General features: G+C 43.2%; 2 protein-coding genes and 1 long non-coding RNA gene across 3 annotated transcripts in view; 1 reads left to right on the forward strand and 2 right to left on the reverse strand.

Annotated features, from left to right (window-relative positions):
- The first annotated feature begins 63,642 nt into the window (after positions 1-63,642).
- On the forward strand, positions 63,643-103,202 carry LOC121577931 (sodium- and chloride-dependent taurine transporter). The gene is made up of 14 exons (XM_041891915.1): positions 63,643-63,846; positions 75,821-76,050; positions 78,432-78,566; positions 80,732-80,966; positions 87,173-87,305; positions 88,288-88,422; positions 88,868-88,971; positions 89,138-89,262; positions 92,774-92,886; positions 95,476-95,613; positions 98,381-98,483; positions 98,938-99,038; positions 100,887-101,057; positions 101,722-103,202. Exons 2-14 carry the CDS (start codon positions 75,822-75,824, stop codon positions 101,878-101,880), a joined length of 1,881 nt encoding a protein of 626 aa, XP_041747849.1. The 5' UTR covers positions 63,643-63,846; position 75,821; the 3' UTR covers positions 101,881-103,202.
- A 10-nt stretch (positions 103,203-103,212) lies between these two features.
- Positions 103,213-106,347, reverse strand: LOC121577932. The gene is made up of 2 exons (XR_006661600.1): positions 104,198-106,347; positions 103,213-104,160 (listed from the first exon to the last, which is right to left on the reverse strand). It is a non-coding gene; the product is annotated as an uncharacterized LOC121577932 (long non-coding RNA).
- A 21,908-nt stretch (positions 106,348-128,255) lies between these two features.
- Positions 128,256-144,179, reverse strand: part of LOC121578813 (glutamate receptor-interacting protein 2-like) — a 189,980-nt gene continuing 174,056 nt past the window's right edge. Inside the window, exons 21-24 of the mRNA XM_045224103.1 lie at positions 139,816-139,933; positions 137,181-137,528; positions 134,973-135,119; positions 128,256-131,849 (exon numbers count right to left, since the gene is read on the reverse strand). Coding sequence (XP_045080038.1) covers positions 131,619-131,849; positions 134,973-135,119; positions 137,181-137,528; positions 139,816-139,933 — 844 coding nt within the window. The 3' untranslated portion in view covers positions 128,256-131,618. The remainder of the gene's footprint in view (positions 131,850-134,972; positions 135,120-137,180; positions 137,529-139,815; positions 139,934-144,179) is intronic.

Below are 144,179 nucleotides of genomic sequence, written 5' to 3' on the forward strand. Positions count from 1 at the left end.
ACTTATTTTGTGTTGATTGTGTAACATATAAGTTACGTTTGGCCTTTGTGTGTTATTGTCATTTTGTCCTGTTTGATGTTCGGCTATTCTAGTTCGCCTTTTACGCACAGCGCGTGTTACTCCTCCAGTGTTGTGGAGACCTTTGTTTTGTGCGTGTTTACTTGAAGTAAAGTAGTCATCTTGATCCTCTGTGTCCTGTGCCTGACTTCACCACCACATACACATCACCCCAGTCTGACAATAACACGTTCATAAATGGCAAAACAGACAGTCCAAAAATGTGTCATAAGGAATAGGGTTTTGAAGTGTCTGTTCTATATCTATAGTGCATTCGGAAAGTATTCAGACCCCTTGACTTTTTCCACATTTTGTTAGGTTACAGCCTTATTCTAAAATTGGTTAAATAGTTTTTTTTCCCTCATCAATCTACACACAATACCCAATACTGACAAAGCAAAAACAGGTTTTTAGAAATGTTCGCAAAACCGTAAATATCACATTTACATAAGTATTCAGACCCTTTACTCAGTACTTTGTTAAAGCACCATAGGCAGCAATTACAGCCTAGAGTCTTCTTGAGTATGATGCTACAAGCTTGTCACACCTGTATTTGGGGAGTTTCTCCCATTCTTCTCTGCAGATCCTCTCAAGCTCTGCCAGGTTGGATGGGGAGTGTCTCTGCACAGCTATTTTTAGGTCTCTCCAGAGATGTTTGATCTGGTTCAAGTCCGGGCTCTGGCTGGGCCACTCAAGGACATTCAGAGACTTGTCCCGAAGCAACTCCTGTGGTGTCTTGGCTGTGTGCTTAGGGTCTTTGTCCTGTTGGAAGGTGAACCTTCGCCCCAGTCTGAGGTCCTGAGCGCTCTGGAGCAGGTTTTTATCAAGGATCTCTTTGTACTTTGCTCAGTTAATCTATCCCTCGATCCTGACTAGTCATCCAGTCCCTGCCGCTGAAAAACATCCCCACAGCATGATGCTGCCCCCACCATGCTTCACCGTAGGGATGGTGCCAGGTTTCCTCCAGACGTGATGCTTGGCATTCAGGCCAAAGAGTTCAATCTTGCTTTCATCAGACCAGAGAATCTTGTTTCTCATGGTCTGAGAGTCCTTTAGGTGCCTTTTGGCAAACTCCAAGTGGGCTGTCATGTGCCTTTTACTGAGGAGTGGCTTCCGTCTGGCCACTCTACCATAAAGGCCTGATTGGTGGAGTGCTGCAGAAATGGTTGTCCTTCTGGAAGGTTCTCCCATCTCCACAGAGGAACTCTGGAGCTCTGTCAGAGTGAACATCGGGTTCTTGGTCACCTCCCTGACCAAGGCACTTCTCCCCCGATTGCTCAGTTTGGCCGGGTGGCCAGCTCTAGGATGAGTCTTGGTGTTCCAAGCTTCTTCCATTTAAGAATGATGGAGGCCACTGTGTTCTTGGGGACCTTCAATGCTGCAGAAATGTTTTGTTACCCTTCCCCAGATCTGTGCCTCGACACAATCCTGTCTCGGAGCTCTACGGACAATTCCTTCGACCTCATGGCTTGGTTTTTGCTCTGACATGCACTGTCAACTGTGGGACCTTATATAGACAGGTGTGTGCCTTTCCAAATCATGCCCAATCAATTGAATTTACCACAGGTGGACTCCAATCAAGTTATAGTAACATCTTAAGGATGATCAACGGAAACAGGATGCACCTGAGCTCAATTTCTAGTCTCATAGCAAAGGGTCTGAATACTTAAGTAAATAAGGTTTTTGTTGTTGTTATATATTTAATACATTAAAACTTGTTCTCGCTTTGTTATTATGGGGTATTGTGTGTAGATTGATGAGGAAATTGTTTTATTTATTCCATTTTAGAATAAGGCTGTAAAGTAACAAAATGTGGAAAAAGGGAAGGGGTCTGAATACTTTCCGAATGCACTTGTTGGCACAAAACGACCTCAATACTTCCATTCATTTTTTAATCTGGTACCGGGTTACCTTCAGACGAGTCCTGTGAAACTTGTGTTCGTGAGAGTCACCCCGTTCCATATCAAATCAAATCAAATGTTATTTGTCACATGCGCCGAATACAACAGGTGTAGACCTTATAGTGAAACGCTTACTTACAAGCCCTTAACCAACAATGCAGTTTTAAGAAAAATAAGTGTTAAGTAAAAAAAATAAGAAAAATATAATATTTAAAATTAATTAAAGAGCAGCAGTAAAATAACAGTAGCGAGGCTATATACAGGGGGTACCGGTACAGAGTCAATGTGAAATAACAGTAGGGAGGCTATATACAGGGGGTACCGATACAGAGTCAATGTGAAATAACAGTAGGGAGGCTATATACAGGGAGTACCGGTACAGAGTCAATGTGTAATAACAGTAGGGAGGCTATATACAGGAAGTACCGGTACAGAGTCAATGTGAAATAACAGTAGGGAGGCTATATACAGGAAGTACCGGTACAGAGTCAATGTGTAATAACAGTAGGGAGGCTATATACAGGGGGTACCGGTACAGAGTCAATGTGCGGGGGCACAGGTTAGTCGAGCTAATTTAGCTAATATGTACATGTGGGTAGAGGTAAAGTGACTATGAATGTACATGCAAAAACACAGATATTAAAACAAACAATTCTAAAAGTCAACCAGCAATAGAGCATGGTGGGAAATATGATAATGAGGGGCGTGGTTTTGAGTGATTTACTCTACACAGAGCAAAAATGACACAATCACACTCAACTCTGGTCATTAACACAACAGTGATGTTATTTTACACCACTGAGGTTTAAGTTAATTTAACTCCTGAATCAACCCTAGAAATGTTACACTGAAAAATCAACACTAGGTAAAATTGGCCAATTTGCTGTGTACCATACACTGCTGGTTCACTCACACTCCATTCTATTCTCCTACTCTCTGCTCAATAAAATCACACAAAATACTACTTTAAAGGACAGAAATCATGGCAAAGATATCAACTATGTAAGTACTTTATATGTAAACTGGTTAAGGGAATCATTGCGCAAATCACATGCACACATATTCCAACATAGTAGGTACAGGCTAGGTGAAAAATCTGTCGATGTGCCCTTGAGCAAAGCACTTAACCCTAATTGCTCATGTAAGTCGCTCTGGATAAGAGCGTCTGCTAAATGACGTAAATGTAAATGTAAATGTTAAAACTGTAACGATCCCGGCAGTCTGAGTCGGGTCCTGTCTGGTGACCAGTGTTTTGGGTTCGTAGTCTCCTGTTTCCCGAGGGTTCGGGAACGCTCCGGGGAGCTCTCTGGTTTTCCGCACCTGCATCCCGTCAGCAATCTGCACACCTGGCCCTCATCATCACCCTTTTTAGGCTCTGGCCAAACATCCAGTTCCTGCCGGATCGTTAGCCATGAACAGTAGGTGTTCTGTGTATCAGTTTAGAGTTTCTTGCGTGAGTTTTGTTGTTTTGTACTTTGTTGAGTTTTTGTGTCCTTACCTCCGTTTTTGTTCCACCTGCAGTCACACGTCCGGAACCTTCACCCCACCTCTGCCTGATGGTCGGCGGCTGCCGAGCCATCACTGGACCTTGTGCTGCACCCCCAACTACTCATCCACGCCGCCCGCTCTGTCCCTGGATTATTCTGCACCTTTGGTTGTATCTAAATAAACCCTCACCTTCGTTCAACTCTCCTTGTCCTGGTCTGCTTCTGGGTTCTGGCTGAGGGAACTGTGACAGAACGATCCGGCCAAATATGAACCCAGCGGACCTGGACTCTGTTCGCCATGCCATTACCCAGCAGGAGAAGACGTTGGGCCATCATAGCATGGTACTACAGGAGATCGCGTTGTCAGTTCGGAACCTTTCTACCGGCCTGACGGAGGTCCAGAACCAACGCCAGTGTCCGGTGGAGGACCCACTACCGGTTTCACCCATCTCGCCTGCCGCTTCTGAAGTTGTGGCCCTCCGTGAGCCCAAGGTTCCGACGCCGGATAAATATGAGGGGGAGCTGGGAAGATGCCGTTCCTTCCTTATGCAGTGTGGATTAGTGTTCGACCTACAGCCCTACTCTTATGCCACTGACAAGGCTAGGATAGCCTTTTTGATTGAGTTGCTGCGTGGTCGAGCGCTGGAGTGGGCTTCAGCCGTTTGGGAACGACAGGATCCCTGCATGGCTTCATACCAGGGGTTCACGGCCGAGATGAGAAGCTCTTCGACCATTCCGTCCGAGGGAGGGACGCAGCTAGGCGTCTGTTTTCTCTTCACCAAGGAACTGCGTAGCGTGGCCGACTTCGTGATCGAGTTCAAGACGTTGGCTGTGGAGAGTGGATGGAACGAGGAGTCTTTGCAAGCGGCCTTTTACCAGGGCCTGTCGGAGCAGCTCAAGGATGAGTTGATCTCCTATCCGGAGCCTAGTGACCTGGACAGCTTGGTAGCCTTGTCTATTCGGGTGGATAATCGAGTCCGAGAGCGAAGGAGGGAGAAGCAATGGGTTCCGTCCAATCGATCAGCTTCTCAGTTCCCAGTCGGGTCGGGTGGTGGACCAGAACACGTCGATCATTCTCCACCACTAAGGATTAGTGGAGAGGACCTCTCTCCCGATTCTGAACCCATGCAAGTGGGCGGCACGGGTTAACCAAGGAGGAGCGTCAACATAGACGTAAGACCAACTGCTGCCTCTACTGTGGTCGCTCGGGACATTACATCTCCACTTGTTCCCGGCGGTCGTCAAACTGCCCGGCTCGCTAAAGTTGGGAGGACTTTTAGCGAAGCCAGTTTCAACCTCTCAGTACCTCTGTCAGACCCGCTTCCCGGCTACCCTTGTTAACAGGAATCAGAGCTTAGCGCTTAACGCTTTATCGATTCAGGTGCCGATGGAAGCTTTCTTGATGCCGAGTTGGTGGAACAGCTGGGGCTTTCAAGGAGCAATTGCCGGAAGCCATTAGGCGACCACTCTGAACGGCAGTAGTCTGGCACGTATCACGATGAGGACTGAACCGGTTAAGATGCGGTTGTCGGGGAATCATTCTGAGATGATTTCATTTTTCATTCTGCCGTCTTCCCATGTTCCTCTGGTCCTTGGATACCCCTGGCTGAAGGAACACAATCCCACGTTCGATTGGGTGACGGGCAAGGTAACGAGTTGGAGCCTTGATTGTCATGCTAACTGTCTCAAGACTGCCTGCCCCCATTCGGTTCCCAGTCAGGTGATTGAGGCTAAACCCCCAGATTTGTCCCTGGTTCCCGAGACATATCACGATTTGGGGGAAGTTTTCAGTAAGCAGAAGGCTCTGTCACTTCCTCCCCACCGACCATATGATTGTGCCATCAACCTGGTTCCTGGAGCTGTCTACCCCAAGGGGAAGGTTATACAGTATCTCCCGACCTGAACGTGAGGCGTTGGAGACCTACATCAAGGAGTCCCTAGCTGCTGGTCTCGTTCGTCCCTCGTCATCACCCCTGGGGGCAGGATTCTTCTTTGTGGGAAAGAAGGATGGCTCTCTTCGACCGTGTATTGATTATCGGGGGTTGAATGACATCACGGTCAAGAACAAGTATCCCCTGCCCTTGATGAGTTCTGCCTTCGACTCCTTACAGGGTGCTACGGTGTTCACCAAGCTAGACCTACGCAATGCGTATCACCTGGTCCGGATCAGAGAGGGGGGACGAGTGGTTGACGGGTTTCAATACACCGATGGGTCACTTGAGTATCAGGTGATGCCGTTTGGACTGACCAATGCTCCAGCGGTATTCCAGAGTATGGTGAAGCAACGTCCTGAGAGATATGATCGGTCTCTTCGTGTTTGTTTACCTGGATGACATTCTGATCTTCTCGAAGGAACCTTCCGACCACGTCCAGCATGTCCGGCAGGTTCTGCAGCGATTGTTGGAGAATCGCCTGTTCGTGAAGGCCGAGAAGTGCGAGTTTCACGCCCACACTACATCCTTTCTCGGGTACATCATCTCCAGGGGTGAGATTAGGATGGATCAGGAGAAGGTTAGAGCGGTTCTGGAATGGGCCCAGCCCGGTACGAGATTGCAACTCCAGAGATTTTTGGGGTTTGCGAATTTCTACCGCAGATTCATCCGGGATTACAGCCGTGTGGCCGCTCCATTAACTGCCTTGACTTCCAGTATCAGGACCTTCAAGTGGAATCCGGAGGCGGATCGAGCGTTTCTGGATTTGAAGAGGCGATTCACCAACGCACCGATTCTCTCTCAACCGGACACGGCCCGTCAGTTCGTCGTTGAAGTGGCGCGTCTGATGTGGGAGTTGGCGCCATCCTGTCGCAGCGATGCTCCACGGACAGTAAACTCCATCCCTGCGCCTACTACTCTCGTCGCCTTTCGCCTGCAGAGAGGAATTACGATGTGGGTAACCGGGAGCTTCTCGCGGTGAAACTTGCCTTGGAGGAGTGGCGCCACTGGTTGGAGGGGGCGGAGCAACCGTTTATTGTCTGGACTGACCACAAGAATCTTGCTTACGTGCAATCGGCTAAACGTCTCAACTCCCGTCCAGGCCAGGTGGGCGTTGTTTTTTGGACGATTCAAGTTTGCCCTGACGTTCCGACCTGGATCTAAGAACGGCAAGGCGGACGCCTTGTCCCGGATGTTCTCCAAGACGGAGGAGAGTGGGTCCAAGACCCGAGACTATTCTCCCCGGAACTGCGTCGTGGGAGCAGTGATGTGGAAGATTGAGGAGGAGGTGCTGGCGGCCCTTCGGACTCAGCCCGGTCCCGGTGCAGTCCACCCGGTCGGTTGTTTGTGCCTGAGTCGGTTCGTCCTGCTGTCCTCAAATGGTCCCACGCCAGCAAGATGGCTTGTCACCCCTGGCGTGGCTCGGACAATGGCGTTTCTTCGCAGACGTTTTTGGTGGCCTGCCATGGCCGAGGATACTCGGGGGTTTTGTTGCTGCCTGTCCAGTGTGTGCGCAGAATAAGAGTACCAATCGGCCCAGCTCTGGACTACTTCACCCCCTTCCTATTCCCCGGCGTCCATGGTCGCATCTGGCCCTGGACTTCGTCACGGGGTTGCCCGCTTCTGAGGGAACACGGTCGTTCTGACTATCGTGGACAGATTCAGCAAGTTCGCCCACTTTGTGCCTATTGCCAAGCTTCCCTCTGCCTCGGAGACGTCCGAGATCCTGGTTAGGGAGGTTTTCAGGGTCCACGGTTTGCCCAGTGATATCGTTTCCGACCGTGGCCCTCAGTTTACCTCTGCTGTCTGGAAGTCCTTCTGTTTGGCCATTGGAGCTACAGTCAGTCTCACATCTGGTTTTCACCCCAATCCAATGGTCAGGCGGAGAGAGCCAACCAGAAGATGGAATCCACGCTACGCTGTCTGGTCTCTTCCAACCCCACCTCCTGGGCCTCTCAGTTGCCTTGGGTTGAGTATGCCCACAATACTCTCCCTACATCTGCCACTGGGATGTCTCCCCTTCCAGTGCCTGTATGGCTACCAACCTCCCCTGTTCCCTTCTCAGGAGAGGGAGCTATCAGTGCCTTCTGTTCAGGCTCATATTCGTCGTTGCCACCGGACCTGGCATCGGGCCAGAAAGGCACTCCTTAGAGGTTCGGATCGGTATCAGCTCCAGGCGAATCGTCGCCGGATCCCCGCTCCCACCTATACCATCGGAGATAGGGGTTTGGTTGGCCACACGGGATCTTCCGTTACGGACTGAGTCTAGGAAGTTGTTACCGGGTTCATTGGTCCGTTTGTGGTGGAGAAGGTGATCAATCCGGTGGCAGTTCGACTCAAACTACGAGGACGCTCAGAGTCCATCCCACCTTTCATGTCTCCTGCCTCAAGCCTGTCTTCCTCAGTCCTCTGTTGCCTCCTCCGCCTCCTCCTCCTCCTCCTCGGATGATCGGAGGTGGTCCTGCCTACACGGTGCGTCGCATCATGGATTCCAGACGGCGGGGGCCGGGGTTTCCAGTATCTCGTGGACTGGGAGGGGTATGGTCCTGAAGAGAGGAGTTGGATTCCGCGGCGACAGGTCCTAGATGCTGACCTCATCAGGGATTTCTACCGCCTCCATCCTGGCGCTCCGGGAGGTCCGCCCGGTGGCGTTCGTCGGAGGGGGGGTACTGTAACGATCCCGGCAGTCTGAGTCGGGTCCTGTCTGGTGACCAGTGTTTTGGGTTCGTAGTCTCCTGTTTCCCGAGGGTTCGGGAACGCTCCGGGAGCTCTCTGGTTTTCCGCACCTGCATCCCGTCAGCAATCTGCACACCTGGCCCTCATCATCACCCTTTTTAGGCTCTGGCCAAACATCCAGTTCCTGCCGGATCGTTAGCCATGAACAGTAGGTGTTCTGTGTATCAGTTTAGAGTTTCTTGCGTGAGTTTTGTTGTTTTGTACTTTGTTGAGTTTTTGTGTCCTTACCTCCGTTTTTGTTCCACCTGCAGTCACACGTCCGGAACCTTCACCCCACCTCTGCCTGATGGTCGGCGGCTGCCGAGCCATCACTGGACCTTGTGCTGCACCCCCAACTACTCATCCACGCCGCCCGCTCTGTCCCTGGATTATTCTGCACCTTTGGTTGTATCTAAATAAACCCTCACCTTCGTTCAACTCTCCTTGTCCTGGTCTGCTTCTGGGTTCTGGCTGAGGGAACTGTGACAAAAACATTCTCACACCTGTCTTTTTAAACTTCTCAGATAACTCAAACTCCTGATGTTAAAGTTTAAACACTGATATTAATACTAATGCTCAGGCAATATTTAAAAGAAAGAAAAAAAAATCCATAAAAAAGCTTATTCAGATTCAGTTGGGTTTCATGTAGAACCCTTCTAGCCTTCCAAAGAATCCTTCTTTCCTTCCATAGAATAATCAAAGAACCCTTTCTTCCAAAAACGGTTCTTAGGATGAAAAGGGTTCTAGGTAGAACTATTTGCCTTACAAATAACCGTTGTCTTCCAAAAAGGGTTCTTCAGATGAAAGCGGTTCTTAGTAGAACCCTATCCCTCCACTAAGAACCCTTTTGGAAGCCTTTTTACTGTGTTTATTCACGTACATTAAGGGTGCACAGAGGATATGTTTATTATGCACACATAGGGACAATATTTATAGTATACACAAAACCACAAGACTGGTTTTCAGCTTGGATGCATGATTTATAAGTGTCACTTTAGTGTTAGTTTCCTTACATTTTGCATCATTCCATTACATCGTTAGTTTACATTTCTTACCTCTGTCATGTTCTTGTGGTTGTTCCTGAGGATTGCTAGTAACAGTGGATCATATTAGGCTAACGTATTCCAAGTTGTGCAATAATTTGGGACATGTAGCCTATTTGAAACATTATGGAACGCAGACCATACCTAGCAGTTTAAACCTGGAGCCTGGCACAAGGTTCACGATGGCCGGACCGTTGTCATCACAGTCCCATGATTAGTGAGGATTATTAGGGTAGATTTCTAGGACTACTATTCAACCACAATTGTACACTTTTTCACCATCCAATATGTCATGCATTGAACAATTGAACATGGCAACTTTCATGGCATGAATGAAACCACTGTATTTTTGATTCACCAATATATTTTGTGCGTAAAGGCTCTCCAAACCTGTGTTTTTATTATTCAGAAAGACTTTCTTAACCTTAAATAATATACAAGATCAGGGTATTTTGAAATCAAACAATTGGTGCTGACAAGGAGATGAATATGCATGTATTTACATGGCTTTCTTTCATTGATCCCTAATATTCTGAACCGTTCTCGCCATATACAGTATTCAGAGTCTGTCGAGAAAATTTTAATTAAAATCTACACCAGATTAAAAGGGATGGCTTTAGATAAATGTGCTGTAAACCCTATTGAATGAAAACTCCACGAGAAAATCTGTTGGCCAGCAAGTGGGAGTGTTTTCAGTGGTTGAATTAAATATATTCAGCACGCGCAAGAGAACCACGCCTACAAAGCCCATTACGGACCTGCATAAGGAAAGGCATGTATATATTTCCTAAGCCTGAATCGGCCCTGCTTGAATGAATGCCCCCTTCTCACCAGCAGCATCTGAAAGTTCTATGTGGCTGGACTAGGGGTACTTAAATCTCACCCTACGAGGTCCGCAGCCTGCAGATTTTCTGTTCTGCCTGATAATTAATTACACCCACCAGGTGTCCCAGTGCCTGATTAGAGGGGAACAATGGAGAGAAAAAAACGCAGTGGAACTGTCTTGGAGGTCTAGAGTTGAGTTTGAGGGGGCTAGACGATGTCCCGAGGCACTGATCTGATGCCAGTTTGAAGCTTTAGGGTTAGGGTTCGTAATATGTATAGTATATATAATATAATATAATTATAATAATAACAATAATATAATGTAATGATAATATAATATAATAATATAATAATTATAATATATATAGTAATATGGCTGACCTAGAACATAGATGCCATGCTTCAGGATTTTCTGTGTATTCAAATGAACTTCAGTAAAAATGAACAGTGTGCTATTACACTTTCACACATGAATCACTCCTCTAAAGAGTGAAACAGAGCCAGACTGATGAATGAATGGATCACACAGTGCTGCGAGGAGGGCGAGGAGAGAGTGCTTCTCAAATCACCTCCACGCACGGCTACACATACTGTAAACAACACATTGATCTACCATTGAACCGCTTGCAAAGTCATCCTCAGAGCAAATTGCACAACTGGCTCTAATACAATAAACAGATACCGTCTGCAGTGTCATCAATTGCACCCAGATAATTTTTCCCAGGGGGAACTTCGGTGGGTCAGTGGACACCTAGTAAACAAATGTCATTTAAGTCAGTATAGGGACATATTCAGAGCTTCAGATTAAATTCAGACATTTCAATCTCCTTGTATAGACCTGCATGTTCTTTGAGTAAACTAAACGTTGTGCTTCTGAGCAGTAGCGATACGATTTCAGACCCAACAATCTTGAAGTGTTCCTGAGATGAGAAAGAAACAGGATCACAACACACAACTGAATACTTACTTTGTGGCAATGTTTACCTTTATAATGAGAATTCTCACAAAGAATAACCAAGGACAAAATGGAGATGTCATGTTGATAGCGAGAGACACATAGTTTCAGAATGACAACAACTGTCGTCATGAGACCAAACCCGGAAGTTCTCACAAAGAACCAACTTACTCTATTCTGTTCTGTTCTATTGTATTTCACTATGAAGTATGTAGGGCTTCATGGTAATATGAGGCCACACAGTTGAAAGATCCGGAAGTAGAAACATCCCCCTGGATGAAGAGGGACCTGATCCTAGATCAGCACTTCTACTCTGAGACAATTTGTGAAAACAGGCCCTGATCTGCATCTGACACAGTCCTGATGAGATCACTGGTGTAGATGATGCAGCAGCAGCTATCCACAGCCACATACACTGGGTGGACAAAACATTAGGAACACCTTCCTAATATTGAGTTGCAACCCCCCCCTTTTTGCCCACAGAACAGCCTCAATTCGTCGGGGCATGGACTCTACAAGGTGTCGAAAGCGTTCCACAGGGATGCTGGCCCATGTTGACTCCAATGCTTCCCACAGTTGTGTCAAGTTGGCTGGATGTCCTTTGGGTGGTGGACCATTCTGGATACACACGGGAAACTGTTGAGTATGGAAAACCCAGCAGCGTTGCAGTTCTTCACACAAACCGGTGCGCCTGGCACCTACTACCATACCCCATTCAATGGCACTTAAATCTTTTGTCTTGCCCATTCAAACTTTGACTCTAACCCTGACTCTAACCCTGACCCTGACTCTAACCCTGACCCTAACCCTGACCCTGACCCTGACTCTAACCCTGACCCTAACCCTGACCCTGACCCTGACCCTGACCCTGACAGTAACCCTGACCCTGACCCTGACCCTGACCCTAACCCTGACCCTGACTCTAACCCTGACAGTAACCCTGACTCTAACCCTGACTCTAACCTTGACCCTGACCCTGACCCTGACCCTGACCCTGACCCTAACCCTAACCCTAACCCTGACTCACTGTGTGAGTTTTGTTTCTGGTCAGGTCATAGGTAAACATTCCCGACACTGCGTATAGGCTATGCCTCAAGGTCATTTTAGCACCTAACCCACTGGGCAAAAACTGGTTGCATCAACGTTGTTTACACGTCATTTCAACAAAAAATGTAGTCTGATGACGTTGAATCAAACATATTGGATTTGCAAAAAGTCATCAATGTAAGGGAATTTCGTATTTTTTTCACCCACTTTTAACCTATTGCTTGATTTCACGTTGAATTCACGTTAGTTGACATCTCAACCAAATGTAAATCAAAGCTAGACGTTGAAATGACGTCTGTGCCCAGTGGGAACACAGACATGAGTGAGTTGAGATACACTTTGTAAAGAGTGCATTTAATTGTGGCCAGTATAATCATTGTGTAATGTGAGAGGTTCTGTTTTGTTCTACAAAGGGAATGGGGTACCATTTTGGATGCATACAGTGTTGTGTAATCAGCCGGCATAGTGTTAACATAGCATTCTCATCCTCATTTCAAGTTGATTTGACTTTTTACTTGGCTCTGCCTACAGTAGCTGAAGTATTTTTAAGTTGATTTGACTTTTTACTTGGCTCTGCCTACAGTAGCTGAAGTATGTTCAAGTTGATTTGACTTTTTACTTGGCTCTGCCTACAGTAGCTGAAGTATTTTCAAGTTGATTTGACTTTTGATTTTCAGCTACTTTATGCCATCAAAGAGTGTATCATTCATTTCTATGATTCATGGTCATATGACCCTGATAAAAAAATGTCTTTAAAAAGAGAAGTTGTGTCTGTCTGTGTGGTGCTGAGTTTTGAGTTTCAACATTAATAACGACCTTTTCTCATCCAATTTCCTTTGGTCAACACATTTATACATGCCAATCTCAGACTGAGGATAGTATCGATAAAGTTGTTTTAAACACAGTGTCCTTTAAAATGAGATTCCTATCTGAGTGGGACTCACCTGGTTAAATAAAGGACAAATCAATGAATATGACCTCATTACTAATCCATTACTACTCTCCCATGCACTTACAGATTATGAGACACCCAAGAGCCAACTGTCACTATAGGTCATTGAGGTAATGCTGGGTGCAAATAAATTCACCCAAACATTCTCCATTTCTCAGTTTACACACACACCTCTCCTCCTCTCCTCTCCTCCCTTCTCTCCCTCCCTCCCTCTCTCCTCTCCTCTCCTCTCCTCTCCTCTCCTCTCCTCTCCTCTCCTCTCCTCTCCTCTCCTCTCCTCCCTCCTCTCCTCTCCTCTCCCTCTCCTCTCCTCTCCTCTCCTCTCCTCTCCTCTCCTCTCCTCTCCTCTCCTCTCCTCTCCTCTCCTCTCCTCTCCTCTCCTCTCCCTTGACCAGCTACCATTAGATGGTTATTAACTACAAGAAGAATGGCTGACATACTTGCATGTCAGATTTTTCGCTGTGAGATGCATGTGCCTCGTGTGTGCAAGATCAGATCAGATAACATCAATTCCATAACATAATTACAAACTGAAAACATTCTGAACTCAAAATGACACTCAAACATTGTCACGTAAACATTGTCAGAGATAAGCCGACATCAATGTCTGGACTTCAGCCCACAATGTTCATAACCTCGAGTAAACATCCCAGAACAGATCTCTCTGCGATGTTCATACAACATGGTGTGCATTCCAAATGACACCATATTCCCAATATAGTGCACTACTTTTGACCTGGGCCCATAGGGCTGTGGTCAAAAGTAGTGCACTATGTAGGAAATAGGGTGCCATTTGGGACGAAGCCAAGAACTCCTCAACTCACTGCGTTATTTGACATCTGCCCTACTGACCTCTGTCCTCCTGTTATTAAAGGAAAAGTTTGCTTTTTGACAACCAAATCTATATTTTTGTAAATGGCATGCTATAGAAGGGTCCAGACCCTTTCTTTTTTGCAATTTCACTTGTTTTTGATAAACTTACCCCAACCAGCAATTCACAGCAATTCCGTTTCTAAAAGGACATATTTGGCTGTTTTTGGAGCCTTCATTCATGTTTTTTTCGGAGCACAATGAGGATGAGGAAATGAATGAGGAAATGAATCGCTGCTTGGGTTTGTTTTTGGAGCCTTTGTTCATGTTTATTTTGGAGCAAGTAAGGAAATTGAATGCTGGGCTAGCCTGTACTGTTAAATTGCACTTCAGTAATATCACTACCATCATGTTCCTGAAGTAAAGGCATTACTAGTCGCTGAAAGTTGTCTGTCTATCTGGCACGGCGACATAACTCTCCATCTGTCCAGAGATCTACAGACAGCCAGAGAGCTGTGAGATGTTGGGAGGGAAGTGTTGTATTGGATCCCCAACCCGTGGAAAGTTGAAACATGCATGCCAGTAGTCAGGGATGCTGTGTGTATGTGTGTGTATGTGTGTGTGTGTTTGTGTGTGTGCACGCGCCATGTGACACAGAGACATCAGCTGCTGAGGTTGGTGTGGAAGAGTATGAAGAGGAGGAGGAAGAAGAGGAGGAGAGGGAGGGAGGAGGAGGAAGAGGAGAAGAGGGTGGAGGAGGAGGAGGAGGAGGAGGAGGAGGAGGAGGAGTAGGAGAAGGTGGATAGAAAACATTAAGAATACCTGCTCTTTCCATGACATAGACTGACCAGGTGAATCCAGGTGAAAGCTATGATCCCTTATTGATGTCACCTGTTAAATCCACTTCAATCAGTGTAGATGAAGGGGAGGAGACAGGTTAAAGAAGGATTTTTAAGTCTTGAGACAATTGAGACATGGATTGAGTATGTGTGCCATTCAGACGGTGAATGGGCAAGACAAAATATGTAAGTGCCTTTGAACAGGGTATGGTAGTAGGTGCCAGGCGCACCGGTTTGTGTCAAGAACTGCAATGCTGCTGTGTTTTTCACGCTTAACAGTTTCCCGTGTGTATCAAGAATGGTCCACCATCCAAAGGACATCCAGCCAACTTGACACAACTGTGGGAAGCATTGGAGTCAACATGGGCCAGCATCCCTGTGGAACGCTTTTGACACCTTGTAGAGTCCATGCCCCGACGAATTGAGGCGGTACATTATTTTCTTTAGGAATGTAGTGAAGTAAAAGTAAAAGTTGGCAAAAATATAAATAGTAAAGTAAAGTACAGATATCCCAAAAAAATACTTAAGTAGTACTTTAAAGTATTTATACTTAAGTACTTTACCCCACTGATATTAGGATGGTGTTCCTAATGTTTTGTCCACTCAGTGTATACGTATATAGCAGCTAGACATTGGGTGATTCTCAATTGCATCCTCCTCTCTCTCTCCTCGTCTCTTTCTCAAAACCCATTGGAGGAGAAGGTCAGAGAGGTGGGACCTCTGGCTTTCTCATCCAATGGATTTTGAGAAGGAGACGAGGAGAGAGGACATGAGGAGTATACAATTGAGATCTTCCCATTGGCTCTGTTCCAACATCCATACTAGTGTAGCAGTACCAGTCATAATGAAGCTGTGCAATGGATATGTATTCTTAATAGTCTGCTAGTACTATGCTAAAAAATACGGTTGCTTTGCTTTGCAGTGCTATACAGCACCATTTCTTCTAGTGTATGGACATTGAGGACATAACCATTGGCTGCATGTCAATACTCTACAGCAGGGTTCTTCAATTCCGGTCCTGGAGGGCCGAAACACTTCTGTTTTTTTATTTCTACCTGGTAGTTAATTGCACTCACCTGGTGTCCCAGGTCTGAATTAGCCCCTGATTAGAAGGAGAGGATGAAAAACAGAGGTGTTTCGGCCCTCCAGGACCGGAATTGAAGAACCCTGCTCTACAGTCTTCCTCTCCTTGTCTCCTCTGCCTCATTTGTACCAATGTACAACCAAGTATGCAGCCAAATTAGTAAAACTATTGAGATGCAGCCAAATTAGTAAAACTATTGAGATGCAGCCAAGTATGCAGCCAAGTTAGTAAAACTATTGAGATGCAGCCAAATTAGTAAAACTATTGAGATACAGCCAAATTAGTAAAACTATTGAGATGCAGCCAAATTAGTCAAACTATTGAGATACAGCCAAATTAGTCAAACTATTGAGATGCAGCCAAATTAGTCAAACTATTGAGATACAGCCAAATTAGTAAAACTATTGAGATGCAGCCAAATTAGTCAAGCCATTGAGATGCAGCCAAATTAGTCAAACTATTGAGATGCAGCCAAGTTATTCAAACTATTGAGATGCAGCCAAATTAGTCAAACTAGTGAGATGCAGCCAAATTAGTCAAACTAGTGAGATGCAGCCAAGTTAGTCAAACTATTGAGATGCAGCCAAGTTAGTCAAACTATTGAGATGCAGCCAAGTATGCAGCCAAGTTAGTAAAACTATTGAGATGCAGCCAAGTATGCAGCCAAGTTAGTAAAACTATTGAGATGCAGCCAAGTTAGTCAAACTATTGAGATGCAGCCAAGTTAGTAAAACTATTGAGATGCAGCCAAGTTAGTCAAACTATTGAGATGCAGCCAAGTTAGTAAAACTATTGAGATGCAGCCAAGTTAGTCAAACTATTGAGATGCAGCCAAGTTAGTAAAACTATTGAGATGCAGCTAAGTTAGTGACCGCTGTCTCAGCTGTCCAGTTCTGTGACGTCAACGTCCTGGCAGAGATATCCTATGGTCAACTTTGACTTCCGGAGTGACAAGCTGCCTTCTGGCAGGGCCACACTTGGAGTATTGTATCATATGCAATATAACATACTATGTGATATACTGTACAATCCCAATGTAAGTCATATACTCCAGGAACACTTCAGTAGCACCCTCCCTGTCCATGCCAGTGACTGTAGTCAGAGTGGTCAGAGCTGCAGTGGCTTGCGTCCAAGTCCCCTCACAGCTCTGGAACTGGAAAGTCTGAGTTCTGGAACTGGAATGTTGGTGGATCAGAGTGTCGGGTCTTGAAACACGGCCATGGCATGTGCTGACATTCTGTGCTGTATATATCACTGCCAGCATGTACACAGTACGTCAGAGATGTCACCTTCAATGACACTGTGTCATCCACTGCTGTGCTGTGGTCTGCTGTTGATCTCTATGCCCTGGAAAACCTGTGCTCTTCAAGGCAAGCGCAAGCCCAGCACACACCGGGTCTATTCTCTACAGTATATAGTGCACTATTTTTTTACCAGGGCCAAAAGTAGTGCACTATGTAAGGAATAGGGTGCAGTCTTTCTCGCAAAGTCTCATTATTCTAACAAAACATTTGAACAACAATAAAATACATACATGCACATAATGTTCCTTCTTCTTCAACTTTTTACTAAAATATATAGCAACGGCTGCAACAGTCTCTCAAGTTGAACGCACCCTCATCTTGTTTCGACTGTATTTCATGGGTAATATTTCATAAACACAGACATTCAAAACACATTCAACTCTGTGTGTTTGAATACAATCATTGTTTCAGGGTATACAACAATTATTCAAAACAGAGAAATCAGACTTCAAAACACCATATAAGAACACTTGTTTTATACTTTAAAACATACACTTTGACCCCATAGGGCTCTGGTCAAAGGTAGTGCACTATATAAAGTAAATAGGGTGCCATTTGGGACGTAGTCATGAGCTCATCTCAGTTCTTCGCATACACACCGTTTGACATCTGTGCATCATGAATGGGGAGAGAGAAGAGTTATACTGTTAGATTAGGGTTGCATCCCAAACAGCACCCTATTTCCTACATAATGCACTGCCTGTCAAAAGTAGTGCACTATATAGGGAATAGGGTGCCTGCCATGTGGGACACAGACAAGGCTTTCTAGTCGTTAGGCCTTGTTAAAGGAATCTGTGCCGGGACAGGATGACATCATGCAGAATCCATTTGTGGGATGCTGGGAGGATGATGCATCAGTGGTGGTGTGTTAGCTGGAGGCAGGGAAGAGCATGTGTGTGTGTGTGTGTGTGTGTGTGTGTGTGTGTGTGTGTGTGTGTGTGTGTGTGTGTGTGTGTGTGTGTGTGTGTGTGTGTGTGTGTGTGTGTGTGTGTGTGTGTGTGTGTGTGTGTGTGTGTGTGTGTGTGTGTGTGTGTGTGTGTGTGTGTGTGTGTGTGTGTGTGTGTGTGTGTGTGTGTGTGTGTGTGTGTGTGTGTGTGTGTGTGTGTGAATGTGTGTGTTTGTGTGTGTGTGTGTGCGCGTGTGTGTGCGTGCGTGTTTGAAAGACACAAAATGTGCAGTACTCTATGAAAGACGCAGCGGAGGCAATCGCTGGTACAAGTCTAAAACTGACAAGCCCACAACATCTACACTGATGAATAAAGCAATCAGAGTGTACTCCCGTCACGAGACATACAGCTATCTTGGACATAGGTTTAATGTTTCTGGCGAATGGGGGGAACAAGTTTAGGAGCTTGGCCATGAGTATTCAACCAGGCTTGACATGACTTACATTTCCCCTCTGCCTGTGGTTAGGAAGCTAGAGGCTGTGAGAGAGGAGAGCCCTAGCAAAGATTCAACATCTGTTTGCCAATGTGCACATCCCTAAGAATGTTCTGAGGGAAATGAATAACGAAACAGTTCAATTGGTGAGAAAGTGGCTATGCTTAAACACACACACACCACACATGACGTTATCTTCCTGAGGTAAAGACAGAGGGGTTTAGGTGTCACGAATGTCGAGTGGATTTATACTGCTCCTACGGAGGAGGAAGGTCCCACTGACCATGGACACTGAGGGCAACTTCCTGGGCTTCAGGAGGAAGGCCAATGGAAAACTGTATACTCGTGGTGCGGGCTTTGCCGTCTGGTCTGATTGGACGGACCTCAACGACCTGTAACCGGACTAAAGTGGAGCTCAGATGGACACAGACTGGAGAGGAGCTCAGATGGACACGGACTGACACAGACTGAGACTGTGACTGTCTCTGATAGTTTTTTGTATTTTTTATATATATATATATATATATATTTTTTTTGTTAGGGGGTACTGTAGATCAGCTTTAATATTGCAGATAGATTGTAAAATCCATCAATGTAATTGTCTGCATCACTTCCAATCCCCCATATGTTTTTCTTTCTCGCAAATATACAGTTGAAGTCGGAGGTTTACATACACCTTAGCCAAATACATTTAAACTCAGTTTTTCACAATTCCTGAAATGTAATCCTAGTAAAAATTCCCTGTCTTAGGTCAGTTAGGATCACCACTTTATTTTAAGAATGTGAAATGTCAGAATAATAGTAGAGAGAATGATTTATTTAAGCTTTTATTTATTTTAACACTCAATTAGTATTTGGTAGCATTACCCTTAAATTGATTAACTTGGGTTACAGTTTCTTCCAACTGCTTACACACAATATCTTTTCATGTCACACGATTTTTGAAACCTCTCACTCAAAGTGCAAAACTACACACCAAATCTCCAAAACCATAAGCTATTTCTCAGCCTTTGACTCAGTTGTCAATTGCATAAAACATTTTTTCAAAACACTACACACAATTCTCTACCTAAAACACAAAAATCTAACAGGAAGTGACTTGCTTTCCTTTTCCAAACACAACCCTATCAAAATGCTACACTTATTCACCAGGTCACACACACACTCCTCTCATGTGCAAACACTAATTGCTTAACTGATCACTAACCAATCACTGCTTTACTGTAGTATAGGCCTATAAATAGGTCAAAGGTCAGATTACCTGTTTTGAACAATGGATGCCAACAATGGACAGAGAGTAAGAGGAGTAGGAGGGAGAGGCAGGGGACAACAACGAGGACAAATTCAAAGACGAAGAGTTTGAAGAGGAGGAAGAGGAAGGGGAAGAGGAAGAAGAGGACTAGGGCAAAGAAGAGAAGGAAGGAGAGCCATCTCTGATGAGATTAGGGCAACACTTGTTGATCATGTGATCAACCACGGTTTGACCATGAGAGAGGCTGGACTGAGAGTCCAGCCCAACTTGAGTCGATTTACCAGTGGCATCCATAATTCGAACCTTCAGAAATGAGAACAGGTATGCAACTATCTAATGACTATTTAGCATTACAGTAATGTACTGTAAAATACTTATGACTGTATAGTATTGCATAAACATTTGTAACTCTAAGCCATCCATTTACTGCACTGCATTAAATGAATGAGGTTGGTTATCATGCTGTACTACATTTTTTTGTACATTGTTTACAGTTCCTATGCTGAACACATACAGTGTTTGAATTCTGTACAGAGTGGAAAGGCAAAGACATCGTGGAGGACGAGGACGCTTGTTTACAGATGTACAAGAGACTGCAATTATAAATATGGTTTTGGCCAACAATGCAATTAGGATTCGAGAGATAAGAGAGCATATCTTGAATAATGACACCATATTTAACAACATCAATGCTATAAGCCTGTCGACCATACAACGCATCCTCCAACGGCACCAAGTGACGATGAAACAACTTTACAAGGTGCCATTTGAGAGAAACTCTGACAGAGTCAAGAATCTGCGACATTACTTTGTAGAGATATGTATGCAACACTACTTCCAGTACTTCAGACATACCATATTTACTCATCTGTATATCATTTTGTCTGTTACAGAGAGTATTGGAGATGGATGCCCATGTAATTCGCCATTAATTTATTTAGGTGGATGAGGTTGGCTTCAACCTCACCAAAACCAGGCGGCGCGGAAGAAATGTAATAGGACAGAGGGCAATTACCAATGTCCCTGGACAGCGTGGGGGTAATATAACTACGTGTGCTGCCATCACTCAAAACGGGGTCCTCCATCACAATGCCACACTGGGTCCGTACAACACCGGCTGGATGCAATTTACACAATGCTTGTGCCTGATCCAGATCAGGAGCCTCCTAGATTTGTGGTTATATGGGACAATGTTAGTTTTCACCGGGCTGTTCTGGTCCAAAACTGGTTTGCCACCCATCCACAATTTGTAGCTTTGTACCTACCCCCATATTCACCTTTTCTAAATCCCATAGAGGAATTATTCTCAGCCTGGCGCTGGAAAGTGTATGATTGCCAACCCTATGCCCGCATGCCGCTTCTCCAGGCAATGGAGGACGCATGTGGGGACATAGAGGTTGCCTCTGTCCAAGGTTGGATATGCCATGCTAGGAGATACTTCCCTCGATGTTTGGCAAGAGAAAACGTATCTTGTGGTGTGGACGAAGTATTGTGACCAGACCCAGCCCGAAGAAGAGATGAAGCGTAGCTTAGCACTGGTGACTGCCCCCCCCTGCCTACCAAAAATACGATCTTTGTCCCCATGTGCAGTTGCAAACCGTAGTCTGGCTTTTTTATGGCGGTTTTGGAGCAGTGGCTTCTTCGTTGCTGAGCGGCCTTTCAGGTTATGTCGATATAGGACTCGTTTTACTGTGGATATAGATACTTTTGTACCTGTTTCCTCCAGCATCTTCACAAGGTCCTTTGCTGTTGTTCTGGGATTGATTTGCACTTTTCGCATCAAAATACATTCATCTCTAGGAGACAGAATGCGTCTCCTTCCTGAGCAGTATGATGGCTGCGTGGTCCCATGTTGTTTATACTTGCGTACTATTGTTTGTACAGATGAACGTGGTACCTTCAGGCCTATGGAAATTGCTCACAAGGATGAACCAGACTTGTGGAGGTCTACAATGTTTTTTCTGAGGTCTTGGCTGATTTCTTTGGATTTTCCCATGATTTCAAGCAAAGAGGCACTGAGTTTGAAGGTATGCCTTGAAATACATCCACAGGTACACCTCCAATTGACACAAATGATGTCAATTAGCCTATCAGAAGCTTCTAAAGCCATGACATCATTTTCTGGAATTTTCCAAGCTGTTTAAAGGCACAGTCAACTTATTGTATGTAAACTTCTGACCAACTGGAATTGTGATACAGTGAATTATAAGTGAAATAATCTGTCTGTAAACAATTGTTGGAAAAATTACTTGTGTCATGCACAAAGTAGATGTCCTAACCGACTTGCCAAAACTATAGTTTGTTAACAAGAAATGTGTGGAGTGGTTGAAAAAACGAGTTTTATTGACTCCAACCTAAGTGTATGTAAACTTCCGACTTCAACTGTATTTACCTTCCCATGGTAGCAAGATCTTATCTATTTTTGCTAACTTTCTATTAAAATGTGTTGGAGTGAGATCATTTATTTCATTTGGGATATGTATTATGAGGTTAAAAAAATGTATCTAGATCCTCTATGAGGCTGTGGAGGGATTCAAGTTGTGGATTTTAAAGAAAACATGAATCATCAGCGTACAATGACACCTTTGTTTTTAAGCCCTGGATTTCTAATCCCTTGATATTATTGTTGGATCAGATTTTAATAGCTAACATCTAGATGTCCACATTAAAATGATATGCCGATAGTGGACAACCTTGTTTCAATCCTCTTGACAGTTTAAAACTTTCTGAGAAATAGCCATTATTATTTTACACCTAGGGTTACTGTACATGATTTTAACCAATTTTATAAGTGATTCTCCAAAATCGAAATGCTCCAGGCATTTATATATAAATCCCAGTAATTCTTTATCAAATGCCTTTTCGAAGTCTGCTGTGAATAGCAGGCCTGGTTTCCCAGATTTTTCATAGTGTTCTATTGTATCCAGTACTTGCCTTATATTATCTCCAATGTCTCTTCCATGTAAAAAACCTGTCTGATTAGAATGAATAATGTCCGACAATACCTTTTTAATTCTATGCACTATACATTTTGCTAGAATTTTTGCATCACAACACTGAAGTGTATGGGGCCTCCAATTTTTTTAATGGACTGGATCTTTATATTTTCCACTTGTATCCTGTTTCAGTAATAATGAAATCAGACCTTCTTCTTGAGTGTCTGATAATCTACCATTTACATAGGAGTGGTTAAAACATGCTAATAACGGTCCTCTGAGTATATCAAAAAAGGTTTGGTATACCTCGACTGGTATGCCATCCAACCCTGGAGTTTTCCCGGACTTAAAGTCTTTAATTGCATCCAGAAGTTCCTCCTCTGTAATTTCACCTTCACATGAGGCTTTCTGTATGGCTGTTCATTTTACATTATCAATAGAAAAAAAATCTCTACAATTAGCTTCATTTAGAGGAGATGGAGGCGACTGAAACAAAAACATATGCTTAAAGTACTTTGTTTCCTCCTTCAAAATGTAATTTGGTGAATCATGGGTGACTCCGTCATTTGTAACCAGTTTCAGTAAGCAGGTAGCATTCCTATGTGGAAGATTAAAAAATAATTTGGTGCATTTTTCCCCATATTCCATCCAGTTTGCTTTATTTTTATAAAATATTACACTTGATCTTTCTTGAATAAGTTTCTCCATATCTTTTTGTTTTTCCTCAAATTTATTCTGAGCCTCATGTTACAGTTTTTATTGCTATCTATCTGTTCTGTTAGACCTTCTATTTCCTTTGTTAGTATGGACTCTTTTGACCTAAATTGCTTTTGTTTTTGAGATGAGTACTGAATTGCATGGCCTCTAAAAGCACATTTAAAGGTGTCCCATACAATAAGGGGATTTGCTGTACCTATGTTATGTCGGAAAAAATCAGTTATAAATTCATCTGTCCTAGTTAAAAACAAGTTATCATCCAATAGGCTTTGATTAAATTTCCAATATCCTCGCCCACGTGGAAATTCAGTAAGAGTAATATACAGTGGGGAGAACAAGTATTTGATACACTGCAGATTTTCCTTCTTACAAAGCATGTAGAGATCTGTAATTTTTATCATAGGTACACTTCAACTGTGAGAGACGGAATCTCAAACAAAAATCCAGAAAATCACATTGTATGATTTTTAAGTAATTAATTAGCATTTTATTGCATGACATGAGTATTTGATCACCTACCAACCAGTAAGAATTCCGGCTCTCATAGACCTGTTAGTTTTTCTTTAAGAAGCACTCCTGTTCTCCACTCATTACCTGTATTAACTGCACCTGTTTGAACTCGTTACCTGTATAAAAGACACCTGTCCACACACTCAAACAGACTCCAACCTCTCCACAATGGCCAAGACCAGAGAGCTGTGTAAGGACATCAGGGATAAAATTGTAGACCTGCACAAGGCTGGGATGGGCTACAGGTCAATAGGCAAGCAGCTTGGTGAGAAGGCAACAACTGTTGGTGCAATTATTAGAAAATGGAAGAAGTTCAAGATGACGGTCAATCAACCTCGCTCTGGGGCTCCATGCAAGATCTCACCTCGTGGGGCATCAATGATCATGAGGAAGGTGAGGGATCAGCCCAGAACTACACGGCAGGACCTGGTCAATGACCTGAAGAGAGCTGGGACCACAGTCTCAAAGAAAACCATTAGTAACACACTACGCCGTCATGGATTAAAATCCTGCAGCGCACGCAGAAGGTCCCCCCTGCTCAAGCCAGCGCATATCCAGGCCCGTCTGAAGTTTGCCAATGACCATCTGGATGATCCAGAGGAGGAATGGGAGAAGGTCATGTGGTCTGTTGAGACAAAAATAGAGCTTTTTGGTCTAAACTCCACTCGCCGTGTTTGGAGGAAGAAGGATGAGTACAACCCCAAGAACACCATCCCAACCGTGAAGCATGGAGGTGGAAACATCATTCTTTGGGATGCTTTTCTGCAAATGGGACAGGAAAACTGCACCGTATTGAGGGGAGGATGGATGGGGCCATGTATCGTGAAATCTTGGCCAACAACCTCCTTCCCTCAGTAAGAGCATTGAAGATGGGTTGTGGCTGGGTCTTCCAGCATGACAACGACCCGAAACACACAGCCAGGGCAACTAAGGAGTTGCTCCGTAAGAAGCATCTCAAGGTCATGGAGTGGCCTAGCCAGTCTCCAGACCTGAACCCAATAGAAAATCTTTGGAGGGAGCTGAAAGTCTGTATTGCCCAGCGACAGCCCCGAAACCTGAAGGATCTAGAGAAGGTCTGTATGGAGGAGAGGGCCAAAATCCCTGCTGCAGTGTGTGCAAACCTGGTCAAGACCTAAAGGAAACGTATGATCTCTGTAATTGCAAACAAAGGTTTCTGTATCAAATATTAAGTTCTGCTTTTCTGATGTATCAAATACTCATGTCATACAATAAAATGCCAAATGAATTACTTAAAAATCATACAATGTGATTTTCTGGATTTTTGTTTTAGATTCCGTCTCTCACAGTTGAAGTGTACATATGATAAAAAATTACAGACCTCTACATGCTTTGTAAGTAGGAAAACCTGCAAAATCGGCAGTGTATCAAATACTTGTTCTCCCCACTGAAAAATGAAAAATAATCAAAAAGGATATTTATCCATTAATACTCCATCCAGACCCACTTGTCCCTCTTCATCCAGATCAGGAACAGTCAACAACGGCATCTGAGTGTTGTCTCCAGGCATCACAACTCCAACCCATCTTAATATCATAGCTTTCGCAAAGGTCAGTAACAAAGTACAAAAGCAAAACATCACACACAACGCTATCAGAGCTGCAACTAAAATCTGAACCATCACTGCCCCTACTGGGCCTAACTGATCTTGCAACCAAGACTTCGCTGACCATCCAGCTCCTTCAGATCTACCAAACGCATCCCTTATATTCTTCAACGCATCTATAACACTCGTGATATTATCGGAACTATCTGGGATCAAAGTATAACAATCATCCCCCGTTAGATTCATAGCCAAACATAAGCCACCTTGTTTTGCTAAAATATAGTCAAGAGCCATGTCATGTTTCAACAGCGTCAGTCTGTGACTTCTTTGAGTATTTGACAGAAGGTTAAACCCTCTTATTGTTTCATTCGCAAACCCCTGCAAAGTATAGGTAATATTATCAATATGATCTGCCAAAAATGTTACACCATACCATGGAAAAAGTCCCCCCTTCTCTCTTAGCCTTATCCTCCAATGATAGGCGTCAAGACTATGAAATGTCGCCATGTCCCTTTTCACCCTACTTCCAAACCTAGATTCAGATGTATCTGTGTCCGGTGCTACCCCTCTTATAATGGTAGAAACCTCATATGGAAGCTTCAACGTTGACATGTAACAACATCCTGTCCATCCATAGGGTAAGAATATATATGCTTCATCACCACAAACCCTCCAAATATCTCTAAAATTCCCAATAGTCACATTGTCAGGCAAAAGCTAATCTTTTAACCCTCAAAGTCCTGCTCTTCTTACTAACTGGAACATAACAAGTAACATTATATTTCTCATTACTACCCTTAAGGTCATGCATACCCAAAGTTATCATATAATCCTCACAATCTGATATTCCCATAAACATACCCCTTACATCATATGTTTTATTAGAACAAAAACAACTTTTAGCCCTCACTGGTTTCACCTCCAATGCATCAGGGTTCGCTGTTACCTGATTTTCCTTCCCATCTAACAAATTCCCATAGGGTAATTCATTTAACCAAGAACACTTAAACCTAGGCTTAAACAAATGTTTTGACAACGTCATTATTTTATCTGTTACTGATTGTTGCTGATACAACAGTCATGACAAAGCATAAGATTGACACATACTCGATAGAGGTTGAGCGACCGTCTAAAATGGAACCCCACGTGTCTGGTGCTGGAATTCTCAACAGACATGGACCCTCAAGATTCCTCACTGATCTTACAGAATGAGCTAGCTGCTGGAACCAAAGATTCCTACCTGCCCATCCATCTTTAATTTTCACAACAGAAGAATCAAACCACATGCATTTAGTTTCTCTCTTCCCTAACGAGCGGTACTGATCAGATACCTCTCCTTGTCTGTCATTAAAATCAAAGACCTCATCCTGTACCTCCATGATAGTATCCTTCACTATTTCAGATGAATCTATATTGTTCTCTACCACTATCTGCTCTCCTATTTTAACCCTATCCTTACTACCATTGACAGCACTCTCTATCCGTATCATAAACCCCTGAGTCCCTCTTGCTACCCCCTTTAATTTCAGAAAAGTTGTTGTCGGTGTCGGTGTCATACTTCCTACATTTGCTATTGCCATCGTACCATTAATCCCTTCCAAAGTTACCATTAAAGTAGTTGATTTAGTTGATGTATTAACACCCTTAACTACTTCTAGTGGGAAAGCTACCGATATCCTATGTGTGTTATTTACTGTTGGAGTGACTACTGTAATATATTCTTCCTGAACTCCTTTGGTGACTGTGGAAACTTCAACAGATTTCAAATCTTCCATTATAAGCGTCACTTTACAAATTACATAGCCTTTTAACCAATAATTCTTAACCGGAACAAATTTTAATGCTTGCACTAGATAAGTACACATATATTCTCCCTGATCTTTCTCTGTAACATTACTCAAAACAAATGAACAATCACTCATAACCCTCTTCCACTTCATATCGTTGTACAAACTATACTTCCTTTGACTAGGTGCAACAGCTTCTACTTCTGGTCCTGATAACAATACTTCTTCTCCATAATTATCTCTCCATGTGGGAGGAACGTCCCCTCTCCACTCCATCTCTCACATCTATAATGAAGATGAGCTGGATCACTCATCCTAACCCTAATAACAGTCTTTTCCTCTAAAATTGGTGCTGGAGCTATTGGTTCCCTTATAATCAAATGCGATATATTTATGGCTTTAATAACTATCAATGTTGAAAGAGTTAAATTGCTTCTCACTGTTGTTTTAATAGACTGATGTGTTAATGTCCTTATTGTTACTTCATCTAGTTTCCCCAAAGCTTTGAACTCTTTGCTTGTACTTCCATCTATCACCACTAGTGTCAAATGACGTAAATGTAACTTACATTCACTCTCTCTTCCTACTCTAAACCCTCTAAATACACCTACAATTACCTTGATCTTCCTGCTGGGAACTGTAAGTATAGATACTCAATCACCCTCAATCTTCTCTTATCATTCAGCAACGCATACTTTCTCAATGCATCTGCTCCTAACAGATCTAAACTCCTACCATATCTATCTTCCCACTAAACTCTAAAATGTCCTTCACCACTGTTCTCTCTCTCTTACTACTAACTTTTAAACTTAGCTTACTGTCTTAGAGTTCCTTCAACCCTAGTTCTCCTAACTTTTTTTAATCTAATCTTTTCTCCTAACTTTTAAGAACCTTTTCCACTGATTTATTCACAAAATCCCTTTACCACCAATTTTTAGAATATGTGATTGGGAAGTCCCCACCTGCTTCTGACTTCTTTACACACAGACTTGGCAAACGACTAAACATCTTTTAGCCTAGCCTGAAATCTCTTGGTGTAGGAATGTAACCCAGAATAACAGTCACCCCTTTTAACTTTATTTTCAGACAGATTGTCTAATAGGCAGTCTAATAGATTATCATCCTTCCTATGATATTATCTTTTTAAGCAAATATGATTCCCAAAAACCCTACTTTTTTAAAACTTCTACCAGACAGCCGTCTAGTGTACGTCTTATTGTAAAGTTCAATATACACAATGCATCTCTTTCCAACAATGCAATAGGTATATGTTCTAATATTAGTATGTCTATTTTAATTTCTCTTTGATTTTTATAGCAGAGCTCAATTGGTTCCTTAAGAGTAATTAACTGTTTTACTACCTCAAATCCCTATCCTAATTAGTTAATTTTACATAGTGAGATGTTTAACCTCTTTAGGCTGAACACAGATAAAAGCTTTTCCACTATTCACCTCTCCTAGTCCTTTGTTTTTACTTCAATTGTTAGATATTTTCCCTTCCTAATTGGTGCTACCAGCTGACACCCCCCTTCGTATCTTCTAGGCACCTCTAGAATCCTTGCTCTGGACCCCTGTAGGGGTTCACCGGTCCTCCAGATGATCTTGACTGGCCCCTGTATCTTCCTCTGAAATTCCCTCTGATGTTTCCTCCTGACTTATTGCACTCACAGGTAAAGTGACCAATCTGTCCACAATTATAACACTCTTCTGAAAGTTGCTGGAAGTGTGGCTGAAATCTTCCTCCTCTTCTAAGCCTTCTCGTCCTCTTCCTCTCCAATTCTGTGTCTGTCCGGAAACTGGCTGTGGATATGAAACACCTGGTACCGCCCTTGGTGGCTGGTACAATTGAGGTTGTCCTTGTTCAGTTGAAGCTGTAGCAGTGATTGTTGATTTGGTTCACTCTGATTCTTCATAACCAAAGCTTCTCTTCTCCACCAGTTGTATGATTGAGTTTTCTGAGAGTTTCTTGGTCCTGTTCCTTCTTGTTGTTGACCTATCAGTATTCTTCAAAAGCTTATATTCTAAGTTCTGTCCTCGAAATATCATCTTCCATCATCTTCTTACTATTGGCCTTTCCTTGACCTCAATGTATTCTTCTCCTCCAATTATTGGGATTCTTTTCTCAGCAGTTTCTCTTCTCTTCTGTATCTTCATCCTCATCTTTCCGAACCTCATTCTTCTCTTAGTTTCCAGACATCTCGGTTTTTCCTTACTTCTGGAGTTTTGGATTCATCTTTCTGGTCGTTTCTGCTTGTCCTCTATCTATTATTCGTTCATCTTCATCTCTGATGCAATAATCACCCTCCTGGATGATCACTGGAAGCTGAGGATAAACATCCCTAAGCTCTACTTCCTTCTCATAAGGTGGGTGTCTTTGCTGAATCCGTATGTGAGAAAGGTGTACTAACTTCTGCCATTAGTTTTTCTGTCGCCTTCTCTTCCTTTAGCATTTTCTCTATACCTTTGTTTATCTTATCGCTGGAATCTTTTATCAGTTTTTGTTTGAGAATGAAGGGCAACTTTTGTTTCATTTGCCGGATAACCTTGCAATACTTTAGTTAAAGGATTACTATTTTGTACTATATCAACAGGTGTAATCACCTTCATAGCCTTGCTGTCTTTTCTCCCCATTGTAACAACCCTTTTATATTCCTTTATTGTGAATTATTTTATTTTAGACTATATAGCCTATGGCTTCCCCCCTTTAATTATTAATATAAACCTAAACAACAAAAATAAATAAATCAACCCAAATATGAATATTAAAAAAGTCAATTAAAAATTTTATTCAATTTATTTATTTATTTTTAATAAAAAAATCAATTAAAAATTATGAATAATTAAAACCAATTTTTTATTTCTATATCCTATCTTACCAATTTATCAATTAGTGGCTATCTTACCAATCCTAAAAACAAAGCCCTCTAACCTTACAACACTACAATTCCCATAAACCCCCTTGCTCTATAAGCACCTAATTATCTTAATTTTACAGAATAATGTCAGTACTCGATTTCCAACACAACTGCAATCAAACCCAAGTGATGCCAGAGACTCTAAAATGCAAATTTTATTCAAATGATCAGTCTGTTGCCAAGCCTCTGTGAAATTGTCATAACATCAAATATCCTGTAGGGGAAGATTTTGTAAACAGAACCAGCCTCAAAACCTTTTGACTCGATCCTCCCCTTGTCACGTGATGTCACGTCAGCACCTCTCTTTCTCCCTCTCTCTCCTCTCGTCTCGTCCTATCGTTCCTCTCATATGACAAAAGAGCATAGAAACAGAAAAATAATTTAGCAGTCATGCAATCACTGAGTTATCCACATTCAATATTCCCCCACTCATATTCGCTCTAAGACTTAACTCACGACTAAATAGCTCAATAACATTTTTATTTATTTTAATCTGTCATTTAATTTAATTTATTATAATCCGTCAACATATATCTAATTTATAAATTCACTACATCTCAACAAATAGTTTCATTTTCAAACAACAGCCGCTTTTTCCTGTGTCTGTTTCTCTGTCTCCACCTGCAGTGTAACAGAAGTATGACCCATTTACCCACAACCCCCGTGTTGTAGTTTTAGCATACAACGTGTTGTAGTCTAGTGCCGTAAAACAAACGTCTCATAATCTCGTGCCGTAAACTCCCGTGTGTCGTAACCTAGTGTAGTAAAATCAAACGTGTTGTAGTTTAGTAAAATCCCACGCATGCGCATTACATTTAAAAATACTTTTTCACCGTGGAAGGGAGATTCTTAGCTCTCTCCCCAACCCAAACAGACAGTTTAACAGTCCTGCTGTACCTCCGTTTTCCCCTCATAGTCAACAACATTTAACAGCGCTCACAAAACATAGACCCGAAATTCTACACACAAACATAATTTAAGAGGCTTTATTCCATCGCAGTGGACCTCTAAGGTGACATGTTAGCATGCAGCATATTAGCATTTAGCCTTAGCATTTAGCATTAGCCTGTATGCACCATGTAGCATAAAAACAATGTACCCGACATTGCGCCTTCAATTACTTTTCTTTGTTCCTACTAACTTTAGGCTGCCGTGAGTTCTGGATATTTTATGAGAGGTTACTCCAGACAAATGCTTCGTCAACCACCAGCTGAGATGTAACATCAATAGAATGTATATTCCAAAACCTCGTGTCCCCAGAACACACCTAATCACACCGACTGCGTTTTTAGGATTTATCGCCCACCCTATGGTCGCCTCGTTTGTTCCGAGGGCTTATCAAATCCTGCAATGTCCTAACTTGTATACATATCCTGGCCCCCGATTGTTCCTGACTTCCTATTCAAGCAACACATCTCTATAGCCAATTTATAGGCTCTCCCCCCTTTTGCACTGTTTACCAGTGCAAAAATAAATGTATAATGATTTGCCAGACCCCTAGTTCTCAGCAATAACGCAACATAACGCACATTTGTTCTAACGGTACATTTCTCCAGTGTACACTCAAATAGCATCCAAACTAACAAACTTCCAAAGCTGTGAGAAAAAAAAACTCACCCTTGTCTGGCCATGACTTCAGAACGAGTTAGCTTGGCGGCTGAATGAATGGAACAAAGAAGTAAATGCAGTCCTTCCCTTTTCGTGACGCCATTTGTAGTATCGAGTAAATGTTGCTAGTCATTGCTGATAAACAAAGGAGTCCGCATATACTGAACCTTGATTATACGTTTATTCATATCACAAGCTTTCAGCATAAGTTTTACAGGTGTCATGCCCACCCGGAGAGCGACGCCTCAGATTGCAATGGTCGCTCTGCTTTCTTCTTCGTCTAGCCCATACTTATAAACAATGTAAAAATATGGGTTGCTCCCTCTGCTGTCCAATCACCTGTCTCCCCTGGGGCGTCACCCTACAAATGGCTACTTTTGAACTAAGATAAACATTCTTTCAGTTGCACTTAAAAACCATTAACAAAGACATAATCCTAATACACTACAAAAGCATCCCCAAAGAAGGATGTTTCCACCACCATGCTTCACAGTTGGGATGGTGTTCTTGGGGTTGTACTCATCCTTCTTCTTCCTCCAAACACGGCGAGTGGAGTTTAGACCAAAAAGCTCAATTTTTGTCTCATCAGACCACATGACCTTCTCCCATTCCTCCTCTGGATCATCCAGAAGGTCATTGGCAAACTTCAGACGGGCCTGGACATGCGCTGGCTTGAGCAGGGGGACCTTGCGTGCGCTGCAGGATTTTAATCCATGACGGCGTAGTGTGTTACTAATGGTTTTCTTTGAGACTGTGGTCCCAGCTCTCTTCAGGTCATTGACCAGGTCCTGCCGTGTAGTTCTTGGCTGATCCCTCACCTTCCTCATGATCATTGATACCCCACGAGGTGAGATCTTGCATGGAGCCCCAGACCGAGGGTGATTGACCGTCATCTTGAACTTCTTCCATTTTCTAATAATTGCGCCAACAGTTGTTGCCTTCTCACTAGGGGTGTAACGATTCGTTTTAACAACGATTCGATTTGTATCACGATTCATGGTTGTCGATACGATTCAAGGACGATATTGGTTCATTTAGAACGATACGATCCGAAACGATTCAGTGACTTGAAATCGATTCAGTAACCTTTTAGCCAAAAATTCAACCAGTGTGACTGAAATAAATACCTGGATACTGGACAGTGCAGGTGAAGTTTCCTAGATTCCTGTTTCTTGTAAGGACCGCAATGGTGGCTTGATAATTTCTCGCTCGTCGGCTTCTCCTCTGTCGTCCGCCATGCTATGTTTTGTTGTCTTTGCGCCTTTGCGCTGCTGCTGGCGCGGGGCGATGACATCACGGATAGGCAGACTGAATCGAGTAATGTTTAAAGCCTTTATCATTAAAAGTGCTAAGAAAAAACATCCATATAAAGTCTGACGTGCTTAAATCCAATGGTTTATTCCTAGTATCGATACAATCAATTTATTACATTTTAAAACTATGTTAGATTGATATATGTTGTCCAAAAGGCCAACTCGCCGAGCACAGATCGATGTAGTTGGATCATAGGAATATAAATCGATACATCGATGTAGTAGATGGATCGTTACACCCCTACTTCTCACCAAGCTGCTTGCCTATTGTCCTGTAGCCCATCCCAGCCTTGTGCAGGTCTACAATTTTATCCCTGATGTCCTTACACAGCTCTCTGGTCTTGGCCATTGTGGAGAGGTTGGAGTCTGTTTGATTGAGTGTGTGGACAGGTGTCTTTTATACAGGTAACGAGTTCAAACAGGTGCAGTTAATACAGGTAATGAGTTGGGAACAGGAGGGCTTCTTAAAGAAAAACTAACAGGTTTCTGAGAGCCGGAATTCTTACTTGTTGGTAGGTGATCAAATACTTATGTCATGCAATAAAATGCAAATTAATTACTTAAAAATCATACAATGTGATTTTCTGGATTTTTGTTTGAGATTCCGTCTCTCACAGTTGAAGTGTACCTATGATAAAAATTACAGACCTCTACATGCATTGTAAGTAGGAAAACCTGCAAAATCAGCAGTGTATCAAATACTTGTTCTCCCCACTGTATCTACTAGTTCTTATGTATCCATGACATTCACGATTTCCTTAAGAGCATGAGGGTGATTGTTTGTAGTGTGATTTCCTTTACGGTCCATTGAGCTATTTAAAACGGTATTGTAATCTCCCACCATATTAATAGAGTATTGAATTGCTTGCAGGGTTGATAATTTATTATATATATTGTCAAAGAACTGTGGATCATCATTATTTGGTCCGTAAAGGTTAATGAGCCATATTATGGTCCAATAACATATTTAAAATAATCCATCTACCTTGCATATCTGTTTGGACAATTTGCACATTCGGATCGAAATTATTGTTAATTTATATCACCCCTTTTGAGTTTCTTTGCCCATGGGAGACCCACCATTGAAAACAACACACAGTGCCACCCACAAAACAGAAGCAGGTCAACCACAAAAAGCATTTCCAATGCTCTCACCTCAATATATATATATATATAGCTATTTAAAAATATATATCTATTCAAATATCTTGCTTATCTTATTTTCCATCATTATCAATCAATATGCGTGATAATGTCGGCAATTCATGCATACATTTTTGACAAGCAATTACTATTTTAGCACACAATTATTGTGGTTCATCCTATATTCTCCCTAACATCCTTACCCCCTTGCAACAGATGTGGGATAAACACACACGCACATACTCTAACACACTCAACCCCTTTCCTCCACAATCAACCATAAGATCAGATGCTCAACAGTTGTTACATCCCAGAGCCCAACTCATGAAAGGACCTGATTTACGAATGCATACACGAATGCATATACAGTTACAGCTGTTTGAGAAAGCATGCAAGATTGAGCAACAATTTACAACAATGTGAGATTTGATTAATCTATTTAATCTATGTCAAGTCCTAGGTGATGGAGATCAGATCCACCTTCTTCACCTGAGACACAAACACACTGGTCCCCCGTTGTAACCATTTTTTCCAAGCATCTCCGTGCAGTCAGACCTTTGATTATTTTGTGCCACCTGGGCCACAATGATACGCCCCCTCTCTGATTGTCCGAGTGTGACTGTCTCTGATAGTTTGTGAGAGACCCCTGTGTTGTTGTGGAGGCTTCTGTCACCCATGATTGAACATCTCATTCTATATCAAGGACAAAACTCCTCGGTATCAGACGGATGCATCTACGGCAACACTGGACTAGCCTGAGGCTGGAGGGTAAACTCACTGCTCTGAGTCTGCAGGGGAAACTCACTGCTTTGAGGCTGCAGGGGAAACTCACTGCTTTGAGGCTGCAGGGGAAACTCACTGTTCTGAGTCTGCAGGGGAAACTCACTGTTCTGAGTCTGGAGGGGAAACTCACTGTTCTGAGTCTGGAGGGGAAACTCACTGCTCTGAGTCTGCAGGGGAAACTCACTGCTTTGAGGCTGCAGGGGAAACTCACTGTTCTGAGTCTGCAGGGGAAACTCACTGTTCTGAGTCTGCAGGGGAAACTCACTGTTCTGAGTCTGGAGGGGAAACTCACTGTTCTGAGTCTGGAGGGGAAACTCACTGTTCTGAGTCTGGAGGGGAAACTCACTGTTCTGAGTCTGCAGGGGAAACTCACTGTTCTGAGTCTGCAGGGGAAACTCACTGTTCTGAGTCTGCAGGGGAAACTCACTGTTCTGAGTCTGCAGGGGAAACTCACTGTTCTGAGTCTGCAGGGGAAACTCACTGTTCTGAGTCTGGAGGGGAAACTCACTGTTCTGAGGCTGCAGGGGAAACTCACTGTTCTGAGTCTGCAGGGGAAACTCACTGTTCTGGACTGTGCTGACCCCTCTGTCTCACATTCCATGTACCAGAATGCTGCCATTGGGGAGGACATTATCACCTTTACTGTTAAGGCGAGGCTGCAAGTTCTACTAACAAGATATAACCTAGCACTCTGGTACCCTGTAAACCATGATCCCTTCTGTATTTTACACCCTGCGTTAGACTGTTGCACATCCTGTTAATGGTTGCCGTTCACACAAAGACTTGTATATTGCTAAACATGACCGCCTTGTCGACCTGGTAGCTACTGAGGTGAGACAGGTGTTCTCACCAACAGAACACATACACAAACATTATCTTGTCAGAGGAGCCTGGTTTGATGTAGATGATAATGTGTTTTCTTGTATGGCGAATAAGCCAGATGTTGTTGTTGTGGGGGGAGTCCAGAGGGAGGTACTGATTCTGGAAGTGGGCTGCTCATTCGACTGTTACATGGAGCAGGCTTTTGCAGACAAGCTCCTCAATGATATTTGGCAGTCTGGGCCACGTACACACAGTTGAAGTCGGAAGTTTACACACTTAGGTTAGAGTCATTAAAACTCGTTTTTCAACCTCTCCACACATTTCTTGTTAACAAACTATAGTTTTGGCAAGTCGGTTAGGACATCTACTTTGTGCATGACACAAGTAATTTTTACAACAATTGTTTACGGACAGATTATTTAACTTATAAATAACTGTATCACAATTCCACTGGGTCAGAAGTTTACATACACTAAAGTTGACTGTGCCTTTAAACAGCTTGGAAAATTCCAGAAAATGATGTCATGGCTTTAGAAGCTTCTGATAGGCTAATTGACATCATTTGAGTCAATTGGAGGTGTACCTGTGGATGTATTTTAAGGCCTACCTTCAAACTCAGTGCCTCTTTGCTTGACATCATGGGAAAATCCAAAGAAATCAGCCAAGACCTCCACAAGTCTGGTTCATCCTTGGGAGCAATTTCCAAACGCCTGAAGGTACCACGTTCATCTGTACAAACAATAGTACGCAAGTATAAACACCATGGGACCACCCAGCCATCATACCGCTCATGAAGGAGACGCATTCTGTCTCCTAGAGATGAACGTACTTTGGTGCGAAAAGTGCAAATCAATCCCAGAACAACAGCAAAGGACCTTGTGAAGATGCTGGAGGAAACAGGTACAAAAGTATCTATATCCACAGTAAAACGAGTCCTATATCGACATAACCTGAAAGGCCGCTCAGCAACGAAGAAGCCACTGCTCCAAAACCGCCATAATAAAGCCAGACTACGGTTTGCAACTGCACATGGGGACAAAGATCGTACTTTTTGGAGAAATGTCCTCTGGTCTGAAATAGAACTGTTTGGCCATAATGACCATCGTTTGGAGGAAAAAGGGGGTAGCTTGCAAGCCGAAGAACACCATCCCAACCGTGAAGCACGGGGGTGGCAGCATCATGCTGTGGGGGTGCTTCGCTGCAGGAGGGACTGGTGCACTTCACAAAATAGATGACATCATGAGGAAGGAAAATGATGTGGATATATTGAAGCAACATCTCAAGACATCAGGAAGTTAAAGCTTGGTCGCAAATGGGTCTTCTAAATGGACAATGACCCCAAGCATACTTCCAAAGTTGTGGCAAAATGGCTTAAGGACAACAAAGTCAAGTTATTGGAGTGGCCATCACAAAGCCCTGACCTCAATCCTATAGAACATTTGTTGGCAGAACTGAAAAAGCGTGTGCGAGCAAGGAGGCCTACAAACCTGACTCAGTTACACCAGCTCTGTCAGGAGGAATGGGCCAAAATTCACCCAACTTATTGTGTGAAGCTTGTGGAAGGCCACCCGAAACGTTTGACCCAAGTTAAACAATTTAAAGGCAATGATACCAAATACTAATTGAGTTTATTTAAACTTCTGACCCACTGGGAATGTGATGAAATAAATAAAAGCTGAAATAAATCATTTTCTCTACTATTATTCTGACATTTCACATTCTTAAAATAAAGTGATGTCTACAATTGTTTTGGATGATTTCTTTGGATTTTCCCATGATGTCAAGCAAAGAGGCACTGAGTTTGAAGGTAGGCCTTGAAATACATCCACAGGTACACCTCCAATGACTCAAATGATGTCAATTAGCCTATCAGAAGCTTCTAAAGCCATGACATCATTTTCTGGAATTTTCCAATCTGTTTAAAGTCACAGTCAACTTAGTGTATGTAAACTTCTGACCCACTGGATTTGTGATACAGTGAATTATAAGTGAAATAAAAACTAGTTTTAATGACTCCAACCTAAATTATGTAAACTTCCGACTTCAACTGTATCTGGTTTGTTCAGGAAATTAAAGAGAACAGCCTCTATTCAGACTCTGAATACCAGTTTTCCTGTGGGCCAAGGTGATCACGTTGTGTGCGATCTAAATGCCTCCCTATTGCCATAGGGCCCTGGTCAAAAGTAGTGCACTATGTAGAGTATAGGGTATCATTTGGGACACAACCGTAGTGGCTGGCTTCTCACCGGGTGGAGGGGAACCATGATCCGGACGGAATGTCTACCTGCATGACGTTCAGTCAAACGAGCCAAAATCAGTGTGTGTGTGTGTGTGTGTGTCTGCGTGGGTGTGTATGTGTGTGTGTTTGTGTGTGTGTGTGTGTGTGTGTGTGTGTCTGCGTGGGTGTGTATGTGTGTATTTGTGTGTGTGTGCTTGCGCGTGTGTGTGCGTGTGTGTGTGCGTGTGTGTGTGCGTGTGTGTGTGCGTGTGTGTGTGATTTAACAAGCCAAAATAAGTGAGTAAGTCAATTAATGCTGAAATGTTATGTCAGAATAGAAGACAGGCAGGCTTAGTGAGCTCAATGCTTTTTTAAGGAGATGGTGACTCTACCAGGACTAACGCTGAACACAGAACACATGGTCTCTGTTGACCAACAGGCTAGGTAGGGAACAATACAAGTTAAACCTCATAAACATCTATACATTCCCTAAGAGTCCCAAAGCAAAAAAACGAAACAATATGTTTAGGCAGTGCTTTATTTGTAAATTGGGAGGTGCCGGAAGAAAAAACGAACGCGAGACGGGGGTTGACCTGGGGTACCAGAATGCATGAGAAGAAAAAAAATCACCTTTTAGCATTGCATGTACTGTACAGTATATCATTACATCTGCATAGTGGCACAGAGCAGTAGACTAGAGGCACTTACAGAAGTTGCACACATGGGGAACATTAGTAGCCTAGAGTCCGTATTTGTTTTGTTGCCTTTTATAAATGCATTTAATCCAATTCTACGTCAGGTACGTGTGTGTGTGTGTGTGTGTGTGTGTGTGTGTGTGTGTGTGTGTGTGTGTGTGTGTGTGTGTGTGTGTGTGTGTGTGTGTGCGTATGTAGTGTATGTGAATGTGTGTGGGTTTTGTGTGTGAGTGAGCGTGTTTATGGTGTGTATCTATAGTCCAGTGAGTGTGCATAGGGTCAGTGCAAGAAAGAGTCAGTGCAGATAGTTCAGGTAGCATTCATTTACTATTTAGTCAGGCTATTTAGCAGTCAGGCTATTTAGCAGTCTGGCTATTTAGCAGTCTGGCTATTTAGCAGTCTGGCTATTTAGCAGTCAGGCTATTTAGCAGTCTGGCTATTTAGCAGTCTGGCTATTTAGCAGTCAGGCTATTTAGCAGTCAGGCTATTTAGCAGTCAGGCTATTTAGCAGTCTGGCTATTTAGCAGTCTGGCTATTTAGCAGTCTGGCTATTTAGCAGTCTTATGGCTTGGGGGTAGAAGCTGTATTGGAGCCTGTTGGTCCAAGAGCCGATGTTCCGGTACCGTTTGCCGGATGGTAGCAGAGTGAACAGTCTATTCCACAGAAGCTATTGATCCTTGTCAATGTATTGGTCATATCCATTAACAGACAACCCTGTAAGCTAATCTTGGACAAGTATGTGTACAGATGTACTGTGTGAACCAGAAAAGTGCTGGTTGTTGACCTAGACAGGTGCTGGATGTTGACCTAGACAGGTGCTGGATATTGACCTAGACAGGTGCTGGATGTTGACCTAGACAGGTGCTGGATGTTGACCTAGGCAGGTGCTGGATGTTGACCTAGACAGGTGCTGGATTTTGACCTAGACAGGTGCTGGATGTTGACCTAGACAGGTGCTGGATGTTGACCTAGACAGGTGCTGGATGTTGACCTAGACAGATGCTGGATGTTGACCTAGACAGGTGCTGCGGTGCTATGCATTGTGTGATATGATAATTATAGAATTAACAGCAGTATTGTTGTCAATGGAAGCTTATTAAGAACTACTAGGAACCCAGTAGTTGAACTGAGCCTAATCCCTGTGCTCTTGGCAGTCATGCAGGGCCAGTCAGATGCATAAGCCTCACATGACGAGGGCCTGAGCCCTGGTAAATATGGGATTAAACTGGACATGCTCACGTAGGCTACAGCCACAGACAGAGAGGTAGTCAGAGAGAGAGAGATAGGGGAGGTGAAAGGGGGGAGGTAATGGAGAGGGGGTAGAGAAAGACAGAGAGGGAGAGGGGGAAAGGGGGAGAGGGGGAGAGGGGGAGACAGAGAGAGAGAGAGAGAGAGAGAGAGACAGGCACACACCAGTTCGATTCTTTACAATGGATCTTGATTGGAATGACTTGGAATCTTACTTGTTGTGTTAATCCGAATAACTTGTGATAATTTCGATGCACACACAACATTCAGACATTCATGTTACTGTCGACAATAAAAAGTCCTCAGAAAAATGTGAGTCTTCTCTCTTCGGACGGCGATAACAGTGACCTGAGTGGGCGGGTGCAGTGTCCAGATTCGCATTTCCAAGCGCTATGATTAGTTGGGAATGGCAGGGCTATGATGGGCGAGGGACAACTTAGGTAGGCTGGACAGCCACATTAAAGGGACTTTGAGGGGAATTTAGGTAGAGAGGAGAGGAGCAGGACAGCCTTTTTTACAGAGAGTGAGAGATAGTGAGAGGGAGACAGAGATAACGAGAGAGAAAGCGCGATTGAAAAGGTTAGAGAGCTAAGTGAAAGGGTTAGAGAGCTAAGTGAAAGGGTAAACCGTGTCACTTGACCTCCCCATCATGTCATTTCACAGTCTGGCTGGATTAAAAGGCCCAGATCGGAAGAGGTCCTGCTGTTCAATGGCCATTTCAATTAATGAGCTTCAAAGACTGTCTGTGCATCGATTGTTCTTAATTGACTTACCTGTATAAATAAAGGTGAAATAATTCAAAATATTGTGGGACTTTTTATAGCCAATAAATGTGACAAGAGAATAATTATTTGGTTTCAGTCATTCAATAACCGTTTCAGATAATCAAGTGCTATTTGTACTCCAAAAAATCATGGGATGCTCCATTTGCTCCAATGTTTATGCTTTTTGATGGTGGCCCACTCTTCGATAAAATGCACACTTTACATAGCGTGACTTTACCTTACCAGCACCTGTTTACAACAAAGGTTGGACAACTTAAATAGAACAACCTAACATCATGAAGTTCACGTAAAGAGAAGACATGTTGCCAGGAGGGTCAATGGAAAGGTAGCAGGTAGATATAACACTAACTCAAAGGTTAGTCATTTAGCAGACACTGTTATCCAGAGTGACTTAGAGTAGTGAGTGCATACATTTTTTGTACTTTTTCGCACTGGTACCCCGTTGGAATCGACACCACAACCCTGACGTCGAAAGCGCTATGCTCTACCAACTGAGCCACATGGGAACCTAAGGCAAAGTTAAAGGCATTAAGGCAAGGTAAATATAACCCTAAAACAAAGTCAATCAATCAATCAATCAATCAATGAAATTGTATTTATAAAGCTCTTTTTACATCAGCAGATGTCACAAAGTGCTATACAGAAACCCAGCCTAAAACCCCAAACAGCAAGCAATGCAGATGTAGAAGCACGGTGGCTAGGAAAAACTCCCTAGAAAGGCAGAAACCTAGGAAGACACCTAGAGAGGAACCAGGCTCTGAGGGGTGGAGATTATAACTGTACATGGCCATTAAGGCCAGATTTTTCTCCAAGATGTTCAAACGTTCATAGATGACCAGCAGGGTCAAATAATAATCACAGTGGTTGTAGAGGTTGCAACAGGTCAGTACATCAGGAGTAAATGTCACTTGGCTTTTCATAGCTGGGCATTTCGAGGTTGAAATAGCAGGTGCGGTAGAGAGAGAGAGTTGAAAACAGCAGGTCTGGGACAAGGTAGCACGTCCGGTGAACAGGTCAGGGTTCCATAGCCGCAGGCAGAAGAGTGGAAACTGGAGCAGCAGCACGACCAGGTGGACTGGGGACAGCAAGGAGTCATCAGGCCAGGTAGTCCTGAGGCATGGTCCTAGGGCTCAGGTCCTCTGGGAGGGGAGGGAGAGAGGGAGGGAGAGAGTTTTAGAGGGAGCATACTTAAATTCACACAGGACACCGGATAAGACAGGAGAATAACACCAGACATAACAGACTGACCCTAGCCCCCCGGCACATAGACTATTGCAGCATAGATACTGGAGGCTGAGACAGTGGGGGTCGGGAGACACTGTGGCCCCGTCTGACGACAGGGCCAACCAGGCAAGATATAACCCCACCCACTTTGCCAAAGCACAGCCCCAACACAACCAGAGGGATATCAACAGACCACCAACCTGCTACCCTGAGACAAGGCTGAGTATAACCCAAGAAGATCTCCTCCACTGCACGAGCTCGAGGGGGGCGACAAACCAGACAGGAAGATCACGTCAGTGACTCAACCCACTCAAGTGATACACCATTCCTAGGGATGGCATGGAAAGCACCAGTAAGCCAGTGACTCAGCCCCCGTAATAGGGTCAGAGGCAGAGAATCCCAATGCAGAGACAGCAAGGGTGGTTTGTCACTCCAGTGCCTTTCCATTCACCTTCGTACCCCTGGGCCAGACTACACTCAATCGTAGGACCTACTGAAGAGTCTTCAGTAAAGACTTAAAGGTCGAGACCGAGTCTGCGTCTCTCACATGGATAGGCAGACCATTCCATAAAAATTGAGCTCTATAGGAGAAAGCCCTGCCTTCAGCTGTTTGCTTAGAAATTCTATTGACAATAAGGAGGCCTGCGTCTTGTGACCATAGCATACGTGTAGGTATATATGGAAGGACCAAATCGGAGAGATAGGTAGTCGGTTAGGACATGACAAAAGTAATTTTTCCAACAATTGTTTACAGATAGATTAGTTCACTTATAATTCATTGTATCACAATTCCAGTGGGTCAGAAGTTTACCAACACTAAGTTGACTGTGCCTTTAAACAGCTTGGAAAATTCCAGAAAATGATGTCATGGCTTTAGAAGCTTCTGATAGGCTAATTGACATCATGTGAGTCAATTGGAGGTGTACCTGTGGATGTATTTCAAGGCCTACCTTCAAACTCAGTGCCTCTTTGCTTGACATCATGGGAAAATCCAAAGAAATCAGCCAAGACCTCAGAAAAAGAATTGTAGACCTCCACAGGTCTGGTTCATCCTTGGGAGCAATTTCCAAATGCCTGAAGGTACCACGTTCATCTGTACAAACAATAGTACGCAAGTATAAACAACATGGGACCACGCAGCCATCATACTGCTCAGGAAGGAGACGCATTCTGTCTCCTAGAGATGAATGTATTTTGATGCGAAAAGTGCAAATCAATCCCAGAACAACAGCAAAGGACCTTGTGAAGATGCTGGAGGAAACAGGTACAAAAGTATCTATATCCACAATACAATTAGTCCTATACTGACATAACCTGAAAGGTCGCTCAGCAAGGAAGAAGCCACTGCTCCAAAACCACCATAAAAAAGCTAGACTACGGTTTGCAACTGCACATGGGGACAAAGATCGTACTTTTTGGAGAAATGTCCTCTGGTCTGATGAAACAAAAATAGAACTGTTTGGCCAAAATTACCATCGTTATGTTTGGAGGGAAAAGGGGGTTGCTTGCAAGCCGAAGAACACCATCCCAACCGTGAAGCACGCGGGTGGCAGCATCATGCTGTGGGGGTGCTTTGCTGCAGGAAGGACTGGTGCACTTCACAAAATAGATGGCATCATGAGGAAGGACAATTATGTGGATATATTGAAGCAACATAATAATAATAATATAATATGCCATTTAGCAGACGCTTTTATCCAAAGCGACTTACAGTCATGCGTGCATACATTTTTGTGTATGGGTGGTCCCGGGGATCGAACCCACTACCTTGGCGTTACAAGTGCCGTGCTCTACCAGCTGAGCTACAGAGGACCACAGTCAAGACATCAGTCAGGAAGTTAAAGCTTGGTCGCAAATGTGTCTTCCAAATGGACAATGACCCCAAGCATGCTTCCAAAGTTGTGGCAAAATGGCTTAAGGACAACAAAGTCAAGGTATTAGAGTGGCCATCACAAAGCCCTGACCTCAATCCTATAGAAAATGTGTGGACAGAACTGAAAAAGCATGTGCGAGCAAGGAGGCCTACAAACCTGACTCAGTTACACCAGCTCTGTCAGGAGGAATGGGCCAAAATTCACCCAATTTATTGTGGGAAGCTTGTGGAAGGCTACCCGAAACGTTTGACCCAAGTTAAACAATTTAAAGGCAATGCTACCAAATATGAATTGAGTGTATTGAAACTTCTGACCCACTGGGAATGTGATGAAATAAATAAAAGCTGAAATAAATCATTCTCTCTACTATTATTCTGACATTTCACATTCTTAAAATAAAGTGGTGATCCTATCTGACCTAAAACAGGGAATTTTTACTAGGATTAAATGTCAGGAATTGGGAAAAACTGATGTTAAATGTATTTGGCTAAGATGTATGTAAACGCCGAGGTCCTTCACAGTTTTTTTTTAGACGACTGTACAACCATCAAGATTAATTGTCAGATCCAACAGAAGATCTCTTTGTTTCTTGGAACCTATAACTATCATCTCTGTTTTGTCCGAGTTTAAAAGTAAAACATTTGCCTCCATCCACTTCCTTATGTCTGAAACACATGCTTCCAGGTAGGCAATTTTGGGGCTTCACCATGTTTCATCAAAATGTAGAGCTGTGTGTCATCCGCATAGCAATGAAAGTTAACATTGTGATTCCGAATGACATCACCAAGAGGTAAAATATATAGTGAAAACAATAGTGGTCCTAAAACGGAACCTTGAGGAACACCAAAACGTACAATTGATTTGTCAGAGGACAAACCATCCACAGAGACGAACTGATGTCTTTCCGACAGATAAGATCTAAACCAGGCAAGAACTAAGGTTTCCAATCTCTCAAAAAGAATGTGGTGATTGATGGTGTCAAAAGCAGCACTAAGGTCTAGGAGCACAAGGACAGATGCAGAGCCTTGGTCTGACGCCACTAAAAGGTCATTTACCACCTTCACGAGTGCCTTCTCAGTGCTATGATGGGGTCTAAAACCAGACTGAAGCGTTTCGTAAACATGTTTTGTCTTCAGGAAGGCAGTGAGTTGCTGCACAACAGCTTTTTCTAAACAAATTGAGAGGAGATTCGATATAGGCCGATCATTTCTTACATTTTCTCGGTCAAGGTTTGGCTTTTTCAAGAGAGGCTTTATTACTGCCACTTTTAGTGAGTTTGGTACACATCCAGTGGATAGGGAGCCATTTATTATGTTCAACATAGGAGGGCCAAGCATAGGAAGTAGCTCTTTCAGTAGTTTAGTTGGAATAGGGTCCAGTATGCAGCTTGAAGGTTTAGAGGCCATGACAATTTTCATGAATGTGTCAAGAGATATAGGATTAAAAAACTTGAGTGTCTCCATTGATCCGAGGTCCTGGCAGTTCTGTGCAGACTCAGGACAGCTGAGCTTTGAAGAAATATGCAGATTCAAAGAGGAGTCCATAATTTGCTTTCTAATGATCATGATCTTTTCATCGAAGAAGTTCATGAATTCATCACTGCTGAAGTGAAAGGCATCCTCTCTTGGGGAATGCTGCTTTTTAGTTTGCTCTGCGACAATATCAAATAGAAATGTTGGATTGTTCTTATTCTCCTCAGTTAGGTTGGAAAAATAGGATGATCGAGCAGCAGTGAGGGCTCTTCGATATTGCTCTGTACTTTCTTTCCAAGCTAGTAGGAAGACTTCCAGTTTGGTGGAGCGCCATTTCCGTTCCAATTTTCTGGAAGCTTGCTTCAGGGCTCAGGTATTTTCTGTATACCAGGGAGCTATTTTCTTGTGACAAATGTTTTTTGTTTTTAGGGGTGCGACTGCATCTAGGGTATTACGCAAGGTTACATTTAGATCCTCAGTTAGGTCATTAACTGATTTCTGTACTCCGACGTCCTTGAGTAGGTGGAGGGAGTCTGGAAGGGCCTCTAGGAATCTTTGGGTTGTCTGAGAATTTATAGCACGCCATTTGATGGTCCTTGGTTGGGGTCTGAGCAGATTATATGTTGCGATTGCAAACGAAAGAAGATGGTGGTCCGATAGTCCATGTCCAGATAAAGCGTCCGGGGTGAAAAAGTTGAATGAAAAACGTGGAGCGAGGAAAAAATTACAAATATAAAAATAACTAAGACGTTGGTAAAATGTGTTAAATGAAGATAGTTTTTAAAAAGTTACAACCGTCAAGTTTGGCAGGTAGCCAAGCAGCAACAAACAGCATAGCACGGAGACAAGTGACAAACTCAAAACGGAAGTGAGAGAGAGAGAGAGAGAGAGAGAGAGAGAGAGAGAGAGAGAGAGAGAGAGAGAGAGAGAGAGAGAGAGAGAGAGAGAGAGAGAGAGAGAGAGAGAGAGAGAGAGAGAGAGAGAGAGAGAGCGAGCATTATGGCATTATGGCAATGTAAATATAACCCTAAGACAAAGTCAATGGCATTATGGCAAGGTAAATATAACCCTAAGACAAAGTCAATGGCATTATGGCAAGGTAAATATAACCCTAAGACAAAGTCAATGGCATTATGGCAAGGTAAATATAACCCTAAGACAAAGTCAATGGCATTATGGCAAGGTAAATATAACCCTAAAACAAGTTCACGTAAGGAGACGACGTAATGCCAAATTATAACCAAGGAGGTAGATTGACAGGATTACAGGAAGACCTAACAAATGCGTCATCCCATTGAACTGGCGTAGAAGTAGAACCTTGTGGTTGTACAATATTTATATTTCAGTCATTTAGCAGACGCTCTTATCCAGAGCGACTTACAGGAGCAATTAGGGTTAAGTGCCTTGCTCAAGGGCACATCAACAGATTTTTCACCTAGTCAGCACGGGGATTAGAACCAGCGACCTTTCGGTTACTGGCACAACGCTCTTAACCACTAAGCTATGCTGTTTTCCTGTCCTTCTAAATCCTTGGTATAACCAAAAGTCAATGGAAAGGTACTAGGTCGATAAAACCCTAAGTCAATTGAAGGGTAGATACAACTAATAGAAACAGGAAGGTGCTAACAGGTGTAATTACTAAGTGACAGTCTTTTACCTACTGATCCGACCTGAATTGAATTAATATTCCCAAAAAAATCTAATTCTAGATTTTCACTAGCCTGCTATGCTGAAATTTCCATAACGATCGTTCATTTTGTGATAAAAGCACCACATTTGGCAGAGATAGATTTATGTTCCCAGAAAATATTTAGATATCGGTCCATCACAGATCTGGCCCCTGGGGGGTGTATCACCCATCTTACAAAATAAAGTTTCAATAAAAATAGATAAACACATCCAGGAAGGAGCATGCATTACCATGATGCAGGAGTAAACAACACACAACTGACAGGAACAACTTCTGGGTCAAGTCATAGCTTCCAGTACAACTTCTGGGTCAAGTCATAGCTTGCAGTACAACTTCTGGGTCAAGTCATAGCTTCCAGTACAACTTCTGGGTCAAGTCATAGCTTCCAGTACAACTTCTGGGTCAAGCCATTGTTTCCAGTACAACTTCTGGGTCGTCATTGCTTCCAGTACAAGTTCTGGGTCAAGTCATTGCTTCCTGTACGACTTCTGGGTCATCATTGCTTCCAGTACAACTTCTGGGTCAAGCCATTGTTTCCAGTACAACTTCTGGGTCGTCATTGCTTCCAGTACAACTTCTGGGTCAGGTCATTGCTTCCAGTACGACTTCTAGGTCAAGTCATTGCTTCCAGTACGACTTCTGGGTCATCATTGCTTCCAGTACAACTTCTGGGTCAAGTCATTGCTTCCAGTATGACTCCTGGGTCAATAATTTACGACAAGTGTTTACCCACTTATTTTTCACAGCACTGGTTCTGATGGTATTTGATGAAGATATTGGTTGAGTATACTAGCTAAAACAACTGACATAACAACACAGATGCAGCAAACCTAGCACGTGCTTCAAATATTGTGCGTCATCAAATGTTACCCTCTGGTTCCCAGAGAGGGATGTCAAGACAAATCTGTGCTACTCCTTTAGCATTCCCTGGTTTACAGTCTGACCCGCATTACATCATATCAGAACAATCTGACATTTACAAAATACCAGGGTTGGGGTCAGTTCCATTTAAATTCCAGTCAATACAGAAAGTGAAACGTTCAAATCATCTTCAAGTGACGTCGTTGATCTTCACAATAAATTGTAAATACTTTCGGATGATTTGATGCGCGAAAAGTGCTAATATCGGTACCATGACTTTATTTACTTTTATTTAACCAGGGGAACCCAATTGAGACCAGTGTTTTATTTACAATGGTGCCCTGAGGACAACAACTAACAACAAAATACAACTACAAAAGATACAAATAAACTACAAGACAGCATTACATAAGGTTACATCCAGGCTCTGTCGTAGCCGGCCGCGACGGGTAGACCCATGGGGCGGCGCACAATTGGCCCAGCGTCGTCCAGGGTAGGGGAGGGAATGGCCGGCAGGGATGTAGCTCAGTTGGTAGAGCATAACGTTTGCAATGCCAGGGTTGTGGGTTCGATTCCCACGGGGGGCCAGTATTAAAAATAAATAATGTATGCACTCACTGTAAGTCGCTCTGGATAAATTACTAAAAATGTAAAAAATTTATTACAACAAGTTATAATAGTCAGTTGAAACAATTGCACAGTTTTAAACTGCCCTATTAGCACCAGGCAATCGAGGTGCAATTTGTTTTGTAAGGTATTCCATAACTGTGGAGCCTTAAAACTAAAGGCGGATTTGCCAAACTTTGTGGAGACAAGCGGGACCTCAAGAGTTAACCCAAACCTGTTTTTATTATTTCAACAGGTGAGGTATGTTGGAAGCTTGTGGAGCAGAGCTTTGTAAACAAGAAGGGAGTAATGAAGTGATCTATGGGATGTTTGTGAGGTCCAGCCAACCTTCTGATACAGGATGCAGTGATGAGTATTTGTCCCATAAATGATAAAACAGTTCCAGGGAAACTAAACCCAACCATGGATTGCTGGCACAACAAATCAAATCAAATCAAATTGTATTTGTCACATACACGTGTTTAATCAGATGTTATTGCGGGTGTAGGGAAATGCTTGTGCTTTTTGCTCCGACAGTGCAGTAATATTTAACAAGTAATATCTAACAATTTCACAACATATACCCAGTACACACAAATCTGAGTAAGGAATGAACTAAGAATATATAAATATATGGACGAGCGATGTCAGAGCGGCATGGACTAAGATACCGTAGAATAGTATAGAATACAGTATATACATATGAGATGAGTAACGCAAGATATGTTAACATTATTAAAGTGGCTAGTGTTCCATTTCTTAAAGTGGCCAGTGATTTCTAGTCAGCAGCCTCTAATGTGCTAGTGATGGCTGTTAAACAGTCTGATGGCCTTGAGATAGAAGCTGTTTTTCAGTCTCTCGGTCCCAGCTTTGATGCACCTGTACTGACCTTGCCTTCTGGATGACAGCGGGGTGAACAGGCAGTGGCTCGGGTGGTTGATGTCCTTGATGATCTTTTTGGCCTTCCTGTGACGGGTGCTGTAGGTGTCCTGGAGGGCGGGTAGTTTGCCCCCGGTAATGCGTTGGGCAGACGGCACCTCCCTCTGGAGAGCCTTGCGGTTGCGGGCGGTGCAGTGGCCGTACCAGGCGGTGATACAGCCCGACAGGATGCTCTCAATTGGGCATCTGTAAAATGTTGTGAGGGTTGTAGGTGCCAAGGCAAATTTCTTTAGCCTCCTGAGGTTGAAGAGGTTATGTTGCGCCTTCTTCACCACACTGTCTGTGTGGGGGGTCCATTTCAGTTTGTCAGTGATGTGTACGCCAAGGAACTTGAAGCTTTACACCTTCTCCACTGCGGTCCCGTCGATGTGGATAGGGGGGTGCACCCTATGCTGTTTCCTGAAGTCCCACGATCATCTCCTTTGTTTTGTTGACATTGAGTGAGAGGTTATTTTCCTGGCACCACATTCCCAGATCCCTCACCTCCTCCCTGTAGGCAGTCTCGTCATTGTTGGTAATCAAGCCAACTACTGTTGTGTCGTCTGCAAACTTGATGATTGAGTTGGAGGCGTCATGGGTGAACAGGGAGTACAGGAGTGGGCTGAGCAAGCACCCTTGTGGGGCCCCAGTGTTGAGGATCAGCGAAGTGGAGATGTTGTTTCCTACCTTCACCACCTGGGGGGCGGCCCGTCAGGAAGTCCAGGACCTAGTTGCACAGGGCGGGATTCAGAACCAGGGCCTCGAGCATAATGATGAGCTTGGAGGGTACTATGGTGTTGAATGCTGAGTCAATGAACAGCATTCTTACATAGGTATTCCTCTTGTCCAGATAGGATAGGGCAGTGTGCAGAGTGATGGCGATTGCATCGTCTGTGGATCTATTGGGGCGGTAAGCAAATTGAAATGGGTCTTGGGTGGCAGGTAAGGTAGAGGTGATTTGATCCTTGACTAGTCTCTCAAAGCACTTCATGATGACAGAGGTGAGTGCTATGGGACGATAGTCGTTTAGTTCAGTTACCTTTGCTTTCTTGGGTACAGGAACAATGGTGGCCATCTTGAAGCATGTGGGGACAGCAGACTGGGATATGGAAAGATTGAATGCCCATAGACTGCATGCAGGGTAAGGAAACCAAATATGTCATTTTGTAATTTGGTTGAACTATCCCTTTAAGCCAGTAAAGCTTAATGAAGCATAGATAATGGATTTTACATGATTTAAAATCCCATTTGAACCCAGGTCTGTCTAGATGTGAGTAGAAACGAAGATTACAACACGTGGCTGCTCCAAGACCAAGGAGGCGCTACCTAGTACATATAGCTAGCGCCAGAGGCTAGCCAAGGGCAGCGTACCAAATGGCAACTCTATTCCCTATATACTGCACTACTTTTGAGGAGAGCCCTGTAGTAAATTACTTTTGACGAGAGCCCTGGTCAAACGTAGTGCACTTTATAGGGAATACGTTGACATTAGGGAGACAGCCAAGATCAGGGACAGATACTTCTCTCGTTCTGTTTCTCCTTGAACCTGTCAAAACATACAGTTACTGTATCAAGGGAGTTGTATCATTCGTGTCTATTTTAGCAATCAGTGTCAGACTGTTGAGGAGAGGCGTGCGTGCACATTGCTGATATGAACTATGCTAATCTAGACCATTAAAGGCATTATTGCGTCATTGGGGAAAGTTTACTTTAATTTCTTGTAGCCTGAACCTAACTTCACAGTAAATGTACTCATGCACTACCACACTCTTACCCTGCCCTTGTAAATATTGTTGATCAACCAGTGACCCTACTGGCTACAGGACAACAATCTGACGTTATTAGTTGGCCTTTGACATTCCTCATCCAAACTAACGTAGATTCCACCATTCAACACAATGTAGACACAGTTCTTATACCTTATATTCTCCCTCTCTCTCTCTCTCTCTCTCTCACACACACACACACACACACAAGCACGCCCACACACACACTAATATAGTATGTGTTTTCAACTTTTATTGTGTCTGACAGACAGGAAGCCATGACTGTACGTTTTTTAGGACTTCCTGTCACATGGTCTCGTTCAACGACACTTCTCTCAGCCACCATAAAAAAGATCTGAATTGATCCCGCTGCAATTGTTGTGAAGTGAATTACTCAACGATTTTTTTCAGAGAGAGCCTTAAAACCTGGCTCTTACTAAGCTTTCAAGCTCTATCTGCACTTTTTTGTGAAGTGAATTATTCCCCAAAACATTTTTTTGAGAGCTTTAAAACCTGGCTCTTACTAAACTCCAGCTCTCAAGCTCTATCTGAGATTAACACGCTGCACTTTTTTTGAGAAGTGAATTATTTGAGGAGAGGAAAACATTTGGAGAGCGTTAAAGTTTACAACCTAATGCAATGGAAGAAGCGGTGTTACTAAGCAAATCGAGCTTTAGCTAGCTTCCAAGTTCTTGAAGGATTAAGAAAACAACCATTGAAAAGCTGCTGACAACTTCCCTTTTTCACTTCCTCTGACTAAAACACAAGTGGAAAATTACAGAATTACTGCCTATCTTACTCAACACCACGGTTCAGATAGCTGCTTTACTACTGTGGGAGGGAACATGCATGTCTCCCAAATGGCACTCTGTAAGGAGTACACTACTTTTGCTTTATGGGAGTTCATACATGTTCTCAGAGCAGAACGGATTATGATTGGTTGAGTCAGGCAACCAATGAAAATGGAGAGGAGGCGGGAATACCAAATAGGTGGCGGACCAAAACCGAAAAAAAAAAAGTGAAGTTGATCGATCCCTCTCGGAGGGAAGAGCTGATTTTTTTGCATACTGTATGACAATAAACTATGATGTCTATAACATTTGTTGTCACCATCAATTCTTTCATATTTTCTCATTTAAAAAAGTATATTTCAACGCTCTGTCTGCTCTGGCAAATGTGCCAAACTTGGAACAAATCAGAACTCCCGTACATACCACTCGTGATGAAGGCAGCCAATAGCCTGCTTCTATCTAAGATGTAAACACAGCCTCATATGAAAACTCCAGCTGCTGTCTGTTAGTGTGTCATGAGCTCCCAAAGACTGAAATAAGAGAATTATCTGTTTTTGAGTGCACTTGAAATATGCAGCATGCAATACAAATTGTCTTTATCGTATGAAGAGGTAACGCCGTTGCCCATTTAGCCAATGCATTGAAATCTAGCCATTGTTAGTTTGACTAGCCTAGCCAGCTACTTGTCAATTTGCCTGTCAGGAGGCTAGTGTTCAATCAGCAATCTCTCTGTCAGTGAATTTAATTTTTGATTCATGTTTTAGCATGATTCTATGTCAAGTACTGTAACTATCTGCAGGCTTAAAGAAACATCCAATAATATACTTGGCATAGAAACCCAAATAAAAGTATGTCGATAGAAAGATGTGTGTGTGTCATGCATGCTAGATTGCAGGTTTAAAAACTACAGCTGCATATGCATATACAGTATTATTAGAAATAAGTGCCATGGGGGGGCACAATCTTACATGTTGCAGTCCAGAAATGTACCATCTATGCCAAAAGCCTCAGCCTCTAAAGGAGGACGCAGAACTGTCATTTACGCATACTTCAGTATTCCCCCCTCTCTCTAGGCGCATTCGAGTGCCCAGGCCCCATAGGTGTATCGAAAGGATCCCCTCCTGGTCATTGGGAAAGTTTACTTTAATTTCTTGTAGCCTAAACCTAACTTTTGTTTTGACATCTTCACAGTAAATATACTACCACACTCTTACCCTGCCCTTGTAAATACTGTTGATCAACCAGTGACCCTACTGGTTACAGGACAACAGTCTGACGTTATTAGTTGGCCTTTGACATTCCTCATCCAAACTAACGTAGATTCCACCATTCAACACAATGTAGACACAGTTCTTATACCTTATATTCTCTCTCTCTCTCTCTCTCTCTCTCTCTCTCTCTCTCTCTCTCTCTCTCTCTCTCTCTCTCTCTCTCTCACACACACACACACACACACACACACACACACACACAAGCACGCCCACACACGCACTGATACAGTATGTGTTTTCAACTTTTATTGTGTCTGACAGACAGGAAGCCATGACTGTAAAAGTTTTTTCGGACTTCCTGTCACATGGTCTCGTTCAACGACATTTCTCTCAGCCACCATCAAAAAGATCTGAATTGATCCCGCTGCAATTGTTGTGGAATGAATTGTTCAACGTTTTTTTTTAGAGAGAGCCTTAAAACTTGGCTCTTTCTAAACTTTCAAGCTCTATCTGAGATTATCCCGCAGCACTTTTCGTGAAGTGAATTATTCCTATGGCAAAAGTCTAGGCTCCTGACGGGGACAATAAAATTCTCATCACTACATGTTACAATAGTAAAACATAATCTGTTTGTCACCTCGTCAAGCTGTTTCTATGTTAAATGTAGTCTTCGACATGTAAGCATGTGTATCTGTAGTTGGTGCTCCTCAACTCTGAAATGCACTAGAATGTGTAAGACAAAACCCACAAAGAAAAAAGGCAACAGGGAAATGCATTTGTGGTCTCAATGTCGAATAGTGATGGCAGGGCTAGTTCAAACTGCAGTAGGATGGTTCTCCTCACAGGGTGAGTGAATCAGCAGAGCCCATGCTTGGTGAATAGCACTTGGTTGATCTCTGGGAGCAGTACACAGGAGAGGATCATGGGAAAACAAAAGTGAGAGAAAATAAGAAATCATCACAGCAAAGGATTGTAGTTTATAGGCTAGAAATGAACATCCTGCCAGCCTAAAAAATGACAACAACTAGGCTACTAGGATAGGGATAGAGGCAGAGTGCTCTGCATCCTACTTCAACTTAGCTACTGATTATCTGGTGTACAATGTGATATAACCAAAGATTTTTGGTATCAATTAATGGACGTTACAGGTTTGCAGTGGTGGAAAAAGTCCTATTTGAGTAAAAGTAAAGATACCTTAATAGAAAATGACTAAAGTAAAAATGAGTCACCCAGTAAAATACTACTTCAGTAAAAGTCTAAAAGTATCTGGTTTTAAATGTACTTAAGTACAGTGGTGGAAAAAGTACTAAATTGTTATATTTGAGTAAAAGTATAAAGTAAAAGTAAATGCTATACATCAAATTCCTTATATTAAACAAACCAGATGCTAAGATTTTATTTTTGTATTTTTATTTACAGACAGACAGGGGCACACTTCCACAGTCAGACATCATTTACAAACACAGTTTTTGTGTTTAGTGAGTCCGCCAGATCAGAGACAGTAGGGATGAGAACCATATTGCTGTCCTGCCTGAGCATTTGAAATGTAACGAGTACTTTTGGGTGTCATGGAAAATGTATGGGAGTAAAAAGTACATATTTTCTTTAGGAATGTATTGGAATAAAAGTAAAAGTTGTCAAAAATAGAAACAGTAAAGTAAAGTACAGATACCCCAAAACACTACTTAAGTAGTACTTCAAAGTATTTTTACTCAAGTACTTTACACCACTGCATGTTTGCCTATACAAAACGCAGCCATAGATTATTCCACTAACCTGGTATTGGCAATACTCGATTCTGGAAAACAGTTATCTTATAAATGTCTGTGTCCAATTGCAGGTGGTTCTACAAACACCAGAGAAAACTTAGAAAGAAAGTAAATCCATGGTTTGTCCTGCGCAAGGAGGTTCCTCGTCATCTTAGCTACAGCGCATCTAGAATTTACCAGCATCTTTGCCGGAACTAGTCATTTCTATGTGATGCAGCCACTGAGGCCCTGTGTGGAAGTAGATGACAGCACGTCACACAGGGCTACCAAAACAAAGATCTACACGCATGCAAGAGGCATATCTCACTCTATAGAAAAAATGGATTTACTATCTTTCTGAGTTTTTCTCTGGTGTTTCTAGAACCACCTGCAACTGGGTATAGACATTTATAAGATAACTGTTTTTTCAGAATTAAAAACAAAGAGAGTATCGCCAATACCAGGTTAGTTGAAGAAACGATGTATAGGCAAACCTGTAACGTCCAGTAATGGATACCAAAAATCTTTGGATAAGTCACATCATTTGGTGTACAATCTGTAGCTAACTCCAACTAGGCCTATTGACAGAGTTCTGCTCTCAGAACAGCAGAAGACCCAGTTGACTCAAACAGGTCTTAGAGCAGCAATACATAGACCTAGTTGAGTAGCAGCACTGCTAGTTTATTTTTTTGCTGTTCTTAGTGCAGCAACAGCAAGACAACACAGTACAGTTATGCTTTTAGAGCAGCAGAAGACCCAGTTGGCTCAAACTGCTCTCAGAGCAGCGGTATCTAGGCCTAGTTGAGCAGCAGTGCTGTGTTTAATTGAGCTGCTCCTAGAAAAAAACAGAATTGTAAGCTAACTAAGGTTAGCTTAGCTTAGTTTAGCTAGCTAGCTTGGTAACCTAAGGCTAAAGCTGTTTACTAGCTTGAACAGCAGCCCCAAGCTGACATAGTATATATTCTGCTCTCAGAGCAGCATTAGAACCAGTTGATACTAGCTGGCTAGTTAGCCTGCAGCCTTAAATTGTTTACTAGCAAGCTAGCTAGCTTGGTAACCTAATGCTTAAACTGTTGGCTGGCTAACATGATAAGCTAGAAAAACAAATTGTTAGCTAACTAAGGTTAGCTTAGCTTAGCTAGCTTGGTAACCTATGGCTAAAGCTGTTTGCTAGCTAACATAAGTTAGAATTTTTTTTTATTCACAACTGGAATAAGTACATTCATGTGCAAAATGAAGAACCTGCTAGCTATATTCAAGTTACCTTATTTTACTGTCTTTCAGCTCGCTCCTGCAGAATTTCTACTCCCTCCCTTTTTCCCCTCAAATGTGCTCAAATCTCGTCAAGTGACACGTCTATGTCTACCATTTGCTCTCAGTTTAATATTCCCGCCTCATTCTCCATTTTCATTGGTTGCCTGACCCAACCAGTTATAATCCTTTCTGCTCGGAGAACATGTTTGAGTAAGTAAAACTCCCATGAGCCTACTGCTCACCAGAGTCCTAATGGGCCCTGGTCAAAAGTAGTGCACAATATAAGGAATAGGGTGCCATTTGGGACGCAGTCCATGACTACGTTTATGTCATTAAAAGTGTCCAGTAAGAACACAATGGTTAGGGTGTGACAATGACAGTGCAGTTTTATGGTATGTTGCTTTGTAGTTTGAGTTTGATGTTGTTACACAGTAGCAGTGGTTAGTGGGGTTAAAAGTTTAAACAACTCTCTCACAAGAAACAATAAAAACGTAAAGATGTCTTCTATGAATGACACGCTATGTTTATGCTCAAGTGTGCATTAAATGTTCAAGGCCTTTTTATTTGAAAAACAGAAAAACAGCAGCCCGGCCGCAAACTTGGTTTGTTACACAACTGAGAGCTGGGGCTGGAGAAAAGTAAACACTCTGAAATTCATATGAACGCAAGGATTGTGTGTAAAGACAGTCAACAACTTGTGACCAGACAGGCCACAGCGTTGGACAGTGATCTGTTCCCTGCATCATTTGGGTTGATGCAAAATTGTCTGGAGTCAAAAAACATCAACCACATCATAAAGTCATAAATTGCAAACAAATCCTGTCCTCTCCCAGGCATCGACTGTCGGGGATTAAAGTCTTACGTAACCATATAAACAGATATAAATGGATGCAAATCATCAGTCTGGAGTTTAGGAATTCAGATCCAGCGTCGACGCTGACAGACAGAGTAATGTGAATCATCCTTAATGGATACCATTCTCAAAGGCTCAATCTATGTTGTTTACAGACATTTCTGGGTAAAACTATACCATTTTGATCTAATGGACGATCAGTCCTTGATCCATAGCTCCATTTATGAATTTGAGTGTCTCACAACATTTTTGAGAAATAAGCTTTTTGTGTGTATGAAAAATGTCTGGGATCTTTTATTTCAGCCCATAAAACATGGGACCAACACTTTACACGTTGCGTTTATATTTTTGTTCAGTTTATATGGGGGGGAACTACTGGACTTCACAAACGGTCCCAAATGATGTTTAATGCACTGAAGATATAGAAGAGTTACACTAAAAGGTAATTGCATACTTTTATGGTAATTGCTACAGTATTAACATGCATTGGAGCATGTTAATACTGTAGCAATCTCCACCCGGCACAGCCAGAAGAGGACTGGCCACCCCTCATAGCCTGGTTCCTCTCTAGGTTTCTTCCTAGGTTTTGGCCTTTCTAGGGAGTTTTTCCTAGCCACCGTGCTTCTACACCTGCATTACTAGCTGTTTGGGGTTTTAGGCTGGGTTTCTGTACAGCACTTCGAGATATTAGCTGATGTAAGAAGGGCTATATAAAATAAAATTGATTGATTGAATTGATTGATATCTCTATACTTGTGATTGATTGTTTGTTCGTATGGACCGTTCCCTTCATTTGCGTCAATGCTTCTGTAGAACAACGTGACAAGGCCACCAGTCAGAAGGCTTGGGGACACATTGTATCTGAAGAGATTCACAAGGCAAATTGTTCATAGATTCAAATCAATATTCAAATATCTTTTCACCAGCTCTCATCAGCAAGCACACCTCTTTTCAAGACAGGCAACATCAGACCTGCTCATTTGAATGATAAGCAAATTATCGAGAACTGCAGGTGAAATTCACAAACTGCCCCACATAAACAGAAATAAACTCAGAATTTAAACGTTTCAGTCTACCATTCTACTCGCTTGTGACTAGCTTTATAAAAAATAAAAAATAAAGTATTTAACTAGGCAAGTCAGTTAAGAACAAATTCTTATTTACAATGACGGCCTACATTGTAAGGCCCTGAGTTTTTCTTTGTCTGGTCATGTGGTTAGGCCAGAAAAAACTCCTGGCCCAACTGATGATTTAGGCCTATAGAGCCATTTTACGCACAAATCAGCCATTGGCCGAGGCCATTTCACTGGAGAATAACTATAGTCCATCACAATCAGTACTCCCAGCTGTTGAAGGAACAGAAACAGCCTACTTCTCTAAAGGCCTAAACATTACATAACAATGCTGCCTCATCAATATGAAGATCAGGCCCCCCATCAGAACCCATTAGAACTAGGGCCTTGACCTTGTCTTGCAAATCAAAGGTAAACCCACCACAACACCTCCTCAGGGTTAGGGTTAGTTTACCCTCAGTGATTGCCTTTATATACTTTAGCTATGGCAATGATCATTCTAGAACTATTTACTTCTAGAATGTTCTACAGTACCCACCACACAACCACCTTGTACAGGTACCAGCATGTTGGTTGTAAACATGGGGTTAAATCTAACGATGCAACAGTCACCCACAGGCCATGTGGTTTCAGCTGTGACAGCCCATCATCTCTTTATCTCCAGCTAGCAGGTGGCAGGTGGTGGTGGTCCCTCATATGACTCGAGAAATGTCTTTTTTTAATGAAAACGAGTATCTTTCTACACCGATTGGCTTCATGTAATTTGGAAATGTTTCTAAAGAAATTTCTAGAAAAAAAAAACAAAGTATCTAATTACTCCGATTGGGCTTCATATTATTTGGAAATGTAGTTTCAGTTGTGTTACAAGGTTAACTTGAATGACACATGTTTTGCAGAGATAAAAGCATCAGTTTTGGCATAGAGTTGGACAAGTCCTGCCAAATTGTGCCATTTGTAAAAGTTTTTTTTTTTGTTGATGAGTCATGATCTACATGTAAGGTCATATGATCCATATTTTCACAAAATGAAAAATGCACAAAAATAAGTGGTTTCCATCCATAAGTTAGCTTGATTGACAGAACAAGTCAATGTTTCTGTATAACTCCCCTCCCCTAACTCAACACACACATTGGCTCATATTATAGCTATGTTTACGGTAATATATAGTTCTGAATCTGATACAGTTATCTGACAGCATACATATAATTCAACATGACCTTAAAATAACTATAAAAGTGTACATATTCTGTATAAATCAAATAAAACAAAATTGTATTTATCACGTGCTTCGTAAACAACAGGTATAGACTAACAGTGAAATGCTTACGGGCCCTTCCCAACAATGCAGAGGGAAAAATAGCCTAACAATTATAATATGAGGAATAAATACACAATGAGTAACGATAACTTGGCTATATACTGTACATGTGGTACCAGTACCGAGTCGATGTGCAGGGGTATGAGGTATTGAGGTAAATATGTACATATACTGTAAGTAGGGGTAAAGTGACTAGGCAACAGGATAGATAATAAACAGTAGCAGCAGCATATGTGATGAGTCAAAAGAGTTAGTGCAAAAAGGGTCAATGCAGATAGTCCCGGTAGCTATTTGATTAACTATTTAACTAACTATTTAGCAGTCTTATGGCTTGGAGGTAAAAGCTGTTCAGGGTCCTATTGGTTCCATACTTGGTGCATGGGTACCACTTGCCATGCGGTAGCAGAGAGAACAGTCTATGACTTGGTTGGCTGGAGTCTTTGACAATTTTTAGAGCCTTCCTCTGACACCGCCTGGTATAGAGGTCCTGGATGGCAGGGAACTCGGCCCCAGTGATGTACTGGGCCGGATGCACTACCCTCTGTAACGTTTTGTGGTCAAGCAGTTTCCATACCAAGCGGTGATGCAACCAGTCAAGATGCTCTCAATGGTGCAGCAGTATAACTTTTTGAGGATCTGAGGGCCCATGCCAAATCTTTTCAGCTTCCTGAAGGGAGAGAGGCGTTGTTGTGCCTTCTTCATGACTGTGTTGGTGTTTGTGGACCATGTTAATTCCTTAGTGATGTGGACACAGAGGAAGTTGAAGCTCTCGACCCGCTCCACTACAAGGAGTACAGGAGGGGACTAAGCACGCACCCCTGAGGGGCCCCTTTGTTGAGGGTCAGCGTGGTGGATGTGTTGTTGTCTACCCTCACCACCTGGGGGCGGCCCGTCAGGAAGTCCAGGATCCAGTTGCAGAGGGAGGTGTTCAGTGGCCAGGGTCCTGAGCTTAGTGATGAGCATAGTTGTTCCTCTTGTCCAAGTGGGAGAGGGCAGTGTGGAGTGCAATAGAGATTGTGTCATCTACAGATTTGTTGGGGCAGTATGTGAATTGGAATGGGTCCAGGGTGTCTGGGATGATGGTGTTGATGTGAGCCATAACCAGCCTTTCAAAGCATTTCATGGCTACAGATGTGAGTGCTACGGGGCGAAAGTTATTTAGACAAGTTACCTTGGCATTCTTAGGCACAGGGGCGATGGTGGTCTGCTTGAAACATGAAGGCTCAGTTGGTAGAGCATGGCGCTTGCAATGCCAGGGTATTGGGTTCGATTCCCATGGGTGACGAGTACGAAAATGTATGCACTCACTACTGTAAGTCGTTCTGGATAAGAGCGTCTGCTAAATGAAAAATGTAAATGTAAAGGTATTACAGACTGGGTCAGGGAGAGGTTGAAAATGTCAGTGAAGACACTTGCCAGCTGGTCAGCGCATTCTCTGTGTACACGTCCTGTTAATCAGTCTGGCCCTGCGGCCTTGTGAATATTAACCTGTTCAAAGGCCTTACTCACATCGGCTGCAGAGAGTGAGATTACACGGTCGTCCGGAACAGCTGATGCTCTCATGCATGGTTCAGTGTTCCTTGCCTCAAAGTGAAAATAGAAGGCATTTAGCTCGTCTGGTAGGCTAGCGTCACTGGGCAGCTCACGGCTGGGTTTCCCTCTTCAATATTATTGGATGAATCCCGGAACATATTCCAGTCTGTGCTAGCAAAACAGTCCTGTAGTTTAGCAACCGCTTCATCGGACCACTTTCTGTATTAAGCACGTCACTTGTACTTCCTGTTTTAAATTTTGCTTGTAAGCAGGAATCAGGAGGTTAGAGTTATTGTCAGATTTGCCAAAGGGAAGGTGAGGGAGAACCTTGTATGCATTTCTGTGTGTGGCGTAAAGGTGGTCAAGAGTTTTGTCTCCTATAGTTGCACAGGTGACATGCTGGTAAAAATTTGGTAAATGGGATTTCAATTTCCCTGCGTTAAAATCACCAGCCACTAGGAGCGCAGCCTCTGGATATGCACTTTCTTGTTTGCTTATGGCCCTATACAGCTCGTTGAGTGCGGTCTTAGTGCGAGCATTGGTTTGTGGTGATAAACAGACATGAATGTAATAGATGAAAACTATCTTGGTAAATAGCATGGTCTGCAGCTTATGATGAGGTATTCTAACTCAGGAGCAAAAACTTGAGACCTCCTTAATATTAGAGATCGCACACCAGCTGTTGTTAACAAAGAGACACACCCCTCCCTCTTTCGTCTTACCTGAGGCTGCCGTCCGGTCTTGAAGATGCATGTAAAAACCAGTGAGATGTATGTTATCCATGTCCTTGTTCAGCCACGACTCTGAAAAACATATAATATTACAGTTATTCAGGTCCCGTTGATAGGATAGTCTTAAACGAAGCTCGTCCAGTTTGTTCTCTAGTGACTGTACGTTTGCCAATAGAACATAGGGTAGAGGCAGTTTATTTGCTTGCCAATGTAGTCTCGTCAGGGAGCCGGCTCATCTGCCTCTCTTGCGCCGTCACTTCCTCTTTCAAGTCCTGGGGACTAGGGCCTGGTCCGGAGTAAGCAGAACTTCCAGAGGTGCCGACTCGTTGAAGTAGAAATTGCCATCCAAATCAAGGTTATTGATCGCTGTTCTGATGTCCATAAGCTGTTTTTGGTCATAGAAAATGAGGGCAGAGACATAATGTACAAAAAAAAGTTACGATCAGTGTAAAAAAACACACAAAATAGCAGAATTGGTCAGGAGCCCGTAAAACATCTGCTATCCACTGCCGCTCCATCCCTTCCCCCACCTCACATTTGTTGCCTCATATAGACCTGCTGAAGATATTTTTTATTTATTTAACTAGGCAAGTCAGTTAAGAACAAATTCTTATTTACAATGACGGCCTACACCGGCCAAACCCGGACGACGCTGGGCCAATTGTGCGCCGCCCTATTTGGACTCCCAATCACGGCCGGTTGTGATACAGCCTGGAATCGAACCAGGGGGTCTGTAGTGACGCCTCAAGCACAGAGATGCAGTGCCTTAGACCGCTGAGATGCAGTGCCTTAGACCGCTGTGATGCAGTGCCTTAGACCGCTGAGATGCAGTGCCTTAGACCGCTGCGATGCAGTGCCTCAGACCGCTGCGCCACTCGGGAGTTCTGGACTGTATAAAGTTCTGGCACTGTCCTTGTCTAACAGCATACAGATAATTCACAGTGACCTTAAAGGAACTATCACATCCTGTATAACTCCCCTCCCCATCTCACACGTTATTATATAGCTAGCTCCAGTACGTACTGTATATACCACAGTTCTGTTACTGATACTCTTATCTCACAAGATTAAAGATAATTCTGCGTCCTCAAAAGAACTACGAAAATATAAACACTCTGAACCATCTTGTTTTAGTTTTTTTTTTATCTACAAAGAGATTTGAGTGTAGGCCAGGGTATTGTCACCACCCTGATGACCTCTACATGAAGACCTACTCCTATTCTATATTTACAGCTAGTCCATTTAGCAGATGCTCTTATCCAGAGCGACTGTAGTGCATCCACTCCTCTTTCTCTTGTCTTCTTCTGCTGAAGCACACTCATTGTTTCTACATTATTTAAAATTTACACCTCATGACCATATATGTGTAGTAGCTGGTTATGGAAATACAGAAGTTCACTAGGGCCTGTAACTCACTACTAGAGTCACATACAGTAGAGCATCCCGTGGTGTCCCAATAATGAAACGTCTTAACTACTGAGTTTTGTTCAAGATGCTTTTTATGAATTGGCAAAGGAGAGCATAGGCCTACCATGTTGTGTAGCCCATAAAATCGTGTTATAGATAATGTTAGGCCTATAATAAATGGCATTCAAGCGACTTTAAAAGAAGAGACATGCAGCGTGCATAAACGTCAGGTGACTGTCTGTCATTGCATGTCTAGGCTGTTTCCTCACACAGACTACTTAGGTTGGGCTGTTCTTATATGGAACTCACTCATAACACACTTCGCATTTTGAATGAATAGGCTGCTTGCTGCCTTTTCCAAAACATTACACGTTGATGTTGGTACTTGCAAATAGGCTTACTGTAAACAGGTATGCTTATGTCAACATATTAGGCTACATGTCAATGTGTGCATCATAGCTGACACTGCAGAATTATCTTAGAATGGAAAGTGTTCGTTAAAACGCATATGCAAAATGCAAAACAGGTATAAACGCATTAAAAAAAAGTTATCATGCACGCATCGCATGGTAGGCTATGGGTTGTTTCTGTGCGCTTTTTCATTCCATCCAACCTCTTGCGTACAGGCCAACGTGATTTTCTGCGCAGATCAAGGGCCTAGCTCATTCGAGGGAACCTGCCTCTTTAAGAAGACGCTCTCCTGTTGCACTGGGAGGTTGGCCGGTGTTTTTCCACACATGGTCACCCATTTTAAGAGACAAAGGTCAGAAAGAAAACCTTATAAATAACATTTACCGCCGTAAATCTCGCTATTCAACACCCCGTCTGCCGTACTACACTGAAGGGACTGATCAGTTCTAAAGGAATAAAAGAAATTCAAGCCAATACAGGTAGGCTAAGGAATCATCATCATCATCACCTAGGTTACAGCTATATGAGCTAGGCTATATGCAAACGATTAGAGTGCATATACTATTAGATTCATTAAAATATTTTACTGCTGATAGTGAATTTTTTAATTTCTGTGTCACAATATGTTGCTTAATCTCATTTATGGCGTTTAATGCTTAAAAAGTAGCCGTTGAGCAGCAATCATTATTGCATGTTCAAAGACGGTCATATCAACATTTTTCTCTTATGTTGTTGGAAATAAAACGTTCAGAACTCATTTCCGCTTAAAGGTGAGTCTTGTTATGTAGACCTCATGTAAAAATGCATTAGAGAAGGGATAAAGCCTACATTTCCCTCCAAACTCAATCAAATTATACGCAAATTATATTTATATTATTTTGTGACAACGTTAGGCTACAGTGAATAACTTCATAGGTTTACATTTACACATTAATTCACTTGAAGGTTATTCCACTGGTAATGTGTGGGTTTGTTTTGGGGACTAACTGTACGTCGCTTTGGATAAGAGCGTCTGCTAAATGACTAAAATGTAATGTAAAAATGAATGATTTCTCTCTTTCTACCACCACCGGGAGGTTAATGTCTGACTAACGGAACAGAGAGCAGGAAAGGAAGCAGCCACTGAGTGTACGATGCACGGTCGGCTCGCACATGTTACATTTCATACACCAACTCTCTCACATCCTCCTTGAGGTTAGGCTACAATGCTGCCTATTGTTCCCGCGGTCAAATAGTAGGCTAAGCTAGACCAGCCTCTGTCTTAAATAGCGACGAAGCTGAAATTCTTTGAATAGGCGACACGTTGTGGTCATGGGCGCTCATTTTACACAGTTGTTTCATACACATTGAACCCCAAATTATCCTCCTGTAGTTGATTTTATGTGCACAATTTATTGTTCTCTTTGTCATAGGCTAAAATAGACCAGATTCTGCCATCATATAGCCTTGCCTACATTTCGATCCTTTCAGATGAACAGCATCTCCGAAAGACGAGTTGATCTTCAAGGCTGGCAGGGGGACATAAATCATTGAGGCGATGTGTGGGTGAAGATAAAGACCAGTGTCTACGGTCGTGTAGCCTGTCTGCAAATGGCTGGCATGATACATTCTCCTTCAATCGATAGTGGGTGTCATTGTGTGAACCATCGATTATGCCTTGGACGGGTAATGGGTTGGCATGGCATAACGCTGTAATAACAACGCCCGCTATTGTCTGTCTGATAATGATGATTCAGAGTCTACCTCAAGACAGTCACGCACTTGGGTTTATAGGTTGAACAGCTTCGTTTTCTGGCTTTGTAGCTATGCAATCCTTTTACCACGAGAAACGGGGCTACGTTCTATTTCATTTCCTACATTCGTTTCTGCGCGTTCGGATCTGGCTTTCTCAGTATGCCCAGAAACGTAACTGAAAACACACCTCCAAGAGTCTGAGTCCGTGCTTAGCCTACCAGCGATGTGTTACATTGCAGCCTATGATAAAAAATGATATTGCGTTATATGCCGCCCGTGTCACCTAGCTTGTGCGTAGCTGGGAATGAGAGAAAAATCTGTAAATAGACTATTCCCAGGACCCAGTTTATAGCCGAATGCATAGGCTACAGGTAATCACTAGGCTACATGAGCTACGTTTGCATCTCTCTTTATCTTTGGTAAAATTATTGAATATAGCGGTGTCAGTGAAGGCTACTTCTTCTTTCTGTGGCTATAATTGGAACAGTTGTAGAACAAAGACAATGAATTATGTTGATTATGTTGGAGCTTGGATGTTTAGCATGTGTCCTTGAGGAAGGAATGTAACAGGGTACAATATAAAGGGCTTTTAAAAACGGATAGATAGACCCTATCCATACCTGATGATTGTAATAAAACAATTGGAGTGAAAAATTGTTGCCAGTTTGTTTCCTTTGCTTTGACTTGGCATAATAATGTTACCCTGTCACATGGGCAAAAGCAAATATATCATTACTATAGTTTACCTTATGTCCACTTTCCTGGCAGAAATAACCTTTTCTCTTGATGCATGTGATCTTTGAATCTCTGGAATTGGTTTAATGATTCAGTAAGTCCCGCTTACTTTGTTATTGAGTTTTGAGGTGGTTGTGGGTATTTCCAAAATGGTTGACAGTATCAATAAAGTCTAATGAGGTTGAACGATTTCTAGGCTACTGTAATGATGATTAAGATGACACTGAGCTCTGCGTTAAATCCTCTCTTCCTTTATTTCTTCCTCTTGAAGCAGCCTAGTCACTTGTCAACACACATGGATTGGTGAAGCTAAGGATTCCACTACTAACATTCATCCACCCAACTAAGATCATGCCGTATCACCAGGGTGCCGTGAAGCTCTGTAAATCATTATTTCACCTCGTAGTTGCTTAGTGTAAATATCTATCTATCTATCTATCTATCTATCTATCTATCTCTCTCTCTCTCTCGCTCACTCTTTCCCTCCTCTCCCCCCTCTCTCTCTCCCTATCTTTCTTCCCCCCCTCACTCTCTGTCTAATTGAGGAGCTCAGCTGAGCATGAGAGCCAGGGGCCTTGTTGAAATACTTTGAATGTTTTCTTTCTTTCTTTCTTTCTTTCTTTCTTTCTTTCTTTCTTTCTTTCTTTCTTTCTTTCTTTCTTTCTTTCTTTCTTTCTTTCTTTCTTTCTTTCTTTCTTTCTTCTCCCACTCCTTGAATTAATCACTGAGATTTGAAAACTCTAATAGAGATCATAGCAGGTTAACATGGACTCAGGGGAGGAATGGAAATTTCAATGTGAGGGCCCGGTGGAAATGTTCATGGTCTTAAAGTAGGGCCATTATGTAAGGTCCCTGAGACTGACTCTCTCTCTCTCCCTCTCTCTCTCTTTCTCTCTGCCCCTGCTCGCAATTAAATGACATTCAAAGGGCTTTATTGGCATTGGAAATAGATAATAAACAATCAAAAATGAAAGTAAACATTACGCTCACAAAAGTTTCAAAGGAATAGAGACATTTCAAATCTCATATTATGGCTATGTACAGGGTTACATGTGCAAATAGTTCAAGTACAAAAGGGAAAATAAATCAACATAAATATGTCTCACTCTCTACGACTCCAGACCTGAAGTTTCACTTGCCTCGGAAAGCCTGGGTTCAAATAGTATTTGAAATAATTTCTGATACTTTACCTAGCGCTTGATTGAGCCTGGCTGGCACAATGTAATCAATACAGCAGTGAGACATTTGCCAAACTCTGCCTCTCTGGCCACCATTCATGCTAAAGCCAATGCTGACTGATTTCGAATACTACTTGAACCCAGGTCTGCTGCAAGACCCTGGCCCCGGACCACAGAATGTTGCATGATGCATTTCAATAGCATGACAAAGTCCTCTGTGGTTTACAGTTAGAGAGGAGAGAATGCAGGCCCCAACCCAAGGCAACAATAACTAGAGCAGAGTGAGTCAGAGAGAGAGAGAGCGAGTCAGAGAGAGAGTCAGAGATCAAAGAGAGCGGGAGAAAGTGCTGTGACTCAACTGTGTTTTTTAGCGCTGTTCATATCTGGTTCTAACATGCGTCCTTTGTCCTGATCTTTGCCACATTCTGAGAAAGCCCACAATTATTAGACAGGTGAAGTCAAATAAAAGCCACATTGTGATCTGAATGGTAGTCAGGCACGCTTTGTGTCTGGATAGCAATAAAGTGTAAACAGATCGAAACTCACGTTAGCGCAAGGTGTAAACAAGGCTTTTGATATTAGAAATCACACATACACACACACACACACACATATTTAACAGTTGTGTTTGAGTGTGAACATTCCTTTCTATTTCCAACCTCTGAATCGGCTGTAACAGAAGGGAACGCTCTCTGAAGGAATGCTCCTTCCTCATACTTTACAGTATTGTTTCTCTGTTTTAATTGAACGCTTTGGCTACCGGACAGACAGACGTTAGCTACCTACCCTAGTCTGACCACCATGTTGTTTCCTATTGAGTCATTGGAAACCTTACATCTCTTATCTGAAATAGACTGAGGGGGTGGTCACCTTCCCATGTCGCACTCAGTGTTCCAAGTTCTAACAGTCGCCTTTAGATGCCTACCTCTAGCCATGGCCCAGATCTGTTTGTGCTGTCTTGCCAAGTCCTGTGATCATTGTCACGCCATTAGAAAGACATTACAAATAGATCTGGGATCAGGCTAACGTATCGCTCTATCAATCAAATGTATTTATTTATAAAACCCCTTTTAACGTCAGCACTGCAGTTGTCACAAAGTGCTTTAAAAGTGTCTCTGGAGTTCTGTGTTTGTTCCTATTCACTGTGCTCTGTACTCCTTTACCTTGATAATTTAATGTATAAAACGCCTGTGCAAGCCAGCACAAAAACAACAACAATATCCATTCTTCAATGCCAAAGGCTACAGAAAAAAAAGCATGCAGACAACTAGAACAATAGAATGCACAGATACATTTTGCTTATGCAAACAGCTGTGACTATTGTGTCTGTGTGTGGTGCTGTGTGCTATGTTACGTCTAGTCGATGAGACCAGGCTGGTCTGTGTGTGGTGCTGTGGGCTATGTTACGTCTAGTCGATGAGACCAGGCTGGTCTGTGTGTGGTGCTGTGGGCTATGTTACGTCTAGTCGATGAGACCAGGCTGGTCTGTGTGTGGTGCTGTGGGCTATGTTACGTCTAGTCGATGAGACCAGGCTGGTCTGTGTGTGGTGCTGTGGGCTATGTTACGTCTAGTCGATGAGACCAGGCTGGTCTGTGTGTGGTGCTGTGGGCTATGTTACGTCTAGTCGATGAGACCAGGCTGGTCTGTGTGTGGTGCTGTGGGCTATGTTACGTCTAGTCGATGAGACCAGGCTGGTCTGTGTGTGGTGCTGTGGGCTATGTTACGTCTAGTCGATGAGACCAGGCTGGTCTGTGTGTGGTGCTGTGGGCTATGTTACGTCTAGTCGATGAGACCAGGCTGGTCTGTGTGTGGTGCTGTAGGCTATGTTATGTCTAGTCGATGAGACCAGGCTGGTCTGTGTGTGGTGCTGTGGGCTATGTTACGTCTAGTCGATGAGACCAGGCTGGTCTGTGTGTGGTGCTGTGGGCTATGTTACGTCTAGTCGATGAGACCAGGCTGGTCTGTGTGTGGTGCTGTGGGCTATGTTACGTCTAGTCGATGAGACCAGGCTGGTCTGTGTGTGGTGCTGTGGGCTATAGGGATAGAGCATACATTGGATATAGTGGAGAAAGTGCTTATTGTGCAGGGATAATACACGGTCGGTGCCATTTAATGAGACAATTCTCTTATTTACCAAGCCATCGCGTATGATGATTTGGGATTTTACCGAATTCAGATACAAACCTGCAAATAGGAAGCCAATCATAGCCTCTCTTTTGGTTTTTAAACTGGAATGGAAGAGAGAGAGGACAAGAGAAAGGCATGTGCTGAAGATAATGGGGAGGTGGAGCAATGCTAAACCAGTGTATTGATAAGAAGGATGAAGAAGGGCACAACAACACCCAACAGACACAGCCACACAGCCTCTCCTTCCTGGGGGAGGGACGCCTCCCAGTAACAGCCTCCCAGTCACAGGCTCCCAGTCACAGGCTCCCAGTCACAGCATCCCAGTCACAGCATCCCAGTCACATCATCCCAGTCACATCATCCCAGTCACAGCATCCCAGTAACAGTATCCCAGTAACAGCATCCCAGTAACAGCCTCCCAGTCACAGCATCCCAGTCACAGCATCCCAGTCACAGCATCCCAGTCACAGCATCCCAGTAACAGCATCCCAGTCACAGCCTCCCAGTCACAGCCTCCCAGTCACAGCCTCCCAGTCACAGCCTCCCAGTCACAGCCTCCCAGTCACAGCATCCCAGTCACAGCATCCCAGTCACAGCCTCCCAGTCACAGCCTCCCAGTCACAGCCTCCCAGTCACAGCATCCCAGTCACAGCATCCCAGTCACAGCATCCCAGTCACAGCATCCCAGTCACAGCATCCCAGTCACAGCCTCACAGTCGGCTGTGTCATCCTCGGCTCGGGAGCGCTGTCCAATCTGCACATTGCGTTTAATTGTCTTAGGCTGCATCTCAATAGGCACTCTATCCCCTACAAAGTGCACTTCTTTTGATCAGAGCTCTATGGGCCGTAGTGCAGGGAATACATTTACATTTACATCATTTAGCAGACGCTCTTATCCAGAGCGACTTACAAATTGGTGCATTCAACTTATGATAGCCAGTGGGACAACCACTTTTTGTTGTTGTTGAATAGGGTGCCATTTGGGACACAGGTGGTCCATATGGGCGGTCCCTTGGTGTCTGCTCTGTTTAGTCTGAGTGAGCAGCCAGAGCATTTAAAGAGGCTGGCCAGAGTGACAGGAGATGCACTAATAAAAAGCACATAATGTGGTTCCTGTGGTCCACGTGGTCCTCTGTAGCTCAGCTGGTAGAGCACGGCGCCTGTAACGCCAGGGTAGTGGGTTCCATCCCCGGGACCACCCATACGTAAAAATGTATGCACACATGACTGTAAGTCGCTTTGGATAAAAGCGTCTGCTAAATGGCATATTATTATTATATTATTAAGCGTTCACGACATTACCCAGAAGAAGAAGGCGCAGCGATGCCGAAACGTTGGTGTTTTATCCAATAAATTACTGGGAGTTTATATATATATATACAGTTGAAGTCAGAAGTTTACACACTTAGGTTGGAGCCATTAAAACTCGTTTTTTCAACCACTCCACAAATTTCTTGTTAACAAACTATAGTTTTGGCAAGTCGGTTAGGACATCTACTTTGTGCATGACACAAGTCATTTTTCCAACAATTGTTTACAGACAGATTATTTCACTTATAATTCACTGTATCACAATTCCAGTGGGTCAGAAGTTTACATACACTAAGTTGACTGTGCCTTTAAATAGCTTGGAAAATTCCAGAAAATGATGTCATGGCTTTAGAAGCTTCTGATAGGCTAATTGACATAATTTGAATCATTGGAGGTGTACCTGTGGATGTATTTCAAGGCCTACCTTCAAACTCAGTGCCTCTTTGCTTGACATCATGGGAAAATCAAAAGAAATCAGCCAAGACCTCAGAAAAAAAATTGTAGACCTCCACAAGTCTGGTTCATCCTTGGGAGCAATTTCCAAACGCCGGAAGGTACCACGTTCATCTGTACAAACAATAGTACGCAAGTATAAACACCATGGGACCACGCAGCCGTCATACCACTCAGGAAGGAGACGCGTTCTGTCTCCTAGAGATGAACGTACTTTGGTGTGAAAAGTGCAAATCAATCCCAGAACAACAGCAAAGGACCTTGTGAAGATGCTGGAGGAAACAGGTACAAAAGTATCTATATCCACAGTAAAACGAGTCCTATATCGACATAACCTGAAAGGCCGCTCAGCAAGGAAGAAGCCACTGCTCCAAAATCGCCATAAAAAAGCCAGACTACGGTTTGCTACTGCACATGGGGACACAAAGATCGTACTTTTTGGAGAAATGTCCTCTGGTCTGATGAAACAAAAATAGAACTGTTTGGCCATAATGACCATCGTTATGTTTGGAGGAAAAAGAGGGATGCTTGCAAGCCGAAGAACACCATCCCAACCATGAAGCACGGGAGTGGCAGCATCATGCTGTGGGGGTGCTTCGCTGCAGGAGGGACTGGTGCACTTCACAAAATAGATGGCATCATGAGGAAGGAAAATTATGGTGCATGTTAACTTCCGACTTCAACTGTATATAGAGTGTGACTCTCTTTATTTATTTTTATAGCTGACAGTTGATACACTAACATATACACCACCACCACAACAACCAACACCACATCACCAACACCACATCACCACCACATAACACCACATCCACCACCGACACCACCACCACCACAACAACCACCACCACATCACCACCGACACCACCACAACAACCACCACCACATCACACCCCCACCACCACACACCACATCACACAACCACCACCGACACCAGCGACACCACCACCGACACCACCACCACATCACCACCGACACCATCACCACCACCACAACCACCACCACCACCACCACACCCACCACCACACCACCACCGACACCACCACCACCACCACATCACCACCATATCACCACCACCGACATCACCACCACCACCACACCACCACCGACACCACCATCACACCACCACATCACACCACCACCACCACCACAACCACCACCACATCACACCACAACCACCACCACATCACACTACAACCACCACCAACACCACCACCACACCACAACCACCACCACATCACACCACAACCACCACCACATCACACCACCACCACCACCACCACCACCACCACCACCACACCACCACCACACCATCACCACCATCGCCAACAACACACCATCACCACCACCACCACATCACCACCATCACCACCACCACCACACACCCACCACCACATCACTACCACAACCACCACCACATCACACTACAACCACCACCGACACCACCACCACATCACACCACAACCACCACATCACCACCGACAACACCACCACAACCACCACCACATCACACCATCACACCACAACCACCACCACACCACCACCACATCACACCATCACACCACAACCACCACCACCACACCACCACCACATCACCACCACCACCACACCAACAACACACCAACACCATCACCATCACCACCACCACCACCATCACCACCACCACCACACCCCCACCACCACATCATCCCCACCACATCACCACACCACCACCACCACATCACTACCATCACCCCCCCACATCGGTAGGTAGCTTAGTGGTTAAGAGCGTTGTGCCAGTAACCGAAAGGTCGCTGGTTCTAATCCCTGAGCCGACTAGGTGAAAAATCTGTCTGTCCCATTGAGCAAGGCACTTAACCCTAATTGCTCCTGTAAGTCGCTCTGGATAAGAGCGTCTGCTAAATGACTAATAAACAAAAATCACCACCACAATGTAAACATTGTGTTTCCAATGCCAATAAAGCCCTTTGAATTGAATTAAATTGAACTGAGTGACAGAGAGAGAGTGACCTCAGGGTGAAAAGAAAGTGACTGATGGATAAAGTGAGTTATGTAATGTGATTGAGTACAAGTTGTATAGAGCTCTTTAACCTCCTATACGTGTCCGGCGTCAAGCTTGTGTACAGCGTAAATTCTGTGTATGTTTCCCATTGGACGGAGATTCAAGATAATATCTGTTTACATTTCAACATACAATAGTCCTCTTAGGAAGTAGAGGGTACATAGAGACAGGGAGAACAAAGCGGGAGAGTAGAGGGAGGTAGAGAGAGAGTAGAGAGAGAATAGAGAGTAGAGAGGAAGTAGAGAGAGAGTAGAGAGTAGAGAGAGGAGAGAGAGTAGAGAGAGAGTAGAGAGAGAGCGAGGAAACTGCTTTAGAGAGCAGGGCTGAGGGCTCAGGGTATCAGGTGGACCACTGTGGATCAAGTTCTACATCTTGGCTTCTCACCTCTGTGATTCCTCCAGCCCGCGTAACCCTCGGCTCCTAATGTCCACAGTAGTATTTGTGATGTGTGTAAAGTTTGCTTTTGACTTGGCTGGCCTGACCTGTTGTAGGTAGAGTGACAGAGCAATTTTATTTATGATTTTTTAAAACCTTTTATTTTACTAGGCAGGTCAATTAAGAACAAATTCTTATTTACAATGACGACCTACCAAGAGGCAAGAGGCAATACAGTTCAATTCAGATGTACTAAATATCATGATTATGTAGGCCTATATGATATCACACATACTTCAAGACTGTATTACACCAAGCATTTCCCCTCATATATATTTTGTGAATTACAAAAATATTAGTAAAGTATTATAGACATGGAATGATTGATTGATGCTGTGAAGAGGTGTGAATGAAGGAGTCAGGCGCAGGAGGTAAAACACCAAGTTTATTCCGTTTACATAAATAAAACGCACCAAGCGTCAAAACTAAACTATCACAAGGGAAATATTCCACCTTGGCAATAACAAATGGAAGAGTAGCTGAACCGAGCTCCTGGCTCTCACAATGAAACAATCACTCACAAAGACAAGGGGAACAGAGGGAACACTTATACACATACTAATTAGGGGAATGAGCACCAGGTGTGTGTCATTGACAAGACAAGACATGACAAGTGGAGTGATGAGAATGGGATCGGCAGTAGCTAGTACTCCGGTGACGACGAACGCCGAAACCTGCCCAAACAAGGAGGGGAGGCAGCCTCGGCGGAAGTCGTGACAGATGCATATACGTAAGATAAGTTACTCAATAACAGGGTTGGAAAAGGAGAACAGGATATCCAAACCATCAATTATATGCCCCTCTGGGAATTTGTGTTGACATGACTGTATGGCATGTGTATGTGAATTATAGCCATGGGGTTTGACAGGTTAAATTTACACACACACACACACACACGCAGGGTCGCCGTTGATAATGGCAGACCCTGGCCGTGACCCCACTCTCAGAGGGTGTCTCCAATTCACACATGTGTATAATACACACTTGTACGTGTGTAATAGGACAAATATAAGCACCCACCAAATTATTTTATCACACACACACAGACACACACACAGAAATGATGGGTTAATCAATAATTGATAATTGATTGGATTTATATTTACACACACCCACACCTTCCTCTGCTTCATACACACCTTCCTCTGCTTCATACACATCCACACCTTCCTCGGCTTCATACACATCCACACCTTCCTCGGCTTCATACACATCCACACCTTCCTCTGCTTCATACACATCCACACCTTCCTCGGCTTCATACACACCCACACCTTCCTCGGCTTCATACACATCCACACCTTCCTCGGCTTCATACACATCCACACCTTCCTCGGCTTCATACACATCCACACCTTCCTCGGCTTCATACACACCCACACCTTCCTCGGCTTCATACACACCCACACCTTCCTCTGCTTCATACACACCCACACCTTCCTCTGCTTCATACACACCCACACCTTCCTCGGCTTCATACACACCCACACCTTCCTCGGCTTCATACACATCCACACCTTCCTCGGCTTCATACACACCTTCCTCTGCCTCATACACATCCACACCTTCCTCTGCCTCATACACATCCACACCTTCCTCGGCTTCATACACATCCACACCTTCCTCGGCTTCATACACATCCACACCTTCCTCTGCTTCATACACATCCACACCTTCCTCGGCTTCATACACATCCACACCTTCCTCTGCTTCATACACATCCACACCTTCCTCTGCTTCATACACATCCACACCTTCCTCTGCCTCATACACATCCACATCTTCCTCTGCCTCATCCACACCTTCCTCGGCTTCATACACACCTTCCTCTGCCTCATACACATTCACACCTATTTGTAAGAAACTGTATTTCAGTCAGTTTGTGTCCTGCTCTCAACAGCAAATACATTAGATGTGCACTTCAGCTAGTTCCTCAGAGGACAGATCACCGAGCAGCCCAAACTGGGTCGTATTCATTTCGCGCACACCATAGAAGAATGTAGCAAAACATGGTACAACGAAAATAAGAGTTTCTTATTGGACAAGTCGAGTTAGTCCCTCCCTTTATCAATCTGTTTTCTTCTGTTTGGTGCCAAATGAATAAGACCCTCGTGTCCGTGTGAAGCAGAGGGAGGAAGAGAAGGATGTTGCTCCTGATTTAATGTGTTCTATTAACTGAACATTAGGTCAGTCAGGTGGACCCCCGTTCACCATGAAGTGTGGTGTTTTTGTATTCTTCTAGAACATATTGCAGCGAATTTTGGTGGGTAGCCCCCACTGGGACTCGAACCCAGGGACCCGTAAATCCAATTGACGAGGATGCTAGGTCTTTACGATATCAACTCACCTCAGATGAACTCTATCTAATCATTTATTCTCTTTCTCTCTCTCTCTCACCCCCCCCTCCCCCCACGCAGCATGGCACAGAAAGAGAAGCTCCAGTGTCTGAAGGACTTCCATAAGGACACGCTGAAACCTTCCCCAGGGAAGAGCCCGGGCACCCGGCCCGAGGACGAGGCAGAGGGGAAGCCTGTCCAGAGGGAGAAGTGGAACTCCAAGCTTGACTTTATCCTGTCCGTCGCTGGCGGCTTCGTGGGTTTAGGGAACGTCTGGCGTTTCCCATACCTCTGCTATAAGAATGGCGGAGGTGAGTTTCTGTCTCGTATGCGGCTACTGCCTAGGACATGAAGGGTGAAGGGGAATGAAGCCATTCCAATTCCATCTCTGTATTTTAAGAGGTTTGGGGTGATTGACCCTATTTCACTGTGACTCATTCATGTAAACAGAAGATGCAGAGTGCTGCGTTCAAGTGGGTTATTAATACAAGTAATGAGTGGGTTAATACAGGTCAACAGCTAGCACAAAACGTTTTGAGAACCATATGTTTCTTAGAGTTTGGTGAGAGTGTGGTTGTCCTGTGGTTATTTTGCATACAATCGTCCCACAACTTTCTGGGAATGGTGTAGGATAGTTGCTTGGCTTTGGAACATTCGCAGCACATTTAAAGGAACTTGACTAAAAACGTTATTTTCTTGGTATTTCATTACTTTAACAGAACGCTTCCTAAAACTTCAAACACGGTTAGATTTCATTTCAATTTTGATGTTCTAGGAACATTCTCCAACTGGTTTGACATTGGGAATGTTCTCAAATTGTTCCAAGAACGTTAAGAAACCGCAATCTTCTGTGGGAATTTCAGTACTTCAGCATAACATTTTCTGCACGTTACCTCATGATTCTATTTAAAGTCCTGTTCTCAGTACATTAAGAAAATGTTCCATTAAAAAAAACCACAAGAAAACATTAGCAACATTCAAAGAACGTTCTAAGAATGTTATTTAAAAACAAAACTCTCTCTATCCTCTATCTTGTTAAGTGTGATCTTAATGGGTGCTTGTTTCCTTTGAAATGGGGTCTGTTTGAATGGATTAAAATTAACTGCTTTGAATTAGTTAAAAAAGCATGCTAGCTCCATCCAACAGAAGATCATAGGTTCAAATCTCACTGATGCCGTGCCACAATAACAAATATGTGTTTTCATGATTTAAAAAATACATGTGTTTGCATGTGTCCTATCTGTGCTTGTAGTTCAAAACAGTTAACCTAAGCTAGCAGTGTTATTAAAAGTCTTATTCAAACATTTAGTGAAAGATTTAAGGAAGTTTAAAAAAAACTTCAAATAACCTATAATTACCTTCCTCAGAATGTTAATAAAACCTCCCAGGAAAACATTCAGGGAACCATAGTAAAACGTTCTCAGAAACTCCCTGCAAGCTAAAAATGTATGTTCCCAGAACAGGCGAAATTTTCACTTCCGTTCTCAGAACATTCAAAAAAGCTTTCAGTTTTACCGTTCAGAACCAATGGGAAACCAAAATCGTACGTTCCCACAACTTCCAAGGAACCAAATGTGCTGCAGTCTCTCTGCATGCAACCATGGTTCCTTTACAGCTGCTATTTAGGTCTAGAACATGAAGGTTTTACAGTTCAAAGCCATTCCAATTGACCAACCATTCCATGGTTGACTTACTTAACTAACAAATGAATGTCCTCAATCTCACTCCCTTCTAACATTACTGACGTAAAAATGATTTACCGTAGATACTCAGATTCAGAGTTTGGGGTCACTTAGAAATTCTTGTTTTCGAAAGAACAGCAAATTTTTTGTCCATTAAAATAACATCAAATTGATCAGAAATACAGTGTAGACATTGTTAATGTTGTAAATCGCTATTGTAGCTGGAAACGGCTGATTTTTTTATGGAATATCTACATAGGCGTACAGAGGCCCATTATCAGCAACCATCAGTCCTGTGTTCCAATGGCACGTTGTGTTTGCTAATGCAAGTTTATCATTTTAAAAGGTTAATTGATCATTAGAAAACCCTTTTGCAATTATGTTAGCACAGCTGAAAACTGTTGTGCTGATTAAAAAACTGTTGTGCTGATTAAAGAAGCAATAAAACTGGCCTTCTTGAGACTAGTTGAGTATCTGGAGCATCAGCAATTGTGGGTTCGATTACAGGATCAAAATGGCCAGAAACAAATAACTTTCTTCTGAAACTCGTCAGTCTATTCTTGTTCTGAGAAATGAAGGCTATTCCATGCGAGAAATTGCCAAGAAACTGAAGATCTCGTACAATGCTGTGTACTACTCCCTTCACAGAACAGCGCAAACTGGCTCTAACCAGAATAGAAAGAGGAGTGGGAGGCCCCGGTGCACAACTGAGCAAGAGGACAAATACATTAGTGTTTTAGTTTGAGAAACAGATGCCTCACAGGTTCTCAACTGGCAGCTTCATTAAATAGTACCTGCAAAACACCAGTCTCAACATCAACAGTGAAGAGGCGACTCCGGGATGCTGACCTTCTAGGCAGAGTTGCAATTTGATGTTATTTTGATGGACATTTCTTTCGAAAACAAGGACATTTCTAAGTGACCCCAAACTTTTGAACGGTAGTGTACTTCATTGGTTTTGACCACATTTGTTTTTCTTAAACCTGACACATTCGTCTTCTCTCCTCCAGGTGCATTTCTCATCCCGTACTTCATCTTCCTCTTTGGCGGAGGTCTCCCCGTGTTTTTCCTGGAGGTGGCCCTCGGACAGTACACCTCCGAGGGTGGAATCACCTGCTGGGAAAAACTTTGCCCCATCTTTACTGGTGAGTACATTTTGATAAATTGTATTTATCGTTTAAGGTTGCCCTCACAAAAGCGGTTTCTACCCTCAAGGATATTTCCTAGTTAAATAAAGATTCAATTTTAATAAAGCCTTTATTTATACAGGTCAGCCAATCAAAAACGTAATCTTAGTTCCAATGACGACCTGGCAAGAGTAGCCAGAAGAGAGGAACATTCTCGGTCAAATCGGGTCAATGACCTTCAGCCGAAATCAAGTGAATAATAAATAATTGATGGGCAGGTCAATCATCTTATTCATGCCAGCCCAGGCCAGGAAGGAAAGCTACCACACATTGCATTACACTGGCTCTGCCTCGCCCACACTTGCCACCAGGGTAGTCCAACCAACAACTAGCCTTATTTTGATAATGCCTGGTTGCTAGGCGCTCTGTACTGCAGTTGCATCCTGTTCCCTTTGGACTCCCCTCCTCTCCTAACTGCCAACTCACTGGCAGCTGATATGTCCTGGCTTCATTAGACATTACACACACTGTACTGAGGGTTGAGGGAAACTGAAAGTATTAGATGGTACACTGATCTTGGCTGTACTTTGCTCATGCCACTCAAAATTTGCTTTGTCTTGCTACCCAGCTATCTTCTGATATATTTTCTTAGGGATTTTACCCCCCCCACACACACACACACACAAACACGGAGCCCTTGAGACTCAGCCATGCCGTGTACATAGTGTGCTGAATTAGAGGTTGCTATGGCAGCGGCGCAGGAAAACATCAGAGAGATGCCTATCAATGAGGTCTGACCCAAGAAGGAGAGAGACAAACAGACAATCTTATAAACAGAAAAGAAGACAGCGCTATTGAGCTGTGTATGTATCAGTCTAGATGGCAGAAAGCTGACGAGCTCTATCTGTAGACATAGGCTGCGTCTTAATGGCACCCCCTCTGGGGTCTTAATGGCACCCCTATACTCTACATAGTGCACTACTTTTGACCAGGGCCCTATGGGAATAGGGGAACTGTTTGGGACGCAGACAGGCACTCACCTTCCAGCCAAACCAAACCAGGCCAAGCCTCACTCAAAAGCTCTCTATTTGTATAATACATTCAGATATGATGAGACTGGATGTCAGCAAAGCAAGCTGTTACTTTTCAGCTCTGGTGGCTGCCTGCCTGAATGGATTGGTGGGGGCGGCCCAGTTTCATTTTCATAAAAGGGAAGTGACAGAGGGTGACAGTGGGAGGAGGGGAGGGAGGGAGGCAGGGAGAGACAGTGAGAGGAGGGGGGGAGTAACAGAGGGTGACAGTGGGAGGAGGGAGGGAGAGAGAAAGGGAGGGAGAGACTGGTGGAGGAAAGGAGAGGAGGGATGGAGGCTGATTTTCATTCAGGGAAGTGATGTGGGAGGACGTCAACACTGCTGTCTGTTTGAACAGAGATGTTAACATGTGATCTATGAGAGGAGGGGAGAGAATGGAGATAACCCAGAGGTGAGGAGTGAGGAGTGGAGGGAAGGGGGAGGTAGAGGAGAGGAGAGGAGAGGAGTGAGAAGTGGAGGGAAGGGGGAGGTAGAGGAGGGGAGAGGAGAGGAGTGAGGAGTGGAGGGAAGCGGGAGGTGGAGGAGAGAAGAGGAGAGGAGTGAGGAGTGGAGGGAAGCGGGAGGTGGAGGAGAGAAGAGGAGAGGAGTGAGAAGTGGAGGGAAGGGGGAGGTAGAGGAGGGGAGAGGAGAGGAGTGAGAAGTGGAGGGAAGGGGGAGGTAGAGGAGAGAGGAGTGAGGAGTGGAGGGAAGCGGGAGGTGGAGGAGAGAAGAGGAGAGGAGTGAGGAGTGGAGGGAAGCGGGAGGTGGAGGAGGGGAGAAGAGAAGTGAGGGAAGGGAAGGGGGAGGTAGAGGAGAGGAGGAGTGTGGAGGGAAGGGGGAGGTGGAGGCGAGGAGGGGAGAGGAGGAATGAGGGAAGGGTGAGGTAGAGGAGAGGAGGAGGAGATTTTCATGTCCTATAGCCAAACGATTACAACAACATTCAAAACATACACATGGGTTCAGTGCAAAATATAGCTACATCGGATTCCTTTATGTCAAACCTCCCTTTGTAAGTGTTTTTGTACAGTATACATTTGTCTCTGAATATTTGCATGTACTCTGATGTCTGGCATGCAAGATGAACATTTATGTGACCTTTCCCTTTCCCCCCAGGTATTGGCTATGCTTCGATTGTGATCGTGTCCCTCCTGAACATCTACTACATAGTGATCCTGGCCTGGGGTTTGTATTACCTGTTCCAGTGCTTCCAGCCGGAGCTGCCCTGGGCCAAGTGTAAAAACTCCTGGAACACAGACCGCTGTGTGGAGGACACCATCCGCAAGAACAAGACCCTGATGCTGGCCGCCAACATCACCAACTTCACCTCGCCCGTCACCGAGTTCTGGGAGTGAGTACAGTAACTTTAAAAAAATGTATTTAACCTTTATCTACTGTATACAGGTGACATATCTTAATTTGACCCAGTTTACCATAGCAGGAACATAATCCTGCAGCAACAAGAAATGTGAATTATTATGTGGGTTATAATTAATATACATTTTTTGTTAGGGCAAATCAAGTCTTACATTTTAAAGTAGAAATTACATACTTTAGAAGCCTTTTTTAAACCTTGAATACACTACAAGTTTGCATTTCCTGCTGTGCAGGACGATTCCTGAAACAAAAGGATTGCCCAATTAAGATACGGCATCTGGACAGGATAGTCTCACTGAGTTCTGGGAATTAGTACAGTACTGGAATATAGTATAATACTATATAATAATTTATTATGATTATATCAACCAATTTATCAACCAATCCCATACTATAGTTCGGCACGACTATAGTATGGGATTGGTTGAAGCTCAATGTTAAATTCAAATCTCCCAACAATCATATCCCCCTAGAGATGATTGACGCACCAGTGCGTCAATCTAACTTACATAACAAAACAATTCCCATCAACATTCGTCAGTTTAAGCTAGAGGCATCTCAATCTACCGCATCCACCAATTTCGCACTTCCTCATCTGCGGTGAAAGGTGGCAGAGCTAGAGCGGTGTTGGTCAGACCATGAGACATCCCAAAAATCGGTCTTCTCACGTAAACATCTGAACGGTTTGACCTGCAAACTATTATGCTCTATGACCCCCAACAAGTGTCGCGGGACTCGTCTGAAGGTAAACGGTACCGGTTTTGAATATTTCCTGAGTGTTTTTATATCTCCTAGATTTAGGAAAGACACTCAACCTTGTTTCTTGTGATTTTTTTTTTTACTGTCCTTTTTGCCATTTATGAATGTGTTATTCATTTCTATGGGCTTCAGTAGTAAAGGCCAAAATCAATATTTTATAAATTAATAAAAAATAAAAAAATATTCCTAAGGGGTCCTAAAATTCAAAATCAAATAGCTAAATGATCCATAGTATGACCATCTTAAAACAATTCCATATGTCAGCTTAGTACCGCCCCCCCCATCCCATCCCATCCCCCAATGTCTTAGACTGTTTTTTTTTATTTCACCTTTATTTAACCAGGTAAGAGTTGAGAACAGGTTCTCATTTACAACTGCGACCTGGCCAAGATAAAGAAAGTAGGCAATAAAAACAACACAGAGTTACATATGGGGTAAAGAAAAACATAAAGTCAGAAAAAACAACAGAAAAATATATATACAGTGTGTGCAAATGTAGCAAGTTATGGAGGTAAGGCAATAAATGGGCTATAGTGCAGAATAATTACAATAGTATTAACACTGGAATGCTAGATGTGCAAGAGATTATGTGCAAATAGAGATACTGGGGTGCAAAAGAGCAAATTAAATAACAACATAGGGATGAGGTAGTTGGGTGGGCTAATTTCAGATGGGCTGTGTACAGGTGCAGTGATCGGTAAGGTGCTCTGACAACTGATGCTTAAAGTTATTGGGGGAGATAAGAGTCTCCAGCTTCAGAGATTTTTGCAATTCGTTCCAGTCATTGGCAGCAGAGAACTGGAAGGAATGGCGGCCAAAGGAGGTGTTGGCTTTGGGAATGACCAGTGAGATATACCTGCTGGAGCGCAGACTACGGGTGGGTGCTATGGTGACCAATGAGCTAAGATAGGGCGGGATTTGCCTAGCAGTGATTTATAGATGGCCTGGAGCCAGTGGGTTTGACGGACGAACATGTAGTGAGGACCAGCCAACAAGAGCGTACAGGTCACAGTGGTGGGGTAGTGTATGGGGCTTTGGAGACAAAACGGATGGCACTGTGATAGACTACATCCAATTTGCTGAGTAGAGTGTTGGAGGCTATTTTGTAAATGACATCGCGAAGTCAAGGATGGTAGGATAGTCAGTTTCTACGGAGGGCATGTTTGGCAGCATGAGTGAAGGGAGGCTTTGTCTGCGAAATAGGAAGCCGATTCTAGATTTAACTTTGGATTGAGATTCTTTATGTGAGTCTGGAAGTTGAGTTTACAGTCTAACCAGACACCTAGATATTTGTAGTTGTCCACATACTCTAGGTCAGACCCACGAGAGTGGTGATTCTAGTCGGGTGGGCGGGTGCTAGCAGCGTTCGATTGAAAAGCATGCATTTAGTTTTACTAGTGTTTAAGAGCAGTTGAAGGCTACTGAAGGATTGTTGTATGGCATTGAAGCTCGTTTGGAGGTTTGTTAACACAGTGTCCAATGAAGGGCCAGATGTATACAAAAATGGGTGGTCTGCGAGAGGTGGATCTGAGAGTCACCAGCAGCAAGAGCGACATCATTGATATACACGGAGAAAAGTGTCGGCCAAGAATTGAAACCCCTGTGGCACCCCCATAGAGACTGCCATAGGTCCAGACAACAGGCCCTCCGATTTGACACACTGAACTCTATCTGAGAAGTAGTTGGTGAACCAGGCGAGGCAGTCATTTGAGAAACCAAGGCTATTTAGTCTGCCAATAAGAATGCGGTGGTTGACAGAGTCGAAAGCCTTGGCCAGGTCGATGAAGACGGCTGCACAGTACTGTCTATTATCAATCGCGGTTATAATATCGTTTAGGACCTTGAGCGTGGCTGAAGAAATAACTGTAAAGAAATATCTAAGCCAATATGACACCAATGTCGATGAAACTTCGCAAATCAACTTGATTGGATGTGCCTCTCGTCCGTTGCCGTTACTGAGAGCCACTATACCAGATTTTTAACTGGGTTGTTAGCATTAAGAAAAAATACAATTTCTTGCCCCGACCTAGTTCAAGACCTAGGCGTCAGATAAGAACGAGACTACAGCATCCATAAAGTGACCATTAGACTTGCCAGGTTTTGTACTGAATAAGTTTGTAGGTGCAACAGTTTTGATTAAATGTATAATTTATTGCTCTTCATGTGCCAGTAGAGAACCTAAGATGTGCTACCTTTTTGTAGCATTTCTGGCAATGCTAACATATTTTTCAGCCGAATCTCAAAGTTCTATTCTGTTTAAAACTGGGCATAGCAACTCGGTTGCTCAGCAACTCAATAACACAGCTGGTTGCCTGCACCAAGCATAAGAAGTGGTTGAAAACAAACCTAGGCTACTGTAGATGTATGTTGGTTTTCAAGCTGAGGTTAATCAATAAATGCATACAGATAATTGTCCGACATGAAGAAATGGGTCGGTTGATATTAGTGAGCTGTTTCCGATTTGATAAGCCAATGAATTTGGTTTTGTTGTCATTATCTAGCTAGCCAGTAGCTGTAGCTAGCTACTGTATAGCTAACTAACGTAATGTTATACCAGTCAGATGAGAGCTAAAGATGGCTAGGTAGCTAACCAATAAGCGAGGAAAGCTAGCTATATTTTGCCAAGGATGGTTTTTCATATAATGCTGAAGTCATCTGTGTAAACTGCTGACCTAGACTCTTGCGTGTAATCAGAGCACTAACAAATATGTAGAGATAAGCTAGCGAATGTCCTTGGCTGCTATGATAGCCAGTTAGCTAGCTTGGTAACGTTAGCCAACGTAGGGCTGTAAAGTTAACTAATGTTAGATAGCGAACGTTAGCTTGCTTATCCAAAGTCCAGCAGCTAGCCTCTGTAGCTAGCTAACACCAGTCAGCTGAAAGCTAGTGAACAGGCAAAGAAAGGTAGCTAGCTGAATTTGGTGATGGAAGATTTTTACACAAATTAATTCAGCCATTAGCTAGCTAGAGCCAGACAACAACAGCTGACCTCGACACAGAAGCTAGCTATGCCAGTCCAACATTTCCCCACAAAACATACCTAGCTAGCTACATCAGTTCAATACCAACACCAAACTTTGGGCAAATTGTCACGCTGCTACCTTACAATGCATGCAGTGGGATTTTGCAACACTAGCTTGCTCGCTACTCCATAGTCTAAGCTATGGTCAGAGCTAGCCACATTTCACTGTCAGACACGACACAACTCAAACTGTAGCTGAGAAAACAAATTGCTTGTTACATGTAAACAGCGCCTCGGTTGTGCACTGACTGCAGTGTACAAATGCATGCTTGCTAACATCAGTAAAACTCACCAGTTTCTAACATCCATAATAAATTCCAGTATGCTCCTTCTCCTGTCTTGACATTTTAATCCAAATATGTGTTGATCAAAAATGCCAAACTAACAACTCTGCCATTTGACCGTCTTTATTGTATTTACAGCTCAGATCTGGATGTTGGAAACTGCCCCCCCAAACCTAGATTATATTTTTAATTTATTAGGATCCCCATTAGCTGACGCCAGTAGTGACAGCTAGTCTTACTGGGGTCCGACACATAACGAAAAATACATTCCAGACAAAATACTTTACAATTGACATACATTTAAAAACATTAACATGTAGTGTGCTTGTGTGTGCATCTATTAGTTCCACATGTCAGTACATACACACAACAAGTAGGTCACATGGGGGAGAGGCGCTGTGCCGTGAGGTGTTGCTTTATTCGATTCTTTTAAAAACAGGTTTGCTGTTCACTTGCGCTATATTATATAAATGTATAGGATGCATAACTCTGCAACGCTTTAGGCTAGAAACAAGCTGTAAAAGGTACAAGAAAGATGTGGCGCTAGGGTGCATGGGGATATCTTTGTTTAGTCTCTGTGGCTGACATATACGACCTTCAAAAGTCAATGACTTAAAACCGTTTTCTTTTGCTTTGCTTTCAATGGGAATTGAGTCCTATTTTACAATGTAAGACTGTCACAATTACATTTTTACATTTTAGTCATTTAGCAGACGCTCTTATCCAGAGCGACTTACAGTTAGTGAGCGCATACATAATTTTCAAATTTTTTATACTGGCCCCCCGTGGGAATTGAACCCACAACCCTGGCGTTGCAAACGCCATGCTCTACCAACTGAGCTACATCCCTTGCGCAGACAATTACTTGAGACTATCCATGGTCAATTCTACACATACTTTAATAGTTAGTTCAAAACTGATTTGAGTTATTAGAGGGCAACAGCCAGTAGACCAGGTTTTAAACCATCTACCCTTGGTATGCAAGCGCACCACCTGTGCCATTAAGGCCCAGTCCTTTTGTCAGAGGCCGAATTAAAGGTAACAATAGCACTGTCAATGACAGACTTTTGGTTGCACAAAAAAAATCTGTCTTTGTAAGGGGAAATGTTATATAATGCACCTTCTAACAGAAAATCTTGAGAACGTTAGAATTTTAAGCAACCTGCATACACATTGTTTGAAGTACAATAGACCAACACAACTACTGTAGTAGGTCAAAGCTGTGTGCTGGAAAACCTTGGTAGAGCATGGGTGGAGTAGGCATTGTGGGCTTGTGAATTTCCTTTCTTTTTTGGCTTCAGACCAATGCCTACTTCTCACTTAAAACAGTTTTTAATAATATAATATCCTACCTTGACCTATCTACCTGATTTATTCCTTTTAGCTCCTTTCACAAGTCTCCCTTGTGACCTCAATGGCACTACCTGGTCAAATAAAGCAAAGGGTCTCACTGTAACATTATCAAGCTTTAATCATTCTAGTTCCTGCTCTCCCTCCATTCTTGTTTTCATCACATCCTCCTGCTTTTCTTTCCCCTGCTTCCCCCTTCCCCACCTCTCCTCTGCTTCCTCCTTTCTCACCTCTCCCCTGCTTCCTCTTTCCCCACCCCTGCTTCTCCCTGCTCTCCCAACGGTCATGTTTACCTGGTAGCACTGGCAGCGTGGTCCGTTAATGAATGCTCATGCGCAAAACACAGGACCAGGAACAGGGAAACCACTCTTAGCTGAGCAGAGCAGAAACTGGCTAGCTGGAGCTGAAGGACTGGCTGTAAACGTAGCTAGATGCCGGCCGGCTGGCTACTCTATGATTCTGTGTTGTTCCTCTGAAACATGTTGTACCTTTTGTGAAGGATTCTGGTGGATTAACCTTCATCCACTACTGTAGAGTAAGGTTGTCTTGATAAAAAGCAGACTTTCATGACTACTTGAACTGACCTGGTAAAACTCTGGGCCCCAGTTATAGCTGCCCTGGAAAAACTGACCCTCTCTTTCCCCAATGCCAAACAGGTCTGAAAAAACGGACCCTCTCTTTCCCCAATGCCAAACATGTCTGAAAAACGGACCCTCTCTTTCCCCAATGCCAAACATGTCCGACTCTTTGTCTTCTCTCCAACAGACGTAACGTCCTTAGCATATCCAGTGGCATCGATGAAATCGGGGAGGTCAAGTGGGACCTGGCTCTGTGTCTGCTGGGGGTTTGGGTCATCTGCTTCTTCTGCATCTGGAAGGGAGTCAAATCCACTGGGAAGGTGAGCTGGGATGTACTTTATATTTCCCATATATAAATAGAATGAATGGAATGGACATTTTCCGTCAGACCACATACATTTGGCTGTTACTCAAACACACCATGAAGAAGGCACTTTAGCCAAATTGTTGGTGAAATATATCCACAGCAAGGAGAAATGAGGGTGCAACTTTCATTTTCATTTGTACACCAAAAGGCCAACATTGTATTTACGATAATTGAATGGGGTGGGAATGTCCGTTCTAGATATTCTAATTCTATGGAGTCCCCTCTGCCACTGCCTGCATGGATTCATACATAATAATAATATGCCATTTAGCAGACGCTTTTATCCAAAGCGACTTACAGTCATGCGTGCATAATTTTTTTTTGTTTGTGTATGGGTGGTCCCGGGGATCGAACCCACTACCTTGGCGTTACAAGCGCCGTGCTCTACCAGCTGAGCTACAGAGGACCACAAGCTTAATGAGACACACCTCAAAGTGCAACGATGCCAAGTTGAACAGGCTACTACTATACCACAGACTGTCACCATAAATCAAGTTCCAGAGTGCAATTCAATCTCTGTGTAACGAGTGTAAACAATAGCCAGACCAGTCACAGCAACACCCCCCGGGACCAGTCAGGGAGCTGGATCGATCCCAGAAACCTTGTCTTATTGCGCCAATTGATTAGTTTAGCCTGATTTTTCCTTTTGACCCTCTAAGCTGTAAATCATCCGGTATCTGCAGTCTTTGCTTCCTGGAAAGGGAAGCTTGGAGTCAGCCTTCACAAAACAAGAGGAAAGAGTATAACCGAGAGGATTGGATTCTGCTAAAAGATGGGGTTATGATTCTGACAGCCTACCTGAGAATGTGTCATTCTCATTACACAGAAGATTTTGAAGTCAAATCTGTCTCTTTAGACAAAGAAATGTATGTGGGTGAGATCGACACTATTGATACACTGCTGATACATCGTCGGTTTCTTCTGTTTCCCAACAGGTTGTGTACGTCACTGCTACCTTCCCCTTCGTCATGCTGATCATTCTGTTGATCCGCGGCGTCACTCTGCCAGGAGCATCTGAAGGAATCAAGTTCTACCTGTACCCAGACCTGCAACGTCTCAAAGACCCTGAGGTAGAACCACCCTGCCCCGCCCCTTCCTGTCCTGTCTTGGGACTTTATTAATCTAGTCATTCAGCAACTGTGGCTGGGATTCAAACAAACAAACCACACAGAATCCTGGCCTAAATCTTTGAATTTCGAATCCTTTGAGTTTAATATTTGATCTTATCTTTTGAAAAAATATATTTCAATCGCCATAATGAATAGAAAGGGGAATAAAGGACATCCTTGTCTTACACCTCAAGAGAATGTTAATGTGGCGTAGTTGGCTGTAAAGCTAATTTTCATTAGTAGTCCTTGGGTAAACGTGATTCTCCTGGGAAAAGGAAAAATGTGTAGACAAAGTCAGTCAAAATACTGCCCAATGTAATAATACCCCAAATTGTCAAAATACTACCCAACGTTTTCCCAAAGCTTGCGTCTCAGCCTTCATATCTTCTCCCCTTTTTACCTTCAGGTCTGGATCGATGCAGGCACTCAGATCTTCTTCTCCTATGCCATCTGTCTGGGAGCTATGACGTCACTGGGGAGCTACAACAAATACAAATACAACTGCTATAGGTGAGTGTCCACGCCGGGGGGGTGGGAGGGGGTTGGGAGGTGATGGTGGTGGTGGGGCCTAATCCAGTGGTTAAAGAAAAATGGGTAGAAAAAAAAAGACAAGAAAAGTGGGGAACCTAGGTTCCTTTTGTGTTCATTAACAACTTCCGTGACATGTGTGATATAGGGACTGTTTGCTGCTGGGAGGCCTCAACAGCGGTACCAGTTTTGTGTCTGGCTTCGCAATATTTTCCGTCCTGGGCTTCATGGCACAAGAGCAAGGGGTGGACATTGCCGATGTGGCAGAGTCAGGTACGAGGTGGTCAAAGTGGCAGTGATGGTGGGCACTGCTACTTAAAATAAACAACAACAAAAACAACAGAGTTGCTGGTTCTATCCAACAGAAAAAAAGACAAAATCCGAAAGACACTAGATAAAGTTAAATGTAAAGAATGAAATGGATTTATTTTCTTGAAAGACGGCATCGAAATATGGAAGTTTCGGCAATCAAACACTGCTTGACAGAAATAAAAATACCAAGTTACAGTATAAAAACAGTTTACTGTGGTAAAACCTTTCAGTGCATCTCTATGACATGGATGTCACATATTTGGATCTGGTTGGATTCTTCAAGCAATCGAGTATCAAGGAAAATGCTGGTGGAAAAAAAAAAGTTTTACTGTTAAATTGGATCTTATCCAGAACGCTAGGGGGCGAAGAGTCAAGCCATGCATGAGAGATCCATCATGACCTTTTCTTCTCACGATCACCATAGATTTAAGAGTCCTGCTCCAGCCTGTTCCAACAGATACTGTATCTATTGTATGAGAGTGAAGCAAAATGTCAGTAATCCAGGACATCTTGTGCCACGTTAAAATAAACAAGTATGACTTAAGTCTCACTTATGGTACTTACCTCTGGGCTGTTTTAGATGGGTCTAGCATATTTATCCATATTTTACAATGTGATCAGTTCAATGGTTTATGCCCATGGCGGATTCTATTTGTTCTGTGCGTTTCTAATTATAAGCATGTTTCTAACTATTGTACTTGTAATGTCATTATCCTTCTACTGCTGTGTGGATACTACAAGGAGGCATCAATGTGGTGATGTTTTTAGGTGATTTTTCTGTAATTTAGAAAAAAACACCCTTCATTTCTACCTTTTTATTATAGCAGACATACTATTACTGTACATTCTGATATGAAAGATGGGTCTTTTGATGGTATTAACTGAGATCCTGTATCACTGGCACCCTCTTGCAGTGCGTATGTAGTCAGTCTGCTCTAGCCATTAACGATATCTCTAGCCCTATCCTTCTGAGGAGACTGTACAGGGTGTTCCTGCCGGAGTACAGAGATGCAGTGAATGCATGAGAAATAATGACTGTATCAAATAAATAATTCAAATACCGCGCTATCTGAGCAATCTCTTTCTCTGAGAAATTGTATTCCCCATATTTTTGTATATAAATTATAGCTCAGTATTTGAATTATTTATTTTATACTAATACAGAAAGAGATTGCTCAGATAGCTAAGAGACTGAGATAGATATCTGAGCAATCTCTTTCTCTTATAAATTGTATTAGTATAAAGTAATATAATTTCCCCATATTTTTGTATTTAAAATATAGCTCAATATTTGAATTATTTATTTTATACAGTCATTATTACTCATCTTTATCAAGGGGTGTCAATCATTTCAGACCCCACTGTATATATAACATCATATGATGAAACTAATTTAGTTGATTCGTTTACTGATCTAGATTAACGCAATTTACTGTAAGCAGTTTAATAGAATAAGTAATTCAATGAGTTTCAACGGGAGAGTTTTGGTACACAGTACTGTAGATGGTTTGTGATACCATGTTCTAACTTACGCCTTGTGCTGTAAGCAGTGAAATAAGGTGCATAGTGCACTGAGAAAGAGACAACTTGGTTTTGCCTTAAACTGCAGCAACTTGATCCTGAGGAGAGAGGTTTTATTTTGGGGAGAGATGCAGAGTAGATTCAGATTTGTACCCACGCTGAGGATGGTACATATGTGCCGAAGGCGACGACATTACCTGCTAGACCAGCCTCAAGCACGAGAGAGGCTTTTATTGAATGATTATTATTGAAGTATCAAAGCCAGCTCATTAGTCAGTCTGCTAGCTAGTCATGTCGTGTTTGGTTGGATGCCTTGTCATATTTCACAGCTAAACCAACTTTATTCTATGTGTTTGCTGTTTTTCCTGTTTTGTTTTTTAACTTCTGTTGTAACAGGTTATCCCAACATTATAACACCACGTTTTCGAGACGTTGCTATAGTTACAATCGAGAAGAGGCGACGTATGTTGCCTCTGATCCAGTCATTGTTATTATATACTATATATTCTACTATATACTATACTAGTTATGTTATATACTAGCCTATATATTCTACTATATACTATACAAGTTATGTTATATACTAGCCTATATATTCTACTATATACTATACTAGTTATGTTATATACTAGCCTATATATTCTACTATATACTATACAAGTTATGTTATATACTAGCCTATATATATTCTACTATATACTATACTAGTTATGTTATATACTAGCCTATATATTCTACTATATACTATACTAGTTATGTTATATACTAGCCTATATATTCTACTATAATATACTAGTCATGTTATATACTAGCCTATATATTCTACTATATACTATACTAGTTATGTTATATACTAGCCTATATATTCTACTATATATATACTAGTTATGTTATATACTAGCCTATATATTCTACTATATACTATACTAGTTATGTTATATACTAGCCTATATATTCTACTATATACTATACTAGTTATGTTATATACTAGCCTATATATTCTACTATATACTATACTAGTTATGTTATATACTAGCCTATATATTCTACTATATACTATACAAGTTATGTTATATACTAGCCTATATATTCTACTATATATATACAAGTTATGTTATATACTAGCCTATATATTCTACTATATACTAGTTATGTTATATACTAGCCTATATATTCTACTATATACTATACTAGTTATGTTATATACTAGCCTATATATTCTACTATATACTATACTAGTTATGTTATATACTAGCCTATATATTCTACTATATACTATACTAGTTATGTTATATACTAGCCTATATATTCTACTATATACTAGTTATGTTATATACTAGCCTATATATTCTACTATATACTATACTAGTCATGTTATATACTAGCCTATATATTCTACTATATACTATACTAGTTATGTTATATACTAGCCTATATATATTCTACTATATACTATACTAGTTATGTTATATACTAGCCTATATATTCTACTATATACTATACTAGTTATGTTATATACTAGCCTATATATTCTACTATATACTAGTTATGTTATATACTAGCCTATATATTCTACTAGTTTAGTGTGGTTATTATATACACATAGTGATAGGGGATGAACATTTTGAGCTGTTGTGCTTCGTACTGCTATTGTAAGGCTACTTTGATAGTTCTTGTCATAACATGAATCCCTAGTCTTGCCAGGAGCCATAAGTTAAAAGGGCATTGACAATACATTCCACTTACATTGCCTACAGTATATGATCGTAAGGATAAGACGAGATAGATCTATACTTTTTAGGATTTTCTATTTCTTATTAACATTAGTTTGGTCTGTGCTATACTTGGACGCACCATGGTGGCATCAGACCAGATCAAACGATAGAACCCTGGTTTCTAATTGTGTTTTCTCCACTTCCCCATCCCCCTCTCTCTTCTTGTTCCTCTCTAGGTCCTGGCTTGGCCTTCATTGCCTATCCTAAAGCTGTGTCTATGATGCCGCTGCCCACCTTCTGGGCTATCCTCTTCTTCATCATGCTTCTGCTACTGGGTCTCGACAGTCAGGTCAGTAGTATGCTCATTATGAGTCAAGGATCTGCATCTGAGTCTGAATCTGAGACAGTCAGGTCAGTAGTCTGCTCATTATGAGTCAAGGATCTGAATCTGAGTCTGAATCTGAGACAGTTAGGTCAGTATTATGCTCATTATGAGTCAAGGATCTGAGTCTGAATCTGAGACAGTTAGGTCAGTAGTATGCTCATTATGAATCAAGAATCTGAATCTGAGACAGTCAGGTAGGTAATGTTGTTATGACACAGTAGTAAGGAAGTTTATTGATATCAGATATGAGCACTGAGATTATGAAATTATAAAAAATTTTATGGAGTTGTAAAGGGAAGTTGTATGTTTTATTATGAGACAGTAAGTCAGTTTATTAATATGAGTGATACGATTGCTGAGATGGTGAAAAATATACACTTTGTAGGGGAATTGTACAGGGAAGTTGTAAGCAAGTTATGAGACAGATGTGGTTCTGTTCCAATTTTCAATGTCCAACGGCTATTAGTACGTGGCCACAGTCAGTATATTGATATAGGGAAGTTGTAACTAAGCAAGTTCCTGTATGTCACATAGTCAGCTTTATTAACCTGCATGGGCAAATTCATGGTCACATGGCCAGGAAAAACTTGTGGCCCATACACATGTGATCAGGAGGAAAAACTCCTGGCCCCATGCACATGTGATCAGGAGGAAAAACTCCTGACCCCATACACGTGATCAGGAGGAAAAACTCCTGGCCCCATACACATGTTATCAATACAGGCCTAAACAGGACTAAACAGTCAGTCAATAAAAATGGTCAATCCACAGAGGCAAACCACGACACACTACTTATGAACAAACAACCACATGTTAACATAGTCAGTCAGTTAGTCAATTCAGCTCAATGCTAGCGTCCATAGACAGTCGTACCATTACTACAGCTCAATGCTAGCATCCATAGACAGTCGTACCATTACTACAGCTCAATGATAGCATCCATAGACAGTTGTACCATTACTACAGCTCAATGCTAGCATCCATAGACAGTCATACCATTACTACAGCTCAATGCTAGCATCCATAGACAGTCGTACCATTACTACAGCTCAATGCTAGCATCCATAGACAGTCGTACCATTACTACAGCTCAATGCTAGCATCCATAGACAGTCGTACCATTACTACAGCTCAATGCTAGCATCCATAGACAGTCGTACCATTACTACAGCTCAATGCTAGCATCCATAGACAGTTGTACCATTACTACAGCTCAATGCTAGCATCCATAGACAGTCATACCATTACTACAGCTCAATGCTAGCATCCATAGACAGTCGTACCATTACTACAGCTCAATGCTAGCATCCATAGACAGTCGTACCATTACTACAGCTCAATGCTAGCATCCATAGACAGTCGTACCATTACTACAGCTCAATGCTAGCATCCATAGACAGTCGTACCATTACTACAGCTCAATGCTAGCATCCATAGACAGTCGTACCATTACTACAGCTCAATGCTAGCATCCATAGACAGTCGTACCATTACTACAGCTCCTCCTCTGATGCTGTATGTTAACTACATGAAATGTAAATAGATGTGTTTAGTGTTAGTAACTACATGTTAACATACAGTCATTTTGTCTGTCGGTCAGTCAATACATATTGCTCAATGCTAGCCTCCACAAATATACCACCATTACGCATCATCTCCCAGCTGCTAATACTGCACGTTAGCTAGATTTGATCACTCAGGTCCTATAAATAGGTGTGTTTAGTGATTGCAGCTTCCATTCTAGACTACCTAGATAGATACAGATCCTCCATTTCTAGACTACCTAGCTAGATACAGATCCTCCATTTCTAGACTACCTAGATAGATACAGATCCTCCATTTCTAGACTACCTAGCTAGATACAGATCCTCCATTTCTAGACTACCTAGATAGATACAGATCCTCCATTTCCAGACTACTGTCTGATTGGTTGACTGGCTGACAGACTGGCTGGCTGGCTGATTGGTTGACTGGCTGGCTGTCTGATTGGTTGACTGGCTGACAGACTGGCTGGCTGGCTGATTGGTTGACTGGCTGACAGACTGGCTGGCTGGCTGATTGGTTGACTGGCTGGCTGGCTGATTGGTTGACTGGCTGACAGACTGGCTGGCTGGCTGATTGGTTGACTGGCTGACAGACTGGCTGGCTGATTGGTTGACTGGCTGGCTGATTGGTTTACTGGCTGACAGACTGGCTGGCTGGCTGATTGGTTGACTGGCTGACAGACTGGCTGGCTGATTGGTTGACTGGCTGACAGACTGGCTGGCTGATTGGTTGACTGGCTGACAGACTGGCTGGCTGATTGGATAAAAGTCTTTATATATGCCATTTAGCAGACGCTTTTATCCAAAATGACGTAGTCATGTGTGCATACATTTTACATACGCGGTGCCCCAGCGGGAATCGAACACCACGACCCTTGTCGTTGCAAGAGACATGTTTTACGGACTGAGCCACACAGGACTACGTCCGTACAACAACGTTAACCTATCAGGCCTACTGTATGCTGCACTACTCCCATCTCTTGTCTCTGTGTCGTCTTTCTGTCCCCAGTTTGTGGAAGTGGAAGGACAGATCACTTCCTTGGTGGATCTGTATCCCTCCTTCCTAAGGAAGGGTTACCGGCGGGAAATTTTTATAGCTATAGTGTGCTCCATAAGCTATCTTCTGGGACTTACCATGGTTACTAGGGTAAGTACTATCTTCTAGTAGTATACTTCAACTTTTTACACTGATATCATAATATACAATATCACAAGTGTCCAGCCCAGTCCAGAACCTTAGCTACACCCTAACGAATATAAAATAATCTTACTAAAATTAAGCTACACCCTAATGAATATGAAATATGGCTGTAGAATAGCCTCTGCTATTACCAGTCTCTTTATTATTCCATAACAATGCAGGCTATAGCCATATTAGGGCATCACAGTAACATCACCACATGTTCAATACAGTAAATACAGCGCCTTCAGAAAGTATTCATACCCCTTGACTTATTCCACATGTTGTTGTGTTACAGCCTGAATTCAAAATTGAATAAAACATTTTTTACCCATGTACACGCAATACCCCATTATGACAAAGTGAAAAAAATATTTTTTAGAAATGTTGGCAAATTTATTGAAAATGATATACAGAATTAGCTCTTTTACATAAGTATTCACACCCCTGAGTCAATACTTTGTAGAAGCACCTTTGGCAGCGATTACAGCTGTGAGTCTTTCTGAGTCTTTTAAGAGCTTTCCACACCTGGATTGTGCAACATTTGCCCATTCTTGTTTTCAAAGTTCTTCAAGCTCTGTCAATTGGTTGTTGATTGTTGCCATTTTCAGGTCTTGCCATAGTTTTTCAAGTAGATTTAAGTCAAAACTCAGGAACATTCACTTTCTTCTTGGTAAGCAACTCCAGTGTAGATTTGGCCTTGTGTTTTAGGATATTGTCCTGCTGAAAGGTGAATTCATCTCCCAGTGTCTGGTGGAAAGCAGACTGAACCAGGTTTTCCTCTAGGATTTTGCCTGTGCTTAGCAACATTCCATTTTTTTTTTAATCCTGAAAAACTCCCCAGTCCTTAATGATTACAATCATACCCATAACATGATGCAGCCACCCCATGCTTGAAAATATGAAGAGTGGTACTCAGTGATGGGTTGTGTTGGATTTGCCCCAAACATATAGTTAATTTCTTTGCCACATATTTTGTAGTATTACTTTAGTGCCTTATTGCAAACAAGATGCATGTTTTGGAATATTTGTATTCTGTACAGGCTTCCCTCTTTTTTCTCTGTCAATTTAGGTTAGTATTGTGGAGTAACTACAATGTTGTTGATCCATCCTAAGTTTTCTCCTTTTACAACCATTAAACTCTATAACTGTTTTAAAGTCACCATTGGCCTCATGGTGAAATATAGGGATATAAGTCATCTTTTTTTTTACCCATCTACCAACAGGTGTCCTTCTTTGCGAGGCATTGGAAAACCTCCCTGGTCTTTGTGGTTGAATCTGTGTTTGAAATTCACTGCTCGACTGAGGGACCTTACAGATAATTGTATGTGTGGGGTACAGAGATGAGGTAGCCATTAAAAAATCATGTTAAACACTATTATTGCACACAAAGTGAGCTCATGCAACTTATGTGACTTGTTAAGCACATTTTTTACTCCTGAACTTATTTAGGCTTGCCATAAGAAAGGGGTTGAATACTTATTGACTCAAGACATTTCAGCTGTTCATTTTTAATTCATTAGTACATATTTCGAAAAACATGATTCCATATTATGGGGTATATTGTGTGTAGGCCAGTAACAAATAAATCTCTATTTAATCCATTTTAAATTCAGGCTGTAACATAACAAAATGTGGAGATAGTTGAGGGGTGTGAATACATTCTGAAGGCAATGTAGCTACACCTTTAATGTGAATAGAAAATGGTCTTGTGGAGCTTTTAAACCTCAAATTCCCCCAGCAACAAGAGTCCCATACATACAGTTCCACTTTCCCCTTTCCTGTCTTCTCATGCCAGTCCCTCACAATAGCACCACTCCAAATATGCTGCTGTGGCCTGAGCTTCCCAGTAGCCTACTGTATTTCGGTCTATTTAGAGAAATATTTGGCTCACACATATAACTCACTCTCTTTTATCTCCACTCTGAGAAACTGAAACTGTCAGTCACTTTCTGGGAAGCTCATCTCAAACCAGGGCATCAGAGCTGTAAAAAGTAATAGCTATCTAGCTATACTTGGAGATACTGTGCTGTGTCCCTGCCTCTCAGACTTACAATGTGGAAACAAGCATGTGATGACCCTCAGAAAGATCAAACCCACCACAGTCCCTGACTCCCTAATCCTACCCCACTAAAGCCTCCTAGACAGCGAGGGAGTCAGGGACTTGCTGCTTTATGCGATTTCAGACCACAGTAGCCTGTTCTTTTTCCATGACATCACAATCTCATGTTGCCTCTCACTGAGTGCTCTGTTGAGGGTTGGAACTAGGGACGGCTCGGTTCCATTGGGCGTTGGAACATGGCTGCGTCCCAAATAGCACCCTATTCCTAATTTAGATAAAGTGTACTATGTAGGCTCAAACTGCGCTATGTAGGGAGTAGGGTGCCATTTGGGACGTAGACATTTATTCTCCCGCCACTACACTCTTAAAAAAAAAAAAAGGTGCTATGTAGAATCTAAAATGGTTCTTCAGCTGTCCCCATAGGATAACCTTTTTGAAGAACCCATTTTGGTTCCAGGGAGAACCCTTTTGTGTTCCATGTAGAACAGACGGGTTCTCCTATGGGGACAGCTGAAGAACCCCTTTGGAACCCTTTTTTCTAAGAGTGTAACCTAGGGGCCTACTCAGTCACTAGCCTGAGATCTACTATCTGTAAAGCTGTAAATCTATGCATGGAATCCTACATTCACACATGCCCAAGCACTAAATCATGCTAATTTCTCTCTCCCACAGGGTGGCATGTATGTGTTTCAACTCTTTGACTACTATGCAGCCAGCGGTGTGTGCCTTTTGTGGGTTGCATTCTTTGAATGTATTGCTGTAGCCTGGGTTTATGGTACGTGTCCTCTGGAATATAATGCCCTGTCTACGTATGTCTGTATAGGAGCTGTGGTCCTTAAATGTCCTCGGGCTCTGTCAGTGAAATACAATCACAACTACTCCCGACTATATAGAGATGTTACAGTTCTGTCTCAAATGCAACAAATACATTTTTTATCTCTGTATCAATTTACTGTTGCATTATATCAACTGACACCCACCATAAAATACATTTAGACCTAGACACAGAATATGTGGCAGTGTCACAGCATAAAGAGAAACATGAGCTGGAATACTGTGTACATCACAAATGGCACCCTATTTCCTATATAGTGGGCGTCTTTTGACCACAGCCCAATGGGCCCAGGTCAAAAGTAGTGCACTATAAAGGGAATATGGGGTACCATTTGGGAGGCACACTTTACGTAAATCTGACCAAATTCTCTATTAATTTTTTCTCTTCCCATCAGGCGTTGATAATTTCTATGATGCGATTGAAGACATGATTGGCTACAGACCAAACCCCTGGATGAAATGGAGCTGGTCTTTTATCACACCTCTTCTTTGTGTGGTGAGTCTATGTTAATTAATACTGACTTCGTCCCAAATGGTACCCTTCTGTATTTTCTACCCTATGGGCCCTAGTCAAAAGAAGTGCACTACATATGGAATAGGGTGCCATTTGGGACGTAACCCTACTAACCTCCCATACTGAAAGGAGAGAGAATGATATATCTGCAAATGTCTGTCATCCCTTCCTCCCCCACTCAAAACGTTATACTACTATAACAGCAGTGTGTGTCCGTCTGTCCGTCCGTCCGTCCGTCCTACGATCATTTGCTTAACAGAAGTGGCCAGGCTCTGTAACATCACATCCCCTCCTGTGTGGTTAAAGGGTAACTGGTGACCCTGCATCCCTGGTGGTTAAAGGGTAACTGGTGACCCTGCATCCCTGGTGGTTAAAGGGTAACTGGTGACCCTGCATCCCTGGTGGTTAAAGGGTAACTGGTGACCCTGCATCCCTGGTGGTTAAAGGGTAACCGGCAGCCCTGCATCCCTGGTGGTTAAAGGGTAACCGTTGGCCCTGTGTCCCTGGTGGTTAAAGGGTAACCGGCAGCCCTGCATCCCTGGTGGTTAAAGGGTAACCGGCAGCCCTGCATCCCTGGTGGTTAAAGGGTAACCGGCAGCCCTGCATCCCTGGTGGTTAAAGGGTAACCTGTGGACCTGCGTCCCTGGTGGTTAAAGGGTAACCATTGGCCCTGTGTCCCTGGAGGTTAAAGGGTAACCTGTTGCCCTGTGTCCCTGGAGGTTAAAGGGTAACCTGTTGCCCTGTGTCCCTGGAGGTTAAAGGGTAACCTGTTGCCCGGTGTCCCTGGTGGTTAAAGGGTAACCGGCAGCCCTGCATCCCTGGTGGTTAAAGGGTAACCGGCAGCCCTGCATCCCTGGTGGTTAAAGTGTAACCTGTGGACCTGCGTCCCTGGTGGTTAAAGGGTAACCATTGGCCCTGCGTCCCTGGTGGTTAAAGGGTAACCTGTTGCCCTGTGTCCCTGGAGTTTAAAGGGTAACCTGTTGCCCTGTGTCCCTGGAGGTTAAAGGGTAACCTGTTGCCCTGTGTCCCTGGAGTTTAAAGGGTAACCTGTTGCCCTGTGTCCCTGGAGGTTAAAGGGTAACCTGCGGCCCTGGTGGCTAAAGGTTAAAGGGTAACCTGCGGCCCTGGTGGCTAAAGGTTAAAGGGTAACCTGCGTCCCTGGAAGTTAAAGATTGAAGGGTAACCTGCGGCCCGGCGTCCCATGCTATGTGTGCCTTCTGGATTAAAACTGTTGAGGCATTTGGGAAATGTGGTGCTTGGCTCCGTCCGGAGGCTAATCCTGTTTAATCCCGTTGAATCTCATGTGTCTTAACGACCAGGAAACATAGTGCTATTTGTTCTCTTGAGACGGACTAAGGAGAACTCAAAGAGAATGAAAGGGACTAAGGAGAATTTGAGGAGACTGTGTGTTAGTGGATGTCAATTACTACCAGCTCTGATATTATTATAACGTTAATCATAATCGGATATTGCTATAGCGTTACTATCAATTACGTCAATAATTATTTTCATTTTCATTTGTTTTCCAAAATGTTCATGAAACAATAGGTGTTTGTTTGAAGGAAATGAGAGACTCTGTTTGCATCATTTAAAAAAATGTTTTATTTTTTTTATTTTTTACAAAACATAAAGGGGCCATCAAGTATCGTATTACTGAGAACAAGGAGGTTTTCAGGTAGATCCCTTGTTTTGAAACGGATAGTTAGCTAGTGCAAGCTGGCACTGTAAATGTACAAGAACGCCAAACCGTTCCCTCATTGTCAGACATTGGAGAATGTGAGTTACCATTAATACATTTACCCTCCATTGGTGTTTTCTCTCTGCCTCCAGGGTTGCTTCGTCTTCTCCTTGGTCAAATACAAACCTTTGACGTACAACAAGGTTTACGAGTACCCCGACTGGTCCATCGGTGTGGGCTGGACTCTGGCCCTGGCTTCTATGATCTGTATTCCTATGGTGGTGGTCATCAAGATCATTCAGTCCGATGGACCACTCATAGAGGTTAGTACACAACTCCTATAACCCCAGACCCCTAACCCCTAGGCCCCTAGGTTCTGGACACTACACCCTAAGCTCTAGCCCCTACCCCTAGGTTCTAGACTGTACACCCTAAGCCCTAGCCCCTACCCCTAGGTTCTAGACTGTACACCCTAAGCCCTAGCCCCTACCCCTAGGTTCTAGACTGTACACCCTAAGCCCTAGCCCCTACCCCTAGGTTCTAGACTGTACACCCTAAGCCCTAGCCCCTACCCCTAGGTTCTAGACTGTACACCCTAAGCCCTAGCCCCTACCCCTAGGTTCTAGACTGTACACCCTAAGCCCTAGCTCCTACCCCTAGGTTCTAGACTGTACACCCGAAGCCCTAGCCCCTACCCCTAGGTTCTAGACCCTACACCCTAAGCTCTAGCTCCTACCCCTAGGTACTTCATGTAGATCAGATTTTTTTTTTATAGCAGGTATAAGTAATATGGTAGTAGCTTAATATTGACCTCTGACCTCTGACTAATATACTGTACCAAAGTTGTGTTCAAGCCAGTAGAAGTCGGTGAGTCTAGTGGTCATTTCTCATGTTGCTCCATCTGTAACAGGTACACTTGCCGTCCTATAATCATACTTGGACAGTATATTCGTATTAAACAGAGCTCTTCTTTTTGTCCTCGTCCAGAGGATCAAGGCCGTGGCGGCTCCGCTGGGAGGTGCTAGCTCCCGTCCAGTCGACCACCGTCCCAAGGGCATGTCTGCCGAGCTGGCCTACCCCCTGGACCCCAACGGGAACAACGGCCTGATCAAGCCCACCCACACTATTGTAGAAACTATGATGTGAGCGCTCTCTGTGAGAGGAACGAATTCAAAAAATTACCCGCTTTCTATGTTATTATACTATATTATCACTAAACTAGTTGTAGGACCAGGTTTACATTGCTATGTATCTGCACTAGGAGTCTTCTTTTTGTTTTGTTTTCTACAGAGGAAGTTACGTTATTGGTTTTCTGTTTCTGTTTTTAATATTTTTTTATTAAACTATTGTTATTAATATTACTGTTATTACATTTGATGTAGCTAGAAGGAAATATTAGATTTCCAAGCCACTTGGAGCAGCAGAATCGGTACATGTTCCATTTGTACTTCTTTCTTTCCTGTAGAACTGTAAGTGTCCGTCGCTATTTTAGGAATCGTAAAACAAACAAACAAAAGAGAAGAAAATCCATAATACAAAGAAAGGTCCGTGTAAAACCGTAAGAACTAAACGTGTGTCATGTTTTGAGCAGTAACATTTGACTATGTTATGTTTGTATCTAGATCAACCTAGCCCCCTCTCTTCTCAGCTTAACTAATGTCTATAGTACGATAATATCGTGGAGGTGGTGCCCCTTGTATACAGTGAGATTAGTCGAGTGTGTTTTGTCGTCGATGTTTGTTGTAAAATTACAGCTGAACCTGAACGTACCTCCACTAAGCTGCGTTCAGGGTCCAGAGCATCTCATCTACAGTTGCGGGCCACTAAAAAGTTAGGGTTTTAAAATCCTGTACCGGTCTGCAGTTCTGTTTTTTTGACACAAACTATTTGCTAGAAGGTACTTGAGCGCCTTGCAGCAATTGTTCTGTCGGTGTATATATAACACTGCAGCGCTACCTAACCTTTTTAGTGCCGGCAACTGTAACTTGTTCTGACTGTGGAGGTACAGACCTGCCTTCCCTGTACAGTGTTAAGTATACATACATACAGTCAGTCCAACTCAATTTTAAACTAGACTATACTATGCTGGTGAAGGACACTATTGCTACATACCATCCATCCCAGTGCATAGAGTAGCTACATCATACGTGTTTAAAGTCCGTGATTTATTCTTTGCACTTAATAATGAAGTGAGTTTTCCTTTATTCTTAGAGGACATGACATAGTGGCAAGTAAATAATAATCACAAAACATCACAATGTATAAATATCTAAAGAACCTGCCATAATGACTTTATGCATTAATGTAAACTCCCCCATACAGTAAATATTGATCATTTAAGGAACCATTCAAAATGCAAGCAGACCGCTTCTCAATCACATTAATCAGATCTTTCTATTGAATTTCTGCAGGCTAGGTCAATGTACATTCTGATGTAATGATAATAAATATGGTAATTAATTAATATACTAACTTGTGCTATCCACTTCATCCAGCCTTTTCACACTCCCTATATATCGGTCGTCATATCTAAGCTTAGTTTTAAATATTATATTATTACAGCTTTTCAAAGAGGCAGAAACAATTCAAACAAAGCCTGTTGGGATTTGAAGCATTATGATTCACAATGCAAAGATATTCTTCTTTGAATGGAATGTTGAAATGTGAAACCCCATGTAGTGAACTGATGCTTCGGTTAATTCTATTACGTAGAAAAAATTGTTCTCTTTTTTTATTTTGTTGTATAAAATTAAAACTTTTGGTTTATTTTACTTTGATTGTTTTTCAATCACGTTTTTCCCTTTTTGTATTCAAAATGTAAAATGACCACCCCGTCTCCAGTTACTAATACTTCCTGAGGATGAATAGTCATTTAACAACTTACTGTTAATCAACAAAAACTTCAATTTGTAATGTGCAATACTTCGTAGAAAGATATTTTTTCACTCTGTTTTTCAAATAGGTGGTACTTTTAACTCTGTAGTGAGAAAACACAAAAACACTTGCTAAAACAATGCGAGAGGCAAAATTACTACAATTTCAATGAAAACCACAAACTCTTATGCCATAATATCAACAAACAAACAACGTTCAATGCAGTAGTATCGCTTTCTGTTATAACACACACAGAATTTGATTAATCTTTATCAAAAAATATTAAAATGAAAGAATATCTGAAGTTGAAATGAAAAGTAATCCTGCCATTTTATAATTACTGACTCAATGCTTATTTGGTAGTCTGAATTGGCCTGTGAGGTATAGGTGACATTCTGAAATGATGCTGCCACCAAACATAGGCCTTTCTATCTACCATAGTGCTGTTTGTTTGTACAGAAGATGTATTATGTCGCGCAGAAACGAACCGCTAGTAGTTAGCTAGCTAGGTACCTGTAACAAACCACTAGTAGTTTCTCATGTGTAGTGTACCTGTAACGAACCCGCTAGTAGTTATCTAGCTAGGTACCTGTAACGAACCGCTAGTAGTTATCTAGCTAGGTACCTGTAACGAACCGCTAGTAGTTATCTAGCTAGGTACCTGTAACAAACCGCTAGTAGTTAGCTAGCTAGGTACCTTACAGGTGTTGTATCAAAGAAGCTTACTGAAAAACCAAATGAGAAGACATTATTACAGTGAAGATATTGCCACCCAGTCCATCGCTGGAGATTGGAGAAGTCTCCGGATTTGTCCTAAATGGCATAGGTCTCTGGTCAAAAGTAGTGCACTAAATAGGGAATAGGGTGCCATTTGGATTACATCTTCCATTTCCATTGAAATTAGCTGTCTATAATCAGATCCCTACAGATAGAAAACATAATGTTAAACTTATTTAACTCTCCTGCCTCATACATTACATGTCATTACATACCAGCCCTTCCTTTTTAAGAATGTACAAGGGGAAATGTTTTTAATCCATGAAGAAGAAACATTTTTCAAATACAATTTGAAAGATTTTATTTTTTATTTCTATGGCGCTAAATTACCTGTAAAGCAAAAATGTGTATTTAAAACAGGGTTTTACTGAGAAAAACGTTAAACCTTTTTATTTCTTAATAAATAAATAAAATCTTTGGAAAAAATATTTTGCTTTTCTCATGTGTAGTGTCCTTTAGTGAGTCTATAGACCCCAGAATAAAGCAGGGAATTTGCACTTTAGTCACTCAACATCATCATGACCCCTATAATAAAATAATAATAATTTAATTGGATTTATAGAGCACTTTTCAAAGCGCTTTACATAGTAAGGGGCGAAACTCACCTAACCTCATCCACCACCAATGTGCAGCACCTACTTGGGTGAAGCCATGGCAGCCATTTTGAAAAATAAATCTCACCACACAACAGCTCTCATGGTGGAGAGGTGAGGAGGACCTATTGCTGGGAGTATGGACCCAGTTCTCCCTCCCCAACACTAGGGGGCGAAAGCCTCCACACCCACAGGCTTATCCAGGACAGTTTAGCCTCTTGTTCCCTATGACCCCACAACAATGTTGGTTCCAAGGCAGACTTTTTCAGTTCTGCACACTGGCTACTGTACGACTTAAGATGTATAGTTAGTAGTACACATTAAACATTGTGATTTAGTGTCATAAGAGTGTTGATGCATACTTAAAAAGGGCATTAAGAATACTTTTGAATCCAGGTAAATCCCATTGTCCTGTCCCTCTTATCATCAAATTGACTGTAGCAATTAAAATGAAAGGTGCCTATAGATGTGTTAGCTTGAAATCGAAAATGGACCTCTCCCACATTTTATATAAAGATACATACCACTTCGTAGGCCAGAATAGGGCCGACAGAAGTGATTAGCTGGTTATTTGCCAACCATGAAACAAAATCATGGTTACAAACTAAATCTTTCATTTGGATGAATGTTACACTATCGTATAACAAATATGTATCTGCTGAAATACTAAATGGCATTTCAGAATGACTGAGAAGATGAAATCAAGAAAAATGCATCTTCCCATTACTTTAATGCCACGATAGTCCATTATTATAAATCATAAACACATCAGGTATGCAAGCCACACATTACTTTTGAAATTGAACACTTAGAAAATCAAGTTAAACCTAATGCTTTGTATCTGTCTTGGAATAAGAATTACCCATGGAGGCCTTGGAGAAAATCCATAGCCTGGTCCCAGATCATGTTTGTGCTGTCTTGTCAACCGCTATGGTCCCGACTCACCATAGGCGTTAACAAAAAAGCACAAACAGATCGGGGACCATGCTAGAGAATCCATGCCTCAACAATCAGATTACCAATGCAGCACCACATCTGCTGCCTTTTGATCCGGCTATGGCGTGGTGAACATCCAATGGACTTGGTAGTGAACATCCAATGGACTTGGTGGGTTGGCTATAGCTTCTAACAGCCTCTCTCCTATTTCTCTCTCCCAATCACCTTATAAAGACCAAACTGATTGATGTGGTAATATGTGACCTCTATTGCACCACTGTTCTTCATACCATTGCTTTGTGCAGTTATTTACTGGTTTTTACATTTCTAGTGATGAAAAAAAAGCATATTTTTAGTAAGTGTCCTTCGCTTTGACAGGTGACATTTGTAATTTGACAACTTTGTGAGGGGAAAATAAAAATAAAAATATTTAAAAAAATGTATTGTGTATATATTATTTCATATATATATATATATATATATATATATACATACAGTGGGGAGAACAAGTATTTGATACACTGCCGATTTTGCAGGTTTACCTACTTACAAAGCATGTAGAGGTCTGTAATTTTTATCATAGGTACACTTCAACTGTGAGAGACGGAATCTAAAACAAAAATCTAGAAAATCACATTGTATGATTGTAAAGTAATTAATTTGCATTTTATTGCATGACATAAGTATTTGATACATCAGAAAAACAGAACTTAATATTTGGTACAGAAACCTTTGTTTGCAATTACAGAGATCATACGTTTCCTGTAGGTCTTGACCAGGTTTGCACACACTGCAGCAGGGATTTTGGCCCACTCCTCCATACAGACCTTCTCCAGATCCTTCAGGTTTCAGGGCTGTCGCTGGGCAATACGGACTTTAAGCTCCCCTCCAAAGATTTTCTATTGGGTTCAGGTCTGGAGACTGGCTAGGCCACTCCAGGACCTTGAGATGCTTCTTACGGAGCCACTCCTTAGTTGCCCTGGCTGTGTGTTTCGGGTCGCTGTCATGCTGGAAGACCCAGCCACGACCCATCTTCAATGCTCTTACTGAGGGAAGGAGGTTGTTGGCCAAGATCTCGCGATACATGGCCCCATCCATCCTCCCCTCAATACGGTGCAGTCGTCCTGTCCCCTTTGCAGAAAAGCATCCCCAAAGAATGATGTTTCCACCTCCATGCTTCACGGTTGGGATGGTGTTCTTGGGGTTGTACTCATCCTTCTTCTTCCTCCAAACACGGCGAGTGGAGTTTAGACCAAAAAGCTCTATTTTTGTCTCATCAGACCACATGACCTTCTCCCATTCCTCCTCTGAATCATCCAGATGGTCATTGGCAAACTTCAGACGGGCCTGGACATGCGCTGGCTTGAGCAGGGGGACCTTGCGTGCGCTGCAGGATTTTAATCCATGACGGCGTAGTGTGTTACTAATGATTTTCTTTGAGACTGTGGTCCCAGCTCTCTTCAGGTCATTGACCAGGTCCTGCCGTGTAGTTCTGGGCTGATCCCTCACCTTCCTCATGATCATTGATGCCCCACGAGGTGAGATCTTGCATGGAGCCCCAGACCGAGGTTGATTGACCGTCATCTTGAACTTCTTCCATTTTCTAATAATTGTGCCAACAGTTGTTGCCTTCTCACCAAGCTGCTTGCCTATTGTCCTGTAGCCCATCCCAGCCTTGTGCAGGTCTACAATTCTATCCCTGATGTCCCTACACAGCTCTCTGGTGTTGGCCATTGTTGAGAGGTTGGAGTCAGTTTGATTGAGTGTGTGGACAGGTGTCTTTTATACAGGTAACGAGTTCAAACAGGTGCAGTTAATACAGGTAATGAGTGGAGAACAGGAGTGCTTCTTAAAGAAAAACTAACAGGTCTGTGAGACCCGGAATTCTTACTGGGTGGTAGGTGATCAAATACTTATGTCATGCAATAAAATGCAAATGAATTACTTAAAAATCATACAATGTGATTTTCTGGATTTTTGTTTTAGATTCCGTCTCTCACAGTTGAAGTGCACCTATGATAAAAATTACAGACCTCTAAATGCTTTGTAAGTAGGAAAACCTGCAAAATCGGCAGTGTATCAAATACTTGTTCTCCCCACTGTATATAAGACAACATCAGAAACCAGGTATCATGTAGGCTTTAATAATGGTTATAATACTTGGACTATAATTAAGCAATAAGACACGAGGTGGTGTGGTATATTGACCATTCTGAAGCGCGACGCGAAGCAGAGTGCCTGGATACAGCCCTTACGTATATTGGCCATATACCATAAACTCCTGAGATGCCTTATTGCTATTATAAAACTGGCTACCAACATAAATAGAACACTAAACAAGTATTTTTTGCATCATACCCGTGGTAAAGTGCATTCGGAAAGTATTCAAACCCCTTGACTTTTTCCACATTTTGTTACATTACAGCCTTATTCTAAAATGGATATATATTTTTTTTAATCCTCATTAATCTACACACAATACCCCATAATGACAAAGCGAAAACAGGTTAGAAATTGTTGCAAATGTATATACAGTACCAGTCAAAAGTTTGGACACACCTATTCATTCAAGGGTTTTTCTTTATTTCTACTATTTTCTACATTATATATATTTTATAATTGAGATTCTTCAAATAACCACCCTTTGCCTTGATGACAGCTTTGGCAAACTCTTGGCATTCTCTCAACCAGCTTCATGAGGAATTATTTTCCAACAGTCTTGAAGGAGTTCCCACATATGCTGAGCACTTGTTGGCTGCTTTTCCTTCACTCTGCCGTCCGACTGATCCCAAACCATCTCAATTGGGTTGAGGTTGGGTGATTGTGGAGGCCAGGTCATCTGATGCAGCACTCCATCACACACCTTGGTCAAATAGCCCTTACAAATCAAATCCAATCAAATCAAATTTTATTGGCCACATGCACCGAATACAACAGGTGCAGACATTACAGTGAAATGCTTACTTACAGCCCTTAACCAACAGTGCATTTATTTTAAATAAAAAAGTAAAATAAAACAACAACAAAAAAGTGATGAGAAATAAAGAGCAGAAGTAAAATAAAATAACAGTAGGGAGGCTATATATACAGTGGGGTACCGGTGCAGAGTCAATGTGCAGTGGCACCGGCTAGTTGAGGTAGTTGAAGTAATATGTACATGTGGGTAGAGTTAAAGTGACTATGCATAAATAATTAACAGAGTAGCAGCAGCATAAAAAGATGGGGTGGGGGGTGGGGGTGGGGGGCAGTGCAAATAGTCCGGGTAGCCATGATTAGCTGTTCAGGAGTCTTATGGCTTGGAGGTAGAAGCTGTTGAGAAGTCTTTTGGACCTAGACTTGGCACTCCGGTACCACTTGCCGTGCGGTAGCAGAGAGAACAGTCTATGACTAGGGTGGCTGGAGTCTTTGACAATTTTGAGGGCCTTCCTCTGACACCGCCTGGTATAGAGGTCCTGGATGGCAGGAAGCTTGGCCCCAGTGATGTACTGGGCCGTACACACTACCCTCTGTAGTGCCTTGCGGTCGGAGGCCGAACAGTTGCCATACCAGGCGGTGATGCAACCAGTCAGGATGCTCTCGATGGTGCAGCTGTAGAATTTTTTGAGGATCTGAGGGCCCATGCCAAATCTTTTCAGTCTCCTGAGGGGGAATAGGCTTTGTCGTGCCCTCTTCACGACTGTCTTGGTGTGTTTGGACCATGATAGTTTGTTGGTGATGTGGACACCAAGGAACTTGAAGCTCTCAACCTGTTCCACTACAGCCTCGTCGATGAGAATGGTGGCGTGCTCAGTCCTCTTTTTTTTCCTGTAGTCCACAATCATCTCCTCTGTCTTGGTCATGTTGAGGGAGAGGTTGTTATCCTGGCACCACACGGCCAGGCCTCTGACCTCCTCCCTATAGGCTCTCATCGTTGTCGGTGATCAGGTCAACCACTGTTGTGTCGTCGGCAAACTTAATGATGGTGTTGGAGTCGTGCCTGGCCATGCAGTCACGGGTGAACAGGGAGTACAGGAGGGGACTGAGCACGCACCCCTGAGGGGCCCCCGTGTTGAAGATCAGTGTGGCAGATGTGATGTTACCTACCCTTACCACCTGGGGGCGGCCCGTCAGGAAGTCCAGGATCCAGTTGCAGAGGGAGGTGTTTAGTCCCAGGATCCTTAGCTTAGTGATGAGCTTTGAGGGCACTATGGTGTTGAATGCTGAGCTGTAGTCAATTAGTAGCATTCTCACGTAGGTATTCCTCTTGTCCAGGTGGGAAAGGGCAGTGTGGAGTGCAATAGAGATTGCATCATCTGTGGATCTGTTGGGGCGGTATGCAAATTGGAGTGGGTCTAGGGTTTCTGGGATATTGGTGTTGATGTGAGCCATGACCAGCCTTTCAAAGCACTTCATGGCTACAGACGTCAGGGCTAAGGGTTGGTAGTCATTTAGGCAGGTTATCTTAGTGTCCTTGGGCACAGGGACTATGGTGGTCTGCTTGAAACATGTTGGTATTACAGACTCAGTCAGGGACATGTTGAAAATGTCAGTGAAGACACTTGCCAGTTGGTCAGCACATGCTCGGAGTACACGTCCTGGTAATCCGTCTGGCCCTGCGGCCTTGTGAATGTGGACTGAGCACGCCACCAAAAGTCTTACTCACATCAGCTATGGAGAGTGTGATCACATAGTCATCCGGAACAGCTGGTGCTCTCATGCATGCTTCAGTGTTGCTTGCCTCGAAGCGAGCTTAGAAGTGGTTTAGCTCGTCAGGAAGTCTTGTGTCACTGGGTAGCTCGCGGCTGTGCTTCCCTTTGTAGTCTGTAATAGTTTTCAAGCCCTGCCACATCCGACGAGCGTCAGAGCCAGTGTAGTATGATTCAATCTTAGTCCTGTATTGACTGTTTGCCTGTTTGATGGTTCGTCGGAGTGCATAGCGGGATTTCTTATAAGCGTCCGGGTTAGAGTCCCGCTCCTTGAAAGCGGCAGCTCTACCCTTTAGCTCAGTGCGGATGTTTCCTGTAATCCATGGCTTCTGGTTGGGGTATGTACGTACGGTCACTGTGGGGACGACATCATCGATGCACTTATTGATGAAGCCAGTGACTGATGTGGTGTACTCCTCAATGCTATCTGAAGAATCCCGGAACATATTCCAGTCTGTGCTAGCAAAACAGTCCTGTAGCTTAGCATCTGCATCATCTGACCACTTTTTTATTAACCGAGTCACTGGTGCTTCCTGCTTTAGTTTTTGCTTATAAGCAGGAATCAGGAGGATAGAGTTATGGTCAGATTTGCCAAATGGAGGGCGAGGGAGAACTTTGTATGCGTCTCTGTGTGTGGAGTAAAGGTGGTCTAGAGTTTTCTTTCCTCTGGTTAAACATTTAACATGCTGGTAGAAATTAGGTAGAACGGATTTAAAGTTTCCCTGCATTAAAGTCCCCGGCCACTAGGAGCGCTGCCTCTGGATGAGCGTTTTCCTGTTGACTTATGGCCTTATACAGCTCATTCAGTGCAATCTTAATGCCAGCATTGGTTTGTGGTGGTAAATAGACAACTATGAAAAATATAGATGAAAACTCTCTTGGTAAATAGTGTGGTCTACAGCTTATCATAAGATACTCTACCTCAGGCGAGCAAAACCTTGAGACTTCCTTAGTATTTGATTTTGTGCACCAGCTGTTGTTTACAAATATACACAGACCGCCACCCCTTGTCTTACCGGAGTCAGCCATTCTATCCTGCCGATGTAGCGTATAGCCCGCTAGCTGTATGTTGTCCATGTCGTCATTCAGCCACGACTCGGTGAAACATAAGATATTACAGTTTTTAATGTCCCGTTGGTTGGATAACCGTAATCTTAGGTCATCCAATTTATTCTCAAATGATTGAAGATTGGCTAATAGGATTGATAGAAGAGGCAGTTTACTCGCTCGCCGTCGGATCCTTACAAGGCACCCCGACCTACGTCCACGATATCTCTGTCTCTTTCTCATGCGAATGACGGGGATTTGGGCCTTGTCGGGTGTCTGTAGGATATCCTTCGCGGCCGCCTCGTTGAAGAAAAAATCTTCGTCCAATACGAGGTGAGTAATCGCTGTCCTGATATGCAGAAGCTCTTTTTGGTTATAAGAGACGATGGCAGAAACATTATGTATAAAATAAATTACAAATAACGCGGAAAAACACACATAATAGTACAATTGGTTAGAGGGCTGTAAAACGGCAGCGATCTTCTCCGGCGCCATTCTAAACACAGCCTGGAGGTGTGTTTTGGGTATTGTCCTGTTGAAAAACAAATGAAAGTCCCACTAAGCGCAAACCAGATGGGATGGCGTATCGCTGCAGAATGCTGTGGTAGCCATGCTGGTTAAGTGTGCCTTGAATTCTAAATAAATCACCAACAGTTTCACCAGCAAAGCACCGCCACACCATCATACCTCCTACTCCATACTTTACAGTGTGATATAACGTCTTGTCATAGTGTTGTGGGAACAAAGTTAAATCTGTTAGATAGGTAACTCTTGGTGCCACAGGGTCTGAATGCCAAGGATTCACGGTGGGAATCACACATGCGGAGATCATCTGTTCACCTACTCTGCGTCTCACAAAGACACGGCGGTTGGAAGCAAAAATCTCAAATTTGGACTCATCAGACCGAAGGACAGATTTCCACCGGTCTAATGTCCATTGCTCGTGTTTCTTGGCCCAAGCAAGTCTCTTCTTCCTATTGGTGTCCTTTAGTAGTGGTTTCTTTGCAGCAATTTGACCATGAAGGCCTGATTCACGCAGTCTCCTCTGAACAGTTGATGTTGAGATGTGTCTGTTACTTGAACTCTGTGAAGCATTTATTTTGGCTGCAATTTGAGGTGCAGTTAACTCTAATGAACTTATCCCCTGCAGCAGAGGTAACTCTGGGTCTTCCTTTCCTGTGGTGGTCCTCATGAGAGACAGTTTCATCATAGCGCATGGTTTTTGCGACTGCACTTGAACAAACAAAATTTTACGGATTGACTGACCTTCATGTCTTTAAGTAAAGATTGACTGTCGTTTCTCTTTGCTTATTTGAGCTGTTCTTGCCTTAATATGGACTTGGTCTTTTACAAAATAGGGCTATCTTCTGTATACCACCCCTACCTTGTCACAACTGATTGGTTCAAACACATTAAGAAGGAAAGAAATTCCACAAATTAACTTTTAACAAGGCACACCTGTTAATTGAAATGCATTCCAGGTGACTACCTCATGAAGCTGGTTGAGAGAATGCCAAGAGTGTACAAAGCAAAGAATGAAGGCAAAGGCAAAGAATCTCAAATATAACATGCATTTTGATTTGTTTAACACTTTTGGTTACTACATGATTCCATATGTGTTATTTCATAGTTCTGATGTCTTCACTATTATTCTACAATGTAGAAAATAGTAAAAATAAAGAAAAATCCTTGAATGAGTAGGTGTGTCCAAACTTTTGACTGTATATAAAAAAACTGAGAAATACCTTCTTTACATAAGTATTCAGACCCTTCGAAAAGGCATTTGATAAAATTCGACTGGTGTTTATATATAAATGCCTGGAGCATTTCAATTTTGGAGAATCTCTTATAAAATGGGTCAAAATCATGTATAGTAACCCTAGGTGTAAAATAGTAAATAATGGCTATTTCTCAGAAAGTTTTAAACTGTCAAGAGGAGTGAAACAAGGTTGTCCACTATCGGCATATCTATTTATTGTGGCCATTGAGATGTTAGCTATTAAAATCAGATCCAATAATAATATCAGAGGATTAGAAATACAGGGCTTAAAAACAAAGGTGTCATTGTACGCTGATGATTCATGTTTTCTTTTAAATCCACTACTAGAATCCCTCCACAGCCTCATAGAGGATCTAGATACATTTTCTAACCTCTCTGGATTACAACCAAATTATGACAAATGTACTATATTACGTATTGGATCACTAAAAAATACAATTTTTACATTACCATGTAGTTTACCAATAAAATGGTCTGATGGTGATGTGGATATACTCGGAATACATATCCCAAAGGAAATAAATGATCTCACTTCAATACATTTTAATAGAAAGTTAGCAAAAATAGATAAGATCTTAATACCATGGAAAGGAAAATACCTGTCATTTTGTGGAAAAATCACCCTGATTAACTCTTTAGTATTATCCCAGTTTACCTATTTGCTTATGGTCTTGCCTGCGCCTAGCGAACAGTTTTTTAAATTATATGAGAAACAAATATTCAATTTTATTTGGAACGGCAAGCCAGACAAAATTAAAAGGGCATATTTATATAATGAATATGAATTCGGAGGACAGAAATTATTAAATATTAAAGCATTAGACCTATCACTAAAAGCTTCAGTCATACAAAAGTTATACTTAAACCCGAACTGGTTCTCAAGCAAATTAGTAAGATTGTCTCACCCAATGTTCAAGAAAGGCCTTTTTCCCTTTATTCAGATTACAACAACTCATTTGCAGTTATTTGAAAAGGAAATAATCTCCCAAATATCACTATTTCTAAAACAAGCCATAGAAAGTTGGTTGCAATTTCAATTTAATCCTCCAGAAACGACAGAACAAATAATGCAACAAATATTGTGGTTAAATTCAAATATACTAATTGACAAAAAACCTTTATTTTTTGACAGAATGTTTAAAAAAGGTATAATCTTCGTAAATGATATCATCGGTAGGACTGGTGGAGTTATGTCGCACATGCAGCTAACAAAAACATATGGAAATGTCTGTTCTACACAAAATTACAACCAAATAATTGCAGCCTTACCGCAAAAGTGGAAGAGGAAAGTGAAAGGGGGAGAAAGTAAGGAACTTGTCTGTCGGCCTTGCATTAAAGAACATAATTGGTTAAGGAAAACTGTGATAAATAAAAAAGTATATCAGTTTCACTTAAGGACCAAAGGATTGACAGCCGTCCCATATAGATTGCAAAATAGTTGGGAAGAGATCTTTGCCGTACCGATCCCATGACATAGTGTTTATGAACTGACACGCAAAACGACACCGGATTAAAAAATTAGAATCTTTCAATTTTAATTATTATATAAAATTCTTGCTACCAATAGAATGTTATTTATATGGGGGATACAATCTTCCCAGATTTTGCTGTGAAGAGACAGAATCATTAGATCATTTGTTTTGGTTCTGTCCATTTGTAGCTTGTTTTTGGACACAGGTCCAGGAATGGCTAAAGGATTGCAATATTTACCTGGAGCTAACCTTGCAGATAGCATTACTGGGTGATCTGAAAAGTCATAGTCAATCAATCAATAATATAATAATACTTTTAGCAAAAATGTTTATTTTTAATTCACAATCTGTAGAAGCAATGAGAATAGAAAGGTTCAGAGCTCTTGTAAAACATCACAGTACGGTTGAAATATATATGGCAAATAGAAATCCTATATGGATGGTGTTAAGAGATAGATGGGAGGTATTGAATAGAGTTGAAGGATGAGACTAATAACAAATAACAACAAATAATAACAAAGATATCTAATAATGTAAGCATACTGTGTCCATAATAAGTATATAGGTTGTATGTTGGGAGCTTTTGGGAAAGAGCACAGTTAGAAAGATATGGCATATAGAAGCAAACCGGATGGACATCATGAAAATAATCGGAGAGGTTGAGAGTAGAAGAAGTTCAGGAGCAAAAAATAAATAAATAATATATATATAATATAATTATTGTAAAATTAACTCTGTCCATAAGGTGTAGATAGTAAGTATAGATCGGAAGTAGAGGCCTAAGCATTGTTGTTCACTAATTTACCCCAAGTAGGGAAAGGATGGCGGGGTTGAAAAGTAATAAAGGGGAGTATATATATAAAAAACATGGGTGATTGGAAGTGATGCAGACAATTACATTGATAGAATATACAATCTATCTGCAATATTAAGCTGATCCATCCCCCCCAAGAAAGAAAAAAAGAAAGAAAAATAAATAAATAAATTAAAAAATAAAATTAAAATTAAAATAGTATTCAGACCCTTTGCTATGAGACTCGAAATTGAGCTCAGGTTCATCTTATTTCCATTGATCATCCTTGAGATGTTTCTACAACTTGATTGGAGTCCACCTGTGGTAAATTCAATTGATTGCACATGATTTGGAAAGGCACACACCTGTCTATATAATGTCCCACAGTTGACAGTTCATGTCAGAGCAAAAACCAAGCCATGAGGTCGAAGGAGCTCCGAGACAGGATTGTGTCGAGGCACAGATCTGGGGAAGGGTACCAACACATTTCTGCAGCATTGAAGGTCCCCAAGAACACAGTGGCCTCCATCATTCTTAAATGGAAGAAGTTTGGAACCAACAAGACTCTTCCTAGAGCTGGCTGCCCGGCCAAACTGAGCAATCGGGGGAGAAGGGCCTTGGTCAGGGAGGTAACCAAGAACCCGATGGTCACTCTGACAGAGCTCCAGAGTTCCTCTGTGGAGATGGGAGAATCTTCCAGAAGGACAACCATCTCTGCAGCACTCCACCAATCAGGCCTTTATGGTAGAGTGGTCAGACGGAAGCCACTCCTCAGTAAAAGGCACATGACAGCCCGCTTGGAGTTTGCCAAAAGGCACCTAAAGGACTCTCAGACCATGAGAAACAACATTCTCTGGTCTGATGAAACCAAGATTGAACTCTTTGGCCTGAATGCCAAGCGTCACGTCTGGAGGAAACCTGGCACCATCCCTACGGTGAAGCATGGTGTTGGCAGCATCATGCTGTGGGGATGTTTTTCAGCGGCAGGGACTGGGAGACTAGTCAGGATCGAGGGAAAGATGAACGGAGAAAAGTACAGAGAGATCCTTGATGAAAACCTGCTCAAGAGAGCTCAGGACCTCAGACTGGGGGCGAAGGTTCACCTTCCAACAGGACCACGACCCTAAGCACACAGCCAAGACAATGCAGGAGTGGCTTCGGGACAAGTCTCTGAATGTCCTTGAGTGGCCCAGCCAGAGCCCGGACTTGAACCCGATCTAACATCTCTGGAGAGACCTGAAAATAGCTGTGCAGCGACGCTCCCCATCCAACCTGACAGAGCTTGAGAGGATCTGCAGAGAAGAATGGGAAAAACTCCCCAAATACAAATAAAATCAAAAATAATGTGTCACCTGCGCCGAATACAACAGGTGTAGACCTTACCGTGAAATGCTTACTTACAAGCCCACAGGTGTGCCAAGCTTGTAGCACCATACCCAAGAAGACTTGAGGCTGTAATCGCTGCCAATGGTGCTTCAACAAAGTACAACGGTCTGAATACTTATGTAAATGTTATATTTCCATTTTTTTTATGTATTATTATTTGTTGGTCATTATGGGGTATTGTGTGTAGATTGATGACGGAAAAAAACAATTTCATCAATTTTAGAATAAGGCTGTAACGTAACTAAATGTGGAAAAAGTCAAGGGGTCTGAATACTTTCCGAATGCACTATACAAATGGCTTGAATTCTGTTTCAGCCAATCAGCATCCAGGACCCAAACTAACCGGTTTATAATAGTCTTTCATGTAGGAGAAGCCTGGTGATCTTGCAGTGTGTCTTACACAATGACACAAATGTCTTAACACACGGAGACAAAATTTGATCAAACTCACTTCTTTACACCATGAAGTACCAGCATTAAAAACATAAAATAAAAAAATAAAACACATAAAAACCCAAGTCTCAAACTGTCACGAGTTACAAAGCCAGAACCCAGAAGCAGACCAGGACAAGGTAAGTTGAAACGAAGGTGAGTGTTTATTTACAAATTCAAGAGTGATGCTGAATAATCCAGGGAACAGAGCGGGCGGCGTTGATTAGTTGTTGGGGGTGCAGTGGTTGATCCCATCATGGCTCGGCAGCCGCCGACCACCAGGCAGAGGTTGGATGAAGGTTCCGGACGAGTGACTGCAGATGGAACAAAACGGAGGTAAGTAAACAACAAACCAACAAGGTGCAAAAACAACAAAACTAACGCTAGAAGCTCTAAGACTGATACTCTGGTGAACCTACTGTTCATGGCTACCGATCCGGCAGGGAATGGATGTTAGGCCAGAGCCTAAGAAGGGTGATGATCAGGACCAGGTGTGCAGATTGCTGATGGGATGCAGGTGCGGAAATCAAGAGAGCTCCCCGGAGCGTTCCAGAACCCTCGGGAAACTGGAGATCACGAGCAGAAAAACTAGTCCACAGACAGGACCCGACTCAGACTGCCGGGATCGTTACAGTACCCCCCCTCCGACGAACGCCACCGGGCGGACTCCCGGAGCGCCAGGATGGAGGCGGTAGAAGTCACGAATGAGGTCAGCATCTAGGATCTGTCGCCGCGGAATCCAACTCCTCTCTTCAGGACCATACCCCTCCCAGTCCACGAGATACTGGAAACCCCGGCCCCGCCGTCTGGAATCCATGATGCGTCGCACCGTGTAGGCAGGACCACCTCCGATCATCCGAGGAGGAGGAGGAGGAGGCGGAGGAGGCAACAGAGGACTGAGGAAAACAGGCTTGAGGCAGGAGACATGAAAGGTGGGATGGACTCTGAGCGTCCTCGGTAGTTTGAGTCGAACTGCCACTGGATTGATCACCTTCTCCACCACAAACGGACCAATGAACTTCGGTAACAACTTCCTAGACTCAGTCCGTAAAGGAAGATCCCGTGTGGCCAACCAGACCCTATCTCCGATGGTATAGGTGGGAGCGGGGATCCGGCGACGATTCGCCTGGAGCTGATACCGGTCCGAAACTCTAAGGAGTGCCTTTCTGGCCCGATGCCAGGTCCGGTGGCAACGACGAATATGGGCCTGAACAGAGGGCACTGAGAGCTCCTTCTCCTGAGAAGGGAACAAGGGAGGTTGGTAGCCATACAGGCACTGGAAGGGAGACATCCCAGTGGCAGATGTAGGGAGAGTATTGTGGGCATACTCAACCCAAGGCAACTGAGAGACCCAGGAGGTGGGGTTGGAAGAGACCAGGCAGCGTAGCGTGGATTCCATCTTCTGGTTGGCTCTCTCCGCCTGACCATTGGATTGGGGGTGAAAACCAGATGTGAGACTGACTGTAGCTCCAATGGCCAAACAGAAGGACTTCCAGACAGCAGAGGTAAACTGAGGGCCACGGTCGGAAACGATATCACTGGGCAAACCGTGGACCCTGAAAACCTCCCCTAACCAGGATCTCGGACGTCTCCGAGGCAGAGGGAAGCTTGGCAATTGGCACAAAGTGGGCGAACTTGCTGAATCTGTCCACGATAGTCAGAACGACCGTGTTCCCCTCAGAAGCGGGCAACCCAGTGACGAAGTCCAGGGCCAGATGCGACCATGGTCGCCGGGGAATAGGAAGGGGGTGAAGTAGTCCAGAGCTGGGCCGATTGGTACTCTTATTCTGCGCACACACTGGACAGGCAGCAACAAAACCCCGAGTATCCTCGGCCATGGCAGGCCACCAAAAACGTCTGCGAAGAAACGCCATCGTCCGAGCCACGCCAGGGTGACAAGCCATCTTGCTGGCGTGGGACCATTTGAGGACAGCAGGACGAAACGACTCAGGCACAAACAACCGACCGGGTGGACCGTTACGGGACCGGGCTGCGTCCGAAGGGCGCCATCACCTCCTCCTCAATCTTCCACATAACTGCTCCCACGACGCAGTTCCGGGGGAGAATTGTCTCGGTCTTGGACCCACTCTCCTCCGTCTTGAGAACATCCGGGACAAGGCGTCCGCCTTGCCGTTCTTAGATCCAGGTCGGAACGTCAGGGAAAACTTGAATCGTCCGAAAAACAACGCCCACCTGGCCTGACGGGAGTTGAGACGTCTAGCCGATTGCACGTAAGCAAGATTCTTGTGGTCAGTCCAGACAATAAACGGTTGCTCCGCCCCCCCAACCAGTGGCGCCACTCCTCCAAGGCAAGTTTCACCGCGAGAAGCTCCCGGTTACCCACATCGTAATTCCTCTCCGCAGGCGAAAGGCGACGAGAGTAGTAGGCGCAGGGATGGAGTTTACTGTCCGTGGAGCATCGCTGCGACAGGATGGCGCCAACTCCCACATCAGACGCGGTCCACTTCAACGACGAACTGACGGGCCGTGTCCGGTTGAGAGAGAATCGGTGCGTTGGTGAATCGCCTCTTCAAATCCAGAAACGCTCGATCCGCCTCCGGATTCCACTTGAAGGTCCTGATACTGGAAGTCAAGGCAGTTAACGGAGCGGCCACACGGCTGTAATCCCGGATGAATCTGCGGTAGAAATTCGCAAACCCCAAAAATCTCTGGAGCTGCAATCTCGTACCGGGCTGGGCCCATTCCAGAACCGCTCTAACCTTCTCCTGGTCCATCCTAATCTCTCCCCTGGAGATGATGTACCCGAGAAAGGATGTCGTGTGGGCGTGAAACTCGCACTTCTCGGCCTTCACGAACAGGCGATTCTCCAACAATCGCTGCAGAACCTGCCGGACATGCTGGACGTGGTCGGAAGGTTCCTTCGAGAAGATCAGAATGTCATCCAGGTAAACAAACACAAAGAGACCGATCATATCTCTCAGGACGTCGTTCACCATACTCTGGAATACCGCTGGAGCATTGGTCAGTCCAAACGGCATCACCTGATACTCGAAGTGACCCATCGGTGTATTGAAACCCGTCAACCACTCGTCCCCTCTCTGATCCGGACCATGTGATACGCATTGCGTAGGTCTAGCTTGGTGAACACCGTAGCACCCTGTAAGGAGTCGAAGGCAGAACTCATCAAGGGCAGGGGATACTTGTTCTTGACCGTGATGTCATTCAACCCCCGATAATCAATACACGGTCGAAGAGAGCCATCCTTCTTACCCACAAAGAAGAATCCTGCCCCCAGGGGTGATGACGAGGGACGAACGAGACCAGCAGCTAGGGACTCCTTGATGTAGGTCTCCAAAGCCTCACGTTCAGGTCGGGAGATACTGTATAACCTTCCCTTGGGGTAGACAGCTCCAGGGAACAGGTTGATGGCACAATCATATGGTCGGTGGGGAGGGGAGTGACAGAGCCTTCTGCTTACTGAAAACTTCCCCAAATCGTGATATGTCTCGGGAACCAGGGACAAATCTGGGGGGTTTAGCCTCAATCACCTGACTGGGAACCGAATGGGGACAGGCAGTCTTGAGACAGTTAGCATGACAATCAAGGCTCCAACTCGTTACCTTGCCCGTCACCCAATCGAACGTGGGATTGTGTTCCTTCAGCCAGGGGTATCCAAGGACCAGAGGAACATGGGAAGACGGCAGAATGAAGAATGAAATCATCTCAGAATGATTCCCCGACAACAGCATCTTAACCGGTTCAGTCCTCATCGTGATACGTGCCAGACTACTGCCGTCCAGAGTGGTAGCTTCAATGGCTTCCGGCAATTGCTCCTTGGAAAGCCCCAGCTGTTCCACCAACTCGGCATCAAGAAAGCTTCCATCGGCACCTGAATCGATAAAAGCGTTAATCGCTAAGCTCTGATTCCTGTTCATAAGGGTAGCCGGGAAACGGGGTCTGACAGAGGTATTGAGAGGTCGAAACTGGCTCGCTAAAAGTCCTCCCAACTTTAGCGAGCCGCGCAGTTTGACGACCGCCGGGAACCAGTGGCGAGGTAATGTCCCGAACCACCACAGTAGAGGCAACAGTTAGTCCTACGTCTGTGTTGGCGCTCCTCCTTGGTTAACCCGTGCCGCCCCACTTGCATGGGTTCAGAATCGGGAGACAGAACCTCTCCACTAATCCTGTGTGGTGGACGATGATCGACGTATTCTGATCCAATCCCCGACCCGACTGGAACCTGAGAAGCTGATCGGTTGGACGGAACCCATTGCTTCTCCCTCCTTCGCTCTCGGACTCGATTATCCACCCGAATAGACAAGGCTACCAAGCTGTCCAGGTCACTAGGCTCCGGATAGGAGATCAACTCATCCTTGAGCTGCTCCGACAGACCCTGGTAAAAGGCCGCTTGCAGAGACTCCTCATTCCACCCACTCTCCACAGCCAACGTCTTGAACTCGATCACGAAGTCGGCCACGCTGCGAGTTCCTTGGCGAAGCGAAAACAGGCGCCTAGCTGCGTCCCCTCCCTCGGACGGAATGGTCGAAGAGCTTCCTCATCTCGGCCGTGAACCCCTGGTATGAAGCCATGCAGGGATCCTGTCGTTCCCAAACGGCTGAAGCCCACTCCAGCGCTCGACCACGCAGCAACTCAATCACAAAGGCTATCCTAGCCTTGTCTGTGGCATAAGAGTAGGGCTGTAGATCGAACACTAATCCACACTGCATAAGGAAGGAACGGCATCTTCCCAGCTCCCCCTCATATTTATCCGGCGTCGGAACCTTGGGCTCACGGAAGGACACAGCTCCAGAAGCGGCAGGCGAGATGGGTGAAACCGGTAGTGGATCCTCCACCGGAAACTTGCGTTGGTTCTGGACCTCCGTCAGACCGGTAGAAAGGTTCCGAACTGACAACGCGATCTCCTGTAGTACCGTGCTATGATGGCCCAACATCTTCTCCTGATGGGTAATGGCATGGCGAACAGAGTCCAGGTCCGCTGGGTTCATTACTGGCCGGATCGTTCTGTCACGAGTTACAAAGCCAGAACCCAGAAGCAGACCAGGACAAGGTAAGTTGAAACGAAGGTGAGTGTTTATTTACAAATTCAAGAGTGATGCTGAATAATCCAGGGAACAGAGCGGGCGGCGTTGATTAGTTGTTGGGGGGTGCAGTGGTTGATCCCATCATGGCTCGGCAGCCGCCGACCACCAGGCAGAGGTTGGATGAAGGTTCCGGACGAGTGACTGCAGATGGAACAAAACGGAGGTAAGTAAACAACAAACCAACAAGGTGCAAAAACAACAAAACTAACGCTAGAAGCTCTAAGACTGATACTCTGGTGAACCTACTGTTCATGGCTAACGATCCGGCAGGGAATGGATGTTAGGCCAGAGCCTAAGAAGGGTGATGATCAGGACCAGGTGTGCAGATTGCTGATGGGATGCAGGTGCGGAAATCAAGAGAGCTCCCCGGAGCGTTCCAGAACCCTCGGGAAACTGGAGATCACGAGCAGAAAAACTAGTCCACAGACAGGACCCGACTCAGACTGCCGGGATCGTTACACAAACACTCATATGAGATTCCATTTGGCATAATAGCCCTTTGTTTTTCTTGGCTCTTGCTCAGTATGTTAAATACAGGTTATATTTCTTTAGCAGACTATGTGGGATGGGGGATCGATGAAAACAATTTATTTTGGCTGCCAGTGGATATGTAGAGTAATAATAACAATAATAACAATAATACATTTTATTTGCACCTTTCCAGATATCCAAGGACAGTTACACAGTAACACATAACATGGCCAATATAAACATGACAATACTAAAAGCAAAGTGCATGACAACAGAGGGGCATGGCTCCCATTTTTGTTGCTGTCGCCAAATCAATAATACAATAAGGGACAAACAACAACAACAACAACTTCCAAGTACACCCTTACGTCCCTTCCACCAGGAAACAGTCCCTGTGGCTCTACGTCTTCAGATGTAGCGTTATAGTTGCTTCGGACAGAGATCAGGACAGAGGTCAGGGGGCAGAGAGGCAGCAGGAGCTCAGTGAAAACAGCAATATGGGCAGACGAAGCCTCATGATAAAACATGTACTGATCTGGGCTCCTATTCACAATGATTCTCTGAGCAGGTCCCCTCTGTCCATAATCTTATTTATTATAACCTAGAAGGCGAAACTGAATCCTATATCAACACTCCTACTCTGTGAACACAAGCACTGATCCCTGGCTTTGTTAGCCCTGGGGAAGACAGTCCATCCTTAAAATAACCGCAAGTTTAGTTTAGTTTTCCATTCTGTGTCTGACAGAATTCTCCAGAAATAGCTTTATTATGGCAGAGAATATCTTCTTGGAAATATTTGGTATTTATGATCTGTAATAACAAAAACGAAACCTATTTTCTCTTGTGTTCCTCTTATTCTTATCTTTATACAACTCAGATGTGCAGGAAGTTATAATCTCTCTCTCTCTCTCTCTCTCTCTCTCTCTCTCTCTCTCTCTCTTGATCTTTCTCTTGATCTTTCTCTCTCTTTCTCTCTCTTGCTCTCTCTCTCTCTCTCTCTCGCTCTCTCTCCCTCTCTCTCTTGCTCTCTCTCTCTCTCTCTCTCTCTCTTCTCTCTCTCTCTCTCTTGACTATCTTTCTCTCTCTCTCTCTCTTCTCTCTTCTCTCTCTCTCTCTCTCTCTCTCTCTCTCTCTCTCTCTCTCTCTCTCTCTCTCTCTCTCTCTCTCTCTCTCTCTCTCTCTCGCGCTCTCTCGCTACCTCCCTAGAAATGTTGCTCTCTAGCTCATGTGACTGGGTTGGCTCGTTGCTTTCCTATGACTGGGTGAAAAAGTGTGTGACAGTTTAATTCTGGGTTCCTCTGATCTAAATCAAATCAAATCAAATCAAATTTTATTGGTCACATGCGCCGAATACAACAGGTGCAGACATTACAGTGAAATGCTTACTTACAGCCCTTAACCAACAGTGCATTTATTTTAAACAAAAAAGTACTCTGCTCTGTCTATACCTGCTTCTGCTGTGTGCACCGTTTAAGACCAGCTAGCATGCCAGGCAGAGAGCTGGGTTTTTCATTAGGCACCAAATGTTAGAAAACAGACTGAAACAAGGCTGGACTACCTTTACTTGTCCAATAAGAAACATTTTGAGTGTTGAAAAGCGTTTTGCTACGTTTTGCTACCTTTTGGACTAAGGACTAGGACCCTGCAGTTTGCACCACGTAGGCTGGCCAGCAGTCTAGGACAGGCAGAGAGAAACAGTGGTGGAAAAACAGTCCTGTTGCTCTAACCTTTAATCTTATAAATAGCTTTGTTCTTCAGCAGCTGCTGAAAAAAACCTCACACTCCGTGGCCTAAGCCCCACGGCGCGCCACGCCACAAACAAACGCTATCAAGCCGTTATCAACATTATTTAGATCATGATGCCCTAAATCAATTTGAAGAGCGTGTTTATGTGTGTGTGTGTGTGTACATACTGTACTCTAACCATTATGTAAAGGAAGGCCCGGAGGCCTAGTTTACCTCTGAACCACAGGTTTCAAACAGTTAAGAAAAGAAGGATGAACAAATAATGAAACGTCCTTCCTCCCCCACTTAAACATACTAGTACAACAGCAGTGTGTGTGTGTGTGTGTGTGTGTGTGTGTGTGTGTGTGTGTGTGTGTGTGTGTGTGTGTGTGTGTGTGTGTGTGTGTGTGTGTGTGTGTGTGTGTGTGTGTGTGTGTGTGTGTGTGTGTGTGTGTGTGTGTGTGTGTGTGTGTGTGTGTGTGTGTGTGTGTGTGTGTGTGTGTGTGTGTGTGTGTGTGTGTGTGTGTGTGTGTGTGTGTGTGTTTGCGCGTATGTGCGTGTTTATGTTTGGGATCATGTAAATACCCTATCAACAATATTTAATGTCTATAAATCTGGAGCTTCCTCTTTTGGTTGCAATAAACATATTTAAAGAACTACATGAATCACCTATGACACAAACATGTAGCAAAAACATGTCCTTGTTTATTTTTTAATATGTTCCTCTTCAAGGTGTAGCAGTACAGTCTTTTTTCATAAAAATCTCAATAACCATATGTCTCTTTTCTTTATTGTGCTTCGAGGGAGAAAATATAATATAAAAATACTATACAGAGAAGAGAACTTTAATATTACACATTAAAAAATGAAGAGTTTCATTCCAAAACGCTAAATATCAATTTTCAGAAACGTTGGTAAATTTGCGTTTATTGTTCAAAGAAATAATGAAAGAGATTGGTGTGTTTTTCACTATCTAATCATGGCATGGGGGTGTTCAATGACAGACATGTATTTGTTTGAAATTTATCACTTGATGGCTTCATTTTCAGAGAGACATAATCATGTTTTTTTGCAAGATGCTATATATCCGGTTTCACAAAGTCAAATGTAACAAATAACGACATTTCTAATGAAGAAATGTACAATGATACATTTGTGACATCAATATATATATATTTTTAAACAAATAATTCAATACAGTAATATGAGATCTGTATGTAAAACATTTACATTTGACATTTTAGTCATTTGGCAGAATCTCTTATCCAGAGCGACTTACAGTAAGTGCATTTATCTTAAGATCGCTAGGTGAGACAACCACATATCACAGTCAAATACATAGCATACGAACATTCCATTCCAGCTAAACAATGGATATATAGTGTTTGGCAATAAAAAAAGAAAAGAAATCATACACATCTAAAATCTATTAATAAAAAATCTGAGAACAGTAATATTTTACACACACATGAAGGTACCCACAAGCAATCATTTCTGATGAAAAAGACAAATGTGAAAAATTGGTGGATATAGCGTTTTGGAAATAAACTCTTCAAATACACACTATCAATGCATACATCAATTTGACCTTTGACCTTTAAAATGCATAAGAATGATCACATGTAAAATGCCTCAAAAGCTTGTTAAACTCTAACCTTAAGACACCATTTTTTGCCACTTCATATTGCGTAGAAAAACACTTCAATGTTTTATAATTCGTACATGAAGATACTTACAGTACATGTAACACTCTTGCTATGTGATTGAAATGAATTGAGAATTTCCCCTTCAAGAAGAACAGGACCTGTTTTCAAAATGGTCTTCTTGCTTTATGAATACAGGCCCAGAATGATGAAACTGCCCTGTGGATTTCTGGGTTTAGGTTCTGGTCATCTCAGCTCATCCGACCACCTCAAGCAAAACGCATGATTAACATTGGCCTTCCATTACCAGGGACAGATTTTGGAGCCGTTTGGTGGAGTTACATAAAAAGTTACAGAGAGGGAGAGAGAGAGAGAAAGAAAGAAAGACAGAAAGAGAGAGAGGGGAGAGGGAGAGAGAGAGAGAGAGAGAGAGAGAGAGAGAGAGAGAGAGAGAAATAACCTATGACATTTGGTGTGAGTGTAATGTTTACTGCTCTTTTTTTATTGTTTATTTCACTTTTGTTTATTATCTATTTCATTGCTTTGGCAATGTAAACATATGTTTCCCATGCCCAATAAAGCCCCTTAATTTGAATTGAAATTGAAATTGAATTGAGAGAGAGAGAAAAGAGAGAGAGAGAGAGAGAGAGAGAGAGAGAGAGAGAGAGAGAGAGAGAGAGAGAGAGAGAGAGAGAGAGAGAGAGAGAGAGAGAGAGAGAGAGAGAGAGTATGAGAACATATGAGACAGGAGAGAGAGAGAGAGAGAGAGAGTATGAGAACATATGAGACAGGAGAGAGAGAGAGCGAGAGAGAGTATGAGAACATATGAGACAGGAGAGAGAGAGAGAGAGAGAGAGAGAGAGAGAGAGAGAGAGAGAGAGAGAGAGAGAGAGAGAGAGAGAGAGGGAGAGAGAATGAGAACGTATGAGACAGGAGAGAGAGAGAGAAGAAAAGGACGAGAGAGAGATAAAAGAGAGAAAGAAACAGTGTCTAGAGTTCTGTGGCCAAGGGCCAGGCCAGTTCCGTGGGCAATAATACAAGCCTGAACAGAGACGGTGATTGTTCTTATGAGAATTCTCCAAAATCTTGTGGAACAATGAGGGCTTTCTACTTTATAGACCCAACTGGTACTTTCCAACACAGGGTATAAACAGGACTCTGGAGATGTGTCTCAAATGGCACCCTATGGGCCCTGGTCAACAGTAGTGCACTATAAAGGGAAGGGTAACATTTGGGACGTATCCTGGGGCAGGGACAACATTTGGAGTAATCCACAGATAATTACGAGTAAAAAGTGTTTTGGCAAGAATAGGGGTTGCTGCTCTGGGACCAAGAAAATAGCTTCAAAAATAGATTTTAAGAGAAGGCAGGAATTTTCTTGACCACATGAGAGAAAAGGGCTAATAATACTCCTAAATATACTCTTTCTCAATAACAAGCTAATGGAGGCAGACGTGTTTCCACTTGCAAACATGTAATTTATGAGAAATCGTAAGAGATGTCCATGCTTGTTTGCTTGTCGACTACTCACTGATTCATAATAAACTCTGATGACGTAGAAAGATAACACATCTTTACGTTTGCCTGGAAAGACACTAAGTTGTGGCTTTTCTAATTTCTCCAAACATCTTTATGCTTGCCTGGCTTTAGTAATTGGCATTGGTTACTGGCATTGGTAACTGGCATTGGTAACTGACATTGGTAACTGGCATTGGTAACTGACATACAAAATGGCAGGTTAGGCAGTAACTGGCATTGGTAACCGACATTGGTAACTGAAAAGGAGGTAACTGGCATTGGTTACCGGCATTGGTAACTGGCTCTGGATTACTGAGAGACTGACATTGGTAACTGACATTGGTAACTGGCATTGGTAACTGGCATTGGTAACTGGCATTGGTAACTGGCATTGGTAACTGGCATTGGTAACTGGCATTGGTAACTGGCATTGGTAACTGGCATTGGTAACTGGCATTGGTAACTGGCATTGGTAACTGACATTGGTAACTGACATTGCTAGCTAGACATGCTAGGAGGTGCATGTTATTTTATCTTTCTTGGCCACATTTTAAGCAGTGTACTGAAACTGGTTGTTGAGAACCTAAAAAATTTACGATACACAGAGAGGAATGTATCTAACTTGTTCCAGGATCTATTTGTGCTTTCTTGCTCGAACTCCTATGGTCACTGTTTGGCGTGACGACCACAGGGTTTCGAAAGACAGCACAAACAGAGCATGCGTCATTGTCAGCCAAGAAACCCACAGACCTCGTCCTCAGTCCTTTATTTCTACCTAGGGGTTGACTAAACATCTCATTTAAAGTTTGTATGAAAGTATATCTAATCTAGTTTGCTGTTGATTTGATGCACTACTGACAAGAACTCTTCTAGGGCTGCAGAATGTTTTGGAGACTGGATAAAAAAAAAAAAATGTAAGTCGCTCTGGAGAAGAGCGTCTGCTCTTAAGAAGAGGGAAAGTACCAGATCAATGTGAAGATTTGAGAATGGTTAATATCATTGCAATCGAGAGTGCGTAAGACCATGCATGCATTACTTTTCTACAGTATATGATGACGGCACTGTACTGTAATTCATTTAAAAAGCCTTCAATTCTCTGTTTCTTTCTACCATTAAATGTTTTTTATACAGAGAGAGCTCTGATCTCTTCTCCCTTGTTTGTGATTAATGAGTGTTCACTGTCATTCAACCTTAATATCAAATCAAGCAGAAGGATTCCTCTCATTCTTGTACCGCCCAGAGAGGGACGGATGATACACCGACCAACCCTGTACCAGCCCAGTTTCATAACCAATATTCATAGCAGTCATTGATTATTGGCACATGGGTTAATAATAGCTCTACTATGCAGAGATGTTGTTACCTCATGGTCGTGGTCATTAGGCACCAAACAGAAGAAAACATTTTGAAATGTTTTCTGTTGTGTGTCCTAATGAAAACTACAGAGACTTTGCTGCCGTTAGTACATTGGTACAATGGCACATAGTTCATTAATACCAAGAGCTCTATTCAATCTGTATCGCGGAAATTCAGCGTTACAGAATGGTAATGTTCCCACAGTAGCGGAGATATCATTCACGGTAAATGCTGCATATGTCGGCTCAATCAGAAATTACCTTTAAATTACTATCACAGAATCTGTAACGCTTCATGGATACAGATTGAATAGAGCCCCAAATCTATTAACAGAGAGGTTGTTACTTCAGGTTGAAGTGGGGGTCAACTGAAACCAGGCCTCAGTGTCCTCTGTGGTACTTCAGGTTGACGTGGGGATCAACTGAAAGCAGGCCTCAGTGTCCTCTGTGGTATTTCAGGTTGAAGTGGGGGTCAACTGAAACCAGGCCTCAGTGTCCTCTGTGGTATTTCAGGTTGAAGTGGGGGTCAACTGAAACCAGGCCTCAGTGTCCTCTGTGCTTTAACCTCATTTAACAGCAAGGCTAAAAAGGCTGGGAGCTGGACACTGGGCTGGATGAGGAAGTGGTGCTGTTATATTATTATATAATGTTTATCTGTGAGTCTAAAATAGTCCCAGACATTTTCCTGCATGGGAAACATTTGCCGGTAGAGGTGGGGGAGTGGCAGCTTGGCTTCAGTTTAGTTCAGAGTGGACAGAGACGGTGTTATGTGCCCTCCAATTCCAATTTGGCAAATGGGGTAGATGCTACATGGCGCCAGGACAGAGGGACAGAGGATCAGAGGGAGTGGACAGAAAGGGGGACAAAGCAAAGAAAACATCAGAAGGATAAACAAAGATAACCTGGAAGTGGTTTTACTCCTTAAAATTGAAGTGGTTTTACTCCTTGAAGTACTATTATGTCTCAGATTGTTGCTTGAGGGCATCTGTAAATCCGTTTGGCCAAAATGTTGAAATATGAAAGCGCATCAATCAGTACACACAAATAAAAAATGATTGCACTGTAAAAAATACTCATCCAACCACTGACTGACCACAATATGTCCATATAAAAGTATTTGCTGAAGGACCAAACATCACCTTTGTTTCATTAACCCCATCAGCCCCCCAATAGCAGCAGGCTTCTGCATTGTCCTCCTTCACCCTTTGTCCACAGTGTGTGTGTGTGTGTTCATATGCGTGTGCTTTTCCATGCCCAAATGGCTTCTGCTTTTGAAGACTCAAACAAACAAAAGCAGTTTCAGAATAGGTCATAGGTCAACTGTTTCTTCATTTTTTATATAAGGGGTTGACATAATGACAACACAGGAAACACGAGACTTGGGGTAAAAAGGAATCTGTAAAAACGTCTTCAAATTATTATTTTTTTTTACCATGGTTGTTAGGGCTGAAGACACAGAGTTCTGTGAGTCTGTAAGGATTGTATTTTGTAGCTGTTAGTACAAGTCCAGCCACCACGGGGTTCTGTCTGTGACTCCGTGTCAGTTGCTCTGAGCACCTGGTCACAGGTCCAGGGATGTAGGTAGTAAACACGTCAACTTTGTATGTGCACCTTTAATTTGTATCTGTATAGTAGTGTCACGGGTCCATGGTGCTGGTCTGTGGTTCGGTGTGTTTGTAATTACAGGTCCATGGTGCTGGTCTGTGGTTCGGTGTGTTTGTAATTACAGGTCCATGGTGCTGGTCTGTGGTTCGGTGTGTTTGTAATTACAGGTCCATGGTCTGTGTCTGTAGAGTCACAGACAGGTCCATGGTGCTGGTCTGTGGTTCGGTGTGTTTGTAATTACAGGTCCATGGTGCTGGTCTGTGGTTCGGTGTGTTTGTAATTACAGGTCCATGGTCTGTGTCTGTAGAGTCACAGACAGGTCCATGGTGCTGGTCTGTGGTTCTGTCTCTGTGTGTCTCTAGTTGCAGGTCTGTGGTTACAGGTCTGTGGCATGATGTATCTGTAATCACAGGTTCAAAGTTCTGGTCTGTGGCTCTGCATGTCTGTACTGTGTATCTATCTCTGTATAGGTCCATGGTGCTTGTCTTTGACTGTGTGTCTGTAGGTTGTAAAGTCACAGGTCATTGGTGTGTATGTAGGTTGTAAAGTCACAGGTCATTGGTGTGTCTGTAGGTTGTAAAGTCACAGGTCACTGGTGTGTATGTAGGTTGTAAAGTCACAGGTCACTGGTGTGTCTGTAGACACATGGTTTTGTGTGTGTTTGTAAAGTCAGATACAGTTCCATGGTAGTGGTCTGTGGCTTGGTGTGACTGCAGTATGTGACTGTAATCACAGGTCCATGGCTCGGGTTGTGGTGGTGGTATAGTGGTGGTGTTCCCTACTGTTGGACTGCAGCGCAGAGATGAGAAGGCCTTGGTCCTGGTCCAGACAGTCCTGTTCATGGTGCAGTTTCTGGGCCAGAGGGTTCCTGCTGATCACCAGCTCCAGCTTGTCCCCAGCCTCGGTGATCAGGGGCACAGCCAGGCAGCAGTCAAAGTCCCTGGTACGCACGTGGTTCACCTACAGCACCAGGGGAAATGGATATTCATTAGCCTCATATTCAGTCATTCATTAGCCTCATATTCAGTCATTCATTAGCCTCATATTCAGTCATTCATTAGACTCATATTCAGTAATTCATTAGCCTCATATTCAGTAATTCATTAGACTCATATTCAGTCATTCATTAGCCTCATATTCAGTCATTCATTGGACTCATATTCAGTCATTCATTAGCCTCATATTCAGTCATTCATTAGCCTCATATTCAGTCATTCATTAGCCTCATATTCAGTCATTCATTAGCCTCATATTCAGTCATTCATTAGCCTCATATTCAGTCATTCATTAGACTCATATTCAGTAATTCATTAGCCTCATATTCAGTAATTCATTAGACTCATATTCAGTCATTCATTAGACTCATATTCAGTAATTCATTAGCCTCATATTCAGTAATTCATTAGACTCATATTCAGTAATTCATTAGCCTCATATTCAGTAATTCATTAGCCTCATATTCAGTAATTCATTAGACTCATATTCAGTAATTCATTAGCCTCATATTCAGTAATTCATTAGCCTCATATTCAGTAATTCATTAGCCTCATATTCAGTAATTCATTAGCCTCATATTCAGTACTTCATTAGACTCATATTCAGTAATTCATTAGACTCATAATCAGTAATTCATTAGCCTCATATTCAGTAATTCATTAGCCTCATATTCAGTAATTCATTAGCCTCATATTCAGTAATTCATTAGACTCATATTCAGTAATTCATTAGACTCTTATTCAGTAATTCATTAGACTCATATTCAGTAATTCATTAGCCTCATATTCAGTAATTCATTAGCCTCATATTCAGTAATTCATTAGACTCATATTCTGTAATTCATTAGACTCATATTCAGTACATAGTTGATTTCAGCACAATTTCCTAAAAACATTGGCTGGTATGGCAAGTATTGAATTATGAAACTTGGGAGTCAAGACTAGAAATTCAGTCAAAAGTCAAAGTCCCTGGTACGCATGTGGTTCACCAACCCCCAAAATAAGTTAATTTTGCAGACTTTTAGCAATCAAAGTGACTTACAGAACTGTTGACATTTACAATGACACATTCACATGCATGTCCCCACTAAGGGGAAGACATGCAGATTCATTCATTGTTTGACAATGTGGGTAGAATTATTCACTTTGGAGTTTGGACAGTATGGAATTTGTCACAATGTGGATGGCACGTGCAACTCTGACTTTTGCGTCAATCAATCAATGATTTCAGTAGGAGGATTTGTACGAGTTAGGATTCAGCCCTGTGTGCATTTTGAAGCAGTTGTTTATTAATGTGTTACATAATCCTCACTAGAACAGGGATACTAAGTGGAGGGTGTCGAATAGACAATACATACGGCATCCATATTAAGAAGTTGTCCAATTTCATGCACAACATAGATGCTGTACACACTTCTTCTGTTACTGTAGATTTCTCACAGACAGATCAGATTCTAAACCATAAAACACTGCAACCAAGGACTGATTTCTAGGAATAAACGCCACAAACACTGCAGTCAATAGCAACATTCCAACAACTCTGCTAATGCCGCTTTAACCACATCAGTGTGCACTGTTGATTGTGGTTCACACATACATGGCCAAACCGAACCAAACTGAGCCAAGCTGAGCTGTACGGGGCAGGCCTGGTTACACATCCACCCTAGTTGCTGGAACCAGGCTGGAAGGACAATGTAAAAGGAAAATATCAGAGCAAGCACAGTACGGTTTGGGTTGGCCGTATAGTGAGAATCAGGTATTGTTTGGCTTGGAAGACAGCTAGGGAACTGGGATCTGGAAGCTAGGAGCACTGGCATATCCTGCTGGGTGTGCATAGTTTACTTTTTATCTTGGCCGAGTCTGTACACGTTGAATGTTCGTTTTTATAATAAGTAGTTCTGGGTTTCTTTATTTACCTTCAATAAGTGGACTTTATTAAACTGTGGCTTTGGCTTAATCAGAACCATACCCATTGTTCTATTCTGGTCTAAAAATGTATTTCTATTTTATTTTTATTTTCTTCTGTCTCATGGGTATTAAAGGGTAGATATTATAATAACTCTACTATATGAGAAGATATTCCCAACAGTGGGGTTGCTATTGCCATCTCCCAGTGGTCACAACCCAACCTGCCCCTCCATGTTTTCTCTGGCCGAAGCATAATTGTTAATGCGCTGATCATTTATTAACTTGACAGCGGTCTGTAATGAGAGCCAGATTGTGCACAGCATGCAGGGGGAGAGGGAGGGAGGGAGGGGGGGAGAGAGGGAGGGAGGGGAGAGAGGGAGGGAGGGAGAGAGGGAGGGAGGGGGGAGAGAGAGGAGGGGGAGAGAGAGGGAGGGGAGAGAGAGAGGAGGGGGGGAGAGAGAGGAGGGGGAGAGAGAGAGAGAGGGGGAGAGAGAGAGAGAGGGGGAGAGGAGGGGAGAGAGAGAGAGAGAGATAGAGAGAAAGAGAGAGAGAGAGAGAGAGAGCGAGAGAGAGAGTGGGTGGGTGGGTGGGTGCTACCTAAAGGCTAGCTAAAGAAAATCCCAGTGAACTAACACAGAAACATTATCAATAGATACTAACACTGCTAGTGCCATGCTAGTAATATAATATATGCCATTTAGCTTCTATCTATCTATCTATCTATCTATCTATCTATCTATCTATCTATCTATCTATCTATCTATCTATCTATCTATCTATCTATCTATCTATCTATCTATCTATCTATCTATCTATCTATCTATCTATCTATCTATCTATCTATCTATCTATCTATCTATCTATCTATCTATCTATCTATCTATCTATCTATCTATCTATCTATCTATCTACAGGCTGGTGGGTAGGTACAGGCTGGTGGGTAGGTACAGGCTGGTGGATAGGTACATGCTGGTGGATAGGTACAGGCTGGTGGATCAGGTACAGGCTGGTGGATAGGTACAGGCTGGTGGATCGGTACAGGCTGGTGGATAGGTACAGGCTGGTGGATCGGTACAAGCTGGTGGATCGGTACAGGCTGGTGGATCGGTACAGGCTGGTGGATTGGTACAGGCTGGTGGGTAAGTACAGGCTGGTGGATAGTTACAGACGCAGTAGGCACCTGTAGGATCCTGTCATATGGTTTCAGGCCTGCGCGGTCCGCCGGGCCCTCGGGACGGATCATGTTGACATAAACACCTTTCTCTAGGAACCCGTCCGATACGCTGAAGCCAAAGTCATCGCTCTCCGGATCCTTCATCACCGTCACCTGGGGAATACAACCCGATAAGGGAATACAACCCAATAAGGGATGAGTAGCTTCAACACACGCATAGCTGGACATAGCTGAACATAGCTGAACATAGCTGGACATAGCTGATCATAGCTGGACATAGCTGGACATAGCTGAACATAGCTGGACATAGCTGGACATAGCTGATCATAGCTGGACATAGCTGGACATAGCTGAACATAGCTGGACATAGCTGAACATAGCTGGACATAGCTGGACATAGCTGGACATAGCTGAACATAGCTAGACATAGCTGAACATAGCTGGACATAGCTAGACATAGCTGAACATAGCTGGACATAGCTGAACAAGCTGGACATAGCTGAACATAGCTGGACATAGCTGGACATATCTGGATATAGCTAGACATAGCTAGACATAGCTGAACATAGCTGGACATAGCTGAACATTGCTGGATATAGCTGGACATATCTGGATATAGCTAGAAATAGCTAGACATAGCTGAACATAGCTGGACATAGCTGAACATAGCTGGACATAGCTGAACATAGCTGGACATAGCTGAACATAGCTGAACATAGCTGGACATAGCTGGACATAGCTGAACATAGCTGGACATAGCTAGACATAGCTGGACATAGCTGGACATATCTGGATATAGCTGAACATAGCTGAACATAGCTGGACATAGCTGGACATAACTGGACATAGCTGGACATAGCTGGACATAGCTGGATATAGCTGAACATAGCTGAACATAGCTGGACATAGCTAGACACCGCTGGACATAGCTGAACATAGCTGGACATAGCTGAACATAGCTGGACATAGCTGGACATAGCTAGACATAGCTGGACATAGCTGAACATAGCTGGACATAGCTGAACTTGGCTGAACACATAACTCCTTTAACAATGTTAGTACTGCTCATATATCCTGTAGCTTCACACATGGCTGCACAGCTTAGTGACATAACGGGGCCTTGGGATGGTTGAACATGCACTTAAAATGCTAACTAAAGCCAATGACAGAGTAGGGTGGTGGCTATGGTTTAACCTTTACCTCTGAGGGCAGTGAAGTCTGCATTTAGCAGGCACTCTTATTCTGTGACTTGCAGTACTGTACAATAAGTGCATTCAGCATCACGAACATTGCAAGTAAAACCTTCCTCAGAAAGAGTCCCCTGTAGCTCAGTTGGTAGAGCATGGCGCTTGCAACGCCAGGGTTGTGAGTTCGTTTCCCACGGGGGCCAGTATGAAAATGTATGCACTCACTAACTGTAAGTCGCTCTGGATAAGAGCGTCTGCTAAATGACTAAAATGTAAATGTGAAAAAGAGCCGCTATTGGCAAGACCAGTGCTATTGAGCAAACGAACTAAAGCAGGCAGGTTGGTCTGACAGTGAAGAGCAGGGTGCACAAGCCAATTAATAAATTAGAGTGTTGTTAGTCAATAATGTATGTATTGATCTATTATTGATTACTGTGGTCTGTTACTGTACACTGTCTAGACCTCAACCGGAAGGAACAACAGCATATGGTGGAGTCAGGTTCCAGTGGTGCAGGGCTCTTAAACTCTGTTCCTGGAGAGCTACCCTCCTAAAGGTTTACGCTCCAACCCTGTTTCTGGAGAGCTACCCTCCTGTAGGTTTACGCTCCAACCCTGTTCCTGGAGAGCACCCTCCTGTAGGTTTACGCTCCAACCCTGTTCCTGGAGAGCTACCCTTCTATAGGTTTTAACTCCAACCCTGTTCCTGGAGAGCTACCCTCCTATAGGTTTTAACTCCAACCCTGTTCCTGGAGAGCTACCCTCCTGTAGGTTTTAACTCCAACCCTGTTCCTGGAGAGCTACCCTCCTGTAGGTTTACGCTCCAACCCTGTTCCTGGAGAGCTACCCTCCTGTAAGTTTTAACTCCAACCCTGTTCCTGGAGAGCAACCCTCCGGTAGGTTTATGCTCCAACACCAGTTGATTCAGATAATCAACCAGCTAATTATAAGAATTGGAGTGAAATCCTACAGGATGTCAGTTCTCCAGGAACAGGGTTGGAGAGCCCTGCATGGTGGGTACATTAGTCACCTTGTGTAGCTCGAGAGGGGTCGGGGACAGGATCTCCTGCATCTCCTCCTTGATCCTGCGGGACTCCCAGGTCTTCTCAGACACCCGAAGTGTGTTCTTGGCCTTGGCCTCGTGATGCAGCTGTGTCCTGGCCTCGTGGTGCAGGAGCTGGGCCTCCGGGGGCAGGTGGGCCTCCTGGTGGAGGTGGACCTCCTGGTGCAGGTGGGTCTTGGCATCGTGGTGCAGGAGGGAGCTCCTCCGTAGAGGGCTGACGCGGGGCTGGCTGACGGGGTCCCCAGGGTGGGGGACGGCATGGGACTTGTTACCATCCACCCCAATACTGATGGCACTGCCCGTCATGATGGATGCCTATAGAGAGAATAGAGAAGAGTAATGTAGAGTAAAGTAGAGTAAAGCATAGCAGAGTAGAGTAGAGTAGAGTAGAGTAGAGTACAGAGTAGAGTAGAGTAGAGCATAGTATAGTATAGAGTAGAGTACAGAGTAGGGAACAGAGAGAGTAGAGCATAGAGTACAGTACAGAGTAGAGTAGAGCATTGTAGAGTACAGAGTAGAGTAGAGCATAGAGTAGAGTAGAGTACAGAGTAGAGAACAGAGTAGAGTAGAGCATAGAGTAGAGTACAGAGTAGAGAACAGAGTAGAGTAGAGCATAGAGTAGAGTACAGAGTAGAGAACAGAGTAGAGTAGAGCATAGAGTAGAGAACAGAGTAGAGAACAGAGTAGAGTAGAGCATAGAGTAGAGAACAGAGTAGAGAACAGAGTAGAGTAGAGCATAGAGTAGAGAACAGAGTAGAGTAGAACATAAAGTAGAGTGCAGAGTAGAGTAGAGCATAGAGTAGAGTACAGAGTAGAGTAGAACATAGCAAAGTAGAGCAGAGTAGAGACCAGAGCAGAGTAGAGCATAGAGTAGAGTACAGAGAAGAGAACAGAGTAGAGTAGAGCATAAAGTAGAGTAGAGCAGAGTAGAGTAGAGTAGAGCATAGCAGAGTAGAGTAGAGCAGAGCATAGAGTAGAGTACAGAGTAGAGTATAGTATAGTATAGCATAGAGTAGAGCATGGCAAAGTAGAGTAGAGTAGAGCAGAGTAGAGTAGAGTAGAGTAGAATAGAGTAGAGGTAGAGGACAGACTCCAGTACCTGGCAAGGCAGCTACTGGAGGGGTTTCAGCACATTTATAATGGGCTCCACAAAGTTCCTCAGGATGCTTCCAAAATTACGCCCTATTGCCAATTTAGTGCACTACCAGGGTCCATAGGTCTCTGGTCAAAAGTAGTGCACTACATAGTGAATAGGGTGCCATTTGGGACGCAACCCCAGTCTCTAAATATATCATGTGTATGCGACCACTGGGAACTGTAGACTAACATGCTGGAATAACATTATAGTGGGAACTGTAGACTAACATGCTGGAATACCATTATAGTGGGAACTGTAGACTAACATGCTGGAATAACATTATACTGGGAACTGTAGACTAACATGCTGGAATAACATTATAGTGGGAACTGTAGACTAACATGCTGGAATAACATTATACTGGGAATTGTAGACTAACATGCTGGAATAACATTATACTGGGAAATGTAGACTAACATGCTGGAATAACATTATACTGGGAACTGTAGACTAACATGCTGGAATAACATTATACTGGGAACTGTAGACTAACATGCTGGAATAACATTATACTGGGAACTGTAGACTAACATGCTGGAATAACATTATACTGGGAACTGTAGACTAACATGCTGGAATAACATTATACTGGGAACTGTAGACGAAGATGCTGGAATAACATTATACTGGGAACTGTAGACTAACATGCTGGAATAACATTATACTGGGAACTGTAGACTAACATGCTGGAATAACTTTATACTGGGAACTGTAGACGAAGATGCTTTAATAACATTATACTGGGAACTGTAGACGAAGATGCTGGAATAACATTATACTGGGAACTGTAGACGAAGATGCTGGAATAACATTATACTGGGAACTGTAGACGAAGATGCTGGAATAACATTATACTGGGAACTGTAGACGAAGATGCTGGAATAACATTATACCGGGAACTGTAGACGAAGATGCTGGAATAACATTATACTGGGAACTGTAGACGAAGATGCTGGAATAACATTATACTGCTGTAACGACCAAAGCAGTTTCCAGCTGGGGTCTGAAAATGCGAGCAGAAACTAAACATTGTCGATGTCCATCTGTCTTTTTATTGACATCCTAATATATGTACGGAAACAGATCCAGGCTATATTTTTAAATAGTTCCCGTATGTATGTTAGTATGCAGTCTTTCCTAGAATGTGTCTATGTTGCTGTGACCATGCTAGGCCCAACACAACAGGACACCAGCAGCAGTGGAATAACAAATAGATACCTGTATGTTCACTATGCACTATGCACTGTACTGTTGCAATTTCCTGTACTGTCAAATACTGCTCTTTGGTCTTTTTGGTTCACAGGGAAACACTTCCCTTTGGAATTTACATGGATCTAAGTGTGCAGGACCTTTTCTTCAAGCCTCTTACCTTCCTTGTCAGGTGTGTGGCAGATGTCTCCGTTTTTATAGGTTCAGAGACAGTTGATTGTCTTTTAATTGACCAGGTGAGTTATTGTAGTATACCTCTATCTCTCTGAGGAGCTCAGACTGTCCACAGGTCTCCAGGTCTTCCAGGGCCTGACACCAGAAACTGTCCTCGTGGTCTAACATGATGCCGTCACTGTGAGGCTGGCTGGTGTATCTGTGACAACACAGGAAGGTGCACGTGTTAACCGTTACTTGGACGGATGAAGCGGTACATTCATGATGTCATCACTGTGGAGCTGGCTGGTGTTTCTGAGTCAAGACAGGAAGGAAACAGAACACATGTAACATGTTACATGAAGCGGTCCTCCTGGTTGAAGATGGTGCTGTAGTGGACAGCTGTCGTTCTACGGGCTCCTGACCAATTCTGCTATTTAAAAAAAAGAAATTATGCTGATTTTTGTACATAAATATTTAAGCCACAGCTTCTGGAAATCAGAACAGCGACGACTAACTTTCGATTTGGATGAAGATTTCTACTTCAACGAGTCGGCAGTTGTGGATGTACTGCTCATTCCGGACCAGGCCCTAATCCCAAGGACTCGAAAGCGACGGCGCAAGAGAGGCAAACGAGTGGGCTCCCTGATGAGACAACGTTGATGAGTAAATAAATCACCTCTACCCTCCATTCTATTGGTGAACGTACAATCACTGGAGAACAAACTGGATGAGCTACGTTCGAGACTATCCTATCAACGGGACCTGAAGAACTGTAATATCCTAGATTTCTCAGAGTCATGTCTGAATAAGGACATGGATAATATACAAGAAAATGCACATCCAGAGGTGGCGCTCCTAGTGGCCGTGATTTTAATGCAGGGAAACTGAAATCTGTCTTACCTCATTTTTACCAGCATGTCACCTGTGCAACTAGAGGCAAAGAAACTGTAGATCACCTTTACTCCACACACAGAGACGCATACAAAGCTCTCCCTCAACCTCTATTTGGCAAATCTGACCATTACTCTATCCTCATGATTCCTGCTTACAAGCAAAAACTCAAACAGGAAGTACCAGTGACACGCTCAATACGGAAGTGGTCTGATGAAGCGAATGCTCAGCTACAGGACTGTTTCGCTACCACAGACTGGAATATGTTCCAGGATTAATCCGATAACATTGAGGAGTTTACCACATCAGTCAAGTGCATTGATGACATCGTCCTGACAGTGACCGTACGTATGTACATATCCCAACTAGAAGCCATGGATTACAGGCAACATCCGCACTGAGCTAAATGCTAGGGTTGCCTCTTTCAAGGAGCAGGACACTAATCCGGACATTTATAAGAAATCCCGCTATGACCTTCAATGAACCATCAAACAGTCAAAATGTCAATGCAGGACTAAGATCGAATCATACTACGTCGGCTCTGAAGCTTGTCAGATGTGGCAGGGCTTGCAAATTATCACAGATTACAAAGGGAAACCCAGCTGCAAGCTGCCCAGTGACGCGAGCCTACCAGACAAGCTAAATTCCTTCTATGCTCGCTTCGAGGCAAGCAACACTGAACCATGCATGAGTGCACCAGCTGTTCCTGACGACTGTGTGATCTCGCTCTCCGTAGACGATGTGAGTAAGACCTTTAAACAAGTTAACATTCACAAGGCCACGGGGCCAGACAGATTACCAGGATGCGTACTCAGAGCACGTGCTGAACAGCTGCAAAGTGTCTTTACTGACATTTTCAACCTCTCCCTGACCCCATCTGTAATACCTGCATGTTTCAAGCAGACCACCATAGACCCTGTGCCCAATAATGGCAAGGTAACCTTTTTAAATGACTATTGCCTCGTAGCACATCTGTAGCCATGAAATACTTTGAAAGGCTGGTAATGGCTCACATCAACACCATCATCCCAGATACCACATATCGCCCCAACAGATCCACAGATGACAACAGGACCCTAAACAGCTTCTACCCCCAAGCTATAAGACTGCTAAATAGTTAACCAATAGCTACCTGAACTATCTGCATTGACCCTTTTTGCACAAACTCTTTTGACTCATAACATTCGCTGCTGCAACTGTATATTATCTATCCTATTGCAGAGTTACTTTATATTTTCTTTCCTCGTCTAACCATGTGTTCTCGCATACCCCGAGAGCATCTGGTCAGCGCGGCGGTGGCACAGGAATCCTCATCTCTCCCAAGTGGACATTCTCTCTTTTTCCTCTGACCCATCTGTCTATCTCCTCATTTGAATTCCATGCTGTCACAGTCACTAGCCCATTCAAGCTTAACATTTTTGTCATTTATCGCCCTCCAGGTGTAACGATCCCTGCAGTCTGAGTCGGTTTCTGTCTGGGTACTAGTTTTTCTGCTCGGGATCTCCAGTTTCCCGAGGGTTCTGGAACGCTCCCTGCCTGGTTGCCGGGCAACGTTGCTAGGCGGGAGCTCTCTTGATTTCCGCACCTGCATCCCATCAGCAATCTGCACACCTGGTCCTGATCATCACCCTTCTTAGGCTCTGTCCTAACATCCATTCCCTGCCGGATCGTTAGCCATGAACAGTATGTTTATCAGTGGATCAGCCTTAGAGCATGTAGCGTTAGTTTTGTTGTTTTGCACCTTGTTTGCTTGTTTTGTACTTACCTCCCTTTTGTTCCATCTGCAGTCACTCATCCGGAACCTTCACCCAACCTCTGCCTGATGGTGCGGCTGCCCGAGCCATTACTGGACCTACCACTGCACCCTCAACAACCCATCCACGCCACCCGCTCTGTTCCCTGGATTATTCAGCCTCACTCGTGGATCTATTAAATAAACACTCACCTTTGTTTCCAACCTACCTTGTCCTGGTCTGCTTCTGGGTTCTGGCTTAGTAAACCGTGACAGAACGATCCGGCCAGTAATGAACCCAGCGGACCTGGACTCTGTTCGCCATGCCATTACCCATCAGGAGAAGATGTTAGGCCATCATAGCACGGAGCTACAGGGAGATCGCGTTAGCAGTTCGGAACCTTTCTACCCGGTCTGACGGAGGTCCAGAACCAGCGCAAGTTTCGGTGGAGGATCCACTACCGGTTTCACCCATCTCGCCTGCCGCTTCTGGAGCTGTGTCCTTCCCGTGAGCCCAAGGTTCCGACGCCGGATAAATATGAGGGGGAGCTGGGAAGATGCCGTTCTTTCGCCCTTATGCAGTGTGGGTTAGTGTTCGATCTACAGCCCTACTCTTATGCCACAGACAAGGCTAGGATAGCCTTTGTGATTGAGTTGCTGCGGGTCGAGCGCTGGAGTGGGCTTCAGCCGTTTGGGAACGACAAGACCCCTGCATGGCTTCATACCAGGGGTTCACGGCCGAGATGAGGAAGCTCTTCGACCATTCCGTCCGAGGGAGGGACGCAGCTAGGCGCCTGTTTTCGCTTCGCCAAGGAACTCGGCGTGACGACTTCGTGATCGAGTTCAAGACGTTGGCTGTGGAGAGTGGGTGGAATGAGGAGTCTCTGCAAGCGGCCTTTTACCAGGGTCTGTCGGAGCAGCTCAAGGATGAGTTGATCTCTTATCCGAGCCTAGTGACCTGGACAGCTTGGTAGCCTTGTCTATTCGGGTGGATAATCGAGTCCGAGAGCGAAGGAGGGAGAAGCAATGGGTTCCGTCCAATCGATCAGCTTCTCAGGTTCCAGTCGGGTCGGGGATTGGACCAGAATCGTCGATCATCGATCCACCACACAGGATTAGTGGAGAGGTCCTGTCTCCCGATTCTGAACCAATGCAAGTAGGGCGCGCGGGTTAACCAAGGAGGAACGCCAACTCAGACGTAGGACTAACTGTTGCTTCTACTGTGGTGGTTCGGGACATTACCTCGCCACCTGTTCCCGGCGGTCGTCAAACTGCGCGGCTCGCTAAAGTTGGGAGGACTTTTAGCGAGCCAGTTTCGACCTCTCAATACCTCTGTCAGACCCGTTTCCCGGCTACCCTTATGAACAGGAATCAGAGCTTAGCGATTAACGCTTTATCGATTCAGGTGCCGATGGAAGCTTTCTTGATGCCGAGTTGGTGGAACAGCTGGGGCTTTCAAGAAGCAATTGCGGAAGCCATTGAAGCGACCACTCTGAACGGCAGTAGTCTGGTACGATATCACGATGAGGACTGAACCGGTTAAGATGCTGTTGTCGAGGGAATCATTGGAGATGATTTCATTCTTCATTCTGCCGTCTTCCCATGTTCCTCTGGTCCCTGGATACCCCTGGCTGAAGGAACACAATCCCGTTCGATTGGGTGACGGGCAAGGTAACGAGTTGGAGCCTTGATTGTCATGCTAACTGTCTCAAGACTGCCTGTCCCCATTCGGTTCCCAGTCAGGTGATTGAGGCTAAACCCCCAGATTTGTCCCTGGTTCCCGAGACATATCACCGATTTGGGGGAAGTGTTCAGTAAGCAGAAGGCTCTGTCACTCCCT

This window comes from Coregonus clupeaformis, chromosome 12 (genome assembly GCF_020615455.1).
Source record: "Coregonus clupeaformis isolate EN_2021a chromosome 12, ASM2061545v1, whole genome shotgun sequence".
Taxonomy (NCBI): Eukaryota; Metazoa; Chordata; class Actinopteri; order Salmoniformes; family Salmonidae; genus Coregonus; species Coregonus clupeaformis.

What these genes read in the sequence shown, in the direction of transcription:
- LOC121577931 (XM_041891915.1), top strand. Translation starts at nt 75,822, where the DNA reads ATGGCACAGAAAGAGAAGCTCCAGTGTCTGAAGGACTTCCATAAGGAC. An exon ending in CTGCTATAAGAATGGCGGAG is followed by an intron (nt 76,051 to 78,431) that starts GTGAGTTTCTGT and finishes TCTCTCCTCCAG; the next exon opens with GTGCATTTCTCATCCCGTAC. An exon ending in CCCGTCACCGAGTTCTGGGA is followed by an intron (nt 80,967 to 87,172) that starts GTGAGTACAGTA and finishes TCTCTCCAACAG; the next exon opens with ACGTAACGTCCTTAGCATAT.